The sequence below is a fragment of the Lepisma saccharinum genome, chromosome 8 (assembly GCF_977018435.1).
Source record: "Lepisma saccharinum chromosome 8, izLepSacc3.1, whole genome shotgun sequence".
Taxonomy (NCBI): domain Eukaryota; kingdom Metazoa; phylum Arthropoda; class Insecta; order Zygentoma; family Lepismatidae; genus Lepisma; species Lepisma saccharinum.
Window position 1 is genome coordinate 34,990,981 of NC_139236.1, and position 130,660 is coordinate 35,121,640.

General features: G+C 37.6%; 3 protein-coding genes across 5 annotated transcripts; 1 reads left to right on the top strand and 2 right to left on the bottom strand.

Annotated features, from left to right (window-relative positions):
• Positions 1-6,086: 6,086 nt before the first annotated feature.
• On the bottom strand, positions 6,087-7,046 carry LOC145991729 (uncharacterized). Its single transcript, XM_083127783.1, has one exon. It carries the CDS (start codon positions 7,044-7,046, stop codon positions 6,087-6,089), a length of 960 nt encoding a protein of 319 aa, XP_082983909.1.
• Positions 7,047-13,426: 6,380 nt separating this feature from the next.
• Positions 13,427-42,549, bottom strand: Ubc4 (ubiquitin conjugating enzyme 4). The gene is made up of 5 exons (XM_083126475.1): positions 42,283-42,549; positions 31,986-32,138; positions 30,146-30,228; positions 20,907-21,070; positions 13,427-13,949 (listed from the first exon to the last, which is right to left on the bottom strand). The coding sequence occupies exons 1-5, from the start codon at positions 42,343-42,345 to the stop codon at positions 13,813-13,815; spliced, it is 600 nt and encodes a 199-aa protein (XP_082982601.1). The 5' UTR covers positions 42,346-42,549; the 3' UTR covers positions 13,427-13,812.
• Positions 22,315-118,632, top strand: Prps (phosphoribosyl pyrophosphate synthetase). Of its 3 annotated transcripts, XM_083126474.1 has the most exons (9): positions 35,327-35,472; positions 41,581-41,691; positions 42,603-42,807; positions 52,344-52,527; positions 57,628-57,702; positions 101,758-101,981; positions 103,938-104,111; positions 110,767-110,926; positions 116,137-118,632. In XM_083126474.1, exons 2-9 carry the CDS (start codon positions 41,658-41,660, stop codon positions 116,227-116,229), a joined length of 1,149 nt encoding a protein of 382 aa, XP_082982600.1. In that variant the 5' UTR covers positions 35,327-35,472; positions 41,581-41,657; the 3' UTR covers positions 116,230-118,632. The 3 variants fall into 3 exon arrangements, with proteins under 3 accessions (XP_082982598.1, XP_082982599.1, XP_082982600.1); XM_083126472.1 differs by lacking the exons at positions 35,327-35,472; positions 41,581-41,691 and adding an exon at positions 22,315-22,446; XM_083126473.1 differs by lacking the exons at positions 35,327-35,472; positions 41,581-41,691; positions 57,628-57,702 and adding an exon at positions 22,315-22,446.
• The last annotated feature ends 12,028 nt before the right edge of the window (positions 118,633-130,660 follow it).

Below are 130,660 nucleotides of genomic sequence, written 5' to 3' on the forward strand. Positions count from 1 at the left end.
TGTGAATATCATGTGTTATACTGGGAAAGAGAACACTGCCATTTTAACTGTGAAGCTTTTACAACAGGCCTGTAGAAACTAGACATTACCTCAAACCAGTATGATTCAAGGAAGGGGGTCGGTGGGCAATGATCTGGATGGCCTTACATCACATACTACCAACAACATGGCTCGCATCAAGGAAAGAGTAAAAGACCACCATGTGACCATGTCTGATAAATGCAATATCAATACTTTTACAGCACAAAATTTACTGGAGGATTTGGGAAAGTAAAACTGAATTGACTTCTTAGAATGTGGTCTTTATTTCCTGATGCATAATGCCAACCCACTGTCTTGCAAAACAAAACACCACCGAGATATTTATTTTTGTTTCTCGGACTGAAAAAAAGCACTTAAGGATAATGTGTACACATTCAATAGAAAGAAGCTTTGTGCAGTTGCTTCAAAAACCTCCAGAGGCACAGCTAATTCTCTCAATGTTGGCCACAATGGCTCTACATTAGCATACAATGTTAATTAGACATTATCCACTGTCTATTGCTTGAACTATACTTATTCTAACTACATTACGAGAGAACATTCATCTTCGGCTGAAAAAAAATATTTTTTGCCAGTGGTGACAGACCTGTGATTTTACTACAAATTTGACGTGATAAGCAACTACTTCACGCCACCCTCCAGAATTCTGTGGTAATTTTTGTTTCATTTATGCTACTATTTCTAATTTTTGAGGAGAGAGGACCATACTTGCAGCAAGTTCCAACAAGGATGGTGGCAGTGGCCACTGAAATTAATCGAAAAAGAAGAAGAAACAGCTTCGCGGATAAAAGTGAGTACTAGTTTCTCTGTATTTATATACTACCGCGCCTCTCTTTTCCCAATTATGAATACTAATGAATCGCGAAGAATTAATATACTAATGAATTATTTGACATAATAAAGCGATATTATATTATTAGAATATATATTTCACAAAAAAAATTGTCGATGTAATCTCTATTTGACTGAAATAATGTTCAATGGGATGGATTACAACAGTCTGTAGAATCGCAGCCACAGGCATTTACACATTTGATATAGACTTTGAAGCAGGTGCATCTTGCACTTAATTTTGCAAGAGCAGGTCACAAGTTCGAGGCAGGACACTGGTACAGCAGGTAGTCTTGTCCACAGGTTTGAGACAACCAATTCCCTTTTCCCTAGCATCTGGGGGCAATGTCACAATAGTTTCCCTCTCTGATTGAAGCCAAATCTTTGCCTGGTAATTTGCACATTGCACAGGAAGCTCCAGAGCATCACGTGTTGGAGGAAGCAGTTCCACGACTGTCTTGCCCTTCATGAATATGTTTAATCTTACATTGTTAACTGTTTTCACCCCTAGACTTCTGTAGAGGTTGCAAACACACACTTCAACCAGCCCAAGCTCACCATCTCGACAAATCCCTTCTACCAGGCGTGGGTTTTTCAAAAAACATTTTCCAGCAGGTTCTTTTCCATGAAGAGGTTGTATCGCAGCGCAATCTGTAACACAATAGGTTATTTCTTACAGCATAAGGAAGTTTTTTTGCTACTTGATGAATGCGAATGCACTTCTGCTTCTTTGCAGTCCCAGAAACATCCACACTTCACTTGCTTTAGAGGAGGTGGTGAAGTGTAAAAGCAGCAGCATGGCATCTGTATCTCTGCACATCACAAGAATTTGTTGAAAGCTCATATCCCATGCTTCAGAGGCATTAAGAATCAACCTTGTGTCAGCTTCTTCATAATTACCATTAAGCTAGAGGTCATCTTTGTCTCTCCGGGTTGGTTTTGCACCAGTGTGGTCCATCAATCCACCTCCAGTTACTACCTCATATTCTTCTGGAAGATCCTTTATGTCGGAAAAAGAAAATATAATTTCTTACCTTTTGCCAAAGTTTATTGTTTTATCATTGAAAATGCTTACGGCAATGTAATATCACTTTTGTCACACAATATGAGGGCTTTGAAACTTACTCTTTATACACGAAAGTTATTTCCACAAATTTTGCATATCCACTCATAACACAAACCTCATTCTATCTAATCGAAACACGTTGTCATGGCAACTCTTTCAACAGCATACTCAATCTTTATAGACATTTCTTCAAAACAAGATAACATGGTGATGAACAAATTGGAGAATCATTCCGGAACCAAAACTTCAACATATATTCACAGGACTCCAGTGTATACAAATTTAATGTGATTAACTTTGTCCACAAGAGCTGCTTCTGACCTAAAAATATCACCAAACAGTTTGTCTCGTCCATACATTTTGTTTGATATATTACAAAACTATATTTGGATGAGCTTGAAATTTGACCTTTTCGGGTCACATGACCTTGAAATGACATTCAAGATCAGACGTGCGCTGCGACCAGCATTTGTTATTGCGGTGAAGGACGGTAGTTAACAGTGCTATATGCAGTGTAGTACGTATTCGTGGGTGCAATCGGCCAGGCGTAGGGGAGGCAAAATGGGGGACATCTCAGACTTTCAACGAGGGCAGATTTTTGGAGCGTGGTTAGTTGGCACAAGTGTAACGAAGATGGCCAGTGTGTTAGGTGTATCAAGAGCAACAGTGTTCAAGATGGCATGCACAACTCGTAGCAAGACATTTTGGGAAATAATCACCAAATTAAAGGGTGTTGGCTTACCTGGTTGTTTATTCTAAATGAACACTACAGCTAGATGAACACTACAAACACTAAGTAATACTGCGAGAGACCGCTCCCGTCATTGTCCTGGAGATGGCTGTCTTCTCCCTCTGTAGCTCTTTTCGTCCCCCAGTCTTTCACCCCTGCTTCCAGGGGTAAAATCCCTCGCGTCTGGTAAGGCGGAAAAAGTTCCTTCTCTCCCCGTTAGGTGGCAGCAAAAGTCAGCGGCTTTCGCTGCACCACAGTGGCTGTCGCTACACCAGCCCCCCACGGAGAAAAAGGGTTACACCTTGTGTGGGAGGCGAAATGTTACGCGTCGACCAGAACGGGTGACGTAGTCACCTTTTGGTGACGGACTCTCTTGACGTTGCGCCGATGGTGGTTGGTTGGTGGGGGGGTGCGTTGGTGTCTCTGAGGAACCCTTGGTTGGTGGGACGTCCTCCGTCCAGGTGTAGGCTGGTTTGACCCGGTCAATGCTGACGCGGGTCTCACGACCGTTGAGACGCAGGGTGAAGGTCTTGTCGTTTTTGCTTATAACTTGGTGGGGTCCGGAATACGGTGGTTGGAGGCTGCCTCGTACGGAGTCGTCACGGAGAAAGACGTGGGTGCAGGTTGACAGGTCCTTGAAGACGAAGGTGCTGGGTTGATTGTGACGGGAACCGGATTGTGGTCGCAGGCGAGCCATGTGTTGCCGAAGTCTGGAAACCAGGTCGGAAGGGTCTTCCATCCGGGTGGCTGTTGGTGGCACGATGAGCTCTCCTGGGAGTCGGAGAGGTTCGCCGTACACCAGTTCGGCAGGCGATGCTGCGAGGTCATCTTTGATGGCTGCGCGAATCCCAAGGAGCACGAGGGGCAGGGCTTCTACCCAGGTGGAGCCAGGGTGGCACATGAGTGCTGCCTTGAGGTGGCGGTGAAAGCGCTCGACCATGCCGTTGGCGCATGGGTGGTAGCTGGTGGTGCGATGGCGCTCGGAGCCGATGGTCCGTCCTAGTTCGCGGAAGAGTTCTGATTCAAATTGCCGCCCTTGATCTGTTGTGATGCGGGCGGGGGAACCGAATCGCGAGATCCAACACGATGTGAAGGCCGTCGCGACGTCCACCGCGGTGATGCGTTCCAAGGGGTAGGCTTCGGGCCAACGGGTGAAACGGTCCACGGCTGTCAGGCAGTACTTATATGGTCCCGCTGAAGGGAGAGGCCCGATCAGATCGATGTGCACGTGCTGAAACCTTGCAGACGGAGGAACGAAATTGCCCAATGGTGCGTGCACGTGTCGGGAAACTTTGGTGCGCTGGCAGTCTTGGCACGATCTGGCCCAAGCGCGACAGTCTTGCTGGACTCTGGGCCAGACGAAACGCGACGCGATTAGGCGCGCGGACGCTCGGGTACCGGGATGACTGAGGCCGTGCAAGGCATCAAAAATGCGGCGGCGGTGCGCGGCGGGTACATACGGCCGGGGTTTCGCGGTGGAGGTGTCGCAGAAGAGCTTGACTTCGGTGCCAGGTATGTCCATGAGCTGGAGGTGGAGATCGCAATCGCCGTTCAGGAGCTCACGGAGCTCATCGTCCTCTTCTTGGGCGGAGGCGAGGGAGCGCAGATCGGGGGAGGGGGTGTTCCCGCGAACTGCGTCCACCCGCGATAGCGCGTCCGCCACCACGTTAGAGGTGCCTTCAATGTAGCGGATGTCCGTGGTGAACTGAGCTATGAAGGAAAGTTGGTTGAGTTGCACTGGAGGTAGTTTGTCACGCCGCTGCTGGAAGGCGTAGGTGATGGGCTTGTGATCTACGTATATGGTGCAGTGTTGCGCTTCCAGGATGTGACGAAAGTGCTGAACGACTGCGTAGACTGCGAGAAGTTCGCGGTAGTACGGTGGCCACTCGGTCTGCTTGGTGGTGAGTTTCCGGGAGAAAAAGGCGAGGGGTTGCCACGAGCCGTTGGCGAACTGTTGCAGGCATGCACCGACGGAGGTGGCGGAGGCATTGGTGAAAAGTCCCAGCGGGGCTTCGGGATGCGGATGGGCCAGGAGCGTGGCGTTGGCAAGGCTGGTCTTGCAGGCCTCGAAAGCTTGTTCCAGGTCCGGCGTCCATGGGAATGGCTGGGATCCTCGGAGGGGGGTGACGGCAGCGTGCAGAGGAGCTTGGTGTTCGGCAGAAGATGGCAGGAAACGACGGTAGAAGTTGATCATGCCGAGGAAGCGACGCACGCCGCGAGCCGTGGCTGGTCGTTTGAAGTCCTGTAGGTCTGCGATGCGGTCGGGAAGCGGTCGTGTACCGGCAGCGGAGACTTCGTACCCAAGGAACGTGACGGAGGGGGTCCCAATCACACACTTCTGGGTGTTAATCAGGATGCCGTGGTCCGAGAGACGTCCGAAGAGGGCGCGTAGGTGTTCGCGGTGTTCCTCGTGGTTGCGTGATGAGACGAGTATATCGTCGATGAATGGAAAGCAGAAATCCAGTCCTGAGAGCACTTCGTCGATGAAACGCTGGAACGTCTGCCCGGCGTTGCGTAGTCCGAAGGTCATGTATGGGAACTCGAACAACCCGAATGGCGTGGTGATCGCTGTCTTCGGGATGTCGTCTGGGTTGACAGGAATTTGTGTGTACGCCTTGACCAAGTCGATGACCGAGAAGACGGTGCATCCGTGGAGGTGGTTGCTGAAATCGTGGATGTGCCTCACTGGATAGCTGTCCGGAATCGTCCGGGCATTGAGGCCACGGTAGTCCCCGCACGGTCTCCAGCCCTCCGTTTTCTTGGGTACCATGTGCAGCGGCGAAGACCAGGGGCTGTCGGAGCGACGTGCGGTGCCTTCGCGCAACATGAAGTCGAATTCGGCCTTGGCTATTTGTAGGCGATCTGGAGCTAGGCGGCGAGGTCGGCTGGACACGGGGGGGCCCGGGGTCGTCCGGATGTAGTGAACCGTGGAGTGACGAACTTCTCGCGGCGTGCCGGCGGGACGCGTGAGCGTCGGGAAATCGGCTAGGACGTCGCTGTATGAAGAATCGTTTGACAAGGCCTTGATGCTGGGTTGCATAGTGTTCGTTGGCTGGCAGGGAGCCGAGAGTCCCGTTCGTCCGTCGAGCAGGCGCTTGTTGCGACAATCCGGCAGCAGCTCAAAGTGGTCCAGGAAGTCCGATCCGATGATGGGCACGGAAACGTCCGCGACGACGAAACGCCATGAAAACTCGCGACGCAGGCCGAGTTTGAGGCAGAGGGGCAGAATTCCGTACGTCTTGATCGTCGAGTCGTTTGCGGCACTGAGCACGTAGTCGGTCGGATGGCGTCGGTCCGGGAGCAAACGTCTCGGGAAACAACAAATATCCGTCCCTGTGTCGACGAGGAAGCGGTGGCGGCTATAGCGGTCGGTCACGTACAGGCGGCTTCCACCAGGACGGCAGCCGTTTGCCGCGACTAGCGGCTGCCGTTGGTGTTTGTTGTCGCGGGCGAGTACGTGCATGGGTCGTTGCACCTCTGAGCCTGGTCGCCGAAGCGGTGGTGATACCAGCATATTCCCTCATCTCTTCCTCTTGACGGCGATCTGCGGCCGTAGCGGCGCGGGCTGGTACGGTCACGCGATTGCGAGCGGCCGCGGAAGGCGCGAAAGTCGCTTTGCAGGGACGCGACTTGACGAGTTAGCTCCTCGACGCGTTGGAGAAGCCGAACCGTGTCGGAGGCGGGCGCGAGTGGCGTCGCGGTCGCGCAGATAGCCGGCGGGTTGGGCGAGACGAACTGTGCGGCGATGTTGCTTGTCGCGGGGGTGAGCATGGGGGGGCTCACCTCCATGATGCGGTCCGCGAGCGTGGCAAGTTGGTCCAGCGGAAGTTCCGAAGACTGCACCTGCAGAATCGCTTGAACTTGAGCAGGCAGGCGTTGGAGCCACAACGTGCGCAGCAAGTCGTCACGCATGGGAGTGGTGCCTGCGAGTGACTGGAGGTGACGTAGGAACTGGGACGGTTTGCGACTGCCCATTTCTTCTTCCATCAGGATCTGCCGCAATCGCTGATTTTCAGACAGGGAAAATCTTCGCGTGAGTTCTGTCCGCAGCCGGGTGTAAGGGTCGGTTGCCGGTGGTGTACGTATAATGTCTCTCACTTCGAACGCGTACCGACCTTCTAACTGTCCCACGACGTATGCGAACTTCGTCTCCTCCCGGGTGATGTGGGCGATGGTGAACTGGGCCTCCACTTGGGAGAACCACAATTCCATGTCCTCGGGCCAGAATGGGGGGAGCTTCACACTCACTCGATGTACGGAGTCCTGTTGCGATTGTACTGCGTGCGGTGCTGGAGTCCTCGGTTGAAGTGCTTGCTGTCTGAGTTGCTCGTTTTCCCGCCTGAGTTGGTCGAGCTGCGCTTGAAGTTCATCTGTCATCGCGGTGTAGTTGGTGCGTCCAGAACAAAAGGGAGGATTGGGCGCGTCGTCTAGCGTGAACTTGTTCGATCCGGCTGGTATGGTACACAAAGGGGGTAATCACGATTCACGGCCCCCCAAAAAAACGATCACGTCGGGGTCACCAGTTTGGGAAATAATCACCAAATTAAAGGGTGTTGGCTTACCTGGTTGTTTATTCTAAATGAACACTACAGCTAGATGAACACTACAAACACTAAGTAATACTGCGAGAGACCGCTCCCGTCGTTGTCCTGGAGATGGCTGTCTTCTCCCTCTGTAGCTCTTTTCGTCCCCCAGTCTTTCACCCCTGCTTCCAGGGGTCAAATCCCTCGCGTCTGGTAAGGCGGAAAAAGTTCCTTCTCTCCCCGTTAGGTGGCAGCAAAAGTCAGCGGCTTTCGCTGCACCACAGTGGCTGTCGCTACAACATCATCAGCGAAGGGTAGTAGACGAAAACCCATCCTCCATGATTGGGACCGCCGAACATTCCAGAGGATTGTCTCAAAGAACCATCGACTTAATGCGACACAAGTGACGTCATAACTCCAATCAGCATCTCAACCAACCTGTTTCTACACTCACAGTCCAACGCGAGCTGCACAAACTGATCATCCGCAGCGTGGCAATCTCCAAACTTCTGATCACCACCAAGAACGCGTTAGCATGACACAAACGATGCCGGGATCATGCAACAGGGACCAACGATGATTGGAAGAGCGTAATATGATCCGATGAGTTATCCTTCACCTCCTTGCTCCCCACAGGTCGGGTTTATGTATGGTGAAAGCCCAAAGAGGCTTACCTAGGTATACAGTGGACTGCCTCCATCCTATCGTTAAACATGGAGGTGGCTCTGTGATGGTGTGGCCTGCAATATCAAAGTATTCTGTTGGTCCTATTATTACTCTCAACGTACTATGTACGGCCAAGGATTATGTGAACATTTTAGGTGACCAAGTGCATCCTAAGGTACAGATGTTGTTCCCTAACATGGATGCCATCTTCCACGACAATAATGCTCCAATTCACACGGCTGGCTCTGTTCATTGGTGCCGGCCAGTCTCCCCGATATGTGGTCCATTTTAGAGCAGTCTCTCCAGTGCAGATATCCTCCCCCATCATTGCTGGTGGAACTGAATGCTGCACTGCATGACAAATGGTACAAAATTCCTCTGGCAACAATTCACGAGTTGAATGCATCTATTTCACGATGAGCTAAAGGGGGGTTCCACGCTGTATCTGTAAGGTGTTTCCATTATTTTGATACCATCTGTGTATATATAATTTTAAACTTTTTTTCAAAATTAGCACCTGTAAATTTTTCAGGTTCCCAAGCACAGTGGCGGCTGGTGGTCTGGCTCTATGGGTGTGAACTTCAGTCTCGCGTCCAGAAGTAGGGTAGTACCACCCCTGTCAAATACTCGCACCCGTTTTTGCATACATAATGATGCTAAATGATCTAATGAGGCTATGACAGTTATATTTCATGATTTTTTTTAACATGGATTTTTTACAAATTTCAAATATTTCGGACATTTTCCAGCCAATTATGAGAAGAGCAATGTTATTGTGCAATATGTAATTCAACATTCGATAACCTGACAAAATCACTCAAAACATTGAAATACCGATTGACAAAATCACTCAAAACATTAAAATACCGATTTACAATATCAATACTATTGTAGATTTGCAAAATATTTCGTAAAAACTTCCTTCCCCACTGATATTAATGAACAAGGAGAATAACATTGGTCTACACCAAAGAAGCTGATCCAACTACCACATGGAGGAAATCAGTTGTAATCTATCCAGTTGTTGTTTATTTCTAATGACAGACTGATCGAACCAAGCAAATCAAGCGAAATCAAGAGAATAATAAATCTTAAAGAACATTACAGTACTCGCTCAGTCCACACTGCCCTGCTTCGTACTTCAGATTTTTTTCTTTTCTTCTGCCCAGGCACGTGTCCAAGGGGGAGGGGGCCACCCCGGAAGGTTTTCGGTTTACACTAGATGAGGTTTTTGGTTTCTTGTGGTGTGAAATAAAATAATGTGATAATTTAAGGAGAGAAATAATTACCGAGGCATGACGGAGAATGTTCCATAACCCTGTTATTGCTAATAGCACGTATCCAAGGTGGGGTACAGGGGGCTCAATCTGCCCCTCCAGGAAATTTTTCACTTACACTAGATAATATTAGGTTTTCGGCTTATTAAATAAAGTTACAATAATTTAAGGAGAGAAATAATTATAAAGGCAAGACGGAGAATATTCTATAACCCTGTTATTGCTAATAGCATGTATCCAAGGTGGGAATCAGGGGGCTCGAACCTCCCCTTCAGGAAATTTTTCAGTTTACGCTATATAAAATTAGGATTTTGGCTTCTTGAATAATGTGATGATAATTTGAGAGATATAATTATCGAGACAAGATGGAGAATGTTGTATAACGCTATTATTGTTAATAGCGTGTATACAAGGTAGAAATCAGGGGGGTTCAAGCCCCCTTCCCTTCAGTTAATTTTTCTGTTTACACTAGATAAAATTAGGTTTTTGTCTTCTTGAATAATGTGACTGTAATTTAAGGAGAGAAATGCTTATCAAGGCAAGATTGAGAATGTTCTATAACCAACCCTCTTGATAATATTGCACATACACTTTTCTTGCACTTTCGGTGTTGTCGCAGCGAACATGAGTACTATGTAGAGACTTGTCAGCATTTGGAAGCTGTGCACCAAAGGTAGAGCCATTCGTTGTAATTTTTAATCTCTGGAAGATGGGAGAGGGACCGTTATTGAATAAGAGAAGGATTCGAACTACTTGTAATATTAACGAATCGTTTTATCAGCGGAACGTTCTAGAATATAATGAGGATATAAATACACAACTTTAATTTCCCGGTTGATCTGTACAACAGAATCGGTTAATGAGACTTCAAAGATAAATTTGACAATTCATACAGTCGATTAGTGATCAGTCAGTGTCCATTGGTTGCTTTATAAGATCTAGTGATTCGAATATGAAAAGGACTAAATACCATAAAGTAACGAAGTCTACCACTAGTTCCAGTTCGGGTCCAAAGCTGAAGACATTGATGACAGCGAAACTTCCGGAGCCTCAGTGTAGTGCTAGTTCGGGTCGAGGGCTGAAGATATCTCTCTAAAGTGAATATTTCAGCAGTACCGGGTATTGGAGCGGTTTATTAAAATAGAAATAAGCTCCACAGATCAACTGAAAATCAAAGTTTTGAGTGATGATTTAGTTGTCCCAGGACCAAATTTGATGTATGCAGTCCGAGAATTTCATGGAAATTTCAAGAAAATCCTGGATACGTGCCTGCTTTCGCCATATCCATATATTACTTCAGTTGCTACAGGCTTAATAGATAACTTCCCTCCAAAAATTCTTACTTACTTACTTATTCCGATCCTCTTTTACCGATTGGTGTCGAGGTTTTGCAGAGATATCGCCATCTATCACGATCTTCTGCCAACTTCCTTCCTTCACCCCACGAGATGTTCCTCCTGCTCAGGATATCCTTCATTCCCTCATTCCATGTCCTACGTGGTCTTCCTTTCGGTCTCTTTGCATCCAATCCTCCCATTCTTGTTTACCATACCTGTTTTGGTATTCCATGTTCAGGCAATCAATATATCAGGATGTTGAGCAACTCTGATGGTTTGGACACCTCAGCAGAATGCCTGAACATCCAAAAATTCAACAACGTTAAATATTGAGTCTCTGCTTTCGCTATGTACAGTTTACTTATTCATCATGAAATCAAACTCTCTCTCTCTCTCTCTCTCTTTTTTTTTATCCTGAAACAGGAACAACCTTTCGACAGCTCTAAACAATTTTGCAATGCAGTAACAGTCACCCTGCAAAACAGCCGACTGATTGATGTACGCTCCCTCCATGCAGGTTGATAATTAGACTACTGCGCCACAGGACCGTTCATTTTGGCCAAGATGCGCTAAGCAAAGGTAATACCAGACATGTTTAAAACACCAGTTTTGCTTTCAGTTGCCCACCTCCTCTTCCCCTTCTTTTTGCTCGGAATAGGATGAGAGGGATATACAATCGAAACTTCCCTTTTCTAAAAAAAAAAATCCCTCAATTTGCAATGATGCATGGGTTCCTTCGACTCAGTCACACTGTCTCGAATGGAATGAGTTTGCAACCCAAAAACTTGTGTTCATGGGGTTTCCTTATGATGCAAAATTCCCAAGCCAGAAGACCCAATATGTGTTCTCTACGAAACTGCTGCAACATCGTCAAAGGGAACAAAACTCACATTGTGCGAGCCGCAAGCAGGGATTGGTCTACGTGGGTTGAAATCACTGATCGCTCGCTTCTCCACCACCTCTCTTGGTGAAGCGGCGTGGGAACACTTGATGGTTCGAAGAAGACAGAGTTCAATGAATAAGTATAATAACAATGATTTGAATAAGTATAATAACAATGATTTGCATTACAGATTTATTTGGGTGTACATGTGCGAATAAGCAGAAGCAGCTACTGCCCAGGCATAACAATATCATTCCCACCACCCACTTCTTCAGTTCATTATTCATCCTTGTCGTCATAATTAGCCAAAGTGGTAGAAAAGCAAATTACAATAATGAATAATTTCAGTTTCAATGTCAGTATTCCATAGTTTAAATGTATCACAATTTGAGATTAGCTGCATCGGAAAGCATGTTGTCACTGGAGTCAAGGGTTCCGAGTATTATTTAGAAAGTGGTTTGGATTTTATATTAAAATTTAGGGCCAGTCCCAATTATTCTATTTGGGCATAAAGATAAGTTAAACTTTGCCAATTACAAAATAATAGTTCAGTAGTTAGTAGAGAATCCAATTTGTAATGTTTCATATTGAGATTCGATGCTTTTGGCATAATATGATGCAGTATTACCTGGAACATAGAAGGCCCTGAAAAATATAGAGGAAACAGGATCTGATAATTGAAAAAAAAATATTTCTGGTGCATCATTTAGTATTCGTTTTTAGCACATTTGTAGTATTCATTTAGTAACAATAATATGCAACAAAAGAATTTCAAACTTGTCAGCTTTTGTGTGGTACTTTATGTTCATAGTTCATAATTATGTATCAATCTACCCGCTTTAGCTTCCAAAAAGTATGTGTGTGTGTGTTGAATATATGTATGTATGAAACAATCTGACAAGAAATGCTGATTTCCTCATTGCTAGAAACTCTTATGAGAAAAATACAAATCGTTTTATGCTAGGATCAATTTGCCAATCATTCTTGTCAAAAACATGCATAAACTGTTCAATAGTTCTACAGGTAAAATCATTTACAATACTCTTCCCTTCTGAGATCAACCACAAACATTAAATGTCTCATTAATATTTACCATTAACTAGAACACCTGAAACACCATGCATAATTCTGAAAAAAATGAAAAAAGTAACAAAAGTGGATACAAAAAGTTTTACAGATCTAGACTTATCAAACGTTGTATATATCAAATGACCTTTTTTTTCAACATGCTGCAAAAACAAGTTCAGTCATTCTTTTGTATCTCATGGATTATGTTAAACAATGCCCACTGTAACACCTAAATTTATGCACTCATAACACAGTCCACAATTTAACAATAACTTCTGATTTACAAATCAATATGTTAAAGATGTTACATACTTTATAAAATCTTTCAGTTCCATGCAATTACACATACGAATTTTTTCCCTCTTCCTTACATTGCATTCTACAATTCTGCACTAACAAATATATCTGGCAAGTTTTACGCTTTAACAAAGCATTTATATTCATAAAAAGTTGACAAAAGGAATGTATTTACAAGTGGTGTTTACTTTTTAAAATTACACAGCATCAAAGTACAAAGGAGGATAATAATTTATACAAGTTTTTTTTTCATTTACTGAAATTAAGTATTCACTTGTCAGTGAAACTGATTTTTATGAGTGGATAGTTGCAATGACCATCGAAAATAATAGAACATCATATAAACCAGAATCAAGGATAAGCGAGTACTTCATTTCAGGGCATTCATTTACTCCCACATCATTCGTTCCTGGAAATATGAAGATTTTTTAGTTAAAAAAAAAACGACATAAAAAGTAGTGTTATGTTAGCACCTACCATGGTGAATAACAGGAAGGTTGGTGGAATTTTTACTGTACTATCTAAAATCAAATTTAGGCAAGCAATGTGAATTTTTCAAATGTTTCAGTTTTACAAAAATGACAACGGAAGGAATAATCAAATGCTATTGTGGAATTATTCCTTGTTGTGCACTTGCATTTTAATGTACACTGCTACCTCTTCACAAGAGTATTGTAACATCTACACATATCAAAAATACAACAAATAGTACTTCATTTTATGTATTTAATAAATATGTTTAAACCAATTATTGAACAAAAGAAAGCCACAAGCACATCTCTCTCATTCAAACACGTTAAAAAAGTATACCATACACCAGATGCAATATGACGCAGTTTGTAATTTGATAGGGAGAAAAATAATGAACCAAACTTTTTAAATTTTTAAAATTATCATATACACAATGTTTCCTTTTCTTACACCTTTTCACATTTGTCTCTTTAATCATTCAGAATCTTTCACTATCTGCCAACACTGCCACAGAGGGGGGAAAATCATGTCAAAAAATTCCAAATTGAGCACTGTAGCCACTCGAGATTTCAGATGAAATGTCCTAATCTAGGTTACAATAGGTGACTCTCCTTAGATTGACTAACTGAACAGCTGTTCCGTGGCTCTCTCCAAATCCCAGCTATACGAGGATAAGGCAACTCTTGCTGTGTGCTCCTCCACTCCCATGTCTGTCAGGCGTCGAATTTTGGCATCAAAATCTGGGCTCTTATGAGGACCTGGAAACAAATTTATGACACACATGAAAATGTGATTATTATTAATACATTGGGGTCTCACGACGGGCATAGCCCGCAGTGCACTTAAAGTGAATGTGGACGAAAGATGGGCACAACCCATCCTGCGGTATGCAATAGCTTTGCCAATTGAACTACGGCCTATGTTCGTAGTTTGTCTCATGTGCGTGTTCCTTTAAGCCTCTTGGTTGAAATTCCGACCGCTAGGTGACTCATGTCCTATTTTTATCTCACACCTGCGACTGTTTGTTGTCGGGTTGATGTACGTTGCATTGTTTAGAATGGCGTCGTTAGATCCAGACTACATAGCGGAAATTCTGCATTCCATTTGTTCATTAGGTCAGTGGTGAATGTGTATGTAATTTATAAGAAAGTAAACAGGGAAAATCATAATATGTCTCTGGAAGAGTTCATCATCCAAATAGGAGAAGTGCTACTCATCAAAGCGGGTGAAGATATTCAAGGTCAAACATCAATGTCAACTACAGCAGATAGGCTAACAGGCCGCCATTTTCCAAGGAAAATCCCCCCTACAGAGAAAGTCAAGGCCCTGTAGGTCATGTTAAGTTTGTGGAGACAGGCACAAAAAAGAAACTGGCAAGTGGACAAGAAAAGACACAACATTTTACTGCCCCAGCAGTGACATTGCTCTCTGCATTCCTGAATGTTTCGAACTTTTTCATACAAAAGCTAATTAGCTGTAATTTGTAATAATTTTTTGTTATGTGCACATAAGAAGTATTTTTATGCAAGATTCAAAAGATGTATTGATAGTTTACGTAGTTTTTGCATTGTTAATTATTGAAATTTCCAGATTACGAACTTAAAATATCTCTATATTAACATTTGTTACAATGTTGTACTTTTTCTTTTTTCACAAAACATTGCTGAAAAAAATATTCAAAAATGTCTGAAAATGAAACGAAAATTTAACAAATTTTTGTTCATTGAAAAGAGGAAGTTTTGTAGATTTAAGAAATGTGTGGTAAATAAAAACAAATTAAAAATATTTTTTTCTATGATTTTTTGAAAAAACAACAACCAAAAACCGCAGGCCAGAGGTAAAAATGCTGCATTATGAAGCCAGACCCGAATGTGCTCAAAAACAATTGAACGAAGTGAGTCTTATTGCTGTATCAAAGAACATTAAGATTTGATAATATCGTTGCACCAATGTCAAAACCACGAATGTGCAAATTTTGACCTTTGTACCTAGTGCAGTTTCTGGCTACTTGTTGCTGATAGATTCATGTGTTAACTTATATGATTCAACAAACAGCCATATATAGGTACATATTTTAGATTGCAACATTTATCCACACGTAAAGACCTTTTTTTTTTTTCAGGAAACTTGATTGCTTTTATCTCAAAGGCAAGATTTAGCACATTTGTGGTTTTGGCACTGGTATGACAATATTACAAACTAGTGATGTGACATTGCAAAATTAACGATTCTCATGTATTTGGTAATAGCTTTTTTTTAAACATATTCTGGTGCCAATATTTATCTGATTATGATATATGTAGAGGCACATATTTTTGGTAAATAGAAAAGCAAAATTTCGGTACAAAAACAGAGTCGATTTCGGGTTCAAAAGCGGTAAATACAGTAAAATACAATTTTGGTGTTATAGCGGTGAATAATCACATCAAAAGTGCTATATAAAATGACATTTTGGTTTTAAAATTGTGAATATAATCCTAAATTTGATTTAAAAACTGCAGTTATTACACAAAATAAACTTAACCCTTCTAATAGCACATTTATGTCGAGTATTAAGTTTATTCCTGTGTAAAGGGGTCCATTTTTACTTCTCAAATATTTACAGCAGAAATAAGCAATTTTCCGTGAATTGCATAACTCACAGGATACTTCAGACTTCAGAAAGTGTCGCGTCGGTATATAAACGGTAAATTTCGTGTTTAAGAGTATATTTTGCATTTTGGAGTTCATTTCGCATTATTTCGTGACAAAACAGGGTAGAAAAATGCGCCTCACACCTTTCAGAAACATGAAAAATGAACATTACAGCATGTTATTTCATATTTCGTGTTTTCGTCAAAAATGAAATTTGCATGCCTCTAGATATATGTGATCATTTAATATAAATATTAAACAAAGTTACATTCAGCAAGACAAAAAAATTACAATATACAAAATTGTACTTTAAATTAAATATCACTGGAAATTTTACTCATACACAGTTTTTTTTTAAAAAGAGACGTTAACCAACTTTATTGTGTTCTTCCTTGAAAAAACAAAGACTAACAGCCCTTTGAGGGCCAGGGTTTCTTCTGTTAGTTAACAGATGGTCAGTGCATCGAGATCTATCACTGCTGTTTGAGTTTTTACTTTCAAATAGCTCTCTAGCTGTCCTTCGAATACTGGGCCAATAATGCTGAAATTATTTTTGGAGCTCTCACTATGGACTGAACCCAAAGGTAAGAGAGCTAAGTTTCAGCTAAGTATAAGTTCTTTCCCCTTACATTAAACATGTAAAAATTAGAACAATGAAAATATGAAACTTGGTGTCGGAATTGATTTAAATATTGCAAACTGGTTTCGACATATCCCTATCAGAAACAGAAATCATTATGCAGTTACAATTTCATTTAAACTTGGCATTACATTAAAGTGTACAGTAGAGCACTGCAGGGAGAGTATTTCGCTTGAGCACGAAATAGTTCGCACAGATGACGCTAGATAGCGTATGGAATCTAGAGCTTATTCGCTTGAGGCAAAATGAGCGGTAAACGCTCGAAGCCCAGTAGTACACATATAACTGTAATTTGTTTGTGGTAGTCGGCCCTAATATGGATCATGGAGTGAAAGATGCAGTGAAATTGAATTTTAAGTAAACATAGTCATTATCTGCATGTTAAAATGTAGTTTAGTCTACCTTACCAATACAATTAATACAAAGTTCACCGATAAAAAAAACGAACTTTTTTTTTCTTCTGAAGACTGAAAACTAGTCATTACCTTCAAATGACTTTATCACCTTCAAAATAATCACCAGAGGAGGCAATACACTTTGTCCAGCGTTTGTACAGGTCTTGGAAACACTGTTGATAGTCACTGACAGTAAATGCTTGCAAAATACGCGTAACATTTAATTTAATGTCTGCAACGTCATCAAATCTTTGCCCTTTCATAGCCATCTTAAGCTTGGGAAATAGAAAAAAATCAGCAGGCGATAAGTCTGGAGAATATGGAGGGTGATGGATCACTGTCACTGAATGCTTAGCAAGGTATTGTTGTACAGACAATGCGGTATGAGGCCGAGCATTATCGTTTAACAGAAACCATTGGCCAGAATCACAGAGGTCCTTCCTAACCTGCTTCATCCAGTTTCTGAGTTGACCAAGCACTTCCTTGTAATACCACTGATTAATTGTTTGGTTTTCAGGGACAAATTCATGGTGGATCAGTCCTTGAGAATTAAAAAATGCGATCATCCATGCTTTTTTCTTTACGGGCGAGAACTGTCCTTTCCACTGCGCACTCTGTCTTCTTGTTTCGGGGTCATATTGTAAACACCAGGTTTCTTCTCCCACCATGATACACTTTAGGAAGTTGTTGTCCTGGTCTGCAGTTGCCACCAAATCCTCACAGCAGTCTTTTTCTCATTCTGTCAAAATGTGAGGCACAAGGCAAGCACACACTTTCCTCATTTGCAGGTCCTCCGTTAAAATTAACCTACAGCTTTCTTTGCTGATATGAAGCATGTCTGACAGTTGCTGCGTGGTTAAACGTCTATCACTACTCACCAGTGCACGAACTTTCTCCACATTGTCGTCATTGCTTGATGTTGAAGGGCGTCCTAATGTTGGTTCATCCTCGACACTTTGAAGTCCACTTTTGAAACGATTGTACCAGTCATACACCTGGGTTCTTGATAATACTGCATCACCATACACTGCCCGTATCATCTGTAATATTTCGGTAAACGATTTTACCAATTTGTACGAGGGTCACTATTTATATTTTGAGCCTAACAATGAAAAAACAGGAATTTGGCATTGAAAACTGCTTTATTGTTTTTCGAAGTATTCTAATTTATGGTCAATACACTTTTGCATTCGTTCGAACCATTTATCAAAGCAGTATTTCCAATCTTCTTGAGACACCTCCATAATATGGTTTTTGAACGCATCAACGGCATCTTCCGCCGACGAAAATCGTTGTCCACGCAATTTAGTCTTGACATTCGGGAACAAGAAGAAGTCATTGGGTGCCAAATCAGGACTGTATGGCAGATGACGCATCAATTCGATTTTTTGACTGTTCATAAAGTCGGTTGTTAGACGAGATGTGTGACAGCTGGCATTGTCTTGATGAAGAATGATCAGACGGCGTTTGTTTGTTTTCCGTATTTGACCCAAGACCTCTGGCAAACAAATTGTTGTGTACCATTCAGAGTTGACCGTTCTACGTTCCTCTAAAGGCACAGTTGGCACATGACCAGTTTTCCCGAAAAAACAGGCGACCATTTGTTTCGATGTGCTTCGAGCGCGAACAACTTTTGTTGGATTGGGTTCATCTTGAAACAACCATACAGTCGACTGCTGTTTACGTTCCGGCTCATATGCATATATCCATGATTCGTCACCTGTTACAATCTTATATATGTCTTTTGAAGCACCACAATTGTATTTATTGAGCATTTGTTTGCACCAATTGACGCGAGCGTCTTTTTGAGTTTTTGTCAAATTGTGTGGGATCCAACGAGAACATACCTTTCTCACAGCTAAATGATCATGTAATATTTTATATATGCTGGTGGAACTAATGCCTATGGTTGCCTTAATCTCACAGTATGTCACATGACGATCTTGCAGTATTAGGTCTTGCACAGCATCAATGTTTTCTTGAACAACAACTGATTTTGGATGACCTTCGCGAATCTCGTCGGTGAGCGAATGGCAGCCACGATTAAATTTGTTATACCAGCGTTTCAGTGGCAAAGGATGGGGCTTCATCGCCAAATGTGGAAGTAAGTTGATCGATGCACTCTTGTCTTGATAATCCACGTCGAAAATCGTAAAAAATCATCGCACGAAAATGTTCACCAGTTAATTCCATTTTATTGTTGTCGCGCAATCTCCAAGGCAACATAAACAACACAAATGAAGCTATTGACAAACCATTTGAAGTACGTTATGGTCAATAATTCCAGACGATTCCGTGCAAACGTCAAATCGCGCCTAACTTCAATCAGTGTTGCCAAGGCTCAAAATATAAATAGTGACCCTCGTAACAAAACTTTATGTTGTAACGTTGTTTCATCTTGATGCGCGTATTTTGTACACCGTCTGCACACAACCTGCATCTGACGCACGCTTGCCCCGATACAGACTGCCTGCAACAGGTTGAAACATGCACTGACGGGAAGTTTAAATATAGCTCTTTGCAGTGTTGAAAGAATACGGTACGTTTTTGTTTTATTTTATTTGACAGTTCGGTTTCTTTATGGGCGGACCTTGTATGAAAAATGAGACATGCCTGTGGGCTGAAACTGCCACGATGGATATTTTACATGTACATGTCTACAATTATTGTCACATTAAAATGATATTCCATTATAAACACTCGAATGTGGAAGACTCAAATGAGTATGAGCTAGTGAAAGTGGTTCCATGCAGTACTCTAGTGTATAGATAAAACCAATTAATCAGCAAAAGTGATTTTATACGTATTCTGGCATATCAATTTATTAATAAAATTCCCATTAATTTTTCTGATACATACATCCAGAAAATGGTCTGCATCTTACATCGTCAATTCTATCATATGTTACTTACTTGTGAATATAAAAGCAACAGTTATGTATTCCATTCTAAAAGAAATTGCAAATGAAGTTTCTTCTTCTCAGAAACAACTACTCAGATGCATCTGGTATGTGGATGAATTAAGTTGCTGTATATGTCTCTAATTTTATATTGGAACACTGTTAGATGGAAGTAAATTTTAATCTCCAGTTCATCAACATCGGCAAAAATATCGTATCAGGAAGAATGTATTTTTGTGTGCATAATTTTAACTTAGTTTATGGCTTGTCACAAATTACCTCTGTAGGTTAATTAGAGGAATAGAAAGCATATAATCCTCTCTAAGATGAGAGATGAGGAATGATGAACCAATGAAATGGATGCTGGGATACACAATGATACATCCATGCCTTAACAAGGGTTTGAACCTGGGACCTCCAGCTTTGTAGCATGCAGTGCTCACAAATTTGTCACGGAGACCAATGTTTGTAAACTTATTAGCTTTCACATGGAAACAATATTTAAATAAAAAAAAGCCATGTATATCCCTTCGTGTAGTACAAATCTCTACTTTTTCTTTGTTTTATTCATAATTATGTAATTTGGTTGAAAGCCTGGCTAATTAAATTCACAGTGATAAAAATTTATAACTGCTATGGGAAAGAGAAAGGATGATAGAAGAAAAGGTGAAGAAGAACTTGCGGCTAATCAGTAAAGGGCCATTCACCTGGAAGGACTGAGGAAAATCACAGAAAATTCTCAGTGAGTATGTCTAGTTGTGAGATCTAAGCTGTGACAACCAGAAGATAAAATTGATATGTTAACCACTAACATACTTATTCAGTAAATGTGGAACCTGACATTGATGAACGTAATAAAATTTACTTCTATGTCCCTCTTCACACTTAACATGGATTGATGTGGTGTATTTTACTTCAGTTCTCTGCTACTTTTGGCTAACCACGAAGATGAGGATGAGGTATGATATGATGAAATTGATGAAGGGACAATTACAAAGAACACCCATGCCCAGGCTGGAAATCGAACCTGGGACCTCTGGCATCATAGCATGCTGTGCTAACCACTCTGCCATCAAAGCCGGCTTCATACTTAACAGTCCTGTTTGAAAATGCACATATTTGTTTCTTAGAATGGAATGTTTATTACCTCCAGCATACACAAATGTCCAATGTCGAGCTGTCTGTTTGAACATATCATAATTATCCTTGAATTGTTTTGCTACTACAGCATCCTGAGGGTCATCTGGCTCCGCTGCAGCTAAGAGTGCTTGCAGTGACAACAACACAGTCCGCAAGGTCATGGCAGCCGCCCTACAAAGCACAAGATCCATAATTAAGCGGGAACACAATATGTAATTGGTACTTTGCATGTGAACATAGCATGATACACGGTGTCTACCAAAATACCATAAGGACAGTTAAGATTAAAACAAGCTGTACTTTAATAAGGGATTTAGAAATTTCCCTAATTATTACTTTATTTAAAATTTTTTACAAAACTTCAAGCATACAAGAATGTAATTCTTAAGAAACAATGTAAACAAATCTTAACCACAATTCAATACAATTTCAGATTTCCAAATATTCAATTTTTTCAAATCCCAGTACAGGTATAAAACAATAGTTTTTCTTGTATGTACACATTGATTGCATTATAGAATTATTTTCCTGTAGTTTACGGTTATTACAAGCATAAGAAAACAGTTTTTCTTTGTGACGTTTCAGGAGAACACACGCTCCTTTCATCAGACATTTATTTTCATTTTGACTAACTGTATCTTTAGTCAAAATGAAAATAAATGTCTGATGAAAGGAGTTTGTGTTCTCCTGAAACGTCACAAAGAAAACCTGTTTTCTTATGCTTGTAATAACCGTAAACTACAGGAAATAACAGGTATAAAACAATGTAAATTCACTATACTGTAAAAAATAGCAAAAATTCTTGACCACAAGCATAATTTCTTGACTTTCTTGACCTACCTGTTGATTTCTTGACTTTTCCTTGACATTCTTGACTGGCAGACACCCTATTATCTATCACCTATCCCCTTTGGTTCCACTATATGCAACTCCCTCTAGAATTCGGGGGGGGGGGGGGAGTGGGATGTAAATGTCTATTTACAGAGTGATGAAGGTTAAAATGTGTTCCAAACCAGTATGTTTTTTTTTTTTTTTTTTTTTTTTTGCACAGTGGGCATTTTTCATGTTATTTCACCTATTGTCACTTATTATTAAATTAAATCACTTTTAGGTTAGGTGTGATGAAAATATAGATTTTTAGAGAGAGGCTCAAAAGTAAGTGCCTAACCTACCAACAAGCACCTATGTTGAAATGTATAAATTGTAGGGGGGGGGGGTATATTGCAATCCCTTTCTTCCTCATTTTTCAACTCTTATGAGAATGTGTCACTTTCCTAGTGTTCAGCATGGCAACTTTTAACATTAAACATGCCCTACTTTGCATATACATTTTGCAGAACTTTTACAACATTCAATAATTTACAAGAATGTAAGTCCCGCTCTAAACTTTGCTAAGCAACTACAGAGTAGAAAAATGCATCATAGGAGAATGGACAAAGAAATAAAAAATGATACAACAAATATTCATGCAAGAAACTATTTAGCCAGAAACACTCGCGAAGAATGGTCACAGGCACAAAAAACGACGGCTCATGGTAGTGGTACAGGTGAGATAGAAACTGTTAGAGTATCTTCTTAGGATATTGCCTTACAAATTATTTTCTTTGCTGCTATTCTATAATGACACACATTTGGAATATATGTGATCAGATTATTTATTGGCTGCTATTATGTAATGACACACATTTGGAATATATATCATCAAGTAAGAAAGCCTCCATTTCATGAATCATCAAACCAAACACTGCAGCAAGTGCCAGTATTTGCAATGATTCTGGAATAATAATAATAATAATACTCCCTCTGTCCCATAATTATAGTCTGGTATGCCAAAATGGTAGTACAGGAATGACAGATGAAGAGGCAGATGGAAAGCACAATTTGTACTGATCCTTGAGTAGTAAAGTTGTATGACTCATTCCCTTGTTTCATGTTGTTCTTCTGTATACACCAATGTCACAGTTTGAATATCGGCCAATTATTATGAGACAACAAACAAAGGTGTACCGGACAATAATTATGGGACAGAGGGAGTCGTAGTAATAATAATAATAATAATAATAATAATGGTTTATTACCGTAATACCAAGTACATAGGCATGGAAAACGTCAGTAGTTATACATATACATAAAATAGTTGTAAATTGAGTTAATAATACAATTATAAAATCCAATCACATTTAATACACCAGAGAAAACATGAATATACTCACTGAGAATTATATCGCAAGATAAGATTAAAACATTCCAGTCATATAAATATAAAATAACAGAACTATACTAACAGTAGGATATTAATATTATTCATAGATAAATTAATTGGACAGTATGAGTATAGAAACGTTAAAAAAAAAACATGAGTCATTAAACATCCATAATTCAATTTTCCATAAATTCCTTGAGACTATACAAAGCTTTATTTAATAAACATTCTTTTATAGCTAAAATTTGTTTTTGTGAGGGGTGAGTGTTTTGATATTATTCGGTAGATGATTGAAATACAATATTCCAGCATTCATGGGTGTAGATTGTGTTAAATGCAATCTGGAGAATGTTTGATGATAATCCTTTTTACTTCTGGTATTGTAATTATGCAATTGAAAGTTTTTGGGCTATTTATCAGAATTTAAAGCATATAAAATAACTTTATAAATATATATAGAGAAAATAGTCATTATTTGCTTCTCTTGGAAGCGCCACCCAGCGTCGAATGACATGGGTACCTGGGGGGAAACCCTGGGGGGTAAAGGCGGTCAGGGGCGTGATGCTGATCACATAACCCCAACTCACGACCGGATCAAGAAAGTGTTGGGCGTTAACCCCACACCCCCTATACGCCTTCATGGCATGGTGCTAAGCACTTTTTTTCTTTCTTTCTTTTTTCTTTTTTAAAGACTTGTTTACAAGTAGATCTATTGTTTAATTTATACATGGTTCTTAGGGCTGTTTCTTGTAGACGTAATATTCTGGATGTTTTATTAGGAGATGCACTACCCCATATTATAATACCATATTCAATATAAGGATATATTAACCCATAGTAAATTGTTTTGTTAATTACTGACAAGTTATATTTAGCAAGTTGTTTCATTAAAGATAAGAAGCTAATTTACTACATATGTTGTCTATCTGCTCATCCCATGATAAATCTTCGTCTTTTATAATTCCTAATGATTTGGTAGAATGTGTTCAACATCAATTTCAGTATCATCTATAAAAGTAGCATGTGTTATATTATTACTAGTGTTGCTTATATTAAAAATCATGAATTTAGTTTTGTTATTATTAATGGTTAATTCATTGAGATTTAAATACTGAATTATATGATTATTTTTTATAAATGTATTGATTTCAAGATTTGTAATGTCCTTGTCATTAAACAACACTGTTTTGTCATCAGCATAGGTAATTATCCTCATGTCGGGACTTTCAGGTATATCATTCATATAAAGAATAAATAATAGTGGTCCTAAAATTGATCCTTGTGGGACACCACGAACAATATTTTTCATATCTGATGTATAATTAATGCAGTTTCCATGGAAGTTAAATCTCATTCGTGTATATTGAATTCTTTCATGTAGATATGAATGAATAAGTGAAAATGTTGTTCCTCTTATTCCGTAGCAGTAAAGTTTATTCATTAAGATTTTATGATTTACTCTTATCAAAAGCTTTTGAGAGATCAAGAAATATAGCATTACGACGGGTGATCAGGTTGCTCTGACCCTAACATAGAAAGAGCGGCAATAGGGTTTCATTTCTTTCTTCTTTTTCAACATACTCCCCAGCAACTCCAATCCACTTCTCCCATTGGAGCTCCAACGCCTGGATACCTTGCCAAAAAAATTCTTCCGACTGGTCCTCCAACCATGAGTCCACAGCCCTTATCACCTCAGAATCATCAGAAAATTTTTGCCCACGAATGTCATTCTTCAAATGTTTGAACAAATGGAAATCACGTGGGGCCAAATCTGGGGAATAGGGTGGGTGGGGCAGCAATTCGAACGATGTATCTGCAATAGCGGCCCTCGCAATGCGTGAGGTGTGGACAGGTGCATTGTCCTGGTGAAGGAGCACACCACGGGTCAACATCCCAAGCCTCTTTTTCTTGATTAGGTCACTGTAGTTTGTGCCAGTGATAGTTTGGTATCTTTGTAGATAGTCCACAAGAAGGACACCCTTGCAGTCCCAGAAAATTGAGGCCATCACCTTCTTGGCTGACGTTTGCACCTTGAACTTCTCCGTTGGTGGAGAATGTGGGTGTTTCTACTCCATGCTTTGTGATTTTGTTTCTGGGTCGAAGTGATGTACCCATGTTTCATCCATAGTTACAAATCGGGCAAGGAAATCGTCTATATCAGCACGAAACTTACCAAGAAGTTCTTGACTGATAAGCACTCGGGTGCGCTTCTGATCTGGGGTGAGGTTTCGAGGGACCCATCTTGCAGTAATTTTTTCATTTGCAATTCCTGGGTAATTATGTTTTGAACAGTACCATATGACAGGCCACACATCTCAGCAACAAGACGGATAGTGACTCTACAATCCTTCAGCACGATATCGTGGACTTTGTTAATGTTTTCGGTCGTCATGAAAGTTTTTGGTGCTCCATCTGCATGTTCATCCTCACACGACTCTCTCCCACAATTAAACTCGCGACACCATCTCTTCACCATACTGTATGAAGGAGCAGTGTCCCCTAGTGTATCCAATGTCAAAAACGGCAAGAACTTTCTTGGTTACCTTGTACTCCAAATCACTTTATGTTTATTTGTAGCCTTCATAATATCTTCACCTATTTTCTTAGATTTATGCTATTTTACAGCTTTCCTATATACTTTCTTTAGATTTTTATATTTATTGAGATATGTATTATCTTTGTGATTTAAGAAATTTGAATATTCATCCACTCATTTTTTCTTTAAGAGTTATTATATCAGTTGTAAGTTGAATTTTATTTGAACTGGGACTTTTCTTCTTAATTTTAGGGCAGGCTATACTTTAGTAGCATTTTAAAATACTTATAAAGTGTTCCCATATTTCATTGGTATCAGTAAGTCTATAGATATCTTCCCAAGTTTCATTGCTCAAAAGTTGTTTAAGATAATTTATATTATCCACATTAATGAGTCTATACTCAATTGAAAATGTTGACAAATAGTTTAGATATTTGTCCTTTAATTGTACAAATTGGGCAGTATGGTCTGAGATCAGAGTAAGAATAACTTGAACAGTAACAAGATTGGTAGGAATATTGGTTATTACATGATCAATCAACATTTCAGAAAACTCCGTAATTCTAGTTGGTTCATTCACCAATTGTTCTAACTTATTAGATTTTAATATATCAAGATATATTCTATTATTAGGTTCGTATTTCATTAAATCTATATTAATATCACCTAGTATGATTAATTCATTATGTGATTTTGATAATTTGTCAAGCAAGTTTTCGAATTTCTGTAGAAAAATTTTGGGATTACTATTTGGTGATCTATATATGACAATATGATATTGTTTGAACATTGTTGTGCAAAATAAAGTGTAAAGTAAAGTGTTCCCCTGTGCATAGCACCATGCCATGAAGGCGTATAGGGGGTGTGGGGGTAACGCCCCACACTTCCTTGATCCGGTCGTGAGTGGGGTGATGTGTTGTTGTGCAAAATAGTTATATTATTAATTTTACTATTGTTATTTTGACTGAGAGGCACATTGATATCAGGTGTACAATGGCCCACCTGACCTATATTGTACATCACAATTTCAGAGCGATCAGGTGGAGTTATGCGTTTCCCTGTTGATTTGATGATTTCCCAATTAGTTTAATGGGGTTTGAATTTTGAATTGACATAAAATGATCCCTGATAACACCACTTATCCCTAATTGATTCAAATGCATACCATGTTTCGTAAAACCACTTCTATCTAAATTACTTATATCTACCATGTGTACATTTTGATAATTTTTGCACAGGATATTTATCTTCTTGTTTGTCACTTGTATATACTTGTTTCCACATGATTGTAGAATTAGGTCATGTCTCGTTGGCAAGTTCATTACAATCACTCTACTGCTTTTTAGATTAGTTAGATTCATATCTAATGTATCAATCAAATCTTGGCTTTTATTGCAATATTTGTACCAGCTATCAGTACCACACAGTTGTATCTGTTATCTTCAATACGCACATCATACAAAATATGTTGAATTTTGGCACCCGGTTTGATAAGGCCACTGAGACACTTCACTAAGATTGTGTTTTATTCATTCGGCCAATCCTCTTCCATGACTATCGCCATATATGAGTACTTGTCGTTGTTTATTTTACCTTTTATTTACATTATTAGTGTTTTCTTTTATCTTAATGTTCTTATCTAGGACAACTTTTATAAGGTGATCCTCTATATCAGGGTCTTGAAGTATCGAGTATCTATTTTGAACTGGATGGTCATTACTTCTTTCTTCATTTTCAACGATTTCAAGTCTATTCTTCAAAATCTGATTTTCTTTCTTCAGTTCTTCAATATCAGTTTGAAGTAAATTCACAATACTAAGTAGTGTTGCACGTTCATCATCATCGCCTGTATCCACTGTAGTGTTTCCTCCCTTTAACACACACTCCGGACAGAACCATTCACCATTATTATCTATTTCCTCTTCATTGATTACACAGTGCAACAAATTTGAACTTTGTGTCTTGCCGTGAGATGAAAGAAGGTGTTCTTTACTAAATCAAATACGCTGATTACGAAAATGAAATCAGAAATGTTCCATCACGTACCAATTTTTTGGAAAAGATATGCTACATGTACCACTAAGCCTATATTTTATATAGCAAGCAATATATTGTAATTCATGAAAAACAAAGTAGCAACTTTCGCGACACTTGGAAACGACTCCATTACAGTACAGGAGGAACCTGTACCTGGATAAATTACAGATTATGGAACAAAATTAATTGTTTGCATTACAAAACATAAAAAAGGTGTGAGAAAGCTGGAAAAAGCTTGAAATGTATTTATAAGTTAGAAACGTCTCCTGGAAACTTTTCGTTTGTGGGTGGATGGTGAAACTTCTTGTAGGACTGTCCAGCAGTAATCTGCCAAAAGGTTTGGTGACCATCTTCCCTTATATCGTCTTTCCATGGCAGCGATATCTTGGTGAAATCGCTCACCATGTTCGTCACTCACATCTCCGAGATTAGGCGGGAAAAAATACAAATGAGAATGCAGGAAATGTATTTTAAAAGACATGTTGCACCCCATAGCCTTGTAACAGTCCAGCATGTGTTCAGTCAGTTCCCTGTAATTGTCAGACCTGATGTTACCCAAGAAATTGTTGCATACATCTTTGAAGGCAAGCCAAGCTGCCTTCTCAGTATCTGTCAGCAACTCTTCAAAGGTTATGTCATTAATCAAGTCACAAATCTGAGGACAAATGAAAATACCTTCTTTAATTTTTGCAGTACTAATCTCAGGAAATTTGGACAGTAAAAATTTAAAACCCTGCCATCTTTGTCCATTGCTTTCACAAAATTCTTCATGAAGCCCAATTTCAGATGGAGCGGTGGTAACAGCACACTGTCTTCGTCAACAACGGGTTCATGCCAATTCTGCTTGTGACAATGGCTGTGATGTAGATGGCGTGTAATCAAGATGTTTGTGATCTATTGGTTGGTCACTACCATCGTCTGTTTCATCTTCCAGTGTCCATTCCGTTGGTGGTTTGGAACTGGGAGAGAATCTGAATGCGGAACTGGGTGCACTGCAAATTCCAAATTTGGATATGAAACTGTGTGTTTTGATTTACTTGAGATTCCAGTTAGTTTCATTAAACAAAAGTAGCAATCTTTTATGTGGTTTCTAGGTTCCCTCCACAACTGTGGTATGGCAAATCGTATAGATGTGTGGGTTCCATGCAACCAGCCTCTTAAATAGCAAGAGTAACGTGAGCAACAGTTCTGTGGTGCCCAACACTTACCATCATCTACCTTTGATTCAAAATACAACTCGTACGCCTTTTTGACAAGCGGGGAAATGGGATGTCTTTGGGACTTCGTCGTAAACTCACCACACACATAACAGAAAAGGTTTGGTAAATTGACACACTTCCTAGCCATCGCTGAACACAAGAAACATGTGAACATGCACAAACAGTATTCTTCACGTTAGGGGTTTTGTATGACACACACTGCAGGAACAGACACTGCGTGATCCCACTAGCAACTGACTGATATGCAAATAACTGCAACTCCATTATACCTTACTATACCTCAACCAAGTGGCTATCTATCCCTTCTCTCTCCACCTCCTCCCCTATGCACTGTCGAGCCCTAGTAACAGGCTTTGCTGATAAGTGCCACGACAACAATAACATGCAGTTGTGCGTTGATAAAATTGAGTTTCCAGAGAAAAGTTTAGGTGATGGCGAAAAACAGTTTTCACTATCGTCATCAGGGTACTGAACTCCATAGGAATCACATGTTTTTGTTCTGCGGCAATTTTCATTGTCGCACAGTGTTATTTCTCCACATTTAAAATGTATCCACTTGTCACATGAGTCACACAGAACACCATTTCTTACACTTTGAACATTTACTATCACATTTTATCCTTATTTTAGTTGCCTCTGTAATAAGTTCGTCATTACCACTCCGTGCAATCTTGTTACAGTTAGTGCTCAGTGAGTGTGGGTAGAGGGGTGTATTATATTTTTCTTATTTTACTCGCCTTTCTGCCTTGTTAGGAAAATCATGATGTTGAGGATGAATGATGATTAGATGAAATGAAGGAACACCCCCCCCCCTTTCCCATTGGTTAATTTCCATAACATATCCCTCTCCTGCTTCACTGTCACCACATTGAAACACACACTTTTCACCAACCACCAAAACTTAAGAATAAATCCTCGTCGCCTAGGAATTTCCATTTCTGGAATGGATTAAAGTCAACAAATTTGATTGTGTCCTGACAATGATGTCCAGTATTAACACAAATTCTCTCAATGACCTTGCATCTCATAAGAACATATAAGAACGATTCTTTAAATCATGTGCTACTAACAATTGATTGTGGTATTTAGGTAAGATAAAATAAAAGCAAAATTTATTTTCCGGTATTGCTACATGCAACAAATTGTTGTATCTTTTTAAATAGAAGTTTATACAAATCAGAGAGAATAACATTCCTTGATAACTTATTTATTATTTCACTACTTCTAACTAGATTAAAATTAGAACTCACCACTGATCTTTCAGAATATCTAAACATATTGCACCAGTCACTGACGAAATATTAGGATGCCATATTTTTGTGATAAATCGAACCTGTTAGTGAAAAAAATATTCTACATTTAAAAACAATGCACACACTATTATAATAATTGAAAGAAGACATAAACCATCTTGAAATAAGAAAATTCTGATTGCACGATATAATCTTCAATCCGATTAACATTATTTTCAATGCCTATCAATATATATAGTGCGAAAAATATAATTTCATTGATACTCGGACACTTCTGTGTTATAACAATTCCATTAACTTTCAATGGAATCGTTACAACGCAGAAGTGTTCATGACTGTACACATGACATCGAACGATTGATTCAATTTTATTTTTTTGTTATTTAGAGTTGTTTTTCTGCCATATTTGGCTAATCGTGACAATGAGGATGAATGATGAAATTGATTAAGGGACACTCACAAAGAACACCCATGCCCAGGTTGGGATTCGAACCAGAACCACTGGTGTGCTAACCACTATGCCATGGAGGTTGGCAACGACTGTTTCAACTGAGTCTGCACATAATTCCTAATTTCATCATAATTTCCATTCATTATTTCACCAATGATGGATCGTCTGACTACCATGCGAGAGGCCGAGTTTCGATCCCTGGCGGGGGAGAACAGAGATTTTTTCCACCTGTTCAAGCGGCTCCGGCATCCACCCAGCATTGTATAAAGTGGGTACCTGGAGGAAACTCTGGCAGCCAGAGGCGTGGTGATCACATCACCCCCACCTTCGGCTGTGATCAAGAAAGTGTGGGGCCTTAACTCCACACCCCCTATACACCTTCATGGGGAGCACTTTACCTTTACCTTTTCATGATGGATCCATCACAGTCTACTACTTTCATCATGGACAGATGTTGAATGTGAAGTACTGAGGGAATCAAGTGGGGAAATATGGCACAGGTGATGCAAATGTCCTGCATATGACTCATGTAGACATGTGTGCATGTAATAAAACCTTGATTTTACATTTTTCAGAGGATCAAGATGAAAATCCATAAAATGCAGGAATATGTAAAATCTGGGAGCATAAAATCAGGGTTTGCTGTATATGACATTGTATGAGTGAAGAATTTATATTAAACTACGGTTCAAAATTAAACATCACCATGAATTCTCCTTGAATTTTTGCAGAAGTACAGGCTATTTATTAACGTTAATCAGCAAAATGTGGCTTCATATATTAACTGACAAATAAATTTGCGTGGTTTGCAGGAAAAGAGCACAAAACACCTTTCAGCTGTCAAACATTTACTAAGTGTCAAAGTAATTATACATTATCCCAGTCTGCGATCTAACACCACCAATAGTATGTGAATACTGAAATGCAACAAGGCAAGATACGGATCAAAATCCCTGTCATCTCTGGCAAGTAAAGGTGGAATTAACTGCCTGTAAACTGCAGAAAGGAGAGAAACTTGACTAAATTAGGACATTGATCTATGAATACTGACACCGTACCTCATTTACCTCATTGCCTCTTTCACATATACTAGTTACAAAACTGTTTATACTAACTTACTTTTCTGTCTCATGTTTTCAACTATACACACTTGTAATTTTCTAAATTCTGTACATTTATAAACAATTAGCAGAATTGTATAGCTTAACAAATTAATTCACGTAAGGCAAAAAGTGTTCTTTTATAGTAAGATAAGCAGTGTAAAGTAAACTGTAAGATTAAATGTAACCCTACTTTAAATAATAAAAAATAAATAAATATATAATGCCTTGGGGTAGTTATACATTCTACAACTTCAGTTTCCTTCAGTACCTTACATCAACTCACCTTAGGTGGATTAAAAGGATATGTCTCTGGAACTTTGATTTCCAAAGTGAACACTCCACCTTCGTAGGGAGTGTCTGGAGGTCCTGCTATTTCACCTTTCAATTCCGTGTAACTATCATTCACTAATTCAACCTTAATGGCACATTTTGCTACCTGCAAAAGTAGATGACAAGAATTAATTATTTTTAGATGGACCTAACGTCCTGAGCAGTCAAGAATGTTTCTATGAAATTACACAATACTAAAAACACCTTTTGTAAATAAATGTTTCTAGTTTTTCAGCAGTGTACGTATATTTTATTTGAAACAACAGGGACATTTGCAATTGCCGTTACTATATATTTAATCATTCTAAACTTTGTTAGTGTTCCAGCTTCCCTTCCCTGATACTTTGCTTGTTTGTTTAAGTCGACTTTATGCACAGTGAGCTAATCGGGACTGGACCTATAGTTTAAAGTGGGATCTGAACCACAGTGCAATGTGGCTCCACTGGGTATTAAACATGGGACCACTTGATTACAAGGCAACGACGTTACCACTACACCAGGAGGCTCGTGATACTTAATAAAACAAATAATAATAATGTAGGAAAATCTAAAATCTAACAATGAAAATATATAATTCTAAGATTTGAATTCCACAGATATGTTACCATTCTTCATATTCTAGAGGATGCCTGGGCCCAGTTAAGTATTGGCTCATAAATAAGATAAAAATCAAGCCCATACCTTCAGATCAAGTTAGCTCTTTATTTCTATCCACTCCAACACACAGTACTTATTAAAAAAAAATCTTCCCAACAATTTCTAGAAAATTTTTAACAATTGATCTCAAGATCGATTGATTTAAATCAGGTTGATTTAAATCGAGCGACATTTTTAAAAAACCTCTGATATAAAAATCACTTTAAAGAAATAATTTATACAATAATGTACATAAGGAATTTGTAGATATCAGAATCACTTTTGGTGAAATTACTTTAATCTCGTAATCATTGAACGGTGTTTATTAGGCTCTAAGAAAGGAAAAAATATATATGTACTGATGGGGTGAAGCTCATACGAAAGGAAATGTAATATGTAAACTACAAACAGGCTTAAATTTCTTGATTCAAAATTCAATAATTTTTATAGGTAAAAATGACAAAAAATTTGTGTAGAATAATATACAAAATACTAATCATGTTAAACCGTAAATAGTGTCATTATCATTAAGCTGTAAATAAACATGATAGCTGAAAAATGTCAGCTACTATCATTAAAAAATCTACAAAAGTCTGCTACAAAGACTATAAAAAACATTCTTACATCCAGAATATTTTATTTTCACTGGAAGAAAAGTTACTGAAATTATTATAGTTTCATTAACACACTCAAGAAACGTTTTCATAGTAGGTTCATATATAGAGAAACAGAAACATGTATATTTACATATCATTTCTAATTGCTTCAATCAAACTGTTCAAATATTTTACAAGGTCATTTACCACAAAATAAATCTATAAAGAATGATATTATCTGTATGTACAATGCCAAAAAACACGCAATTTTAAGTGTTTCTTTTATAAAAAAAATTAAAAAATCAATTTAAATAAAAAAAAATATAAAATGATTTTAAAATAAAAATGATGATCAAAAAGTGTAATTTGGTACTGGGACACTACTGCATTCTGCTGTATGCCATGTTGGCTATATATTGAAAATATGCTTTTAAGTAGACATTGGTTAACCAGAAATGCACCTTACAGTGATTCTCTCTCTAGATGACCAGAGACTCTGGAAACGTACTGGCTGGTGTCAGGGATTAAATCATAAGGGATCTATTAATAAAATAAATAACAATAATTGATTAGAGATATAAAATGAGGCAAATACTATATGAGACAACTTTGGCACCCCAAATGATACAAGTAAAAAAACTCCTCTAAATTCAGAGGTGTGGCTTTCTTTTTATCATTAATGCCATCACTTTTCCTAGCGTATCAGTGGTCCAATAGAGTACTTGGCAACTCATAAATGGTCGTATAAGAGTAAAACTACTTAAAACTCGTTATCTTGCACGTCATTGGACAGAGACCAACTGATTAGAAATGCGTACATTGATGTAGAATGATTATAAATTGTGACAAAATGCATGAATATAGTGTAAATGGCTGCTAGACAAATTACATCATTCCTGATGCTGAAGTTATCCACTTGACATCCGAACTATGCCTTCAGGTCAAATTTGGATAACCTTTCCAAAGTACAGTATAAAGGCAAAGATAACCATTTTATAATCAATTCCTGGTACACTTGTGGAAATAACTTTTCTTGCTGTAAAATCTGACCAAAAAAATTAATTGTGATGGTGAAAAAATTTATGTTCATTAAAACAGATATAGATCATAAAAAAGGTAAAAAAAAAAAAAATTACACCCGGCAACTCCAGGTGACGATAGTAAAATTGTTAAAACATAAAATTTATACTGATGAGTGATGACTAACAAATAATGCATGATTACTACACTACTCAGCACAACTATTTTAGCAGCATGGCACAAATATGGTTTCTATTCCATCTTGCCCAAACAAATTACTAATAGTAATAGAAAACCCCATATGTCAATCAACATATATTGCAAATCTTGCCACTTAAATATTCTGTCTTCAGTAAGAACTCACACAACCACAGTATAATGCATAAGGCAATTTTATTCAAAATCCTCTCTTTCCTTTGCATATAAGTCCAATTACTTTTTTAATTAATTCATGCCCCCTCCCCCCACTCTTAAGGAACTAAGATCTTGAAGATTTAATATACGTATGTCTTACACACGTGTGTATCAAAACTATTTGGGGGATAGTTCCATTGACAATTTGTATGCATTATTACAAACCCCTGTAATAGGTTATAAGGATTCCATTAACTTAAAATAATAATTTAAGTAGTCCAATAACTACAATATTGTGACCACTGAAAGAAAATATCTTTGAAAATAACAACAGTGTAATTTATGTACAATGCAATCATTTAACATGTAACAAACATCCTATTTTACTTGCAAGTTCACAAATAACACCTCATACATAATCAACTTTCTATGATTGTTCTGTAAGTTTATGCCATTGCCCTGTATAACAAAAGAACATGATGTAGACTATTTCATTGTACGCTATTCATTATCACTTCAGTTTTCTTGTTATCAAATACCTCGAAGATCAACACTTGCATGAGTAAAAGGGCATTTAGGGCCAAATGTCAAGACTCCTTAAATAAATATTCCCCCTCTGAAATTTAACATCATAATATATATATATCTACACATCTGGAAGTTAACTGCACATTATTTTAAATGTTCTTGTGAGAGCATGAGCTAGAATTTTGCACGTCGTGGCATTTATGAAACTGAAGATCTGTAACAAAGTTCTAACACGACAAAAAAGAGAAAGGGAAGAGGCACATTGAACTGCCAGATAGGCCTAATAACACTGCATGATGGCATAAGGTAAGATATTTCAAAATCTCATGTTTTACTAGTTTCAATCTTCACCTTCTGGCACAGTATACCACACCCTCTTGAGTTTCTCTCCTTTCTGATCACATTATAATGCATTCATGACATGATGTCTGAATTACACTTTCATAGAAAAGTTATTTAGCTTAGAGTGGATAAAGCTGAACCTACAATATAGTTAGGTATACCTATGTCCTGCATTTCAGTAAAAATGTATTGAACTACTTCTATGCTTAACAGTGTTGACTTAATTTCTATAACAGAAATACATATTTTCACTTTCACTACAGTGCGGCGGTGGACATTTTATATTCAAAATTTAAGCTGTCTCACTGACAGAGCATGTTGGGTGGTCAATTTATGAGCTTAGTTCCACAGGCTTTCATTCCCATATTTATCTACATTTGATTCATACTGAGCAGCCATTTGGTTGGTTGTTGCAAATGAAATAGATTTTTTTGCCGTGGTGAAACATATTAGTACCTTAACAAAATGTTTTGTTCTTAGGTTAGGTAGATATGGTTATTGTTTCTTTATTTAAGTCCATTGTATGCACAGAAAGGCTAATCTGGACTGGGCCTCCAGTTTAGAGTGGGATCTGAACCACTATGTGCCTCCACCGGGTACCAAACCCTGAAGCCCCTTTATTACAAGACAAAGTGATTACCAGTAAGCGCTCATTAGATCACCCTATGTTTCCTCACTTTCTTCTTCCCCTCTACTTGCACAAAACAAAAGAAAACTGATCCCATGACTATGTTAGATTGTTTCAGCCTCTTTGTAATGTGAAACTTATGAGTGTGACATTTTCTGCAAACTTCTTTTTGATATGTATATGTGTATTATATTATATATATATACATTTAAGTTCATCACAATGACTGACTGCTTCTCACAATTTAAAACTGGGGCAGTCACGATGTACAATTTTCAAAGATTGTATGACAATTATTCCCAATGGTTTCATCATCCTGCATGAACCTTGTGTATTTTTCCTCTTAACTTTCTAATTTTTTAAAATGTGCGAAGATTCTTTCTATTTTTTTTAAGTGTGCGAAGATAACAGGGTGGCCACTCTAGGACCATGATAAAATTCAAGTATAATTCCCAGTTTTCAAGGTGAACTTTCCAAAAATTCAAGGGTACAAGCAGAAGTTTTTATCTCCATTTCAACTCTACGTACATACTCTATTTCAACCTCTCATCACCCACACACAAATATATTAACAATATAAAGGGTCTGTGTGATTCCAATATATTCAAAATTCAATTCATGTAAATGGTTATTTAAAATATTAACTTTAAAATGCAGAATTCACATTTTCCGTCACGTACTCAGACTCGAAATACTTATTCAAATATCAAATGTTATGGGATATATTATTCTATGAATAATTGTTAATTGTAAAAGAATTTCAAACTCAAATTTACCTAATTAACTTCAAAATATCTTATTTTGCAATAATTTTCCGTCTGTCTGCAGAGGACACAAACGAAGTAAACGGATTGAAGGAATTCTGTTATAGTTTTCACCCACCTTTCTCTTCTTTCCTCCACAAAAATATAAGCGAAACTGAAAAACTAGCATCAGAGCATTTACAAATATGTATAAATTCATTGGAATCTGGATTAATAAAAGTTGCAATTGTTCACATCTACAGAGAGAAATTCACGCAGAATACATGCATAATTCTTAGAATTCCAGGGGTAAGAGTCTAGTTTACATCCTTTTCCTAAGGAATATGTGTCATATATCGTTGGAAAGGTTATTTTATAAGGAATTCAACCAAGTAAATCCCAAGGCGAGGAAAAGTTTCCTGGAGGAGAAAATCGAGAAAAACCGATGTTGTCCGGATATGCGTGATTGAACGTACTGAGGACATTTTTCGATGATGAAGCACATATTTAGGGGTGAAATGAGTGCTAATGGAACCTAACCTAACCTCGTAGGCATATCTCGTTCCCGTGAATGGTTAGTGACAGAAAGTGTCAAAAGAAAAACTTACTTACTCTACGGATGCCGAAGCACCGGCTGTCTGCCGGTAATTCCATGACAAAGAACATATTTTGCAAAAAAAAAATATTGGAGAGAGGGCACATATCAAATCCTGTTGGTAACACAAACTCTCTCTGACGCTGTTACCAAAATGATGGCCTATGAAATACACTTCCCAAAGTATCTGCTGTAAATAACCAACACTAAGGGAGATTTCACACTGAAGCAACACGACAAGCTGCTTGTCGCTTGGACTGGACTGTTTTATCAATATCGTGCATCGTGTCACCTCAGTTTGTTGTTTGTGAATATGCAGTGAATGCTTCACTCGAACGAGCTAATTTAAACTCTAAAAGAAAGGGAGCCCAACCGATGTAATAAAGTATCAATATGTACAATGTTTCAAGACTTAAACAAACACAATGTTCTTTTGGCTTTGTCAAGATTGTTGGTGCAGTTATCGGCTGTAATTTGCCTTCAACATCATGTAAAGAAGCAGTGCTTTTGCTGACGTGACTGCTTTGGTTTGAAACAGCCAGCACTTGAAGGCAAGTCAGTCTAAAGTAGATCAATCAATGTGATAGGAAACTCATGTTCAGTGTCTTTCAGCCACTGGGCAGCTGAAAAACACTGTGGCCTAATTTCATATTTGAGTTGTTTTTAGGTCCGACTTTATGCTCAAATAAACTAATCAAGACTGGACCTACCATTTAAAGTGGGATCATCACTATTCCTCTTTATGATTACACCAGAATTTATTTATTAATATATAAATTCAAGAGCACATGTTAATTCATGTATAAAATTTTAAATACTAGAAAGGTATTTACGAGAAAAATTCTTGGATTCCAGGCATTCACTTAAAAAAAAAAAAAAAAGAATTTACTGGGTCACGATCTCGAAGGTTGAGAACCATTTCTCTCGTGTTTAAGTCATTAATTTATTCCATGCTGGAAAGGAAACCGAAAAAAGTTGAGCATATAGAGTTTGAGACCAGTGCACATGATTTCTTCATTTTCTCATGAACAACATGCCTCCCCCCATCCCAAGTTTAAATAACTTGTTCAAATTTTACATATAGCAATGTGTCTTCTTATGTTTTCTTCGGAACAACTTAAGATGACCGGACCCCTCTCCTCAGATTTTCTTCATACTTGGCATACTCACTAATTGAGAATTGAGGCCTCCTAATCACGAATTTGAAGTTAAAAGTTGTCGGAAACGTCTAGAAATTGCAAAATAAGTGAAAATAAGGTGTTAGTTTTCGGAATGGAAACAGTCGATTTTCGCGAAATTTTCTGTTTCACAAGGAAATATATATATATATTCCTGATACTACCACAACACCAAATTTTAACTACGTTTGCCTAACCTAACCACACGTCAATGATTTGCAATTTCCAGATGTTTCCGACAAATTTTAACTTCAGATTCGTCATTAGTAAGTATGCCAAATATGAAGAAAATCGAAGAGGGGTCCGGTCATCTTAAGTCATACCTTTTCTTCTGATGACTAATAAACTGATTAGTACAATTATCTCGGTATCATCAACCGATGATGGTATCATGCAAACTGAGCAGAGTAACAAGTGTTGTTTGCAGCTTGTCGCTTCGGTGTAAAATCTCCCTAAATGAGCTTGCAATCTCAGTGTCTGTATATTTATTGTTTGTACAACATATAAAAATTGCACTTCAGAATATGGAAAGACAGGACAGAAATTGTGTTAACCCCAATGCCAATGAACCTCCATTTTATACACTTCTTTGGTGGCAGCACTGTGGCCCTAGCAACACCACTTGTTAAACAAAGAGCTCACACCAGAATTCCAAAGTGACTGCGATCTGTCAAATTGTGACCCTCTCCTCCTTGCGGGAGTACAGGAGTCGTGGGTCTGCGCAGGTTTCTTTGCTTGTGGTTCCACTATACCCACCCTCCATAATTTAACTGTCTCTCTTCCATGTGCATATATGCCGGATTTTCTCTAACTTCAAAATGTGTAAAGTACCTAGTTTCTCCAAGTATCAAACTTTCTATCTCAATCAATTCCAGTATTCTAAACTCCACTACTTTTGCATCTACTCACACAACTTGTAAAAATCAAGGTACTAGTTAGATATACCGCAAACACATTTAACTCGTATATTTTGAAATAAAATTCATTTCTACTTACCTCATATGCATAGCGGAACATTTTCAAACTAGGGACTACTTTTTTTTTCAATGAAAAAGCATTATTTTTAACATTATAAGTATTTATTGGTCGTTGCTAATTGGTAGCCAAAAATTTTGACTCACGTTGTCTATCATCAGCTGATATGCAGTGTTTCCAAACTTATGAACCGATAAATGCCGCACAAACTATTCACAAAAGGTTTTTAAGCTAAACATGATCCACAAACCATTCACGGAAGGTTAGGTTAGGCAAACATAGAAAATTAAATTGAAAAAACACCTGCTCACACGTCATCTTGTAAAACTACTGCGTGGTTGTTACACTAACACACATTAACCGAAAAATGATTGTTTTTAATCCACAAACCATTCACGGAAGGTTAGGTTAGGCAAACATAAAAGGCAAAGTGCTCCCCTGTGCTTAGCACCATGCCATGAAGGCGAATAGGGGGTGTGGGGGTAACGCCCCACATTTTCTTGATCCAGTCATGAGTGGGGGTGATGTGATCAGCATCACTCCCCTGACCGTCTTTACCCCCCAGGGTTTCCCCCAGGTACCCATGTTATTCGACACTGGGTGGGCGCCGGGGCCACTTCCAAGGTTAGAAAAGTTCCCGGATTTGAACCGGCCGGGGATCGAACCCGGGACCTTGAGCATGGTAGTCAGATGCGTTACCGACTGAGCCACAGCGGCCACTATTAGGCAAACATAGAAAATTAAATTGGAAAAAAAAATCCCGCTCCCGCTTGTAAAACTACCACGTGGTTGCTACACTGACAGGGGGTGCGTAATCGAACGCACGGAATATTTGATTCACATAGTCGACGGTAATGGTGGCATGAGCCATCGTGCAACAGATACACATGATTGTCGAAAAATACCTTATTTACAGGCCGAATAACTTGCACAATTCGAAAAAACACTTTTCCCAGCTACAGAAAGTCCACAAGAACTACATTCGGTAAATATGCGATATGGCCCAAACAGATTTCTTCAAATTTACAGGAGAAGCTACTTATTGAAATCAGTTTCTGTAGCATTGTCGAAGTTCTTTGAGGTATATTCTTTCGCGGAAACTGAAAACTTCACCATAGAACGCTGCAGAACAAGAAATAATCACTTTTTATGTAAGGAACCTGCATTTTCTGTAAAGCGACATTTTGCAGTTGTTTCCATTATGTACCTGCAGATGGTGAGAGCGTCGAAAGTCACACAGTCTCACCAGTGTTTCCAAATGTGCCCTTTTTTTAAACGAGAATTTTTTTCTTTTTTTTAACTATGCTCACCTAACCTAACCTTGCCGGAAATGGTCCGTGGGGCTATCGTGAATGATTTTTGGGGCTATTGTGAATGGTTTTTGGGGCTATCGTGAATGTTTTTTTGGGGATATCCGCCAATGGTTTCTGATGACATCATGAACACGAAAGTAGGTATTTTTCAGTTAAGAAGGTGGAAACACTGCATACCCACTCCCAATCCACAAAACACAAGCAAGACGTGCAATGATCTATGACGAGTGCACGCCATATTGTCTGTTACCCAAGTGGACCAAGGAAGACAAATAATGACTCGTAATATGAAAAGTTGACACTATTTTATGGAAAAAGGCAACTTCACCTCAAAGAATCTTCCGTAATGCAAAATAGGCAAGTATCAATGCTAAAATGAACTAAATAAACGAGTGAGAGGTGTCCGGGCTATATCGCATAATTACCCTACATTCTGTAAGTACTTTCTCATCTTTTCTCCTGTAAATTTCAAGAAATGTTTTTCCGGTATATCTAATAGTTACCAAAATCAATACACAATCTGAACTCATACCTAACATTTTAAAGGAAACACTATTACAGGAACATTCACACATTTTGGGTGGTTGACACCGCTAGTGTTATTTGCATTTGCCTATCTTTTTTTTCTCTCTACTACTAGGGACAATTATCATCAAATTTACCTACCATATTGTGAGGGTGACACAAAGGGAATTTAAATGATTTATTATTGATCCAATGGCAGATCAAGAACACTCTCAACCTTCAAAGGGTAAGTTTACAAAAGTTGCAACTGTTTCTGTCATAATCCTTTGGAATATAAGATCTTGCATAAACTAAAGATGCAGAAACTTTAAACTTATTCAAGAAAAACAGACTGATAATTCAACTTTAATGAAACAAAAAATAAAATATATCTACTTGAGGACAATTAAGCTAGTATTAAAAATACTCTGAGAGATCTTATGTAATAAACTATATAGTATGTACAAATATGAAAACTTATTAATTTATGAAAGAGTACACGCTAATAAACATATTCACACTTGGAGACTTTTGATGTAACTTGTACTTGCGTAGGTCCAACTCTGTCCGTCGGCTGGTTCAAGAGAACTTTAATTCCGAATGTAACGTACATTTATCTTTGATAACAAGAATTACTTTTATTGCCGTTTGTACATTGAATCGAAAAAAAATAGTAGTTAAATTTCTACATAATAAAAAAATGTGCCTTATGGCCATCACTTGTACGACATACAACTGTCTCTCAAAACTTTTCACATATGTTCGATTAATCAGACATTAAATTTGAATGGATACTGGAAAATAAGGACTCCAAAATTAGAATTCAAATTCATCTTACCTCTTCACTTTTTATAACTTCTTTGAATTCTCTCTTGATTCGCTGTGCAGCAATGTTAGCCATGCTTTTTGTAATAAATAGTATATTCACTAACTCATTGCTGTTACAGAATAATTAGATAAAAAATGGTCCAATAATTTATCGTGGGGGGAAAACTAAATATCACGTTTTAACATGAATAACATGTATGTTGAGCATACAAAATCTCCAACATCTTTGCGATTCAGCAGTAACAGGAAGTGATGTCAAATTTTCTTCCGCTGTCTTTTCATTGGCTATCCCCTTACTTATCTTCACTACTTTCTTCTTCATTTGTTTAGTTATGCCTGCACTCTCCGAAGCTGTGCGCGCAAAAGGTCTCGTAAAAGCAAAGCTACAAACCTCGAGGGCATTAAGAAGCAGAATGCCGAATATAAAGGTGTTTAGTGGAACATCTCATCCTGACCTGGCTCAAAGAATAGTCGACAGACTAGGAATAGACCTGGGAAAAGTAGTTACTAAAAAGTTCAGCAATTTGGAGACATGGTAAGTTGGATGCTTTTCTTGCTGCGTGTCGCATGCGCTAGGCATGAAATATTAGGGTTTTAAGCATGAGCAGGTTAGGGATTAAAATATATTGTTAAATATATCTGATACAAAATGTGAAATGAGCATTTTTCTTTAATTTTTTTAATGTATTTTATTCATGACGAAGTATTTGTATTCATTCGATAAACTTTTTGATACAGGTATTGTAATTTTACGCCGCTCTTCTACCTCAATAGGTTAGTCGTGAGGGTGAGTTGTGAATTGATGTATTAGTAGATGAAGGGACAAATAATGAAACGCCCATGCAGGTTTGGAACATGGAACCTAACTTCGTAGAGCGCTACGCTAACGACTTTGCCACGGAGGCTGACTTCTGCAAATGTGTCATTGATTTTCAATAACACTTTTCTACTTTACTTGAAATAACATTAGAAGCACTTTGTAATTAACTTGATAGTATAACATTTACTGTTGTCAATAGTTTTGCCGCCTCTTGAGCAAGGGAGTTTGATCTAGGAAATTTGTAAGTTTGATCCTAGCAAGTCATAAATAGCTGGTGGTCCACCTACAAGGCCAATACAATATAATGCCATGCGTTTTTGCTTTTTTTTTTTTTACTTCCCTGGTTTGCATAATGCAAGAGAAATGTCACATTTTAATGTTTATAGGTATGTAAAAAGTATAATTGCATGTGTTTTTGTAAGATGCATTACTTTTTGAACACTTTTAAAAGTTGATACCACTTCTTTATCGAACCTTTTTTTTAAAACTTATCTTGCATTAGGGCTAATTTTACTTAATTTTTGCAAAGGTGCTTGGTAGATATACAGTAGGATGGTCTGAAAGAAACCTTTTTTCGAAATTGGCTTATGGCTGGTGCGATTTTTTGGCCAAATTGGCTCAATAATATGTGTGCAAAATTTCATTCCGATCGGTTCATGTCTTCAGGTGCTACATCGTACCTAAAGTTTGAAAAAAAGATTTTGCTGAATTTTTTAGAAAATATTTATTTTTCCCTAGTGATGGTATTTTGCATGTAGATCAACTCTAAATGATGTAAACAACACTAGAAATAAAAATAATGGGCATTGCTGGAACTCTAGGTGTACTTAAGGCTTAAACTTAAACCAAAATTTTCGAAAAATATGTTAAATGTTTTTGTGTGCGTTTCTTTACTGAGTTTGTGTTAGTTGTAAAGAAATCGAGGTGCATTCATTTTTGACAACAACTTACATCTTTTATAATGTGTTGTCTGCTAGCTCTCTGCCTATTTCCAAAGAAGAAAAAAACTTCTATTTTCGAAAATAGCCCAGAACTCACCACGAGGAGGTGGTTGGAGTTCGAGTTCCGCCCACTCTCCCACCCATGCATATATTGGTTTAGTACGCTATGCAATGATCAGGCGGTTGCTGTATTCCTAGGAAGTAGTTTAGTACTCTGCCTTAGTGCTGCCTTAGTGGAAAACTTTGGAATGTGGTCCCGAGACTTCAACGTTGCCAAAATAAACATATGGCTTTACACTGCCACACACTGACGCTGCCGCATCTGTCATGAGCTTCACATGTCTTTCGACTGCTTGCGTATGAGCTGGAAAACAGGTGATATCTCCTCCTGGTCAAGAAGCTGATTTTATGTTGTCCTGAAGTTGTTCCAAGCTTGTGTCATATCAACGGTGGTTCAGTCAGTTTGCACTTATACCAATCAATCATGTCGACGTGTTTTTCTGCGTCAACTTTAATCTCCGGCACTGTGAATTCTCGCGTGGCTTTCGGAGATGAAGATGTTCTTACTTTTAGGATTCTCCTCCAACCAAGTACCCTTATGTGTGGGTTGTCAGAAGGAGGTTTTCCAGGTGGGCAAACCAGGCATTTCACTGTAGGACAGGATCGTTATTTTTCTGAAGCGGATAAAAGTCTCCACAGGTGTCTGCCTCCTTCAACGCACGATGGCTCTTTCTTGATGGAAAACCAAATAGGAGCATACACGTTCATAATGTACTGGACGAATGTCTGCAGCATTTCCGGCAGATTCTTCGTTGCAATACTTTTTCTGTCAATTTCTTCAATGAAATGCCGCAAGGGAAGTTCATTTGTGTACAGAAGATAAGCAAACTTTTGAAGAGGCTTCTTGAGATAGTATTCCAGTTGGACCATTGCGCCCTTCCATCCTGTATTAATGGGTGTTCCATCACATTCTATTATGAAGAGTTCCGAAGTATCGATGTCCTCTTCTGAAAGAAAAATTCGTATGGCTTCGGCAATGCTGTGTCTTCTTCCGGTTGTTGGTGTTAGATGACCGTGTATTGGGATCCTGGCTTCTTTATAAGAACAACGTGCTCCTCCCTTTCTACAGTCCGATAAGCTTTATAGTCTTTTTTCCGAATCATCATCCTGTCTTCCATCAAACTAAAAGTCCTTTCATTCCACTTGACTTAAGTGATGATGCAGCCTCCTCTGCAATGGTTTCACGTAATTTATTTTTCTCTCTAAGAACCTTATTTAAGTCAATCACTTTCTCCTTATGATCAGCAGTAACAAGGCCTATATCTTCCAAAAGAGAGAAGCTAGAAGAGTGGCTTTCAGTTTAGAAATTTGGGTCCTATAAACCATACTGGATAAGTTAGGAAGTTTCAGTCTCATTTGCTGGAAAGGTCCTCTTGAAGTTTTTTGTCTTTTAGAAGGGTTGAACTCCTCGTCTGAATCCAAAACTCCCTCTCTCAGTTTGATTTGTAAGAACTGCAGCGGTAGAACTTTCTATGATTTCACCTCCGTGATTTTAAAACTCGGGCGTGATCAATGTAAAAAATTATTGCTTCTCACACTTCAAACACAAAATATATCTGAAAAAATTATATGACTAATAGAAATGATAAAAACGTAATATATCTGTACAAAAAAACTCTTGTATCCATTTCAAATGGGGGGGGGGGGGGCTTTGCAGGCCCACCACTTCTATTTTTTTGATTTTTCAACTGTTTTAAAAATAATAAATTACATCGTTTCCTACGATGTTCCCGATATTTCTTTATTACTTGGTTCATAGAAAGATAAATGTAATGTAATTAGGAGGCAAGGTGCACTTGGTGGGCATATCAGGCACCATCTTTCAACCCTTTGAACCGAAATGTGACGAGCTAACCATGTTACTTGCATGTTGCTCGGACTACTGTTTTCTCAATGGTGTGCATCATGCTGCTTCAGTCTGTTGTTCTTGCATGCACAGTGAATGCTTTGCTGTATATTGAAGGAAACTGTGTTGCTTGCCATCTGTGACTTCACTCTGAAAGCTCCTTCAGTGGCTCCATTGCACCCAGGGGTTTAAGACTAATTTTAATCTAATTTTATATTTGACAGCAAGTCTACACATTATTGAACTATGATTATGCCATAGTCTATACATTTATATCAATTAAGGATGCATATTAATTTCTATATAAACTTCAAAATCAGCAATGTATTTATGAGTGAAATTGTTGGGATCAGGCCACTGACTTGTAAGAATTAAATTTACGGGCCTGTGGTCTCACATTCTTGAGAACCACTGCAACAAACAGCCAAAATACATCACTAGTTGCTCCGTGCCCAGGTTTAGCGGCCATTTAACCAAATTATACATGATGTACTGGAAAGCCAGAATACAAATATATTTTACTGACCACAGAATTTAATATAAAGAGATTTGATACTAGATTTTGAAAAGGTATAGCATGAAGGTATGCTTCATGTACGTGTTCGTATAACAAATTCAAACATTGAAAATCATATCATACTATTAGGTTTCATTAAAAATGCATACAAAACGACCCTAGTTATATAAATATGTTTATACTACATCGATGTATTTAATAACCCTACCGAAATATGAAGATAACACTAAAAGAAACACTCATTCAAAAAAGGCCAGCTTTCGTGAAAACACTGATTTTGTCTAGCTACGAATTTCATATTGTGAATTGTATTTTATATTTAGAAATGGAGAAATGAGTATTTTACAGTAGGGAGATAAACTAAAACCATGGAACAGGAAAAATACTGCCAACTCCTGAATGTTCATTGATTTGAGACACTTTTGTGACAAAAGCCAAAAAAAAGCCGTGGAAAAAACTCAGGGTTTTTTCCCCAAAAGAGCAGTTTTTTTTTCGACCACTTCCAACTCAGAGACTTAGTGATTGCTCTTTGCATGTTTTCTGGAGAATGATTTTTCCTTCTGTATACTTCAGTGTGCATTGTGCATTCTTGTTAACAGTTCTTCATTTACTATTGTCTTTAATATGGACTTCTGATGTTACGATGCCATGTGATGTGCGAAGGTGTATGTTGTACCTAGCTACTTTCATTACTAGGTTAGGAGTGGCTCGGGGGTTAATATTGGACAAAAATCAAACTTTTACCATAGCTGCCACATTTATGTACTTTTCTAGCCAGTAATTTTTTTTGGTAATGACTATTTGATATATCTGTCTGGTACTATTGTTGAAATTTATTAATTCCTTTCAGGAGTAGAAAAATAAAATTAAACTGTCCAAAAATTACCCCACCCTTGGGGTAATTGTTGGACACAGTGGGGTAAATATTGGACAGTAGTTTTCAATCTGTTCTGCACAGTACAGAGATGAGCTACAGGAGGTAAATGCTGGACAATAGTGTGTACTATAGTTGCTGTGTGTGGGGTAATTATTGAACACCACATGACTGCTGTAAAAAATGTGTAACAGTAAAAATTAGCAAAACTTTTAATTTTTGGGGCAACCTTTTAATAATTTCTGCTTTGTTCAAGTACAAACATTGCATAAATGGTGTGTTTTAATCACACAAACTTTAACAAGTAAATTATTTAAGTATATTGAGGTGCTGTCTGTCACCAAACTACAACTAACTAAACTGAACTAATTAGAACTAAATACAGTTATAACTAAAAACTAAATACATAACTTGTCAGAACTTTAAACTTTTTAGATAGCTTCTTTGCTCAAATAGGCCTACAAACATTGCACAAATGTCTTTTAATCAAACACACTGCAACATAGCATATTGACACACTATAGGCTTACACTAGGTTGGCACTTTCCACATCTTCAATAATTACATGATCAGACTGCGGAGAATGGAATATTTAGTTCCTGAGTCTAGAGACCTTACTTCATCATTACAAGTTATTTGAAATGGATTAACTGATAAGGTTTGCACAGGACCATAAAACACAGTGTTTTCACAATTTCAATCTCTGTTTGCGCTGGCCCCCAGTACCTGTTGTCTCTAAACCATTTGAGAAATTTCATTCAACACTAAGTAATTTGTCTGCGGTTTCTTCTTCGCCTTCATAAAACATATTTTGAACTTTTCCATAATAGTAACTTGTATTGTAGTACACAGCATAGCTATATACAATCTTCTTCAATATGTTCACACAAACTCTGAATGTGACGTTTCAGTTGTTGAACACTTCGTGGCGTATGTTTCTCATATTGTGCTAGTACACTGGTTTCGTCAGGTTCACCAAAAGAAATAGCTGTCAAGTCCTGTAATTTAATTTCATCCATGTCTTCACTCTCAGAATCTGAAGAAATAAGTGTATGTAGGGCTAATTTCTTTTTCTTTTTGGCTTGTTTAGAACTCTTGGTTTTTTTTTCGCATTCTTCTTACATAAAGCTTTCTTCTGCTTTCTTTTTTTCCAATGCAATCAACCTTTGCTTTTTGCTTCTTCTCGAAGTTTTCATTTGTTTTCTTTTTCAAGCTGTTTTTCCTTAATTTCCTTTCCTTTTTCTTGGATTTTCCTTGCGTATTTTTCTGATGAAATGACTGCTGTTTTCTGATAGTTTCAGTTTACGAGATCCAGTTTTGGTAGGCCTAGCCATGCCTGCTTTGGGTGAAACTTTCTCCCAACAATATGGTCTTCAAGGCTTTTGTTTCCTGCAGCTTCTTCATGGTGTTCTTGTGATCTCGTTAGGTAACTGTTGTTCAATGATAGATGCAGTTTGAGTTTTGTGGGAAGATTCTTCTGCTGTGGATATGATTGTTCACTAATGTATGGTAAGGTTGCTTGTGACGTGGATGGAGTTTCTGCATCCGACACAATGGTAGGCCTAGTGGACAAAAGTGAATTGCTTTCATTTACAAGATCATTTGGATTGTTTTCAGCATTTGGTAAGTCTGTATCTGCAGGTCTGGCAGCATGTTGTTGTTTCTGTGAGTTGTGCAGTTCTGATTTTTCTGGATTTAGGCGAGAAATCTTTGATGATATATTCCTGTGTTTTTGAAGCCTGAATGAGCGTCCATTGTACCAGATCTTCCCATGTAGATTACTGAAGTCTGCTTTTGTTAGTCTGCGACCACTGTGCCTCTGTCACTCAATTAGTTGTTTCTCCCTTACGTGTCTTAAAGGATGAAAGCCACACTTGTCGAGTGGCTGCAGTATGTCCATGGTGTGTGAGGGAAGTTTCAGTATGGCGACTTGGTTCTCGCGGGCTAGCTCATCTTCACATCCATGTGTGACAGGTGTCTGTCAAATAGTAATAATGGTCTAACTTTCAGAGTATCAAGAAATGATTTGAACCATTCCAAGAATACAGTAGCAGTCATCCAATCCTTAGGTGACACCCCTAAAATGTTCCGTTGATCATCGCTTCAGCTTCATCACCTTTCCATGATGTCCATAAGTTTGAGGCCTCAAACAGAATGACAGGCGGTAAGACAAATCCACTAGCACTACACAATCCAGAACTGTCGTGTTTTCACGTCCACTTCCTTGTGTAATTCTGTGGACAGTTTGTCCTTCTCCAGTTACGGCCTTAATTTTCGAAGAATCTGAGGGAAATCCTGTTTCATCCAGGTTGTAAATACCTTCTGGGCGATCTGAAATTCCCATACGTTCCATTTCATAGCACCATAGATCATAGAATTCATATACGCTTGCCACTTCTTGTCTGGACCGTTCCACTGCTTCAGGCTTCTTAACACTGAGTTTATGACACTTTACAAACTGACAAAACCAGTCGTCAGCTGGCCGGTTGTTTTTGAATGGAGTTTTAATGTTGTGTCCGAATCCCCATTTAGCCATTAATTTGAGGCAATCTGCAAGTTCTTCCTCCTCTGCATATGAAATTACAGTCTTCCGACCTGCTAGACTAATATATGTTTACCTTGAAGACGATTAAACAGAGTATCTTTTTTCACTGCCCTGACACTGATATTTTCATTTCTGTCCTTTGCTTCACTGATTTCACGAATTGCATTGTTCGATTGAATTGTCATTGTAGGGCTCTCTCTTAGCGGTATACCTGCATGGCATTTTTCATGTGTAATCACACATCAGTTGAGCTCACTACCTGAAAGAATAGAAGAAACAATATGCTGTCCAATAATTACCCTGTTCACCAATTACTCCGCTGTGTCCAATAATTACCCCATAACTAAACATGCATGTCATACTGTTACTGTTCATCCTACAATGGTGGTTTTAAGCACAAACCACTTTCATACACACATCCAAGACTGGGCATTACAAAATTCAAGATCAAGTAAAATAAAACAAACATACACAATTTTGTTTCATTTGGAAAAAAGTTAAAACAATTTTTTTCAAGCACTTTGGGTTATTAATATATTTTTGAGAAAAGGTACTAACCTCATCCCAATAATTAATCATAGCATTGCTGGATATGCAATTAACAAATGTTGGTTGGTTAGATGTAACAAATTATGATACAACATGGTTTTTTGTCCCTGTCCAATATTTACCTTGATTTTCTATGACTCCGGGTCACCCTATGTCGGTCATGTTTAGGACTCTTAGCATTAGAATAATATCCCTAAATACTTCCAAAACCTGGTCTCAACAGAACCCACCTACGAGTCTTGTAAGAAACCTGCCAGTACTCTGTCTGAGATAACCAGGTGTAGATGCTCATGTAAGATACTTTTCAAATCATGATTTCTCTGGCGAATACTACTAATTAGTTTCTCCAAGCTTCAAATTCACTTCCCTACTAGTTTCCAGTATTAATAAACACTTCCTAATACTCCTTTAAAACTTACAAGAATCGTTGAACATTCTGTACTATTACAACTCATGGAAATCAGATATACGGATGATAGTTTACTTTATCCAGATGTTTGTACATGTATCTTGACAAAGGAGGAGGAAGGGCAAGCAGATTGCAAGATAATCAAACCAATCTTAACCTGCCAAAAATCTATTAAAAACATCTTGTGTAACTAGCCTAATATAAGAAAGAGAGAGATTGCAGTCTTGTTGGGTGGTTCACCCATTGAAGGTTAAGTTCCTAGGTCTGAATCCCAACCTGGAACTTGATGTCCCCTCATCAGTTACACCTCGTCATCATTCATCTTTGCAAGTTTCCTAAGGCAGCAAATGATTAACATATGAAACTACTAGTAGCGATACAAACAAAATTGTGTCTGAATAGAAAATTGTGAACATATATAGATGCATAGGCTACTCTAGGTTTAGGAAAGTTTTCCACAGAGATTGCAGAGATGAAATGTGTTGTTTGGCGGATAAATATCGTATTGAGAACTACATACCTGTCATCATTCACCTGATGAAGATATGAAGCAATTTCTCTTTAATGAACTCTTCTATGTTCAAAGTTTCAGACCAGTCTAATATCATCATAAGTTGTAATTTCTTATGCATATTAATGGTCCAAAATATTTACAAGTTTGCTTGAAATAGAGTAGAATGCTTTGTCATTATGCAACCTCAAGTTGCAATAGACAGTGTCATACAGATATAATATAGTATAGTACAGGATACATTGTTAGTACAAAATAAATTTACACCATAGCTGAATAATATAAATTGTACAGTGAGTTAGGTTATATTACAAACTATCTCTTCAAATACTTCTATGCTATAAATACAATTATTTATTAGCCATTTCTTTATGCATTTCCGTAAACTATTTAGTCAGTGACCTTATCTCCTGAGGTAGTTTGTTATACAATTTCATACCAGTATCTCTGTACCTATTTTGGGATTTGCACAGTCTTAAAAAGATGAGTCAAGATCATGCCTCCTCGTAGTATTACAATTATGTACTTCATTACTTTCTGTGAAAAATCATATTTTCTTTTATGAATGAAAGGACAGAATGTACAACCAAAGAATGCAAAAGTAACATGTAAACAATTCCGTAATAAAGCTCTAACATTGCCTCTGTGGTTTATCCTGATTTGCATTTTTTAAATAGTACCTAATATTTACTTGAAGTGATGTCTTCTGGTCGGATTGAAGAAACTGATGTTTTACATTGAATGTTGGTGGTTCTCATTCTGTTTCAGTAGTTTCAAATTCTCTGACCCTTTGTCAGTGTAAATCTTCTAATTCTAATGTTAGGAAATAGACTGACATTGGTATAATGTCTAAAAAGACTAAAGTGTATGAGACTAGTCACGTGAAATTTTCACTGTTAGTGCAAATTGAAAAGTAACGCATGTTAAAGAATTACAAATTAATATCTGTATGATATGGAGTGAAGAGTGAACAATGTTTCTTTTCCTTGTTTCGTACAGTGTAGAGATTGGGGAATCAGTACGTGGTGAAGATGTATATATTGTGCAAAGTGGCAGTGGAGAGGTGAATGACAACCTCATGGAGTTGCTTATTATGATAAATGCATGTAAAATTGCATCCGCATCACGCGTCACAGCAGTCATTCCTTGCTTTCCTTATGCCAGGCAGGACAAGAAGGATAAGGTGAGTCTACCTCTAATATTTTACATTCCTTACGACAGTTTTTCATGATATTCTGGCAGGATTGCCAATGCCATGTCATATATGTTCAATGTTGTTTATTGTATTAAATAGAGTGTGATCGAGTTGTAGTCATGTCTGTATATTTACTATTATATGACTGCAGTATTGTAGAATTATCCTCAAGACTGATATGTTAGGGTTCATTTCATGGAGGAGGAATGCTTATTTTATTGGGAGAGTGTGGATTGTATGTGCCAAATGGTTAATACTCTTGCCTTTCGTGCAAGTGGTCTTGAGTTTGATTACTTGTGAGGTATTTGGAGAGCTACTTAAGGAGATAGTAGGAGACCCAGGTCAATATAAACTGACATCTCAGTTAAAATTAATCTCATTTGGCAGATATTGGCTCCTTGCAGAAGGCTGTTGTAACACACTAGTTCGGTATAGTTTTTACCATTCTTGAGGAAGCATGGAGGTAGGTTTTCACACATTGTCAATCACAACCATAATGGAGTTGATGTGAGGAGGACATGTTCAGTAATAATAAGAGCCCTTAAATTTAATTTGTATTGTGTAGGGGGTAAATTAATTTAGAATAACTGCGAAATTTATACAGCACAATTGTGCTGCAGTCATTTGAGCTTTTTGTAAAATTATTTGGAAAGGTTTTCACTTTCACTAAGAAGGTTTAGAGACTATTAACTGAAGTAATAGAAGGTTGTACTTAAGGACAATCGAGCAATGTCATTCGAACTGAACCTTGGACAAAGATGCTGTGTTAAAAAAAAATGATTGCATGCAGGAAATGCTAGGAATGTGAAGATATTCCATATTTCACTGACTCAAACAGCTTAAATTTAACTGGAAAATACCTAAAGGAACAATTTGTTTCAAGCAAGTCCCCTTTATCTACATCCTTGTGTTTAATTAGAAATTCCATGTACCTGCAATAATGTGCCGGATGTTCCTTGTATGGGATGCTTGTTATCTTTATGAATTAGAAATTAGAACAATTTGTCAATGGGAGTCATAGTTGATCCTGATAGTTTATTGCTTAATATTGTCATCTTCTATGAAAGGTTCAGGGACTCTTTACACCTCTTTTTTGAATTTAAGGTAAGGGGATTTTTCATCTTAAGGGTGCAAAATAGCCATACGTACAACAGCACCCAAAATTGAGTTAATCTCTGAGATTCACAATTAATTTTGAAGAAGATAAATGTTCAGTGTTGCCCATATGTTAAAATGCCTGTAAGATAGTAGCATTGATTCTCAAATTATGTGTATTCGTTTGAATTGGCCAAAATGTATAGAAGTTTTCAAAGTAAAAGTTTTTCCCTATATCTCAATAGTTTATACACAAAATATCAGTCCTGATATTCTCACCATGATGGTAAGAAAAAAGGTTTGTTGTGCTCTTTAAATTGTGATTTTGTTATGTCTGATTTGCTGACTTATATAGTTTCCGTATCTTAAGAGTGCTCGGATATTTTTTTTTTATTCTCTACATAATTAATTTTTTTCCTCTTATACTGAGATTACAGACATTGTGTGTGTGTGTCATTTATTGCCAATGAAGTAAGCACCAGGAATGGGAGGACTTCCCTTCCCACAAAGTTATATATTTCTCTCGGAATTTCCTTTCTTTTATGGCAATCTGTGTTCATCATTGCAAGGGACTGATAGACTGGTACAGGAATACAGTAAACTGAAATTGAATATTTTTTTTGGGGGGGGGGGAATCCTGCTTGCTTCACCATGGGGAAAAAGCCGGTAGACATCCATGGGCTCATTGCCTCCAGTGGACCTATATTTTACTTACCAAAGATGAACAGTTGATCTTGTCAGTGACAATATCTAATATTATCAGGTTTGTCCTCAATTAACCCATTGGAATGGAACCAAATACCTGGTAATTTATAAGCTTTGTGGGTATGAACCTAATGCCTCCCAGATGGCATAACAGTAATGTTGTCGCCATGTAATCAAGGAATCCTGGTTTCAATACCTGGCGGAGGCACAATGTGGTTTCGATCCCACTTTAAACTGTAGGTTAACCTTTTTGTGCATAAGTGAATTTTGAAAGGAACTCAAACAAACAAGGATTAACATAAGCTGAAATCTTTTCCTTTAGTAAGGACAAGTTCCTAAGGCAACATAGTGGTTGTATTGGACTTGGAAATCCAAAAAGAAAAACATTAGATATGTTTCATAATTAATTACTGCATTGTGTTGCTAGGAAGCAAGTATCGTGTAGCTGCTACTTGGTGTGAGCTGTCAGTAAGAGATCCTTTGAGTGGATAACAGAAGTCCATAGAATGTCCAAATTGATTCTCCTTTCTTAGGCAGCAAAGTATATGGAGCTAATGTAAGAGTGCATGAAACATTTTGGTGAAGTCTTCTGTCTAGGTGAAACATCTTGTAATTCTGAAAAGGTTTTCTGAGAATATCACCCAGGTGATTTCCTGATAGACTTCTGAGATTTTGAGAACCCAACGTCATTCTCACACTTCAGGGATTCAAGTGCAGAGAGTGAGTTTTTATGTTTTTAATGTGACAGGAGTCTGGTGTACATGGCGGGCCAATCAGGTGTCATCTTTCAGACATCTGTCCTGCCAGTCGACTATTGCTAACCAGTTGTTTGAGCCCCATTTCCCTGTTGAGGGTTTTCTTTTTTCCCGTGGATGACTATTGCTTCTGAGAGATTGGATGACCTATTGACGATGTTGGTTGTTGTGAAGTCAATTCTATGGCCCTCCTGGATGGGATATTCTGCTAACCTTGATTCTTCAGGATCAAAATTCTTGATCTATTTCTTTGCAATGTTGTTCAATTGTCCTCCATGTTTGTCCAATGTAGGCTTTACCGCAGGAACATCTGATATGGTAAACCCTGGGTCATCTTTTGGATTTCGAAGTCTACTTCTGACTTTTGGTGGCAGTGTGGATAGTCTTGATATTGTGTGTTGAAAGAAATCATCTGATGACTGCAGAGAGGTTTCCAATGTATTGAATGATGCTATCTTCTTCTCCTCTTGGTTGTCTGAGGTGTCCGGATTTGTTTGGATACATTGATTGTATCCATTCTGTCTGAAAGCTGTGCGTAGGTGACTTAATTTCATCTTGAAGGTGCTCTGTGTTGCTGATGGAGATAGCACGATGAAACAATGTAGAAAGTACAGTTTATTGCTGCGCTGGATGGTGAGGAATGGCATTTAGATATGGATGTGTGTGAGTGAATTTCCTGTATAAATCCTGTCCAGTTTGCGTATGTTGAGGATGTCCAGGAACGGAAGGGTGTTGTTAGTCTTTGTCTCCTTGTTAGCAATAGTGGATTGGGAGTGTGGACGTCGGGGAACCAGCTGATTTGCCTGCCACTTACACTGGACTCCTCCCACACTAAATGCAAAGAGACTTGCCTTGATAATCTCTGCACTTCAATTCCTGAAGATGAGAGTGACGTTAGCTCTCGAAAACTTGGAAGTCTCTCTGGATATCACGTGGTTGATGTCCTGAGAAAATCTTTTCATCATTTGCCGCCAGGTAAGCATCAATAATTATTTCGTTATGTAATTCTGTCTTCAGTGCAGTTTTGTACAAGTTACTCTTGATAACTCGGAGTAAGAGCTTTTCATTACGACAGGGAGTCTGTAATGGAAAGCCAACATTCAAACTGTGGTTATTATGTTGAAAATTACAAACAAACTTAAATTAAGATCTGGACTGATATTTCTGTCTTAAGGTGCATTTGCTTATCCAATTCCCAGCTGACTGTACAAAATCTCTTTTGAAGCTGCTAAGCTATCTTAGGACTGTTCTGATTGTTGTATTGGCAGCAACACTAGACTGAAATAGCTGTTTATCAACAGTCAACACCCGATTGGCTCTGCAAAGAGTTAAATTTCTTAATTGATGTGCTCTGTTCACTCATTTTGTTCCTACGGCGATACCATTAAATTCAACTTGAATGCAAGAAAATTCTTAAGAGGCTATATTGAAGTGTGAGAACCTTCATGGCAAACTAACAGCATCATTGCAATCTTGAGTTGTGATTCTGAACTGTCTTGCTCTGAGGTAACTGAAAATCTGAACCTTGTTCACTGTATTTCAAGTCTTGAAGTATTTATGGTAGTGTGAATAAGTCCTTTTATACACTGTCTTTCAGAAAATCTTGTGTCCTGAAGGTAGTTGGAGTGTAAGCCCATGAATAATCTGTTTTTCTTTTAGTTCTACACGATTACAGTGAATTACATGTTGGGCTTGATGGCATAACCATTGAAGTAATTTGTTGAACAGCACATGTCCCTGTGCTGGGAATCAACACAAAATAGTTCAGTAGTTTTAGAATGCTTCAGGCTTGTTTCTAGTTTTTTTCATCATTTGAATTCACACACAACCTTTTTTCTCTGTAATTGAGAACAGTGAACCAACCTCTTTGCATGATGTTGGTTAATACTGCCAGTTTTAATTAATGGGTAGCAGAGCTTGATTCCTGGTGGAGTCACGGGATTGTTTGGATCCCACTCGAAACAGATTTGCATATGTGAGCATAAAGTGGACTTAAAATAAACTATTTGAGAATATTATATATCCATCTCATGTAGTTATTAGTACCTTACTTCTTGCAGTAAAGAAGTTTGCGATATTATTACCAACTTATTCCCGTATGACCTCGAAGTTTAACTCTCGTGTCTAGAATAAACTGTGCTTCATTAATTTTGTGTATTAACACAAATGGCCTTCCATGATGAATATTCTTTGTTCTGAATATTCCTAAAGCAAGAGTGGATAACAATTAAATGGATTATATTACCCTGCCATTACTTGAAATTCTACAGTCATTTGTATTTAATCACAATTTAGTGCTGCATTGTCACTGCAAAAGTTTAACAAAGCTTACTAATGATTTTCTGCTTAATTGCCTTCAGTGCTTATGGCATGTAGCATTACTTGATTAGCTTCTCAAAATTGGTAGTTCAGGGTCTTAAAAGAATAGAAACCCTGTTTACCTTGATGGATCACTGACAAAAGTTCATTGTGATTGGAAGATTGGAAGCGAGTATAACACTGGAGAGTTTTCTGATAATCTTTCTTCCCACAGGCATCTGGTGAAGGCGGTGCTTTGAAAAATTGGCCTGTGGTTCAAGAAGTGAAATCAAATGAGTGGAAATTCCGGGTAACATATTACGTCTTTATTATGGTCAAGGATCAGCTTTTGGGTTTTTGTTTTGTAACCTTGGGTGTGCTTGGTCGATTTTTTATGCTACGGTATGAGGTTGTTTGTGTTCTGGATTCATGAAATGTCCTTCATGTTACAAAGACTTGCATCAGTTGAGGCAGGGAAGTGTGTGTATATATATATATATATATATTTCACATATATAATATGTGAAAATTTCAGCAAGTGTGACAATTCAGATCTGATTCTGCATTATAACGATATGTTGTACCATATACCCATGAGTATTCAGTGACTTTATGGCTTTGCAAGTAATGTGTTTACAAACAACAGATTGTTTTTGCCAAAGTATCTTGCTTTCCATCACATGACATCATTTGTTATTTGCAAGTGATCAAACTGCACTACTTATTTTTTCATATTTTTTGCATCAACAACAAATCTGCAAAACAATAATACTTGAGATCGAAATTATAGTCTGATGTAACGGACATAACAATTATACAGGGTGTCCAAAAAGACACACAACCTAAACTTTGAATGCACGGAATTCTTGTAAAATGAGCGATAGAGACATCAATCTTACAATGGGTATTAATTTTGTCTATGTGGATATTTTTGAAACATTGAAGAAGAATGTCATGCTCTACATGAACATTCAGTAGCGGTAAAAGTACTAAGGTGTATGAAAGTTTTTGAACGAAGGAATAACAAACACTAATAAATGACAGCTGTGGAGTTGCTTGCCTGCTTAATTTTCGATTTGTATCGATGGTCTCTGTGGGTCACTATCAAATTGATAAAACAAAGATAAATTTTATACATTACAGATGATTCATGGGATTAATTATAACATATTTTTTTAAAGTATGGATTTTTTTAGTTACGAGGTGTAGGAGCAACATTGATCATGTCAGAAAAAAGTACCAGGTGTTCCCAACATCTCACTATTTTATTCAATCAATACCCAATTGAAATAAAAGATTTTAAATTTATTGTACAAAAATTTACCTAAATTTCAACTATTTTATTTTATCTGGTATTGATTGATTGGCATAGCGAGCTGTTGGACACACCTGACACTGTCTTCTGACATGACCAACTTTGCTGGTACATCTCATAATTTAAAAAGAGAAAAAAAGTAAACTTACTTGTTTTTAAGAATGTCTAACCCCATAAATCGTCTGTAATACACAAAAGGTGCAAGAATTTTTCGCTCTTTTGTCACTTCAATAATTACTCTGAGACTATCAGTATACATTGACTCCAGAGCTGTCTGTCATTCGTTTGTTTTTACTTCGTATGTAAAATTTTTTACACATTAGTTCAAGTAGAGCATGATTTTTTTCTTTAATGTTTCATAAATATCTAAATATCCACACAGACATAGTTAATATTCAGTATGTTTCGTGTCTTTCTCTTTCTGTGCAAATTTTACATATGTTCAAAGTCTTTGTTGCATGACTTTTTGAACACCCTGTATAATGTTGTAAATTAGGAATGGGACAGATTAATTGGTTGACTTTATTTATCTGTGACAAAGCCTGTTGCTCTCACCTAGTTACATACATGAATTAAGAAAATGAATGAACCATTTATCTCTGTTGTGAGAACATTTGGAAATCGATATTGGTTTAGTAATACATCGTTTGTGTGAGCAGAACTTTAATATCAGTTCTTCGGAATACTAAATTGCCATTATGTGATGGAATTGGCTATACTACAGAAAATTTTGTTCAAGTTCACCTATAGATAACCATTTTTTTTCTTCATCAACTTGATGAAATTCAGTTCAATTCCAGTTCATATATCAAATTGCTAGAAACTACTTGGAGGTTTACAGCAACAGTTTAATTTATTGCAACACTTTTCAGAACCTTGTTTATTCTGCCTTTGTGGCTTTAGTGTTTGTAATGTAATAATGCCAAAGCAAACCAGATGGTTTGAAATTATGCTCTCAGCTTGTAAAATTTTCTAGCAGAGCTACCACTCCTGATGCGGAGATGCAAATATTTTTTTTTTTTTTTTTTAAATGGTTGCATTATTAAATTTGTTCATTCATTCGATGCTTAGAAAACAATTTGCATTGTTAACTTGCAAGTTATGACTGATGAAAAATATTACTGTTTGCTTCAGTTGTGGCAAGTCATGGTTCCGCTGTTAAGTGCTTGAGTGCAAGGTAGAAAATGACAAGTGGGTGGTGCAATTTTTAATATATTATGAACTGCATTTTGCTTTTTAAACATGTGAATTTTGCTGCTGACTAATCTTTATTATAAAATAGGCAGGTATATGGTTATTCCCTCATGTGGCTTAATAATTAACATAAATATAACCTAAGTGTGGTAGGGTGATGTTTGAAATCACATTCAGTTCTGAAAGAGGAAGATGCATTTAAAGTTGAATGCTTTTTAATGATTTAAACTTTAATAAGTACAGGGCTATTGTAAATGATCTTCCCGATTTCAAAGTTTAATAACGTTTATTTATTCACAATGACATTGAACTTATGTTAAATGAAAGAAAAACTCAAAAAGTTTTTGTTACATACATGTGTGTTATGTTCCACGTCAAAGATGCTCAATATGAGTGCCTTTTGTATTTCGGCACACATCAATCCGATAGTCACATTCTTCCCACACACTTCGCAACATCTCAGAGTCAATGGACGCAACTGCTTCTTGGATGCGTACTCGAAGTTCAGGTAAGTTGTTAGGTAAGGGTGGCTCATACACTTGGTTTTTAACATAACCCCACAAAAAAAAGTTGCAGGGGGTGATATCTTGCGAACGGGGTGTGGGGGGAAGCAGAACCTGATCCTCACGACTAGCTCGTCCTATCCATTGATTTGGTAACCTTCTGTTGAGTTCCCTCCTGACATCCCGGTGTCAATGTGGGGGTTTCCCGTCCTGCTGGAAAATAAAATTTTCTGTCGTCCTTGAACAACATAGGGTCATACTCCTTGTTACAGGTAACTGCACAAAACACGTTCACCTGAGGGGAATCACGGACATGTTTTTCGTAAACATGGTGATATTCCAAAGCTTTTGCTCACATTTTGTTTGTTATTTTCCCCGAACAGTGGAAGGTAGCTTCATCACTGAAGACAACAGACTCAATGAAACCATCTCTTCCCATAAGGTTTTGCATAGCAACGCAGAACTCAAGTCTCTTATCCTTGTCTGTAGGTTTAAGGGCCTGCAACAATTTGTCGGTAAGATTGAAATTTCAAACGTTTCCGCAGAATCTTCCACACTGTTGTCTGCTTCAAGTTCAATTCTCTGCTTGCACGAACCGTTGATTTTTTGGGACTTCTGACGAAAGTCGCATGCACACGCTCAACTGTTTCATCACTAACTCCTGGCCTGCCTGTTGATTTCCTCTTGCAGATACACCCACTTTCTTTAGTCTGTACCACTTCCGAATTGAGTGCCCGCTTGGTGGATCTAACCTGGACTTTGTCCTAAAACTTCATTGGACACAAATAACTGACTGTTGTACATGAAATTCCAGGACACAAAATGCTCTCCTGTCTTAGTTTCCAGCCATCTTGTTTTACTGTTGCCCTAGCGGCGGAATGAGTAACTAAACATCAGCTTTGCCAGACACTAAAATTTTTTGAGATTTTCTTTAATATAACATAAGTTGCATGTCATTGTAAATAAATAAACGTGAGTTATTAAACTTTGATATCGGGAAGATCATTTACAATAGCCCTGTACAATATTGATCTCGTGACTGGTCTTAACATCAACAGTATCACTTTTTACACACCATCCAATGGTGCTTCTTGCAATATTTGCGAAGATTTCCATATCATTAATGAAAGGAATAATAAAGAAATCATGTTGGCAGTTTTCTGACCTTAACACTTAACGGGCTTCATTTGATTTATTAATATGGTAGCAAAGCGGGGCGTTCGACACATTTCATCATGATCTAATTCACGAAGTGGGCTAAGCCCCGATGTACAGTATTTTGAATCAGATTCCCTGAAATTGTGAATCCACTCAAAATACATTTTTGGACATTCTACAGTCTAGATTGACAGGCACAATGGTGATTTGGTAGGTCCTTTTGCTTTTGTGGCTAACGTTTGTCATCTTGTAATGAAGAGGTACCGCGTTTGATTTTCAGTGCAGTCCTATTGCAGAGCAGATTACACTTGAAACTACATAACATAACTATTTGAGCATAAAGTGGATTTAATTTGTGCAAGTCCTGTTAATTAACAAGTAACCTGGATTTATAAAGGGATTGTAATTTTGAAGAAGTTGTTAAGTGTGCTCTTTTTAGTTGTATTATACAGGCTCTTTTGCTCATATTTCACTTGATTTTGCCCTTGCAAAGTTATACCTTTGTATTGTGATATGAATTCCAAGTAATGTAGGAGTCCTAGATATTTATTATCTCCCCTCATTATTATGTTAAAATTAAAGGTGAAATATATATAAGATAAGTAAACTAACAAAACAAAGAAGCAGATTTAAACTGTGTTTGTCTCCAAGTGCCACAAACACTTATTCGCATGTATTGTTCTGTGGAGCATGTTCTTCAATTCTATATCAAATGACAAGAAAATGCAGGAAAAGATTTTTCTTCATACAGGTCAGTGAAATGATAGGTTTGCATGTTGAGCATGTATTGTCTGTTCTGTGCATGGTGGGTCTTCAGATGAAGATGGAATATCAACTGAAAAGTGCCTTTTTTTTATTCTGCAAGAGTTTTGTCTGTGGTTAACTATACAACAAAATCACATCTTGTACAACAGTAACCCCAATATCTGGGTCTAATATGAGCATTAGTTCAAACGATTCTACATTTGATGAATTCTACAGAAAATATTAGTAAGAACATATGGTAAGAATTTTTTCTGACTTTAGCTGAGAGTCAAGTAGAAAGACAAATGGACGTTCACATGGTATACACGAAGAGCTGTTTTCTGCAGCAGGATTTTCTCCTAAACTGACCAATTTGATAGTTGAAAATTTAAGACATTCAGTGTCATTAGTGTAAAAAATGAAAGCTTGGTAATTAGCTGTTCTGAAGTCTGAAAGTTATTTGTGGTACACATGCATTCACACTTTGTGTATGGTGACTTGATACTTGTTTTTATCCTTGAGGTAGAATTAATATGGAGTTTAAATCAGTGTGAATTTGCTGGGAACACTACCCCCTGTTAGTCACTGAATAAGCTCAAGTATCTGGCAACCCAATGGGAGAATTGGAAAATAGATCTCTTGGCTGTTATGCTTTATGAACTATTTTGCAATTTTTGAAAAGGAGTAACGTGCCCCTCTCGTAATTAAGAAAAGTTTCTGTTGTGTGTGTAATGCAGGGTGGCGACAGACCTGGAAAACCGGGAAAAGTCAGGGAATTTGAGGTGTCAAAAAAAGTCAGGGAATTTCGTCTTCATTGACTTTTTTAATTTTTTTTTATTTATTTAAAGATATCGTTATGGAACCCTGCTCGGGAACATGAAATCTCGTTTGTAAGTTTCGGCCTCAACTTTTAGGCCCCTTTTATGCGCAACACAACCACGGCGCCAGAAACCAGTGATGGCAAGAGGAGAGAGAGAGAGAGAGATAGAGAGAAATTTCTCTCGCCCTGGCTTCTCGGCGGGAATTTTAAATTCGAACACTCTTTGGAGGAAAATTGTTATAACTCGGGCACTATGGGAGCAATCTACTTCGGATAACTTTTGTTTTTCAGCTAAAACATCAGCGCATGCAACCGTGTACAATTCAGAACGCCGAACCGAGGAAGGGGGTTTGGGGGGCGCGACACCCGAATTTCAATGGAAATAAACATAATCTGGAGTTTCCCCCTTCTTCTCCCACTATTTTGGAGAGAAGCCGCAAACTTTAGTATTCTTTTCAAAGAATGGATATTTCTCAAGAGAATGAAACATGTTTCATGTTCCTGGGTGCCATACAAGTTGAATAATGAACCAAAATGTGAAACTCTGTTCGGAAATGTGGCATGGATATGTTGCGGAGAGGGGGGGGGGTGTTTGGTCATCAATATGAATTTCCCAGACTTGCTCCAGGCTTGTGTCAGAGTTTCCACCCAAACATAAGAGTATGAAGGTCCAAAAAGCACATACATTTCGTAATCAGCACCATGATACAATATGGTATCATGGGGCGAGTACGGCCTTAGTCTGATGATACCATATGGTATCATTGGGAGAGTAAAGGTTAAGCCTCTAAATATTACGTGGAAAATGCATTGAATTATCATTTTTTCTTGTCCGTATGGGAGTAGTAAGGGGACTTGTCAACAGATGGAGGGGATAAGAGCGGGTGGTGCCGTCCGATAGTTGTCGGACGTCGTAGTAAGGCATTTTGTTGGGCAAACTAAAGGAACATGGAAACAAATAGGTTCCATTGATATATACGATTTTTGTCGAATATCGCCACCCGACAAAGTACCTCACTACAACATGCGACAGAAATTGCATGGACTGCAACATCTAACAAAAATCGAATGCATAAACAAGAAGAGCTTTAGACTGCAAATATGCTGCTGGAATTTTATTACTCTTCTGGCTCACTTCATTATTTAATGTAGCAGGGCTTATGAAGGTTTTCTTTCATCATCCTGACGTATTACTGGTTTCGCACAAGTTAACATACGTTTACAATGACATTGTACTATTCTTAGATATCAAGAAGAATCCAACCAAACGGGATATATATTGAATACTATCACGAAAAAGTAAAAGATAAATCTGCATTGGTGAACGTTATAAAAATTGGCAAGTGCATGCTCCCAACCTCAAATTTACTGCAACACTAGTATTGCAATGAAATTAACGCCACTCTCTGTCCTGTCTGTTTAAACTCATGAGAGATGGTCATTAATCTCTCACTGAGCAAGGTTAATGTCCAATATTATGAAATAAAATACTAATAATAAATACATAGATATATTAATATCATGTTTACTCAAATCATTCGATCATAAAAGCAAATCAGTTTCTTCAAGAATTGACTTTTCTCTGCCAGCGCTGCTGTTGATTTATTTTTAGGATGTCTGGTGCAGTGATGTCTGGACACATTTTTCACCCGTTCAAATATCGAAATAATGCGAATTTGGCATAAAATGGGAATTGTTGGCGTTTTTAGCGATTTTTTTTTTAAAGAAATGTCCTAAAACAACGAAAAATTCCATGAAATCCAACATTCTTGTCTTTTGTAGGCATGTTTGTGTACATAGAACATGCAAGTTTTCCAACATTTTACTCAAGAGTAAACTATAGAGTTACACGTACATGGAATAATTCTGACAGCCACATTAAATCATGTATTTCCCACGATTTTTTCGATCCCCTGTGGGGGAGAACCGGGATGTTTTCCACCTATCAAACTGCTCCGGCGCCCACCCAGCATCATATGAAGCTGGTACCTTGAGGAAACTTTGAGGGATCAAGGTAGCCAGGAGCATGGTGCTCATCACATCACCCCTTCCTTCAGCCATGATCAAGAAAGTGTGGGGCCCTAACTCCACACCCCTACTATACACCTTCATGGAAAAGTGCAGGGGAGCGCTTTACTTTTACTTCCTCAAAAATCTGTTCCAACATATCAAACTGTCACGAAAATACGTAGACCATGTGACCTACAATTTAAAATAATAGTTTAAAAGCACAATGAAGTATTACGTTTCAGTATATGTGGCAGATACATGTTCTAAATCAAAAACGCGAATTTTGGGAAAAGTAACACTAACAAGTCAAAAGATAATGCCAATTTTTGGTGCCATAATATATCGGTATCTGTCACGTGAGATTGATTGATTTAAATTTTTTGGGTGCGTCGCCACTTATGGTCATTATGCACCCTTCAGTATATACGGGAAAAATTCCATCTAAAATCCTTACCTTAAAATTAAAAAAGGGGTATGGAAAATAACTTTCCCAAAATATCTTTCAAGATACCAAACTCTCACGAAGAGGCGTAAGCCATGTGACTTACAATTTGAAACAGTAGTTTAACAACACCATGAAGGTATAATTTCAGATATTTGCCAGAAAATGCGCTAAAATGAAAATGTGAATTTTGGGAAAAATAACACCGTATAGTAAAAAATAAGAAAATAAACCAGTTTTAAAAAAATAACAAAATATCAAGGTCTCTACCGATTAGCCATAAATAAAACAAGAATATCAGTTGTAATTTATTGCATTAGTAACAGTGAGTCCTAACCTAATTTTCGGCATAATCACCACCGTTGTTCTGGCATTTGTCGTAGCATGGCACTAAATTTTGTATGCCCATGGTATATGTGTCTGACAGCAAAGACTGGAACTATCTCTACCGCAGTGTAGCTGTCAAATCCTTGCTCTGCCAGAAACCTCTTCAGTTAAGCAAAGAGATGAAAGTCTGTACATTCAAGGCCAGGGCTGTACAGGGAGTGGTCCAAGATCTCTCACCTGAAGTGATGCAATGGGTCCGCGTGTACTCAGCTGTATGGGGTTGTGCACATTAGATTGGCCTTCCGTGAATTGTCTGCACCATCGTCTGACCATACTATCACTCACGACGTCCGGTCTGCACACCTCACACGATTGCTGGTGGCTTTGTGCCAAATTCTGAGCATGCAATGTAGGCTACATCGCAGTCGGTGGGATGCTGTATGAGAGCTGCAATCTTTAACCTAGAACTGTCCTAAACCGGCTGCATTGCAACTGTACCAGATTACAGCTACATGCCACTTCTTCCTGCCTGCATGTGTGTGTGTCGCTCTCCGACCATTAGTGCTGCGTATAGCCACCATTGGAGCTTTTTTCATGATGTCCCTCGTATATGAACTTTCAGAAGCTTTTATTATTATTAGTGTGTTCCTGTTTTAATGTGTGGTTATCTAAATCAGGTACCTATACAATGCAATTCTATAAATTCCTTGCGTTAAATTTCTAATACCTACATACCCTTTTCGTCAGCAATAATGGTATAACTGCATATTGTCAGTTTCACAGTACTAAACTTGGATATACTGTACTGAAGCAGAAATCCCATTGATAATGTAAGGAAACATGACACTTTATTTTGTTCGATTCAATTGTTTCACTTATGTGCAAGAGTTAAGTTGTTTGCTTTACAGAGAAGAGCTTTATACATTGAAATATGAGTCCGCAGTCCGCACTCGTGGTTCTTGCATGCAGAGGGTTCCAAACCTCAGTGGAAATATCAACATATAATACCGAGAATGGATAAGGAGACTGATAAATTACAAAATGTATTTCTTAATTATTCACTCTTCACTCTTATCTTATTTAGTCGAAACTTTAAAAATAATCAAGTATTTTATTTTAAACTTACTGCGTATGACAAAATTCCGTAATCCTTCCGTAGCTTGTGAATTGTAATAATTTTCCAAATTCACTATTTTGCAGTTTGAATTCAAATCATAGAGAATAGAGAAATTAAGTCAATTTCATAGAAGATAATATTGGTACTTAAGAAAACCATACGTGGATCTGTGTGAGTTTATTATTTCTATTTGCAAAAACATCGATTTAGTTTAGTTTGTAATTGTCAGGGAAAAATGTAAATTTTGTCCTGGAAAACCTGGAAAAGTCAGGGAATTTCATTTCTGCTTGTTTGTAGCCACCCTGGTAATGTTTTAATTAAATGTTGCCATGCAACATTCCTTAAGCCATTGACCATGTATCTTGAACCCTCTTGTATACTATTGTAGAAAAAGAATGCAGAAGTTGAAGACCGAAATCAAACTGTATGTGTAACCTGATGTGCCATCATATCTTTGCGTCAATGGTATTGTGGCTCTCAGTATTGTTTTTTCTCATATCCTTTTATACCATTTAGAGATTATACTATTGACTAATGTTTCTATCCAATGATATATACCCTCACTGGGTAGGGTGTGATCACACCAGAGGGTCATTTCTTTCGCAAAGTTTCTATACTCTACCTTTCAAAAAACACAAAAGAAGTGTAATTTTCTCTCCAGGAGGAAAATACAAGTGTAATGTGGGAATATTTCTCTAAAAAAAGTATTTTGATGTTATCATTGACAAGAAACTAAACTTCATGAACACTTAAGTTACAACTACATGAGCCATAATTCTTCTTGGTTTTCTGTACATTTTTACTGAAATCCAAAACCAATCATCCCTTAGTATATTTTTCAAATATTTGATCTCCCCTAACCTTCAGTACTGTTTCCCATACTTTAATGCTTAATGCTAAAACTAATCTTTCCAGGATTGATTGTCACCTTTTCCCTCATCTTAAAATACCTTCTCCATGACACCTTCAGAAAACAGATAATATGTTTGAATATCAGGCCACCGCACACTGTCATGAACTAACATACATGAAATTCTTCCATAAAATCATCAGTGCCAAAATTAAAATTAATTTAATTTAAAGTAACTGCACAACCAGCCCACAATATAAAACTCTTCTATAACCCCTCTCCCTTCTCCAACTCTTTAGTGTAAACATAGTCCACACTTTTACAATAATATACCAACAAATGTTGAGATGTTCTTAAGAGGCGTAGCAAGGGGTGGCGAAGTGTGCAACTGCCCACCTTCCATTGGACTTGTACAAAAAATGAAGAATATAAATGAGAAAAATTGATGGAAAAGGCCAATTTTTGTGGGCAATAAAACTGAAGCATTCTGTTTTTATCTGGCTTTATGTTGTAGTTACATGTTAGTTTGAATGAAAACATGAAATACATAAATAACCTGGGTGGTAGTCTTTTGATTTTAATAGATATGCTTCTATAAATAAGCTATGAATTTCTCACTATCAAATCTGTGATTGTTGTTTGTGTTATGCATTTTTGTTGTTTGTGTTATGCATTTTAATAGAACTCAGAAGTGAGGGTTTTTACCTTGCACTAGGCAACAGTCCACACTGAACATAGAGTAATGGAAGAAGTTTTTTTTAGGTTGAATTTAATAAAAACATACCTCCAAATGGGCATGTCACAAGAACTATTGTCAGGACTTGCAATATTATCCATAGAGAACATCGGCCCAACTCTGGACTATTTAAAAGTTGTGAGCGATTTGAGCTCCAGAAAAAAGAACTAGTAAAATTATTAAATATCATTTTAATCACTGACATGTGCCTGAAGATTTTGTATTCCATTTACATTGAGATTTCAGATATAAAGAATGGATTTCTAATCTCACCCAGAGCCTCGCGATATGCATCAATGCATAGTTTTCGACATAACCTTAGAGGTTGGCAACTTGGGCACTCGCCCGAGATCCGGCGCTTCAGGGGCCCTGCGCTAGATAAAAATAATTGTTTTTTATGAGTTTATAGTGTGCTGTTTTTAAACATAATTTTGAAACTTTTATTAGCCTCACAAAATTCTCACGTTTTAACGTCAATGTGTTCTCTCTGTTGAACAACCCTCAACAATAGGAAATATTTATTAATGAAATGTAATAATGTTTATGTGGTGACCATATACGACACCTATTCTTCCGACTAAGGAACAAAGTTTAATAAATTTTGATTATTGACCCTGCGAATATTATATGCCCAGGCCCCGTACCCACCTAGGGTCGGCCCTGGTTTTGCATTCATTATCAAAGTCTGTGTAATTTTTTTTTTCCTTGTCCTATCTTGTTTTTTCTTATGTTGTTGCTGCTGCCGAAGTTGTTATTACAGCTTCACGATCTAGATCTAATGGTCGTTTAGTATTGTATCTGAAATTTGACGTTATTATAAATAAATTATACTCCGTACCTCCATAATACTCGGGTATTTATCTCCAGGTACTTATTGGGCCTCCCCGATGGCGCAGTGGTAGCGTTGCCGCCTTGTAATGAATGGGTCCCGGATTCGATACCCGATGGAGGTACATAGTGTTTCGGATCCCACTTTAAACTGTAGGTCCAGTCCCGATTAGCCTTACTGAGCACAAAGTGAACTTGAAATGCCAAATCAATCTTATTGTAATTTAGTCGAAGCTTGGATCCCAAAGCTCGTCCCTTTCTTAAATGGCATTCAGTCGACAGACATTCCTTTATAATGAACAGCCTGGCATTGTTCCAAAAAGTATTCTGTACCGAGTTATTTGGCGCACGCAAGCTACAGGCTTTATTCTCGAGGTTCCCAAACGTTTATTATGGAAACAACCCCCTCCCCCTCCTCTCTTGTTGTCCATAATAAGAAACGCAAGATTCACTACTTGTAGTAATTTTCTGGCAGTTTTATAAATTCGGTACAGTTTTTGATGAATATCGTCTGTGGTAATCAGCAAGGGCGCAAGCAGTGAGAGATCTGGAAAAAGTAATTTCAGGGAAATATTAATACGTTCAGGGCTGAAAAAAATTTCCATTTCCAGACCACGTCGGGAAATGTTCGAAATCTTTCAAATAAGACACTTTCGAATTTGTCGGCTGTTCGGGATTACGAAAAGTCGGGATCTGACGTTGATAATTCACAACCGCAATTGTTTTCTTTCTCTTTGTTTCGGAACGTAAATACATAAATCAATCAAAACAGAGATAGCATTGAGAACAGTAGGTTACGTGGTCTCTGTTTGGTATCTGTGTATTGTGAAAAAGAACACAGAACTGTTCATCAACAACGCTATAGATGTTTATGAAAAGGAAACAAGGCGTTTCCAGTTTCTATAGACTCTAGTCTGAACTTGTATACAATGCCAAAATATTTTCAATTCAATTTGAATTTTATGATTTTTAAAAGTTTATATGACTGAAGGGTGGGCAAGATATGAAATCTTACTCTGATCTTCCTGAGAGCAAAACCTGCTGGCGCCCTTGGTAATCAAATAACAAAACTGTGACTCGATGTATGTAGGATCTCAAGTTTTTAACATCCGCCATAAAAGTGACTTGCCCCTGCACATAATATGCAAAGCTGGGGAGTAATGCCTTTCTGTTGGCAGCTTATCTTTAGGGTTATGGCCCACTGAGACGCCGGAAGTGAAGCTGTTCCGTTCTGTTGCCGCACTCTACCCAGAGTCCCCGACTGACACAAGCGTTTCTTTTACTCCAGGGTAGAGGCATTCATCGTTACATGTTATGCGAAAGCGAAAAAGCGGCCAACTTTAATCTCGACAATGAAGATTACGGGTTCGAGTCCCGGCCTGGGAATGGTTGTTTCTTTGGGCAAAGAGCGTAGAAAATCGATCAATAATAATAATTTTAAGAAATATAGACGATCGTGTTATAGTTAAGTCGAGGAACAAAGTACAGTAGCTCGTAGGATAAGCTCGAAAAAAGTGCCAAAATTCCTTCTCGTGACTTCATGGAACAATTATTTTTATTGATAAGAGCTCTGATGTTATCTTGGAAACAGAAGTGAGTTTTAATGAATCTAGTGCCAAACTAAGGACTTGATACTTGCAACCTATCGTTATGTCTTATATTTTACGATGTTGATGTTGTGGTGTAAATTAAATTACCACGAATATCTTTTGTTTCCTTATGTGTAAGGACATTTGAGCTATTATTTTCCGCCCATGGCGCCAATCAGGCGTGCGATGTTTTTCTTAGGTTGGCCAGGGTAGGAAAGAAAATCGTGCGTGTGTATCCCTGTGTTCATTGATTTTGAAGCGGATTGCAGATTAAGGTGGCAGGAGTCAATGTTGCCAAATTGGATTGGTGGAAAAGAACTGAATATATCCCAAAGAGCTAGATGTTCGAAAGCGATACATTTTATATCATACACTTCTGCGTGTGTCATCGTAGGGGATATTTTCGTCACGACTAACTGCTATAATTCCTTCCGGGACAAAAAGTCAAGATGCGAAAAGTTAATCGCAGTTTCGCAAACCGTGTAACTATACCTGTATGCATGGCCGTAACTTGAGGTCTAAATTTGGGGGGGTGGGGAATTAGAATGGAAAATTTTGCATCTCATAAAAGTACCCTTAACTTGTAAATTGCAATTAACCTGAAAATTTGGAGGGGCCAGTGCCCTCATTTCTCTCGCCAAGTTAAACCTATACCTGTACATGATCTAGGGAGTGACTCGTTCGAAAGTTCTTGCATAAATACTGTTATAAGGGAACTTGTTTGACAGATATTATCTTCATTTCATCTGTTCACTATTCGCTTTGTTCAAGGTAACCCAGCGGTACAAATTTGCAAGATATAACATTGTAGTTTATTCAGAAACTGGAAGCCCGTGCATAGTTTGAAGGGGTCTTCTTTTTTTAATTTATGAAACAAAGTGTATTTCTAAAGAGTATTATTGAGTCATGTTTCTAATTACTTTGGCCGCCATCTTGCAAAATGGCCTCTATTTTTTATTAATATTATTAAGTTTTAAAAATCCTAATTTGAAAGAGAAACAGCAATTACATCTGTACATCTCGTTGTTGTAAAAACAAGCAACAAATCAAGTCAATATTAATTTTCAGTTTCGCTGACTTATTTCTATAAAAGCCTATTAAACTTTTTTTTATGTACGTAATTACAAAAATAAGGGTGCATGATTTCTTTATTTTCAACATCGCACCCCTAAATTTCATTCCGCACCCCAGCACCCCTAGGTGAATAATCCTGGCGCCGGCGCTGCCTGTGTTGCAGGTGCTGTCCCGACTTTGTTGAAATACCACACCGAAACTGTACTCAAGCATCTAGCAAGTTTTTTTAAATCTAAATTTACGGCAGGTATCGTTTTGCTGTTGCCTCATCTAAAACATGCACTATATTTCAAAGGTTTCACCACTAAATTGTAGTTCATGTTTTCAAGATGGCTTCCAAAAGCCACCATTAGAAAAATAAACCCTGGGCAAAATTGTACACTTTCAGTATGATAAATTATTTAAAAAAAAATCTTTTTGCAAATCGTGCACGGGCTTCTAGCTTCTGAAAATGCAGAAGATTACGAAGTAACGAACCAGATCATTCATTGTGATGTGAATTTCTTGATAATCGCAAAGGAGCTGTCTGTCTACCCACCTAGTCAGAGGTGCAGTGGCGCAACCACAGCGGGAGAGGGGGTCATTCCCCCCCCAACCTTGGACGGAAATCGACTCTAGGGAGGCAAATATTGACAGGACAACTGTAGGGTGCTCCCCTTAATTTTTTTGCAAATAGAAATACATTTCGTAAAATTTTCTTGCTCGCTTCGTCCGCAATGCCTCCTTTTCTCAGGGTTATCAAGTACAGAGTCGTAGCTAGTGGGCGCAGGGGGTCGGGCCTGGGCGCTGAACGAACCAAAAATTAGGATCAGTCGGCGCCTAAAGCCAGACAATAGGTTTTTAAGACACTGTAAATAAATTTTCGAGCCCAACCTCGACCCACCGGGACCCACGCCCGATAACTATTATCTAAATGAAAAAACTTGTGATTGAGAGAATGCCATGGCGCCCCGTGAAATTATTTGCACCCTATTAAATCTTTTTTTTTTTTCAGTTTGCAAAAAAATGGATCTAATAATTTTGTTCTTCGCTTCTCGAAACATGTCAATGAAGACTTCTCTTCATTGATTTTCTCTTAAATGCATGAGCAATTGTTTGGAGGGAAAGGAGCATGCACATTCGAGAGACAATTTATATATTTTTTCCTCTTCGTTTATTACGAGGTGGATAAATCGATTATGTAATGTATTTAAATAAAATATGTTGTATACATAGTGTTAAATAAACTTTGATACGTACACAATTTAGTGTTAGAAAGTTGCACATGTCGCTCCATGTTGCATATGTGTAAATAAGATGTTACATGTAAAAAATAATTATATTTATCATGCATTTCCTGTCTTTCAAAGATAGTTTTGTGTGCTTGTTTTCCATTATTAATGTGAAATTGAACGTTTTAAAAAAATACTTCAAATAGCTTGTTCCAACACTAATTCCTCAGCACCTCTACCCCTTTTTTGCATAATTTACGATAATGTCGTCTTTGATACTACTACTACTACTAATGTTATTATTATTGGTACGTTTATCCTGGTACTTGCCCCCTCAGACAAAAATTCGTGGTTGCGTCTCTGCAGAGGCGGATTTTATTGTTAGCACTTTCGTCCATGCAGCTCCGAAAGAGCCAAGTTGGCAACACTGACCAGTACTCTACTCGAACGTGACTGGTAGACAGTAAACATCCACGTGCAGAGCTTTGTAGTACGTACAATTGTGATATGTGAGCCTAGCCTTGTTGTTATGGGTCTGCCCCCTATTTCTCATGACGCAATGCCTTGAAGGTCATCGCCCAGATACTCGCTGTCAAAACAACTCCAGTTGCTTTTTCTCCCCGTCAAGAGGTCAAAGGTATGTGCTGACGTCTGCTTCCGACTGGAAGGCGACAGAGATGCAAGGAATGTGGATGATGCAACCGAGGGCTGATGATCAACATGTCAGTGTTCAGCTTGCCATTTTCACATAAACCGTAACCTGTAACCACGCCCATGCATTTTTTTTTATTGAAACGAAGCAAATATAGGAAGGAACCCAGAGCGTAAATTTCGAAACGAAACACTGCAACTGTTTAATTGCTGATTCAATTCGCTCATCATCTTTCCCCCTCCATCCCTTCCTGAGACCACAGAATAAATCTGGATGTAGTCCTGTTTCCACATAGTTCTGTAACGTGCGTTTGTTTGATGGCACAATTGAACTTGTTTTAATTGTGGTCCAAACAGCACTATTATGTTGGTCTGGACAGTGGCGTTGCTCCCCTCCTCACTACCACCCCCCTCTCTCCCAAGTTTGGGTGGTCACAATCGTTGGAGGTCATGGCTACTTAAGAACTAAACTAAGGATGTTGAGATTTTGGCCATGTGTCATTTTTTAGGAGGCCCTCGGCCATCGACATAGTAGTAGAGGGTTCGTATATATGCGTATGTAAAAGATAAACGTAGTTACTCAGGGGTACAGAAACGAATACAATATATGCAGGTGTAGGTGAATTCAAAGTTCCCTGTGCATACAGCACCGTGCCATGAAGGCAAATTTAGGGTATTTGGGGTGACCCCACATATTTTCGATATCGAACATCTTGGAGGTGATGTGATCAGCACTACGCTCCGCCCGCCTTTTTGAGGCTGTTTGGGCCATGGAGCAGATTTATGCGGGGGAAAAACCGGAAAAATTCCGACCTTAGATGAATCACCACGGGTCTCTCACGTGGTAGTCCCGACTAGAAACAGGAGAAATGCAGCGGTGAAGGTTTCTTCAACCTATCTTTAATCAGGAAAAAGGTATGACTGCATGATTGTATCAAATTTATCATTTTCCAGGTGTGAGGAAACATTGTCATATATATATATATATATATATATATATATATATATATATATATATATATATATATATATATATATATATATATATATATCAACATGGCCGCCGAAACCTTGGGGGGGGGGGAGGCAGGTTGCCATGGCCCCTCCAGTTCTCGTCTGGCCCCCACCTATAAGGGGCCCAATGTATAACTTTCAACATGTTACATCACTTTTGCACACGGAAATTTCGCACACAACAGGTCGGAAATTACGCAGGATTCTGCTCTGAAATGGGCAAAATCAATAATATGGAGGTGTGTCTGATGGGGTAGTGGTAACGTCGTCGCCTTGTAATCAAGGGGTCGCGGGTTCGATACCCGGTGGAGGCACATGGCACAGTGGTTCGGATCATACTTTAAACTGTAAGTCTGCTCCCGATTAGCCTTTCTGTACATAAAGTGGACTTAAAACAACAATTCAATTGATCAGTCAATTCAATAATGTGGAACTATCATTCAGTTTGAGTCTCTTTCTTGTGCTTGTGTGTTTATTATTTCAGTATTTCCCTATTCAATCCGGCAATGAATTAAGGAATATGCATGGTATCAATGAATATGTGCGAGAATAGAGGAACAAGCATGGGAATACTGTAGTTTTCATGCTCTTCAGTGAGACAGTCCCATTGCAAAATAATCTAACCTGTTTCTATCATGACCAATTGTACCCAGCCTAAATCCATTACATTTCATAGGGGGTGTTAAGGGACTTTTGAATCACCCTGTATGCCCTTCTATGTGACTTTGTCAACATGAAATCAAGAATTACACACACACACACACACACACACAAACAAACAAACAATGTGTGTGTGTGTGTGAAGGTAGGGAGTCAGAGGGGGGCTTTGCTAATATTTTGTGGGTGGGGGGGGCAATATTTGTAGATCCGGCAGTGGCAGTCAGTATCAGCAAGTTACATGTATGTAATTACCAATTTTCTGCTAGTGCGATAGTAATTTCTGTCCGTGTAGAACTACAAGGAACACATTATGTGAACTGATAAACGCCGCAAATAATAGCTCAATGAATATAATTTACATAGTCAATAATGATGAATTTTTAATGTGACTTATACAACTATGCCATTTGATGAGCCGAAAGACTTGTGAATTACCAACTTGATAGTTCCATATACAGTCGACTATATTATCCTTTTGACTGTACCAGTCAACAATCGGAACCTACTGATTACCCAGAATTAGTGCAGGTAAACATTTAGTGGCCTTAGAAAGAGAAATTTACCTTGTAGTCTTTTATTGCGACATAAATGGCAGTAAAATGCCAACAACCAAAATCCCTTCAAGCTCGATATTGAGGAAGAAAAGGTAAACATACGTACTTTAGTGAACTTAAGTGCGTTGCAAATATTATTGAATTCAATGTTCGATTCAATGATATTTTTGGTGTACCGAAAGAGACCTGTCAAATACTGGTTTACTGCACTAAATTATTCCGACCAGTTTCTGATAAGTTCTGACGTAGCTTTGTTTTTATTAAATTTTAATTTTTTTTCTTTAACTGAACTGCCACAAGAGTTGACAACTCTGATCAGAGACCTTCACCTCTTGACCAACCGAGTTCTCTTACGTCATTGCGTATTTTCGACGAGTTCTGAAAATTAACGATGGGAATCATGTCATCCTGTAAGTGAGGCAATTTTGTCAGTCGGGTGATTGATTTGCATCATTCCTATGTAGTATGCAATCAGTGATACTAACTGAACAGGCAGTCTTATCCAAAGCATAGATAACATCTGCTTCACATCAACAGGATTTCATATTTTAAAACAACGCAGGAAGTAGAATAAAAAAAAATAAGGAATGAAAGGGCGTTCCGATTGATTACGTAAGACAGCTGCATTAAGATACATGGAAATGTTCTTAGTATTGATGAATTACGCGTTCACTTCATCTTGGTTTTCTATCATATTTAAAGCAGATCATTTTTACCATTCTGTTCTATTAGGAATGTTATTTTGTTAACCATTCTTTGTATGCCGTAATAATTCTACTCTAGTAAATTATTGTAACTTACCCAGAACAGGCAAATAGATAATTCGAAAGCACATTTCGAATCTTTTCTCGAAGCATACTTTTGTTGCAAAGGAGCATTCACACTTCACACAAAATTAATGAATATCTTGCTATGGATGCCTTTCGGGGCGAGCGGGAGGTGGGTGGGGGGGGGAGTAGTCGTTTACCTTACGCGCAAATATTGAAAAGGAAGTGTAAGGTAGAAGAAAAAAATGTTCGAAGGGGGCGGAACATTCGGTGAAGAGGAGCCAAAACCTATTCTCACCCGGGACGCAAAAATCTTTAGCTACCACAAGATTACGCTATCGCTTTTAGTCTTTTACCGGGTTCGATCTCGGAAGAGGCACGTATCCCACTCTTTAAACTGTAGCTCTAATCCCAATTAGCCTGTAAGAAACGTAAACACAAAGTATCTTCCCGTTTGAAAAGGAAGAAATCGTTTTGAATTACCCTGTATATGGTAATTTGGATTATGCATTTTATGTGGTACCATGGCCGTATCCAGCGGGGGAAAACGTGTAGTGAAAAATTGCAGTTCTTTCGTTGTAATTTTTACGTTGGAAAGTGAAATAATACAAAATGCAGCATTGCACAATTTTGAAGTATACATTCCCCGCCTCCCGGAAACAAGTTCGGGTAAACCCTCGGTCCGGACCCATCCTAGGTACATCCATCCCTGTTTTGTACGCATTACTACATTTTGCAAAACGGTGAGATGGAATGTTTTCTTTTTCACAGGGTGTTCACACGCCTGCGTGTGCTACATTACGTACAGATTAATTTCAAATCCTAATCCCAGAGGAGTTAGCGATGGAGAAATTTCAAGAAGTCTTCCTCAAAATAAATTAATTGTACGAATGTCTGCGTTAGTCGGTAGCAAAGACCAGCAGTGACATTAAGTGTTGGCCGAGACGATATATCGCGAAACTGAAAGAATATCGTCCAGGCGATATCAACTAGACGAAATATCATAACGATATTATATATATATATCGTCACGATATTTGGCGATATATCCACGATATTTGGCGATGTATATCGTGTTGCCAATATATCATCACGATATTTGGCGATGTATATCGTGTTGCCGATATATCATCACGATATTTGGCGATGTATATCGTGTTGCCGATATATCATCACGATATTTGGCGATGTATATCGTGTTGCCGATATATCATCACGATATTTGGCGATGTATATCGTGTTGCCGATATATCATCACGATATTTGGCGATGTATATCGTGTTGGCGATATATCATCACGATATTTGGCGATGTATATCGTGTTGGCGATATATCATCACGATATTTGGCGATGTATATCGTGTTGGCGATATATTGTCACGATATTTGGCGATATGTATTGTGGAGACGATATATCGCCTATATCACGATACGGAAAAATATTGTATCGTCTGTGACGATATATCGCGATATCAAATTTCAGATGTCCATCCCTAGATTTTATTAGATTAGCAGTAGAGACATATCAGAAGTGATAATGGTTGGGGGAGGTGCGTGGCAACGCAACATATTGTTAGTTTGTCTCTTCGGGGGGTTGATCTTTTAATTTTAAATGTCACTCGTCAAGACTTGTAGGCGTCAAAGTGGGGCACCATTGGTCGCTAAAGCGCAGAAGGAATAACTTGGCAGTGATGTCATCTCCCACCTTCACCTCTCCTTCCAGAAGCGAAGGCTCATTCTCTAGAGTGGAGGAAAAGGTGACGTCCAAACCAAGCAACATCATTCCGAGGGGGGTGATGCAGGCATGCAAGCCCCACACTGCTAAATTAGTCACAAACCTCAGGTACGATCGACGGATTGCATGCAGGCTATTTTGTTTCTTTGTTAGGGAGGTTTTTTTTTTGCTGGTTTTGTCATTGTTGTACAATGAGCAGTGGCGTAAAGAAAGGTAAGCCCTTGCACAGCGATGCAAGAGAAATAGTTTTCAGTGTGTATAAGTACTTTGATTGCGATGAAAACAAAACCACAGCTGTTCACAGAACGTCCGTGGCAATGGGTGTCAGTGAAAGATCTGTGTGGAGAATTTTGAAGGAGAAAGACAAAAGTGTTGCAAGTGCGAGCGAGAAACCTTTTTCAACGGCAGGCAAAAACAGACCGAACGCCCAGCAACGTGTCACAAATCTGGATTCTTTTGATGAAGCAGTCGTAAAAAAAGGTAAAGTGCTCCCCTGTGCTTAGCACCACACCATGAAGGCGTATAGGGGGTGTGGGGGTTACGCCCCACATTTTCTTGATCCGGTCATGAGTGGGATTGATGTGATCAGTATCATGCCCCTGACCGCCTTTACCCCCCAGTGTTTCCCCGAGGTACCCATGTTATTCGATGCTGGGTTGGTGCCGGGGTCGCTTCCAATGTTAGAAAAGTTCCCGGATTTGAACCGGCCGGGGATCGAACCCGGTACCTTGAGCATGGTAGTCAGATGCGTTACCGACTGAGCCACCGTGGTGCGCCGAACAATCCATGATTTATACACGAAATCATTGTTGTCACCGTACATAAACTGATGAAGGAACTGCACGAAAATATTAATTTTAAGGGTTCGCGTTCGTCTTTGCGTAAATTAGATTTCAGATTTAAAAAGCATAGCGTAAGCAGCAGGAAGCTACTCCTTGTTTCTTTCAAAAACAACTTCTGGGGACTATCATGGGGAGATGAACACTAACAATTTTATGTTGTGGTTCGAAGAACAGCTGCTTCCCAATCTGCCCCCAAACTCTGTTATTGTGTGTGACAATGCTCCGTACCACAACAAGTTAGTAGAAAAAATCCCAACATCAAACAGCAGGAAGGATGAAATGAAGTCGTGGGTGTCATCTCTCAAAATTCCGCATGCAGAAGGTTTGCTGAAAGCCGAATTATAGGAAATAATTAAAATAAACAAACATAAAATAAGCATCTAGCAGTGCTAACATTAAATTGAAAATTGGTAGTTTGCACCGCGATCCTTACTGCTCGTACTCTTCCTTATCCCATGGTTCCTTTCATAGTAGTTGGCAATGCTGACTTAGCAGGGAGTGACATCACTGCCAGGTTTTTCCTTCCCGGCTGTAGGATGCTCAGATTTTTTTTTCAGAAGTCTTGAATTGTAAAGATGGATATTACATAGCTGATTTCCTGGGTATTGGATACAATATAAAATATTTCGTAATTACCACTTTAGCCTTAGTTATAAAAGTTATTCAGACAAAAGTGATAATTGGGGGTCATTTTAAGGGAGATGGGGTTGGATTTACCACTTTGGTTTTTCCCAAGTTTTTTACTACCTTCATTTGAAAATATGAATTTCTCCAAATTTCTGGAGTGGCTGTAGCCCCATCTTGCATACGCCAGTGCAATTGGTCATTTACCCTTGCATTACATGGTGATTTACCACTAGTTTTAGGCATTTCAGGATCGCCCCCATCCTACACCCTCCTAACATTTCTCAGGCAGTGACATTCCTATTTACATAATTTGTTAGTTGTCACTCCTATATTATACCCAACTACTAAGTAACTCTCTAGCCTTCTTAAACCCAAAGGTTTCTGGCTGCAGCAACACAGGCCTTCCATCTATCCCTATCCTGAACAAGATCTATCCACTCTTTTCCATCCCTACCAATTTCCTTAGGTCCATCTCAACATTATCTCTCAATCTTAGTCTTGGCCTTCCTACTGGTCTCTTACCATCAGGTTTCCCAACAAGAATCCTGTAAACTTTTCTTTCCTCTCCCATTCGTGCCACATGGCCTGCCCACCTAAGTCTTCTTTGTTTAATCATTCTAATGTATGTGGGCGTGAGTACAAATTATGTAGTTCTAAATTATGCAACCTTTTCCACTCACCTGTCTCCTTATCCCTGTTAGGTCTAAATATTTTATTAATGATTTTATTTTCAAGTACTCTTAATTTATTTGTTCCTCTTTCAATGTAAGGGACCAAGTTTCACATCCATAAAATACTACAGGCAAAATTACTGTTTTGTACGTATATTTTAACTTTTAGTTTCGAGAAGACAAAAGTTTATGAAGAGAAAAGTAACATGCATTTCCTGAATTAAGCTTGTTTTTTATTTGCTCTTTAATATGATTTTCATTTGTTAGTATTACTCCTAAGTACTTGAATTTGGAAACTGGTTCAAACGAGTTGTTATCAATAATTAAATTTTGATTATTACCTAACACTTGGTTTCGGCCTGTAAGCATATATTTAGTTTTCTCTTTGCTAAGTTCCAAACCTCTCTACTTTAGCATTATTCTTAATTGTGTTTACATCATCCCGTAGTAAGTCTACATCATCTGCATATGCTAACAACTGAGTCAGACCGATTAATCTTAGTCCTTCATTAGTTTCTTTTACCTTCCTAACAGCATATTCTAAGAAAAAAATTAAAGAGCAATGGAGATAATTCATCTCCTTGTTTTAACCCATCATGAATTGTAGATTTGTCAGATACATTAATACCCACACGAATTTTACTTTTTGTTTCACTGTTGCATACTTTTATATTAACAAGCTTCTTAGGTATTCCCAACTCTACTAATATATTATATAGTTTATCTCTTTTACCTGAATCATATGTTTTTTTTTTAAGTTAAGCTGATGGACACTTTGATTGTTCCCACTTTTTCTCAAGTGTCTGTCTGATGTGAGAAATTTGACCATCTGTTCTTTAATTTCATGTTTTTTTTACTGGTCTAAAGGGAATAAAAACCCCACCAACAGACCCTTGAACATACATAAACATCCACAAAATTGTTTTTCTCTAGTCATGGTTTACATAATTGCGTGAAGTGTAAGAGCTTCTGTATTAATTATTAGAAAAATATAGTAGATCTCTAACCATGTTCAATGCCTAAGTTTACATGCAACCTCCTTTTTAAATCTTACTTTATCCATCAGTAATTTTTTTCTTCTCAATGCATTTTTACTTTCACAATGATTGCTACCAAAAGGAAAGGTAAACTGTTTCTCTACTGCAAGTCAAATACGAGAATTGGGAAGAAAGTAGTGACAATGCTGTTGTCATGTTGCATATGATCAAGAGAGGGCATTGCTGTTCCCAGTATGTCTTCTAGAGGGAAGAAATTGCTGTTCAACACACTTATTGTCGCTAGTGCAGTACATGCAGAGGGACGAATATGGAGCTGTGAAGTGATGATGTAAAATCGGACCACTCTAAAGCAGTGGCGTATCCTGGCATGCTGTACACAATTTTTTTTAAAACATATATATTATGGAAAGGGGGATAGCATTATACATATTCAATAGTTGACGATTTGCATATTAACATTACTAAATATTGCATAACGTATAAAGTAATGAAATATGGATAATAAAGTTTGAAACTCACCAGGTTTGATGTCTGATGTGGAAGTCTTCATAAAATTATAAAATCACTTGATATTTATAAACAGTTTATATTTACATTGGAGATTGACAATGTAGGTTTGTTTGGCTTATGCAAATAACATTATCCCTTAGTACACCATGCGGTCTGACGAAAGTAAGCCCAGTGTCGCCGAGGCTTTGAGCGGGAAATTTGAATTTGTATACATAATGGAGAAAAATCGTAATAACTCTGGCACTATGGGACCAATCTACTTCAGATAACTTTTGTTTTGCAGGCAATACATCGGTGTATGCAACCATGTAAAATTTGGATGCCCCAACCGCGGGGGGGTTACGGGCGGGGCTGCATCCCCCGAATTTCACTGAAAAAAACATAAAAATGTGGAGTTTGCCCCCTCTTCTCCAGCTACTTTGGGGAGAAAACCGGAACTTTTGCTTTTTTTTCAAAGAATGGACGTTCCGCAACAGAATGAAACTTGATTCATGTTCGTGGGTGCAATACAATTTGAATAATAGGCAAAACGTAAAACTCTAGCGAATCTTAGCCAATTTGCATATTATTCATAAAATTGTTATAACTGACACAATGGGACCAATCTACTTCGGATAACTTTTCTTTTGCCGGCAGAACATCAGTGCATGCAACCATGTAAAATTTGGATGCTCCTACTATGGGGGGGGGGTTATGGGCGGGGCTGCATCCCCGGAATTTCAATGAAAAAATCATAAAAATGTGGACTTTGCCCCCTCTTCTCCAGGTACTTTGGGGAGAAAACCCAAACTTTTGCTTTTTTCGTTTGCACTTGCATCTTGTGTAGCTACTGTGAATCTTTCTTCCCAGTTGACTCGGCTCTTTGTGGAAATATGTCCCGAAGGAAACGATTGTGCCTTAGGGAAATCGATGAGCTGTTTTATGACACGAACTGTTTATGGTGATGCCTTTGTTAGTCCTAACAGAGGAGGGAAGGGAGCCTTTGCAATCGTTTGTTTTGTCTATACTTCTGGATAGACGTACACTTTAGACTCATGCTTCTGGCCTCTGGCTATCGTCAAGCTTCATTGCATTTTTAACATAGAGGCGACAGAAAGCTGACACCGGCAAACCTCATCCAATCCCCTCTCTCCTTGCCCTACCCCCCCCCCCCCCCCCCGCCACTACTTCAGCTGGATCACCAGGTCTAAACACAAAGAAGAATGTGTGCCTTATCAGTACTAAATCACAGCGTTGGAAGCTTAAGAGCATCGTAAATACCAAGCATTTATTGTCTCTGTCAACTGAAGAGCCCACACGTGTTTGGGCACCCAAACACGTGACATATTCCGAGAAAGGAGGGGTGGGGGGAATTTGAAATTTTCGAAACACGATTGCAAAACATAAAACATGTTCCCCAACGAACTGTCAGTGTTTCAACCTCAATATACAAATATAAGTGTGGCAAACCCTCGATAATTGTATCTAAAGCTGTTTGTAACATATGTGTTACGGCGGCGAACTAAGGGTTATAGTAGAGGCCTAAATTACAATCAGATATTCAGGAACAAAAGACCAGACTTAATTAAAGTAAGTTAAATGTAAATTCTGCTCTTGTTGTTGAGTGGTAAATTCCCTTATAACATCTTCGTAAAATGAGGGCAATGCTTTAATTTTCAGAAGCAGCTCTTTTTCAATGGATAATATACCAAAGCGCACTTAATCTTTCTTGCGATTGGGTTGCTCTAATATAATTATTAATTCTTCTTAATGCTGAAAAAGATCGTTACACTGATGCAGTTGAAGCTAGTATTGACAAAATGAGTGTAGCCCACTTGTAAGTTTCACTAATAATGTTTTGAATATTGTTCGTGTTCATATATGGTACTAGTTCATTTACAGGTTTATTTTCAAACTCTGGAGAAGACTAGAGAGCAATCAACTCATTCTTTAGCTTTACAAAGTCAAATAATAACAGTAATCCTGTATCACACCCTCTGTTTCATTTTCAGTCATTTTTTAAAAAAAATATTTTGGGAAAATACTGCACTGTGCCATGTGGATCTTTGAAAGAGGCCTAGAAATAAAAATAAACAAACTTTAAACTAAATGTGCATTGCACTGTACCTCCAAGGAAAAAAATCAATCGCTGCCACCTCTTTGTTCAAGAAAACAACAAGCATACTCTTCTCTGTAGCTGTCACCTCACCGCATGCAGTGAACGTGATATTCACGCATTGTGAGGGGGAAGAAGCAAGTGAGCAGGCCTTGCCCACTTTAAAATTTTCCTTTGCTGATGTGGTCCATCCAACAGCTTGCTCTGCGACGACATTAATGAGCATTTCTACATTCTAATTTCTTCATATAGGAGAAGTATTTATTTTACAAGAGAGTGCTCAACTAAGCTTATATTACATTTCTTGGATCTGAAGTGAAAGAAAGTAATAATTCTTTTCCCACGATTGACGCACGTGCCGCATGCATCGCATGCACCCAGTATACGCCTCTGTCTAAAGTGATGCTTTCGAAGAGAGAGCAGCATGCATGTATTAAGATTGAGGTAGCACGTGGGAGAAACACAATGGAATGTCATGTCAGTCTTCGAGAAGCATGTGGCATTGAAGCCTTGCCATATCGGATGGTGGCCCATTGGGTATCAGTCTTCTGATAAGGACATCATAGTGTGGAGGATGCTTCTCGAGACGAGGATGATCTACAATGTTGGCAAGACACATTTGCTGCATTATACAGACTAAGGGTATGAAAGAAGAATGTTTTTCGTAATGGGCAAGCAATGGGTCAGTTTTCATTTCGGCTAATTACAACATTTTCAAATGTAAGGGTAAATTTTGATCCAAATTACCAAAAATTGTGCATTCCTTAAATTTTTTAAGGTTATTGAGAATTTGGAGGGAGGTGTTTGTTAGGTGTGTGTGGACAAATCACTGGTATAGGAGGGACTTGAATTGTAAAGGGGGCTCTTGCTCACCCCCACTAACCCTGGCCCTACAATGTGTATTTTGTCATGGTTAGGACCCCCAACCAATCCCCCTTTTGTACATCACTGCACGAGTGTGATTTTGGGAATGTTCATGTCTTTGCACTGCATTATGGAAATTACTGAAGTCATTCTGGCCTGTAAAGTTTCATGTTCCAACAAAATGATTTATAAATAACATTGCTACTGCATAACCACATAATACATAACTTTGTTGCCTTGTAATGATTGAGTGGTTCGGATCCCACTTTAAACTGTAGATCAAGTCTCAATTAGCCTTTCTGTGCATAAAGTGAACATAAAGTGAACTTAAACAAATTCAAACATAATATTGTTTTTTTACTGAAACACTTTAACTACTTAATGAAAACTTTCCCATTTTTCTTGTTTTGGTTACGCATAGTTCAATCAGGACACTGTCTCTCACAATTCACCACCTCCAACTTTTCGGTAGAAGTTCTTGAACTGAATGGTTTTCAAAGAATATCCCTAATCGAGTCCTTACCTTCACCACTCCAAATCGATGGCTCGGCTCGTCTCGTCTTGTTTGTCAACCCTGATGGTTATGTTCAATGTGCACCATACTTTAACACAAGACAGTAAAAACACACAGCACACAAAAGAGCAGAATAACACAGGAGAATGGCCACAGCACCCATACTTCGAAATGAGCCCTCTTCCTCACTCTATTGACAGTGTACTCTCTATATTTCAGTTACTGACCACATGACAGATATGTCCAAGTATTGACTGGAGATTTTATTTCTTATTAATACCATATGACCGGTACTCATTGACTAACTTCATAAGCTAATTTTTTCATTACTGTTAAATTTCACATGTGAATAATTGTACCGAGTTAGATAGTGCTACGGATGCATAGAAAGTTCTGGAAGTTAGCAAGGTCTTTTCAACATCCTTGCCAAAGATGAAGCAGGCCAGGGATCGCTTGTGGTCGACCTTTTTCTTCGTGAAGGAGGAAGGACAGTGACCATGCAAGAACTGCATAAGTCACTTGAAAAGGGGGAGAAAGGCAAGCAGTCCTCTTCCTTCTAATGCGGATCAGTTCTGCCATTAAGCATGCATATGTAAATATGTTAAAGTAGATAAATTACATTCCAAGGTGTATAAAGTCATTGAAAAACATGAACTTTAGATATCAAAATTGTTTAAAAAAAAAACAACGCAAGCAGTGCTTGCTTCACCTTCCTTTTTGATACCTTTGGCATCATAGTGCATTGCATTGCATTGGCCACTTCACCATGGTGGCTGGCACTTTGATTTGACTTACAGTACAGAAACAATTACCTTTTATTGTAGAGGTAAATATACAAAACAAAAAAATTCATGTGTGATTGATGAAACAAGATAAAATGATCTCGGACAATATTATTTGATTGTTTCAGTACTTGGAGTGCACTGTACAAAGATAAGATCATTCTTATCACTTCCTGAGATGATGTAACAAAACCTTTGAGAGAAATAAGAAAGCAGATCTCTAATTTGAGACATTGTTTGCACATGCACATTTTCCTCCTAGAACAAAAGTAGCAAATCATATGTATGGTGTTCATGAAAAAGTGGGGATTTTGATTCCAAAAAATGTGATAATTCAAAAAAGTTGGTGTGAGATAGGAAACATATCTGGGAATCAATATTTGAACTTGGATGCGTTATATTGTCAGGCAAAATTTATTTTAAAGATAGTAATATTTTTGGTTGTGTAACAGGCAAGGTAACTTTTTTTTTTTTAATCAGTATTACTGATTGTGCCTTGTAAATATGATTGATAGAAATCAGGAAAGAGTAGCATCGATTCGAGTAGCCTGTATGTGTATACTTAAAGATCTAGTAATGACTCCAGTTGGTGTGTGGGTTAGGGCTACACGAAACAGCTAATGAATGAAGTTCATCGAGGGTGTAATTAAGTTCATCCTCGACTTCATTGAGCTTCTCCATTGAGCACTCATTGCCTGGCAAATAGAAATTGACATGCCAATTTGGAGGGTGGGGGGTTAATGCCAATACAAAGAAAGTTTGAAACTGGGTAGCCAAGCCTCCACCATTTAAATCACCTAGCTTACCATGGTTGATAGAGCACTTTCAGTAATGAAAGAAAGTAGATGGTTTTAACTGTTTACTAAGATTGAACAGAGAATAATAAGAGGAGAAAGGTAGGTGGCTGAGGGATGTACCCTCTGCTTCCTGGTGGCAGCACTGGCTGCTACTCTCAACGATGCACTGTTATAGTTGTTACTAAAAAGGGGACTGCTTCAGGGCCCTTCGCTTATATAGTAGCCAGTTCCGCTGTACTGTGTAACCTCAGTTTCCTGTGGAATTCTCCTATGCAGGTCTGAGCATTCCAGGAGATGGAGGAAACCGGATGTGAAGCTCACCAGGAAGCACATGTTCTGCACCTGCATCCCTAGCCATCTACAATACAAACTGTTCTAATGAAAGCCTTTTGTGGCCGAATGTAGACCAATCGGAGCACATACTATTGAAATCAATTATCGAAAAGAAGCATGGAAGTACAGAATGCTATTTGTTTATATTCTGTGGTGAAGAGAAAGTGAAGCGGAAAGTGAAACACATGTTTGTGACTTGCGAGAAATAAAAGGAGCGGTCGAACATTCTCGTCTTTATTTATTTAATCTCAAATTATACAACAAAGAAAGATATATACTACAGCAGTGCGTAATGTGATGATAAAATATATTTGACAACCAATTGCAAAACGTAATATTTTGTATTGATCATAAATTGGTTTAGATAAACAATGAAAAACTACTATCTGTATATCTGTGAAAATTAGATTTTTATAAAATTATTTTGTCGTGTTCACATTGCTTTTCTGGCATCTGATTACATTTAGACTATTAATACTGAGAAAATAAGTCAACATCATACTTCTTTAGTGTTTCTAATATGCCCTACATCTTTTGGAAATAAAATTAAATCTTTGTTTACAGCTAATCTCTAGTCTATTTTTTTTTCATGTGCAATTTTACCATTTCCAATAGGAATGCTGTTCTACGACTTTCAATTGTCGATTTTAAGCATTTAATTCAATGGCTTGTTCGTGATTCATTTGATCGTGTACAAACAGCTTTACATATACAAGGTCTGACAATAAAGTAATGAGACTGGCAACACTGCACCCCATCTGACAATGCTGCAAGCTCGCCCGTCAAGGGAAGGCTAGATCAACATTTTATTGACCTTTGGTACAAGTTTTAAGTCACTAGTACAAATACATTATTGTTAGTACAGTTTCTCAAGTTGTTGTTCATCGTGTGTCACGGAAATGAAAGAGCACAATTTCGTTCTGTGTGAAGCTCGGGGAAAAATGCCACGCAAAAGTTTGAAAAACTGAAACAGTCCTGTGGGGAGCATGTTTTGTTGAGTTTACAAGTGTTCAAGAGGCTCAATGCATTTTCAGATGGCCGTTTAATCTGTTAAAGATAAACCCTACGCTGGAAGACGTGTTAAAGATAAACCCTATGCTTGAAGACGTTCAATTTAAAAAACTGGCGACAATGTGCAAAGAGTGCGAGCTCTTGTGTTGTCCAACCATTGGTGAGTTGGATTTAAACTATACCACAGTCCATCAGATTTTAACACAGGAATTGGGCATTGCCAACACTTGGATGCTTCACCATGACAATGCCCCTTGTCACACTTTGATATCTGTGAATGAATTTTTTGCTATAAAGTGATTTCTGTGGACCCTCATCCCCCCTCCTATTCCCTGTGGCTTTTCCTGTTCCCAAATTGAGGATCCACCTCAAACCATGCCATTTTGGCATAGTTGTAACTGATCAATTAAAGTGATTCCAGTTATCGACTTCCAGCGCCGTCATGAAGAGTGTGAGCAATGTCTCCAGCTGTGTGTGGCCTCCCAAAGGAACTATTTTGAAGGAGATTGTTGATTTGTAGTTTTGAACATACATACAAAGGTATGTTGAAACAGTCTTATTACTTCATGGACTGAACTCTAATTTCTATCACTTTGAAAACTTTATAGTGTGTGAAGGAAGTTGATTATTGACAATCTTCAGTTTGTGGAAATATCTGCTGTTGATTTACAATATCATAATATAATCAAAACTTTCATATTGCACTTTTTCAATTTATACCAGTTACTCATTTATTTGAGGCTGAGTGAACCCCAGGACCACTTTAATGCAGGGACAATGCCAGAAAAAATCAGACTTTGATAACTCACTGAATGCATCCTCCACATGGCAGTTAGACATCCTACTGACTAAAAAATTGCGGCTCAAAGATATACATAGGATGGGTGGGGCATAAGTCCTGGCAACAACATTTTTCTCAAAAATAAATGGTGGTATGACAATATGATAAAATGTCCTGATGAATGTGTGCCATATGTGTAATATGTCAACATGTCACTAGATGGCAATGTGATGAACGGTTATGGTACAGAGGGCAGTGGTAATTTATTGTTGAGTCAGCATCTTTGGGGAAGTCGTGTTTTGGCATGGACAGTGTTTATGTGTCAAAATAGCCATTCTTCGGGGGAGAATGGCAGATGGAGCTGATGGACACTTGGGAATAGTGTCCCAATCCTCATAAATAAGTTTCCAATATATTGTGGGGAAATTAGGAAAATAGTAGCGATGCTAAATAGGAGCAAAGTGGCCCATTTCTTATGTTGTTCTTCATGAGTGCTGTCCATTTTTCAAGAGGGAAGTTTTTTTCTTTTTATCCTCCTCTTGTCTGGAAGGAACACCATTCCTCAAAACACTTTGTTACAAATGTATTGTTATCTCCATTCCATGGGAAGAACAATTATTCTGGGATTTTCAATAAGTAAAGACTTTGATTTGGTGCTTCCATGTGATAGCACTTCCCTAAAATCTAACCCTGTATTCTGTTTTTGCATCAAAGATTCCTAACTGCTGCGACTTTTTTCTTGGTCTGTTCAAAATAATGGCGCAATTCAATGCCTTCTGTTCTTTGATATCACTGGAATGGTACAGCATACTCATTCATATCAATATTTCACCAATGTGTGCTGCTATCACATGCAGAAATTGTTGGAAATGTTAAAATTACCTTGCCAACTTCATACCAGTAAAATAGTCTTGAAGTTTCATATTGTGCTTATTTTGGAATGACATGTTGTACAAACAAAAGTAAAAGAGAGCAAGTATTCGTTGGTATGTGTGTGTATGAACATACACATTCTGTAAATTTGTGTTATTTACTTATTGATTATCTTTTGAATGCCTATTGAAACAAAATTTGACATTCTTGTACAATTCTAATTTATTTGTGTATAATTAATAATTATTTTCTTTTTACATCAGACTATATTTGATAATAAAATTTTCTGGCAAAAACTATGTTTTCAGTATCCAGAAATTACGGAGTGGAAACATCTGGGGTGATAGATATTAATACTATTATTACTATTGATCAATGAGCCTATGCCTCTACATTGTGGTATCATATAAAATATAGATGCCGGTAGTTGATAAACCAGAAGTTTAAGATAAAATGATGAGATACTAGTACCACACTATAAAGCTAAGACACCTTGTTGGTTTGTAAATTATTATAATGTGAATCCTTTCTTTCAGTAGCCCATGTCAATGATTTATCCATGTTCTGAATTTAAGCATGGATTACTATTATCATCACACTTCTGTCTGTTGAAGAGCACTGTGTACTGTATTGAATGTGTTTATGATTTATTTTTAAATTTTGTTGTTGATTGTTTATTTGAAGATGACATAAGATACAAAAATATGGGCTTAATAATGGTGTTACCAGCCTTTCTGAAATAATTCTGTTCTTGGGTGATTTCATGGGGCTGCACTAGTAATCACTCTTCATCAGTAATCCACTTCTTCACACATTTTCAGGACTTCACACTTGATCCTGTTACAGTGAGTACGCCAGATGAGTGAGCTATTTAAATTTATTACATAATAAGCAACAGAAAAGTACAGTTAATATTGAAATTTACCTGCCAGAAATACCCCAGACTTTACCATTCGCAGTGAGATCTTTTTTTTTTCTTTTACCTTCTGTATTAAAGGCATGTGTTTAAGGATTTTAAGTTTATTTATCATTCCTTTTTGCACAGTAATGTTTTCTTATGCATAGTGTGCACATTTGTAACAGAATTTTTATTTATCATATTTAGTGTCTTGTTTGCATTTGTGGTTGAATGTAGAATGTTTAAAATGCTAGGTTTTTCCTCATTGTCAGTTGATTTTGTTTTGTGCATTTTTTTTGTATGGTGCTGAAACTTCAACTTTTATTACATGTCTATCCCACATAATTTATTACGTAATTACTCAGTTTTATCTGTAAACAAATATCAAGAACATATTTTTCAAAATTTCTCTTCCACTTCTAAAAATCTTCCTTTTGTTTCATTGACGAGATTCAAATAAAAAATCCTGTTTTCTCAAATATGAAGTGAAGATCCATATCCTCAATAACTTACAAGGTGATCTGCAAGTTGAAATTCCATTTAACTATTTTTTCCAAACTAGAACAACATAATTAGAATTCTAAAGATACAACCTTGACATCGGATCTGGCAATCACACCCTCGCACAAAATCCCTTGAAACATGTGCTGTGTACTAAAAGGAATATCACTTCAATCATTAGTGGACAGGTTTCCTCATGAAGTGAAAAAAGAAAGGTTTTTCATGCATTAAACACTTGTGTGTGCACTCCACAAAGGATCTTAAACCAATCACTTTGAAACCAATCATTTACTATCAAGCATGAATTAATACTAATTGCATGTATGAATGTACTTGTGTGTAAATGTGTGTATTGCATGTATGTAACAGACAATAAAAAGAAAGTTTTCATTAATTTAACAAATGTCTAATACAAGGAGAGAATTAAATGGGTCAACCAAACCTCTCCCACTAATTTGGTAAACATTTTACATTAATACACAATACATATATAGAGACACAAATGTTCTCCTTAAAGAAACACTATAACGTTTGAAAGAGTTGTGAAATTTACAAATTGACATTTGCTCATTGTAAAGAATATTATTAATGGGCATTAAGCAAATATTTACATAGATGATGTTTAGAAATACATTATTCTTTAGCTAGAACTGCATAACAATAATAATGACTAAAGTTGCTCAAGTGTACTTCTTGGATGACAATGTTGAACATCTTCCATTCTGTTGGTACTTGTTTTATATTGTGCGTGCTTGGGAAGAGTGATACTGTAGAAAATTCCCTTACAATGGAACTTTAATGTTAGGAATTTACAACCATTTTAAGAAAGATTCCTCCAATTTTCTTCAGAATTTTGTAAATTTGTGTGAGCATTATCAGTGTGATATACAGTAAAATTATTAATTATCAATATTCCTCTTTTATCATAAATTGTTACTTTCTAATCACTATGTAATACATTATAAATGGTAAGATAAGGTTCCCTACCATGAAGGCATAGTTAGGGAATGTGGGGCCGGGCCCCATACATTCTGATCTAGGCCATTTTGGAGGTGGTGATCAGCACCATGTTCTGGCCACCTTTACCCCCAGGTACCCATTGATTTGAGGCTGGGTGAGCCCCAGAGTTGCTTTGTGGGAACATGGCTGGAAAAATTCTGACCTTAGATTACCCACCCTGGGAATTGAACCTGGATCTCCCATGTGGCAGTCGGGTACCCTACAGACTAGACCAACGCAGCTCTAATACACTATATAAATATATTTAAAATGTGTGTTCTCATGATGAATTTAGTTTATACAAGTTGTATGGTTAGTGAATTAAAAGTTATCAGTAACGCACAAGGATTTATCAAATAACAGTTTATGTTAATACACTCTAAACCATTTTTATCAATCTCTGTATGTTTGTATGCATGTGCTGTGTGCGTGTGTGTAATGCTACATGTTTGATTCATGGTGGTAGTTGTGTGCTTCTCCCTTCCATCCTATATAATGAGCCGAGGAAACTCATTATTATGAAGTAGTGGAGAATATATGAAGAAATCAATATGTACTGTTGCTTGTTAGGTGGTAATGTTTCTCCGTGCTTAAAGCTGCACTGGGCATTTGGAATGCGGTAGCAAAGTCTCTCTTGAAAATTTCTATCCTTCCGAAAAACTACCATGATATTCCAAATTCTGAAAAAAATGTTTAAAATTAATTCTATAACATTCAAGTGAATTTTCACCTAGTTTGTTTTTACTCTTGTCCAACATGTCGTGGCCCTAATGGTTCGGCATGCACTCGCACAAGCCCCCCCCCCCCCCACCCGTGACTGTGACTGAGATATGAACCTGGCCAAATGAACAAAACTAAATACATTTATAGGCCCAATGTCATTGTGTGTTTGAGAATGGCAGTCAAAAGGGAAGATCGAACTTACCCTGTCTGTGCATATAGAATCTTGTTCCTATATTCGACACACCTCTAACTATATTCGACACACCTCTAACTCCTCTTTCAATTCTCTCCAGCTTTGACCTGATCCCTTTCGGATCTACCGTACCTTTCTGTTCCGTCTTAACCCTTCCGAATTCCGCATTCACAACATACCTTGCCCTGGCAGTGACCAGACATTTACCTGAGGAATTTGCCTCATCGCTTTCATGTTGCGGATTCATACCTGCGCCGACAAGACATTCATGCTAGATATTTTGTAGAAAATATGGTTCCTGTACCTCGAAATTATCACAGATATCCAGACAACAGCAAAAGCAAGATTCAAATGAATGCTCTAGAAGGAATTCTAAACATTTTTAATTTTTTATAATTTAGAATGTCAAAACCTTTTTCCAAAGAAAAGGAATTTTTGAAAATCACGTTGCTTCCGCAGGCCAAAGGTCCAACATGCCTTTAAGATAACACATATGCGTGCCTTTTACTATTTCATATTTCATTTAGATTATTTTCCTCCATGCAAAACTATAGCTAACCTACTGACTAGAGGGATGTTGTAACTAACACTTGTCATGAAATAACAAAACTTAGTTCAATCTCGCAGTATTAGGTATGTGGATTGTGCATTAGTTGCAGTTACCACCAGATGCAGTATGTTGTATTTAACCTTTTTTTTTTTTTTTTGTTTTTACTCTCAGGATAATAATAACAAAAGTTCATAAACCTGTCATTTAAATCATTTCTGTTGGTTTTATTTCACATGTTCATCAGTATAATACATATGTCGATATAATTCTACTTAGGTAAGCTATTTTCATAATTTCACTTTTTAATAAAGAAATTGCAACATATTTAAAAGTAATATTGAGTTTAAAATAAAAACAATGTTGTAAGGAATGTACAAAAAACCTTTGGTTTTGGAATTTTAGAAAGAAAAACAAATCCTAAGGATGTCATTTTTTTTTTTATTCTCATATTTTTTCCTTTCAAATACCTCAACAGATGGCATTTGCAACATTCAGTAAGAAAATTAAAGACACAACAAATGTAAGGAAGAAATTATTTTTTTCCTATTCCCAAGACTGTAAAATCGGACAAATTGTACATTTCAAAATCTGTTGCAGTAATACATGGCATCAAAATAAGCAGTATTATACAATTAAGTATTCATGTATTAGTTGGCACGTATATTTGTCAGTAAGTTCACAAGTATCTTGTTTGTACATTTCAGTAGTTAATACTGTGAGCAATAAATAATTTTGCAAAGGAAAAAAGTAATAGCTAATGATATGGACTGCTGCTGTGATTATTAATTTTCCACCTATACATACATGTTCGAATTATTCTCTTTTTAATAATATGTATCATGTACATTTTGATTTTGCATTGACAGTAAATTCAGGCAAAAGGCTTTAGTAATTAGGAATAATTTAAAGTTATTAAAAATTGTGGTTTGTCCACGATTTGAACCTCGAACCATATAGTTTAGTGCTAATGTTCATATGTATTTGTTATTACATATGTCACATGTTTTTTCATATTTATTTTTGGATTTTAAAAAACTAATTTTTGATGCATTCATTGTGTGTTCATTTCTTGCTTCAATTTTTTTGGCTTAAGAAAAAAACTAGAATTAAAATTTACTGAACATCCTTATAAGGTTTCCTTCAACCTTAATTGCTAAGTCTTTTTCATATTTTACAAGAACCACTTGTAGTAGTAACTTGAGTAGAAACAATCTCTTTATGTATGATATTCTGTTGTTAGGATTTTTGGCATTGACCACAGGAAATTACAAACACTTAGATGCTGACCAAGGCAGTATCAGCAAGGATTACCTATTACAGGATTACTAAGCTTCTCTATTCTCTTGTGCGAACACTTTTCTAAGGACTTATAAACCACAGACTATACATACCCAGTACAAGTAGAACCATCTGGCGGGGGAAGACATCGTACTCGAACAGTGAAGAACTATTGATTAATACGCATATCAATGCTTGAGCTCGAACTTGGAAAGCAAATTGACTTTTTTCATTGGAATGTAATAAATAAAAAAAAGGAATAATTAAAATTGTTGATTCTTGTCTTGGATCGTCCAAAGACCTAGAAAATATTCTAGTTTCTTATACATTTAATAAATATATATGATATTGGGTTATTTTCTGATTTTCGTAAATTCAAGACAAGAAACAAGATTACATTAAAAATCTTACTTAATACTTGAATATTGTAATGGATTTCCTTATTTTTTATTTACGTTGAAGTTTAATTATTGCAATCCGGTGATATGCAACGAGATTAACAAAATAGCACCGGAATATCTTGCCCTTGCACTAAAATAACAAACTACCTGTAAGGCAGTACATTTACCACAAAAGACATATTTGGAGTTACAATGAAAATTCATCTTATACAAATACAGAGCAAGAACGTAGCCACATAATATTAAACTGTAATAATTTGTTTAGTTGACTACACACCTTTTTTTTTTCATTTGATTCGTCGAAGTTTACCTTGTACATTGTGAAAATCATTTACTATTGAAAAATGTAAATATGTATAGGTTTTCCTTAAAAAAAAAAATAAGTATTCACGTATGCAGGCAAAACTCATTTGTAGGATACAAGGGAGATTTATTTTCCAACTAAACTTAAATTTCATTCTACATCAATTTAAATTAAACACAAAATGTAGAGGTTTCTACCTTTGCTTAGAGCGATCAAATTCATTAAATGTTCGATCTTGCACAAACACATTTCTTCATTTTTACAGAAGAAACTACTTACGAAATTACTTTCTATATCATTGCGGGACATTGTGGAAGTGTGTAACTGTTTCTTTTTTCTGTTTAGGGTATGTAGCCACACTGACCATTCACGATAGCCCCACAAACCATTCACATAGTGTTAGGTTAGTTTCGGTTAGGTTAGGCAAACATAGTAAAAAAAAAAATTGTTTCTTTATTTAAGTATACATCTTTCAGTGATTGTAACATTCAATATAGCCACAATGACTTGTTTATTGATGTATAGAAAGTATTTTCCGTAAGTAGTTTCTTCTGTAAAAATGAAGAAATGTGTTTGTTCTAGATCAAACATTTACCGTAAATTCAACCGGTCTGCTTTCAGACATCTTAGAGGATGATATTTAATCAGTATAGAAGGTATAAAGGCAAGCTAGCGTAATCTTACACGATACTTGGTGATTAAGATGCATGTAAAAGTTTTGTAACGAGATGTCTACATTACCAATTTCTAGTATATTCTATACTATGCTTGATATAAGATATAATACAACTTTCACAGCACAGGGCTTAATCACAAAATGAATCACCACTAATTTCCTAAACATGCCAAGAATAGCATAAGGGGAATCATAGAAACTTTAAAATTCTCCAAAATTAACCTAATTTTTGCTTCAGAAAATAAAATACGTATACTCTAAATCGAAACCTACTTGTAACAAAAACACATTGCTTGGTCCTTAGTGCATTACCACTGGTTAGTCAATAACCAACTTCGAGAGTAGTGAAATGCGTCACAATGATGAACGTCTAGAATCTTTACAACAGCTTTATTTAAATGTTCCATGTGCTTGAATATACACGACGTAATGCAGTACTACACAAAATGCAATACAAATATACTTTATTATGTAAATCTCTTGAATTTATACAATCATATTATGGGTTTATTGCTAACCTTGTCCGGATATATCCTACTAATTGTCCCATCATTTTGGAGCTGTTAGTTTTCGTCCAAGCGGTTAGATGGCGCCAGCCACTTCAGTCTCCAACGGAAATGTCGTATAGAAACTTCCGTATCCTCTTAGTGATTTCCACGTTCACCATGGCTTATGGGACTAGGTTATCCTCATATATATTATCCTTGGTATCAGTATAAGGTCAGCATCTTAGTGTTTTTAATATGGAAACAAGGCTTAATTATATTACAATAGGAAATTACAGCTCGTGGATATTAGAACTTCCAACAAATTTTGCCCAACATGATAAGAAGTTAATTTAACAATGCATGGTAGTGTATTATTTGGTTCTAATCCTATGATTTGGTTAAAAATTGGAAGATAATACCGAGTGATTTGTGTAATGATAGCATAATATTTTATATTTATTTGTGCATGGTTTGTGAGGAAATAATCAATTCTTTGTGTTTTGTCATTGGTTTGCAATATGCTTTCTTGTGTTCAGTTATACATATTTGAAAGGCTCGAGGAGGAGGTTAAGAAACATGGTGATATTTTGGTAGTTATTGCGTTACAAAGTAAAAAAGAGCCATCCTGCAATTTTTGCATGTAATTGCCATGTCGTTCAATTTGCATTGTACTCATAGAAAGCTTCTGAAATTGGTAAACACAATACAAAAACAATTTATCTACAGTTCAGCTTCTAATGACCTTTCTGCTTAATAAACACAATAATTACCAAAATGTCACCATGTTCTACTCCCGGGCCCGTCATTTCTTTTACTGAGTGAATCTTTTTTTTTCAATTAACATGAATGTAAAACTACAGTGTGGCCAGAAAGTCCCTTTACACCCAAACTAAATGCGTGTAACAATATAAGATGGTAAGATATTTAAGATTTTTACCTCCCATTGTGATCATTGATATGGCAACAGTGCTCCTCACGTGAATTGCCACGTGCCTGCTGCGTAACGGCCCGCGGAGGGAGAATAAAGTCTGTGTTGACTAGTTCATTGTCGCGCCTTTCAGTGTTTGGTGAACAACAATGGCAGATACCAGTGACTTCCCTTTGGAGGAGGGCTTAGTGACAAGTGTGTGGGTCCATGAATGGAAGCACAACAACGAAAATATGCCGCAGGTGATGGATAGGTTTCGTGAACGGTTCGGTAAGGAGCCACCAAGTTGTCAGACTTTTCACATGGGAGAAGAAAGCTTTTTGCCTGGGAAGTGTTTTGGATGCCCCTCGTTCTGGTCGTCCATCAACCCGAAAGGAAACTTGTGCAGACGTTAGTGTGTCAGTGGTATAAATGGAGGTGTAAAGGGACTTTCTGGCCACCCTGTATTGTTTTCCATGTATAATTATGCCAGTTGTGTTTGATTCTTCTTTTGGCATTTTGATGATATATTCTGCTGCATTTTTAAGTACAAGGTGTCTGACAAGTCACTACATGATTTTGCAAGATTTCCGTTATTACCTTATTTCAGGTGAAGTGCATGGACAATTTGCAATATTGGGAAAATCTGCTGCTGGAATGAGATTAAGGGTTCTGTGCTTGTAAAGAAGTTGATTTAAATTAATTGAGGATAATTTGTTTTTAAGTTGCGTACAACTTTGGGAAAAGACTGGAGGGTAGTTGTGTCATGATTTGATATGTAATTAACCCTAACTTAAGCCCCTATCACACGGAACTGGATTTCTAGTTGGAATGCTCTAGTTGACGCTGGACTGGCTACCCATTTGCTAGTTTTCGCCTCACACGGTACTTGTTATACCGTACTTGTCGATAGTCTTTCGTTCCCATAATGGCGGCTGCGCGAGATGTAAACAACGTATCACTTCACACTTTTAAAATACGATAACTATCCAACCGAGATGAATATCACATCGCATTAAATGGTTTTAGGTAGAGAAGAACGGCGCTGATAAAATACATACTTTACAACGTTTACTATACATGTATGGAAGAACATTTTAGCTTTTTCAATTGTAAACATGCCTTTCGTGTTGTATGCACTCGGAAGCCACAGACAAAAAAAGGCTACTTTACAAACTCACAGAATATCTTCACATGGCCAAACTTTGCTCTGATTGGCTGTTCCACAGAATCTAGTCGAAGAAGTTAGTAGTAATTAGAACATGTCCTATTCCTCAAAACCAGTCAAGCAGTCAGCCAGGCGGCCATGATTACTACCCAGAAAGTCAGTTCATCGCCAACTAGGGCATTCCAACTAGAAATCTAGTTCCGTGTGATAGGGGCTTTACACATGAGAAACTTGCTTACTGAGGGGAGGTTCACAGGCCCACGTTTTTTTTAATCATTAAAATTCAAGAAACCATTTCGCTATTGAATAACTGCTTCCTCTGTTGATTATATATACGTGCAGTTATTTATTAATTATAATAATTACAAAAATTTCAATCATTAATATGAAATAATAACTAATTATTGTACCAGTGTTACACACTTATTTTACCATTCACAAATACATAATAATATTTCATTAATGCTTTTTTTGTTTATAAAGGTGCAGGTGTTTATTAATTATAATTACAAGAATTACCATCATTATCAACGAATTGCATACTGTCACTGGCATGTGTGTCTTGAATGACATGTATTCAAAGATGGTGCCTGATAGGCCAACCTAGTGCATTTTGCCTCCTTTTTGCATTACCTGGTTTTATGAACAAAAGTAATACAGAAGTATTGGGAACACCCGGAACAACGTAATTTATTTTCAATTTTTTATAAAAATTTTCGCAGTTGAAAAATCTAAGAAGTGATGGGCCTGAACCCCCCTTTTTTGGGGGGTAAGCTAGGGTTAATGATGCTTCAACAGCCTGGATGGGTTGTAAGAAGTAGCATGAAGGAGCTTCTAATGACATCTCATGATGCAGTTTTCAACAGCACGGGTGAATTTTAGTCGCATAACAAGATGATACATTAGCAGTGTTTGATATGGATGTATCAGAAGTTTAAAGTACAAAACTTGACTTGGCAGACATAGTGTACTTGCATAACCAAAATATTTTCATGTTGAAAATAAGGATACCTGTAACATTGTAGTAGTATTAAAGCATGGCTCACACCACATGAAAACATCGTAATCACCTTGGCACATCAGATGGTTATATTCTAGTAATAATAAGTGTAATCATTTTATGTGCAAAGGTGAGTATCTTTTTCAAGATTCAAGTAGTATGTCACAGTGTCAAACTAGCAAGTTACGTTAGTGTGACATGTAAATATTTTAATCACTTTGTTTATCTAAAATAGTCATAAAAATGAAGTTGTCTAGAGAATGCTAAAGAGTTAAAAAATGTTATACATGTTGATTTGCTTGTTAATTTTTTTCCCTGTGTACTGGCAGCATATGTTAGTTGACAAACCTGGACTCTTTAACAGCCTTGTCAAACTCTGTTGTTAACTAGCAAGTCAAAAGTCTAGGGTGCATCTTAAACATTGATGTTTATTGTTATTATTTTAAGTCATATTTCAAATAACAATATAGTGAAATTATTGTCACTATGCAAGATTATCAACAAATATAGCAATCTTTTCAAGTAAATAAAAATCCAGGTTTCTGCCAATAAGAAAATACAATGTTAGCAGGGTTAAACCTTTTGTACATGTATGCGCACTTGTACTGTTCAGATTGTATTGTATCAATATTGGTCACAAGGGCTGGTGAGAGCCACCTGCAGTCCAAGAGTTTGACATGCCTGTTCTACATATGATTCCAGTTACCTTAACATAGAATGAAAGACTGAGAATATGTTTCAGATCCTATTTGAGCTTTGCTTCTACACTATAACCTTCAAGCATGAAAACTGTAATTTGTGTGTCTCTTCATGCATCAGCTTTGTGTGATATCGAATTCTACCCTTTTTTATTTTATTTTTAGTTTCTTAATTTTACCATGTTGATACAAAATAAATAGTTAATAACTACTACTCTATTGTGCATGTATTTCAAGGAGCTTTTTGTTTTCGTTTTGCTTTTACTTATAAAAACCTAACTAGGGTGCATTTGCAACACACTTTGCACTGAGTTTTTCTGTTGTACGTCCTAGAAATAGAATATTTTGCAACACATAATTTACACTTTCCAGCATTTTCAGTCCCAGTTTAGGCCCAGTAGAAAAAAAATACTTTTTCAGTTTTAAATTTTTTTGTCAAAATTCTTTTGCAGGCGAGTGTTGACTGGCACTATTTAGATGGCCTCTTTTTTATGTGTACATAAATAACTGTGCTTAATGTTGCAAATGGACCTATATTCGTCAAGTGTAGTAACACAATATTGCATTGTTTTCTTTATTCGCAGAGCCGCGCTCCTATCTCTGCCAAACTGGTAGCCAACATGCTGTCTGTGGCAGGAACAGATCATATCATCACGATGGACCTGCATGCTTCACAGATTCAAGGATTTTTTGACATCCCTGTGGATAATTTGTATGCAGAGCCTGCCGTTCTAAAATGGATTAAAGAAAACATTCCAGAATGGAGAAATAGCATCATAGTTTCTCCTGATGCTGGAGGTGCTAAAAGGTAGGAAGCGAGTCTTAATTGCTTGTCCATTCAAGTGTTAGTAGTACACACACATAACATATTTTTTGGTAAATAAAAAAGCAAAATTTCGGTACAAAACAGTCAATTTCAGATTCAAAAGTGGTAATAAAATAAAATTGCAGTGTTACAGCAGTGAAATATCTGATCAAAAGTGATGTATAAAATTACATTTTGGTTGTAAAATTGATTTTAAAACTGCACTTTATGTAGTTACCAGAGTATTAAATTTATTCCTGTATAAAGGGGTCCATTTTTTCTTCTCAAAATATTTACAGCAGAAGTAATCAATTTTCCATGAATTGCATAACTCACAGGACAATTCAAACTTCAGAAAGTGTTGCATCAGTAAATAAATTCTAAATTTCATGTTCAAGAATCTATTTTGCATTTTGCAATTCATTTCATAACAAAACAGGAAAGGAAAATGCACCTCACACCTTTCAGAAACATTACAGCATGTTATTTCTAGTGTTTTTGTCGAAAATGAAATATGCACAGGTGTTTCTTCCTGAAATTTCCACGTTCCTACGAAACTTCCCTTCTGAGAAGATCCCCGCAGCAAATTCTATTTCAGGACGAGGTCCAGGCACTGTCAGTCATGTCTGCCCCAAACTTCAATTAATGAAGCATCACAATCTCTTTTGAATCAAACTTTGACCAACTAGACTAGAAATAACAGAACTCAAAACGCTTCTGGTAACTCTAATTGAACAGAAGAAGTGTTATCCCCAGTTTAAATTGCATATTTCGTGGCATTTTTCACATTAAAGTACGAGATTGGGTATTATTCTGAATTATTTGCAATTCCTTAACACCGAAAATTTGACTCCTTAACCTACCAAACTACATTTTAAACACTTTATTTTGCTTCTCAACTTTTCAGTGATATCGTTAAAACAAAAACTTTACATCCCTAGCAATAGGTAATTTAAGTAGGAAATCTCATCACAACAGGTTTTATTTGTAGTATGTGGTACGGTCAATAAATAACCAGATTAATGCCATGAAAAAGCGAAATAAAGTGACAGAGCAATGAAACATACGGGATATGTAGGGCAGACTGGGGTACGCCACATGTCTGCAAGAAGAGTTCCAGACTGAGTCGCTAGGTGGCAGCACTGGCAGGGAAGGGAGTTTGTGTATGTGCAATTTGCCTCAAACACGCCAGTCATTCAGTAAAGTTAGTGGTGGCGTTCACAGTGTCAGGTGCCTCAACAACGCAGGGGAGTATGCCATTACGGAAGAGTCCATTTCTGCCGTTGAGTGTTGGGGGATTAGGCTGAACCAGATTGCTACCGAACTCGGCATTAGCCATGGTACAGCATACATTATTGTTCATGAACACCTTCACTATGGTGTTGCCTTCTCCCGTCAAAAACTGTATCACGGATCGCTGAACCTCCTTTGTGGCACCTTACACTGTGAACGCTATGACTCTCCTCACTGAATGACTGACTGGCGCCTTGGAGGCAAATTGCACATACACAACCTCCCTTGCCTGGGCTACATATCCCGCACGTTTCATCGCTCTGTCACTTTATTTCACTTTCTCATGGCATTAATATGGTTATTTATTGACTCTACCAAATACAACCTCATGTCAGCATACAGAAGATATTAAGGGGTAACCCTTCCACTTAGTTCACCCAATTGTCAACTTCACTTCCACATAGTACACCCTGGACTGCATTTTGCCAACTAACAAGGCTCTGGCATCTGTCTTGTAATTATGTGTGCTGAGTGCCCCTTTCCAGCCTCAGCTTTTAACCTAAGTTAGAATATTTTAGTATTTTAGTTACATGATATTACAGTTAAGTTATTTCAGAACCCCATATGACGTGATGGGTGCAAAATAGCCTAAGTGCTGATGCATCCAAAATTTAAAATTCAATTAAAATATTAAAGTTAAGACTTCATACAGTGTACTTGTTTCAGGGTAACATCAATTGCAGATCGCCTGAATGTAGAATTTGCGTTGATCCATAAAGAGAGGAAGAAAGCAAACGAGGTAGCTTCTATGGTGTTAGTAGGAGATGTAAAGGACAGAGTAGCCATTCTTGTTGATGACATGGCTGATACCTGTGGCACAATTTGCCATGCAGCTGAAAAGTAAGTATTTTCTTCTCTTTTGTATTAATATCTCCATGTTTAGTTCTCGTGAATAAGAACACTTTGAAAATGCTAAAATCAGCTTTGTGACCTATGAAATGAAGTTCAATGAGGGGAGGGGAAAATGTATGAACGAAAGCCTGCCATTGGGAAGAAAAACAAAACTGATCTCATCTTTCTATAGCAAATAAATTGTCTTGGCTACAATATTTCCATACATGGCTGCACATTTTAAAAAACCCTGCCTGTAAACCTTCCATCCGTAGAAGCAGAAGAGGCTACCCTCCAAGTTGTCATGCCACTAACATGTTGTATGTTAAAATATGGAAAGTGAATACACTCGGTGAAATTGATTAGTTAAAGAACCTGAAAAATGATTATTACAATATACTTAATGCTTACTTGAGAGAATTTTTTATAGTTCATAAATGAATTTCCAGTAGAAATACAAGGTACAGTCATTAAATAACAGGAATTGTATTATAACTTTTTTACAAGGATACATACAGAAATGGTTTTCGCCTTAATTTTCGACATAGTCACCCTGCTTTTCAACACACATAGTCCACCTGTTCACAAGCTTGCGGATGCCCTCCTCAAATAAACTTTTTGGCATGGCATGTAACCATATTTGCACCGCCTCAATCATCTCGTTGTCATCTGCAAACTTCTGACACCGCAAATGTTTTTTCAAAGGTCCAAACAAGTGAAAATCCGATGGTGCCAAGTCAAGACTGTATGAAGGATGTTTCAACACCTCAAATTTCAGATCACATATGGTATCCTTAGTGTGCACAGCTGTATGGAGGCGGGCGTTGTCGTGGAGCAGCAATACTCCTTTTGAGAGAAGTCCCCGACGTTTTGATCGTATGGCAGGCTTCAACTTGCCTACCAACATGTCACTATATCGAGCACTATTCACAGTTTGATTGGAAGTGCACCAATATAGGGCCATTGACATCCCAAAATATCGTTAGCAGTACTTTCCCAGCCGATACCTGTGTCTTGAATTTTTTCTTGACCGGAGACATTGGGTGCTTCCACTCCATTGATTGTCTCTTACTCTCTGGTTCATAATGGTGCACCCAGGACTCGTCTCCTGTCAGAATTCAATGAAGAAAAGCATCTCCTTCACGAGCATAATGGTCCAAGTTCTCCTGAGAGATTGTCTGCCACGGACACTTATGAACCCTCGACAGATGCTTGGTACCCATCGGTTACACACTTTCCTATAGCCAAGGTCATAATGGATGATATTGAATGCAGATCCATGACTCATGTTGAATTCCACGGCAATTTCATCAAGTGACTCGCCTGTTGGTCACTGTCTCAGTTCCCACGCAAACTGTTCTTGCACTCCGCTGTTCATCACTCACATTTTGTTTCCCTTTTGAATCTTTCCACCCATTCGTACACTCTCCTCTTCGTTAAACACTTGTCTCCATACTGAACCTTCATCCTGCTGCAGATTTCAGAAGGTTTCACTCCCTCTGACCACAAAAAATTAATAACACTTCGTTGCTCTCTTTTGGTACAGATCGACAGCGAAGCGACCATGTTGTATGTACTACTGCGCAGGTGCAAACTGCTTGATCGTCCCGACACCTATGTGGCGTATATCTAAGGAACCATTTTCTCTCCAGTGATTCACTTTTTCGTTGTGCATCAAGCTCCCTGAAAGTTATAATAAAATTCATGTTATTTAATGACTGTACCTAATAATTCAGGCCAATGGTAACAACAGCACAAAGTAACAATGTACAGTTGAAACTGCTTTATACCAGGCTGGCTACTCACCGGGAATGCCTTCAATTCCGGGAATTATGCGTAAACTCTGCTTGAATTTTTCTCCATACGTAATTTTTATTAATCCAAATTCCATTGAATTAATACATATTTATTAATGCTCTGATGCAACTTTTGTCACAGTTTAGCTTTTATTTTTATCGAGGAAAGAAAATAAAAGAAAGCTGCATTGAAAATAAAACAAAATTCTCTCAGTCTGCTTGGTTTGTTAGTGTCCTTTGCAGAACAATCTATCTGACATACAGAAGATTATTGCAAGATAATATATCTTGAAGTTGAGTAGGTAAATTTGAAATTCTTATACAATTTACAATTTCTCGTAGATTACTATATCCCGTAAAATTTGTGACTTGTGTTTATCGATGTATTTCTAGTTTGATAATGCGAAATGGCAAATTCAAACTCCGCACCTTAAATTAAATATATATACCATTCAATCTGGGGTGCCCAGAAAGTAATTTCCAATTACCTCGATTTTGCGAAAACCGTGAAAAATGTTTATTGCTGTGAAGTTGTGTTATGAATGTGCAGTGATGTCTGGACACATTTTTCGCCCATTCGAAATATCGAAATACGAGGGCCGCACTGAAAGTTTCGGGAAAATGACATAAAGAAGAAGAATGAAAGTACATCAATTTTTTATTGCTTTTCAAAATATTCACCCTTTACAGCAATGCATTGTTTCATGCGATGGAACCAATTGTTGAAACAGTTATGCCAGTCTGAAGTTGGTACCTGCGAGACATGCATTTTGTATGTTTCGATAGCCTCTTCGGGAGTGAAAAATCGCTTACCACGCAACTTGTTCTTCATTGTTGGGACCAAAAAACAATCACATGGGGCTAAGTCAGTTGGATAAGGTGGATGAGTCATGAGTTCAACTTGTTCATGGTCCAGAAAGTTCCTTGTGTCAGATGCTGTGTGCGAGCTGGCATTGTCGTGATGCAGAATGATTCGACGATTGGGGTTTGAAGTTCTGAGTACGTGGAGTACTTGTGGCAGGCAAATTGTGGTATACCATTCTGCATTGACTGTTCTACGAGTCTCTAGTGCAACAGTCGCAATGTGACCTGATTTACCGAAAAAAGATGCAACCATTTTTTTCGACACACTGCGTGCACGAACAATTTTTGTTGGTTTAGGCTCATCCTCGAACACCCACACAGCAGATTGTCGCTTTGTTTCAGGTTCTTAAGAGTAAATCCATGATTCATCGCCTCTGACAATGTTAAACACAAGATTTGATGATCCCGACTTGAACCGTTTGATCATAGCTTTGCACCACTTCACACGGTCGTCTTTTTGTGCTTTTGTTAAATTGTGTGGCATCTAACGGGCACAAAGCTTTTTCACACCTAAATGATTGTGCAAAATTGTTTGTATTTGACTCATGCCAATACCTAAGAAACCCTGAATTTCGCGATAAGTCACGTGTCGATCACTGTTGATTAGTTCACGAACTGCATCAATGTTTTCTGGCACAATGGCTGTCGATGGGCGGCCTTCAAGAATTTCATCACTAAGGCTAACCCGGCCACATCTGAATTCTTGAAACCAGCGATAAATTGTCGTCTTTGATGGGGCATCTTCGTGAAAAGTTTCGATCATTCGAGTAACACACTGTTGCTGTGTTAAACTTCGCCGAAAATCATAATAAATCGTGGCACGTAAGTTCTCTCTTGTTAATTCCATTTTTTTTTACAAACACCTCACTTCAAACTTCTATCCTGAAACGAAAACGAATCCATGTTACATCAGTCCTTGTAATTACAGTCGACAAATATCACAGTTTATAAATATAACAAAATCTAACAGATTGCATAGTTGCCAGTACCTGATTCCTGAAACTTTCAGTGCGGCCCTCGTAACTCGAATTTAGCATAAAATGCGAATTGGAATTCTTGGCGTTTTTAGCGATTTTTTTAAAAAATGTCCTAAAACAATGAAAAATTCCGTGAAATCCAACATTCTTGTCTTTTTCTAGGCTTAAAGAAACAAAATGTAACATACTTCTGTACATAGAACATGCAAGTATTCAAGATTAAACTATAATGCTTGTTATACATGGAATAATTCCGACAGCCACATTAAATCATGTATTTCCCACGATTTTTTCAACTTCTATCAAAACAATTTGCATCACAGAGCGAAGTGGCAGGGTTCTAACAGGAGATCGAGTGCATATCTACCATTACACGGGAGCCGCATCTTCAGTATTTTTAAAAAATGTCCTAAAACAATGAAAAATTCCGTGAAATCCAACATTCTTGTCTTTTTCTAGGCTTAAAGAAACAAAATGTAACATACTTCTGTACATAGAACATGCAAGTATTCAAGATTAAACTATAATGCTTGTTATACATGGAATAATTCCGACAGCCACATTAAATCATGTATTTCCCACGATTTTTTCAACTTCTATCAAAACAATTTGCATCACAGAGCGAAGTGGCAGGGTTCTAACAGGAGATCGAGTGCATATCTACCATTACACGGGAGCCGCATCTTCAGTATTTGTCGCACGAGATGTGTTTTGAATTACCAAGCTAAGTGTGCACCATTGGCATTTGTCGAGCGAGAAATAATGGAACTCAGTCGTTAGGGCGTCTGACTACCATGCGAGAAACCCGGGGTTGATCCTCTGTGGGGAAGAACTGGGATTTTTCTACCTGTTCAAACTGCTCTGGTGCCCACCCAGCGTCATATCAAGCAGGTACCTGGAGGAAACTTTGGGGGGTAAAGGTAGCCAGGAGCATGGTGCTGATCACATCAGCTCCACCTTCGGCCATGAAGAAGAAAGTGTGGGGCCCTAATTCCAACCCCCCCCCCCAGATGCCTTGGTGTTAAGCACAGGGGAACACTTTACTTTTACTTCCTCAAAAATCTGTTCCAACATATCAAACTGTCACTAAAATACGTAGACCATGTGACCTACAATTTAAAATAATAGTTTAAAAGCACATGGGAAGTATTAAGTTTTGGTATATTTGGCAGAAAAATGTTCTAAAACAAAAATGTGAATTTTCAGAAACGTAACACTAACAAGTCAAAAATAGATAATGCCAATTTTTGGTGCCATAACATATCGGTATCTGTCACGTGAGATTGATTGATTTAAATTTTTTGGGTGTGTCACTTATGGTCATTATGCACCCTTCAGTATATACGGGGAAAATTCCATTATCTAAAACCCTTACCTTAAAATTAAAAAGGGGGTATGGAAAATAACTTTCCCAAAATAACTTCCAGAGATATCAAACTCTCAGGAAGACGCACACATAGGCCATGTGACTTACAATTTGAAACAGTAGTTTAAAAACGCCATGAAGGTATCTGAATTTTGGGGAAAAATAACACCGAATAGAAAAGATAAAAAATATACACCAAATAAAAAACCAAGGTCCCTACCGATTAGGCATAAATAAAACAAAAATATCAGTAGTAATTTATTGCATTAGTAACAGTGAGTCCTAACCTAATTTTCGGCATAATCACCACCGTTGTTCTGGCATTTGTCGTAGCATGGCACTAAATTTTGTATGCCCATGGTATGTGTATCTGACAGCAAAGACTGGAATTATCTCTACCGCAGTGTAGCTGTCAAATCCTTGTCCTCCCAGAAACCTCTTCAGTTGAACAAAGAGTGAAGTGGGTACATGCAAGGCCAGGGCTGTACAGGGAGTGGTCCAATATCACTCACCCGAAGTGATGCAATGGGTCCGCATGTACTCAGCTGTATGGGCTTGTGCACATTCGATTGGCCTTCTGTGAATTGTCTGCACCATCGTCTGACCACACCTCACACAATTGCTGGTGGCTCGGTGCCAAATTCTGAGCATGCAAAAATTTGATTACTTCACATAGGCTACATCGCAGTCTGTGGGAGACTGCATGAGAGCTGCAATCTTTAACCTAGAACTGTCCTAAAATGGCTGCATTGCGACTGTACCAGATTACAGTACATGCCACTTCTTCCTGCCCACATGTGTGTGTCGCTCTTCGACCACTAGTGCTGCGTACAGGCACCATTGAAGCTTTTTTCAGGATGCCCCTCGTATATGAACTTTCAGGAGCTGTTATTAACAGTGTGTTCCTGTTTTAATGTTTGGGTAGCTAAATCATTTACCTATACAATGCAATTCTATGAATTGCTTGCGTTAAATTTCTAATACCTACATACCCTTTTCATCAGCAATAATGGTATAACTGCATGTTGTCAGTTTCACAGTCACTTGGATATACTGTACTGAAGCAGAAATCCCATTGATAATGTAAGGAAATTTGACACTTTCTTTTGTAGAATTAAGTTGTTTGCTTTACAAAGAAGGAAGTAGCTTTATCATCGAAAAATTAGTCCGCACTCATGGTTCTTGCAAGCAGAGGGTTCCAAACCTCAGTGGAAATATCAACATGTAATACCGAGAATGGCTAAGGAGATTGATAAATTACAAAATGTGTTTCTTAATCAATCGCTCTTCACTCTAATCTCAATTTGGTCGTAACAAAAAATAATCAAGTATTTTATTTTAAACTTACACATATGATAAAATTCCGTAATCCTTCCCTAGTTTGTGAATTTCAGTATTTTGCAGTTTGAATTCAAATCATAGAGAATAGAGAAATTAAGTCAATTTCATAGAAGATAATATTGGTACTTAACAAATCCATACCTGGATCTGTAGGAGTTTATTATTTATTATCCATTTGCAAAAACATTGATTTAGTTTAGTTTGTAATTGTCAGGGAAAAATGTAAATTTTGTCCTGGAAAAGTCAGGGAATTTCATTTCTGCTTGTTTGTAACCATCCTGTCTATTTTTGAAGGATACTGATACCTTCTATTTTTCCAGGCTCCTGGAGGCTGGTGCAACCAAGGTGTACGCAATCTTGACACATGGAATCTTCTCTGGACCTGCTATCTCCCGAATTAACAATGCCTGCTTTGAAGCAGTCGTCGTAACAAACACCATTCCACAGGAGTTACACATGAAAGAGTGTCCCAAGATACAGGTGAGTGAGCAAAATTTAGAGCATATATATAATTGGTTTGATACACTAGTGGAACAAATGGTTCATTTTTTTTTAAAGTTCCTCTTGTAATCTCTAACTGTGCTGTTCATAATTCCATCCAGACATTCTGTGAAATGTGCAACATAAAAAAATCTCAAAAATTGTATGGTGTAAAGTCAGTCATACTTAACTTCTGGGCTCGTAATTAATTTTTCCACCCGATGGAGGCACATGGCACAGTGAATCCCACTTTAAACTGTAGGTCTAGTCCCATGTGGCCTTTCTGTGCATAAAGTGGACTTGAAACAACAATTAATCAATCAATTAATTTTTCCACCTCTATCATGTTTTCTTCAAGTTCAAAATGAAACTTTTTTAAAGATATAAATTGAGTGAAAAAGTTTAATATCTTCCCTATTTATTCATGTTTTTGGGAATAAAAAATGCAATTGATAATAATTAGACATGAGTGAGTTACTAATTTTTTACACGAAACTAACTTGTAGAGGCTTTATTAATTTTGGTCTTCTCTGCTACCATCTACTTGAGAACTCGTTGCTTCACTTCTGGGCTCACATCCGGTTCCTGTTAGTTTCCCTGCATGCTGCCAGGAGTGCTAGTGTAGCATGCACTGGGTTTAAAATGTTGCAGTGGCTGAAGTCAAATATGATGCACCTGACAGCTGTTGGTGTTGAGATCATGTGGAAAGTGCATAATTGTGTGCAGTCATGAAATTGTTCTTATAGTTGGATTGTCTAATGTAGGCTTTACAGCAGTTGCACATGATGTGGTAAATCTCAGTCCTAGATGGTCCTTTGGCTTTCATAGCTGACATCCAATTTTTGGTGGCAGTTCATTAACCTTTTGTGTCCCAAGCATCTCGATCGAGATACCCAAATGTAACCCTCATGGTCCCAAGCGTCTCGATCGAGACGCTGTGTCAAGGCCGTAGTTTTTGCGTTATAACTTTTCTATTTTTGACTAGAATTTCGATTTTTTTTATATTGTTCCTAACACATGCATTTAACAGAAATGTTTTTTTGCATTTTTTTTGTCTTCATGAAAATGGAGGGGGAAAGGTGGAAAAAGAGACTTCTCTTTTGCGTCTCTTTTCAAGATCAAATTTTTGCCGACAAAGAAAGACCAGCTTTGTTGATCTAAAGCAATGCTTTTCACTCCCTCCTGTTAACTGCATTCGAAGGAAGCTTGTTTATCAGTATCAGATGTCAAAATGAAAGTTTTCCGTGACGGCGCAAGCAGGGGGAGGGGGAGGGGGAAGACTGGTTGTTGAATCTGCATTGTGAGAATGGAATTTCGAAGCACGCTGAAGGAAACCTTTCTTTTTTTAGCACAAGTGTCCACAAGTTGCAACAGGGGTTACCCTGCATTGTCTAAAAATAGAATTTCAAGCAGCTGCAAGAATTGGCGCTCATTTTTCACTGCCTTCTAGCTTTTCGTCCTTGAATGTTGTGCGTAGGTGTCGTTTTGTGCCCAAGTGCGAGGACATTTTTTGGGTGAAGTGACAATTTTTTAAAATAATTTTTGGGGGTTTTCTCCCTTCCCCCTCCATATATACGCAAAATTTGCATAAATTTTGCATTTTGACATTTTTGGGGGGACGGGGGGAAACACCATTTTTTTTAAGAAAAGTATTTTTGAGGGGATTTCCCCCCTTTCTCCCTCCATATGTACGCCGAATGTGCATAAATTATATATCGTCTGAATCTGTGATTCATTCTGCGTACAACGGTATGTCTTTCATATCTCTAGGGCATTTAGTTTCTGAGCTATAGTCATTTCAATGTAACTGCAATTTGAAGCTTGAATCAGTGGCGTGCCGACCATTCCTTTTGGGGGTACAACTCAAGTTACATTGGTCATATGATAATAATGCAAATATTTTTGTGTTCCTTACATGTCAGCGATAATTTCTATGTGCATTTTGAACTTTTCGTATCCTTTTTTTCGGGGGGCAGGGGGGAGAAACCCCATTTTTTTAAAAAAAAGTATTTTCAGGGGATTTCCCCCCTTTCCCCTCCATATATACGCCGAATGTGCATAAATTATATATCTTCTGAATCTGTGATTCATTCTGCGTACAACGGTGTATCGTTCATATCTCCAGGGCAAATAGTCTCCGAGCTAAAGTCATTTCAAGGTACCGCTGCATTTTGAAGCTTGAATCAGTGGCGTGCCGACCATTGCTTTTGGGGGGTACAACTCAAGTTACATTGGTCATATGATGATAATGCAAATATTTTTGTGTTCCTTACATGTCAGTGATCATTTCCATGTGCATGTCGACACTGTCATGTACTTTTTTCTTGAGGGGAGGGTGGGGGAACCAATTTTTTTTTCAGAAATTTTGGAATTTTGAGAGTTAGCCCCCTCCCCCCTGCCACATATATGCCGAATTTGCATAAATTTCATATAGTCTGAATCTCTGATTCATTCCGCGTACAACGGTATATCACTCATCTCTCTAGGGCAATTAGTTTCCGATCTACACTCATTTAATTGAAACTCTGCATTTTGCTCAAAATCGGCTCGGGACAGAGGGGCTTACATGTGAAAAAGGCCTTGGGTCTCAAAAGGTTAATAGTCTTGATATTGTGCTTTGAAAGAATGCAACTGATGACTGTAGACAAGTAACAGGTATATGAAACAAAGGCTATCTTCTCATTTTTATTGTCGGTTGAACCTGAGTTTTTTTTAGGTGTTCATATTATCAGTGTTTTCTTGTTTGTATATATTATCAGTGTTTTCTTGTTGGTATTTGTTGTTCCTCTTTTGCATCACTCTCTAAGTGTTTTGTTTTTGTGGCATTCTGAGTATCCATTGTTTTTGTGGCATTCTGAGTATCCATTCTCTCTAAAAGCCATGCGCATGATTTCATCTTGAAGGCGATTCTTTTAATGACCTTTGGCATTGAAGCATAGATTTGTGTGTTGGTTTCCTGTATACAGGATGTTCAAGGAATAGGGGGCTACCATTAGTTTTGTTCTTTCTATTGAAGCTGTGGGGATGTGTGAGTAAATGGTTGGTATGTGCTGCTGTTGGTTAGAATTTTGGCTATTTTACAGTTACCTGTGAATGTCAGTATTACAGAAGCATTTTCTTTGTCTGCCGACAGCATGGTCGTGACCTAATCTTCTCTCGTTTTATATGTATGATGCTGAATAGGGAAGTCATTAATAGTTATGGTATTTAATTAATGATCCAAAGATGCTTTCTCAAAACTTTATTTTTGAGAAGGATTGATTTAGTATATTTTTACTTTCATCTAGTCATCAATAGGATGACCAGACACATACTTTCAAAAAAGAGGACAGAGTATGGTGAAAAAGGAGGACAAAGCCATAAAAAGAGGACACCGCAAAAAATGGCAAAACATTTGCCATTACTCATATCAATATAAAAAAATCTTACTAATATTTTGCTCGCATATACTTTTCAGGTGATCTCTTTCAATAACTTCCTCTTACCTTTAAGCAAAGAAAGAATCTTCTAATCTGTTATTTAACAAATGACAAAGAATATCTACAATTTTAAGCACAGAATTTTACTCCTTTTCTAATTCTTGAATATTAGAATGAAATATCCCCACAAGTGAATGCAAATGTAACAAGTAAGATTTGCTTTAACTTACTGTATTTCCAAAAGCCGAATAGTTTAGATTGGGTGAAGAAATATGATTTTAATGCCATGGACATTTCTAGCACTCTTTCAACAGCAGGGGAAAGTGACAGCCACCTTACACTTTATCTCGTATTCTTTTCTTCCATCCTTTACAAGCTGGATATTTTCTTGCAAGATAAATGTTGAATTTACACTTTTGCTTCGTTATTTCATGAAAGTAAATATTACTTAATAATGATAATTCTCATTATGCGTTTCTGTATCGTGTATGTATAACTCGAAAAGGAACTGGCCGACCTCCATGGTGGAATGGTTAGCACACCGAACCACAACACAAGGGGTCTCGGATTCGAATACCAGCCTGGGCATGGGTGTTCTTCATCACAATCATCGCTCATCCTCATCTTCGCGATTAGCTAAAAGTGGCAGAATAGCGAAGTAAAATAAACCAAATGAATCAAATTGAAAAGAACTGCACAGAGTATGTGCGTTCCATCAGTTTCAGAGGGTGAAGCAAGGAGTTATAATAATACTAATAACTAGGGTGCGGAGTTTTGCCTATTTGCCTTTTATATTCCTATGTAGTAAAACATAGGCTTTAATGTTTAAGTTCGTTTCATGGTGTTTCTAGTGCCTATATATTCCTATTTTGCTTTATCGTGCCGAAAAATTGCTCTTCTGCAATTTTTGCATATTTCAGCTTTTTTTTACACCTTTGGCTTTCCCTGCATTGTACTGACTGAAATCTGGTATTAGACAGATTTGAGGGTCTCAATTAGAATATTGTATAAAATATTTTTTTTCTTACAATGGTGCAAATTGTTTTTTCATCAATTGTTTAAATTCGCACAGTCATTAGCATAAGCTTTTTTTGTGAGAATTACATTAATTGACGATTCCCTGCAAATGTGAATTTCGATCTAAAGAGTATTAATACTTTGTTAATCGTTAGCCCACTTTTTTTATGTATTTAATATAAACTGAAGTGCTAATACAGTATAACCGTGCATTGTAAAAAGAAAATAGAAATGAGTTCACATTCATTGTCTGTTTAACATCTTTTTTTAAATTATAGGGTGCCTATTTTTGTACCTTTTCTAAATGTATAATGTCTTTTTGAGTGCCTATTTTCATCATTTTGGTGCCTATTTGACTGCCTATTTCAGAGGTTTTTAGTGCCTATAAATCTGCACCCTACTAAGGAGTCAGTAGGAAAAGTGATCATGTTCAGCTCCCAGATGCTAGGTGAGCATTGTTCGAATACTTAACGCACCCCAAGTAATATGCCCTAAATGATGATTGTTATGTGTGGAAGCATTTTCTATGCAGCACATTTGCTATGGTCTATCCAAAAAAGGAGGACATTTACCGATTTCTAAAAAATCTGCCCGGATGCCAGACAGACACCTAAAAAGGAGGACATGTCTGGTCACCCTAATCATCAATGATTGTCATGGTCACAATTGACATAAGAAATTAAAAATATAAATTTTGCTTTTGTTTAGAATTTCTCAAAAGAAATAATTATATGACAATGACCATTATTCAATGACTTATTTATTCTTTTGCAGTGCATAGATGTATCCATGATGTTTGCAGAAGCTGTGAGAAGAACGCACAATGGGGAATCAGTATCATATCTCTTCAGTAATGTTCCATACTAAAAGATCGGACAGTTAGTGAGGAAGTGTTTTATATCTAGGTTAGAGTGGATGCAATTTTGTGCTATCACATATGATGCTGGTGCATTACTTTTTTTCCCACCCATGTTCTCCCTGGAATGGATTTTGTTTGTAAGTACAAGAAAGACTAAAATGTATGTGTGAAGCATGAGTGCAAATAAAAAAATAATAAAAAAAACATTTTACCTTCCCATAAGGCACACATCCTGTTTTTTGGGATGTTATTTTCACAGTGTTATATGACTGAATCATAGTGTATGCAAGATAGATTTCTAAACTGTGTTATCTAGAAGTGATATACAGTTGTAATCAGACAAAATATATACTTCTGGGAGATATGTCATGTGCCCTGTCATATACCTAACCTAATCATTGATCACTAATAATAATGTTCTGCAGCAGAGGGGTAACGAAGATATTAAATGAAAGTGGGAAACGTTGAAAATGCTATAGTGGTAGCCAGAATAGATGTAATTGTTATTGAAGGCAGTATATACATGTGTCTTTATTTGTAATAAATACTTGTGTCTTTTATTTTGTGATGCTTGTTTTTAAGAATCTGTAATGTGAGTAAACCCTCGTGAATGGAGAAAATATTATGTTGAAAGGTAAGAATTTAGAATTTCAATGATGAATGCCAATCAAAATTAATATGGAATTTAATAATTTAACTTCATAGATGCAGTAAATTATGGTGTGTATATATATGAGAATAAATTTACTGCAAATAGTATAAAATGTATGTATTATAAACAATGGAGATAAATTGCAATTGCTACATTAGACTAAATAGTTTTATTAATCAGGTTTGCAACAGCTGATCTGTTTGATGCAAGAAACCAGACTGCAGGTTTTCCCACAAACTAAATACTTGTTCTGCAGATCACATTACAGTGAAACACTTACTGTCGTTTTTAATATTATGTATGCACTATTGAGTACTTTCATTGCATATGATTTGCTAATGAAATTATTACAAGGCCAGTGCTTATTAATAGTTCCTGCACTGTTAGTTATTCTGATTCTACTCAAATTTATGTCATCTAAACTCTGACAAAATTTTAGCTCTCTAAGGACCGAAACATTGTTTTTAAAGAAAAAAATGACTAATGGGTCAGATTTTTAATTAAAATAATATTCTAATTCCAAGCATAACATCTACATACATATATAGTATTGTATTGTTTAGACAATTAGAAAAGTAGCATTAGGTACTGAAGGAAAGGGAAGGTTTCAGATATACATACATTACTGGAAGTATAATCCCATTCTGTTGTTTTTTTAATGAATATGTTGTATATAGTTATTCTGTGTTATTTGTAGCAAAGTGTTAATGTTTTATAAAGCAATTGTGGTGTATTTTATTTGGAACGTTTGTTGTATTTGGGCTTGTGATTGCCTGCAAAGTGAATTTGTACATTGTTGTTAGTGGAAAAGTTCAATCCCAGAAATACATTGAGTGGTTTCATAATTGAATATACAATAGCTTGTACTTTTTAGTTATATTCCTGTTACATTCTTGTTAAAACACATACACACCCCCACATATAAATATATAATATTAACATAGAGGCCACTAGAATTTCGCACCAACTCTTTTCACTCGCAGAGTTTACATGTTTTGTGCTTAATTAGGCCGGGTTTATATTATGTAACATTATTCCAATGTAAAGGCTGCAGCAATATGAGGTACTTTGTAATGTTAAAAAGACTATTGCAAATTGATGTTTGTAGTCTTACTTTTTTTTCATCACATTGTGCCCCATGAACATGCTATCCTCCAATACAAAAATTGCTAGAAAATAATTAGGGTCTGGCCCAATACTTCAACATTTTAGCAGTTTAAAACTGGTACTGTACAAAGTTGGATTTGAGACCATCTTTTTAGGTTTTATTTGCAATTTATTGCAATGGCAGTTGATGTAAAACATTACCTGGGCTACAAAGCAGAATGCGAAGGCATGCCTTTGAAGCTGCATGTTAAGAATTTAAAAATTTAATTTCTTTTATTGCTATGTGCAATTGTCATCATCAAGTTCTGAGAACAAGTTAGATCCAGTGTATTGCAGGATTACTATTACTTCTGAGGAAGGGGGAGAGGGGGGTGTCATCAAGTAATCCAGGCAGTTCTATTGCCTAAGAGCAAAACTGTTGGAGGGGGCATATGCATATCTTCTAATTCAATAAAGAATCTCGTAAGAAGTAATACTTTATCTGTCTGTTCTGAGTAATGTGCCATTTCTTCAAATGTACATTAACAGTTTTTATATTTGTAAAACTGCAAAGAATCTCTTTACCTTCTGGTTCCCATCTTTAACAAAATATTTTTGTATAAATTGCAATGTAAATGGATGTTATATGAAATAAAATAAAATTACATGTGTACCACATTCTATACATATAATACTGTTATTCTGGTATAATTTCACATTTTCATGCAACATTGTGCATATCCTTTTCCTCCGACATGCAGTATTACATTTTTACTAAAAAATTGAATTCTGTTGCAGGAATTACTAAGCAAATACTGGAGTATGGCACAGTGTATTGAGATTAAATATTTTGAAGAAATTATATCTGAAATAAAACATCCTAATTTTATGAAGGCATCTTTATTTACAAGGAAGCTATTTTATTTTAGATTAGTGTGTATGCTATATTTTGTATTTAAAGGGCCACAGTAGTCATCCAGTCTAAGGCATATGACTTCCTTGGGATATGTCTGCATAAAATGGCTATACGGTTTACTCATTCTCTAATAAAGGGGGTGCAGCTAGAGCATGGTGCTGATCACATAACCTCCACCCTTGTGCAGGGGGGTAGCTTTATAATTTTACCTGTGTTTGTTAGTTTCTTCTAAACTTACCTTTCATTTTTATACGACCTTACTGGGAGCTTCCCAAAAATATTTAATAATTGCTGCTGTTACCTTGTAGTAATCGGTTTCAGTATATGATGGGGGGACACTTCAGTTAACCCTCAAACACCTGACACTGCCATACTCTTTATGCCATTGCCAAATGACAGCTGATTAACCCTTAGACGACCTTTTGTCCCTCATAGGGGACAGCAGGTATTTACGCCAGACAGTTCGTTCCCTATAGGGGACAAGATGCTTTTGTGTGTAGTATCTGACTTTTGGGACATACTGCGACTGTTTTTGTTCAGATATACATGTTTTTAGTTCTGCACGAGTCTTGAGGTATGTGATAAACAATCAGTAAGGTTTAATTTTATTTGGGTTATATTTGGGGGGGGTGCTCAGTTCTGGTATTTGTAATGGCACTTTTACCAAGGGAACAAAAACGCTAAAATAATCTTCCGGCTTCCTTTTTCACGTAGTGCTAATGCGCTAGTTTGCAGAGGAAAAACTGTGCCTGACAAAATATTTTAGGATGCCTTTATTTCCCAAACAGGCTTCAGTGGGTCTAAAGAATGATTTTGCAGTTCCTCTTTATGCAGCCATGCTATTTTTAGCTTCATATCCATGTCACAGGATGAGGGGGCTGCTGCTATCTTTTGTGGAGAAAGAGCACACGTTGGTGGGCATGTTTCAGGGTGTGAATTATTGTCTCGAATATGCGTGCGACTTTTTGTACGATAATACAAAACACATCAGGCAATGTGCTGGTACAATTTTGCACATTTGCGTCGCCACATGGGGTGGGTGGGGGGGTGCAGACTTTCAAATTTCGTAAAAAAAAACAACCTTTTTTTCTTCTACTTGATAATGGAAAATTTTGTTTTCATGTTGCAGGCTTATAGCCACATCTGTACTGAACAAAACTAGGTATAATTTGTAAGTCCAGCGTTCTTAGTTCCAGAGAGATAAAATTTTTATATAAAAGCATACGGAAATTTAAAATTCCCGCTGAAAACGTTGTTCATGCGTTTACCAGGAAAACACGCTCGGTCGTTAAGCAACCAGCAGTGCTGTCTAAAAAGGATCAGACTTTTGGCAGGAAAAGAAAGTCACTTGCCTGGTGTGGTTTAACTCTTAGATCCCTTGGGATTTCACACGCTTAGCCCGAGGCTTGAATGGCTCAACTACACTGTCGCATCGCAAATAATGTCCTCTCGGCTGCCAAAACGGGAGCCTTTCAGCGGAGATTTTAGCTTTGGGACCAACCAGATTTCACATGCAGCCATTGAAGAGTAAGGAGCCGGGTTAATGATTGCAATATCTTTCTTTGCCACAAAATCAGATGTGAGGAACGAGGTGGGGTGTTATTGTGATCCAGCTGTTGTTACGTCCACGTCTCTTGTGACAAACTGCATCACAGAGATGATGGAGGACATCTTGATAATACTCCTTAGTTACTGTTTGACCTTCTGGTGCATACTATGATGCAAAATGCCAAGGCAGTCTTAGGAAAATATGTCATCAGCACCTTATTTTGCTCTGCACCTGCCTTGCCTTTTTGGACCTTGGCGAGGATGAATACTTCCACTGTGATGACTGGGCTTTGGTTTCCTGTTTGTACCTGTATACCCACGTTAAATCTTCAGTTATCACAGTATTGAGAAAAACAACATCTCGGTTGATAGTCTCCAGCATTTCTTGTGCGACGTCATGTCTAAGTTCTCACTTTTCCTGCAAAAGCAGCTTAAGCACAAGTTTTGCTACTATCCTGTGCATGCCTAAATCCTCCCATACAAATTCAATGCACAGAATCTTTGCTGATACCAATGTTATCAGCAATTTCCCTGACTGTCAAATGATGATCTTCCATTATCAAGGACCTCACTTTCTCAACATGTTCTGCATTCCTGCTTCTTCTTGTCCTTCCAGAATGCTGATCACACACTGCCAATGTGTGGCCATTTTTGAAGTGGTTCTACCAGTCCTTTACTTGGATAACCGCCCATGTCATCATCGCCACATGCCTGTATCTTGCGAATCGTTTCAGTTTCCCCAAGCTTCTTTCAAAACTTGATGTAGTATCAGTCATCCCAGCAATCAAGAAAATGTAACGTTACACAAACACTTCCTCGCCCAGCAACACACGTGCATGTGCATGAATGTTCCCTTCACCTCTCTGCTAATCTTACCTTTCTACAACAGATATAGTTCTCTTGCTATGATTTATTTTCTACATCTTGGCCGTTCAAAAAGGAATAGATTTTGGAATTTTTAGGGGACCAAGGTGAAAACTTAAAATATGGGAAAAAGTAAAACCAGGGTTCCACTGTACTTGGAAAGCTCCTGTCCATAGCAACATACAGGCAGGAGAGAGGCTATCATATCTTAAATGTTGAGACACAATAATTGGCACTAATGGTCAGACATTGCCAGTGCATGAGCATAGTTTTTTACTCAGCTTTGCTATTTAAGACTCTAAAACCATTAATTGGAGAGAAAAAAAATATTCTAATTCACCAAATGGAAAGTACAATTGTTAGATTCCAGGATTTAATTGTAAGGAGAAAAAATACTTCTTACTGATCATTTTCGTATAGGCTAATCCGAACTTGGTCCACAGGGTGGAAACACCACAGGTCAGTTGGAAACTATGAACTACACTAAACAAAGTCTTGTAAACATGTTCAACATTATGTAATAACTGTACTTTATACACAGAATTATACACTGGTCACTCGTAATAAGGTTTGGCAGATCATGACTTGAACACCTCTCATGTACAGAAACAAACATTTGAGTGCAGAAGTTCTATTTTCAAAACTAACAAATTGTACAAACATTATAAAAGTACTAAGTTTTCAGTTCAAGAGCAATAGCACCACAAATGACAATTTTGACAACATGTGATCCACTATGTACACACCTCATTTTGTTTTTCCTTACAAACTGATTCAGTCTTTATGTCCAAATTACAGTACTTAGTGTTTTAAAAAGCATTTGAAAAATACCTAAATACTGATGTAACTTAATACACTAGAATGCAGTAAACAATGCATTTTCTAAGCAATAAAATACTGAACTGGAAGCGGCATATTTATGGTCCTTTTTGTGGGAAGATGATTGATGGGGGTGGGGGGGGGGGCAAAAGTACTTACCAAAATATATGAAACCATCCGTATAAAATATCCTTTACAACCTACTATTTTTTAGTAAATTGACACTTTCTGTTGATCATATTACCAGTGCTTTTTTTCTGGCTGGCTGTATGCTGTACAGGCATCTTTTTTCCTTAGTTGAAAATGAATCTAATAGCCATTGCAATTAAATAAGAATAATATATATAAATATGAAGCAATATTTGATCATACATTAAAATATTTTCTTTTTAGTGGTTCATATGAGTAGCTTTTCATGATTGTCGTTTTGTGTGAGTATTAAATGAACTTATAAACAGTACTGGAACATTATGTCCAGAAAAAAAGCACCAAGTATGATCATATCCTATAATAGTACATTTTCCAATAGCCCATCACTAAAAACTAATGATGCAGGGTATGTTCCATGCAAGTAAGCATTGTTACATGTTTTTGCAACCTTTGGGAAGACTGCAGGAAAAGTAGTAGTACCACTGTATACACTAGAACCTCGATTTTATATATATTTTTAACAACATTGTATACTTTTTGTATTTTAACTTCTCTATCTACAGGTATACTAAGAACATGTAATTGAGGTTACACTGTATTTGTTGTTTATTATATTTTAGAAATCGACAGTTATGAAATTTTTACTAAAAGACTACAGATATAAAATTTACCAATATTGTATTGATTGATAGGATAAAAAAAACAATGGGCCTTTTGTCCCTTCATTGCAAAGTTAATGACTGTGAAAAAGGACAGTTAATGGGAAATTTTAAAATCACATCGCAAACATCCTTTTTTTATTGTAAACAATTAACTGAAATAGATTGTCATACCAGAAATAGACTTGCCAATTTTCAAATATTTGGGACAACATCTTGTATTCTAAACCTTCACAAAAAATCGGACATAACTTCAAGAATGCGCAACTTCAAATATATGAATTGTTTTGCATGTCATCATCAAAGCACATCATTTTATCTACTTATAATCACTTTGTAGCAACAATCAATGTTTTTCGGTATTATCACAATTCCAAAAGTTTAAGGTCTCTACTTATACACAGAATGGAGCCAATACTAAAATAGCAGTATTCATTTATTTGTTGATAATCACTCCCAATAGTATCTCGAGTTCAGGTAGCTTGTATAACGTGCAAGGTATTTTTTATTAACTCTGTAGCAAAAGTGGACTTCAGAATTAAATTATATATTTTGATTATCCCATTAAGTGGTAAAGAATATCCCTAAACAAAACACTGGTAGATTGGTGGAAATAGTTGGAATGGAATATGCTTGTCATGAACATTTGAAATTGCTTCTCAATGTTCAAGTACCATTATTAGCGAGGGAAGGCCATTTGTTCAAAATGGTATCAATTAATTTGCAATTACCTATATAAACATAGTAATTGAAATGTGTTGCATAAAATAATCAGTTTCGATCAATTCAATATTTTTGTTCAAATTTTATAAAAAATTAAAAAGTTCAACTATTACAGTTTGAATGGTATGTAACGAACTAGGGCTGAGCTGAACCACTTCGAATCGATGCCGATATTATCACAGATTCCCACCTATACTTGAAAATTTTAATAAAATTTGTTCAAAATATTGATTAATATTAGTGTAAGTATTTTACTCTAATTATATGCTTCAATTTACCAAGATTTTTGCTTTAAAATATTCAAGAATTGCATGAGAATATTAAATTACATGTTATAAATACGGAGAAACTAGTACTCACTTTTATCCGCGAAGCTGTTTTTTCTTCTTTTTCGATTAATTTCAGTGGCCACTGCCACCATCCTCGTTGGAACTTGCTGCGCTGTTGCTTGGCGTGCGTCTTTTGTTCGTAGTTCTCTGGTTGCCGTTAGGTGCGCTGTGCGTCTTGGTACGTCGTCTGCTATTTCCGGGCGATAACTGCTGCAGTAGTGGAATCCAAGTATGGTGCGCTTGCCCGCTATCGATGTTTAGTTCGTGCGGGAAGTGCATTATGGCGTGCGTTTCCTTGATTTTGGTGTCTATGAGCGTGTGGGCAGTGTGTTTGACTCGAACCTTTTGAATTTTATGGCTATTGTATTTGATATGTCTAGCAAGACCGGTAGTGGGTTGGGCTTTTTTCGCATCTGCTAGGTGCTGTTGGATTCTTTCATTGACAGATCTGATGGACCTGCCGATGTAATGAGCCTTGCACTCACACTCAGCATCATATACACCTGGGTTGTCAAGGTACCGTTTGTGCTTGTTCAGTTTGTCAGTTATTTTGGAGTTGGGTTTGTGCGCTACTTTGATGCCAAATGGGAGAAGGGCTTTGGCTATGCGGTTGGAAGTGGTGGGATGGTAGGGGAAGGCAAACCATTTATATTGGTCGCTGGGGGTTGGTTGTGGCTGGGTTGCTTGTGGATGGGTTGATTGTGGTAGGTTAGGGTGTCTGACCTGTATTTCCGGTAAAATCAACTTCCTGGACATCACCATCAGCCGTGCACTTAACAAATTCACAACCACCGTCTACAGAAAACCGGATGCAGGCAACCAGTACATACATGCTCTCTCTAGCCATCCCCCTAAGCAAAAAGCCAATGTGTGGCTAAACTTTTATCGAAGAGCCTTCTCCTACTGTGGCAAAGAAGAGGATCTACGAGAGGAGATAGCCACCATCACAGAAATAGCCCTGAAGCATGGCTACACTGAATCACAACTCTCCACTTGGTGCAGTAAGGCGGAAATACAGGTCAGACACCCTAACCTACCACAATCAACCCATCCACAAGCAACCCAGCCACAACCAACCCCCAGCGACCAATATAAATGGTTTGCCTTCCCCTACCATCCCACCACTTCCAACCGCATAGCCAAAGCCCTTCTCCCATTTGGCATCAAAGTAGCGCACAAACCCAACTCCAAAATAACTGACAAACTGAACAAGCACAAACGGTACTTCCTCTCCCCCCTTGACAACCCAGGTGTATATGATGCTGAGTGTGAGTGCAAGGCTCATTACATCGGCAGGTCCATCAGATCTGTCAATGAAAGAATCCAACAGCACCTAGCAGATGCGAAAAAAGCCCAACCCACTACCGGTCTTGCTAGACATATCAAATACAATAGCCATAAAATTCAAAAGGTTCGAGTCAAACACACTGCCCACACGCTCATAGACACCAAAATCAAGGAAACGCACGCCATAATGCACTTCCCGCACGAACTAAACATCGATAGCGGGCAAGCGCACCATACTTGGATTCCACTACTGCAGCAGTTATCGCCCGGAAATAGCAGACGACGTACCAAGACGCACAGCGCACCTAACGGCAACCAGAGAACTACGAACAAAAGACGCACGCCAAGCAACAGCGCAGCAAGTTCCAACGAGGATGGTGGCAGTGGCCACTGAAATTAATCGAAAAAGAAGAAAAAACAGCTTCGCGGATAAAAGTGAGTACTAGTTTCTCCGTATTTATATACTACCGCGTCTCTCTTTTCCCAATCATGAATTACATGTTATGTTATCATAAAATATAGTTTTTTCACATAAAACTGGATAAAAAGAAACTTCGAATTTTGCAAAATTTCCAGGATAATTAGACGCTGCAAAAGTGTTGCATGGTATTTTTGATGAGCTCGTGAAAGACCAAAATTCAGGACAAATATCAGCCTGTATATCTACATAAATTCCAACTGATAATTTCCGATACCGATATCACTGGTATTGGCCGATACCAGTACACAGACATGGGTATCAGCACAGCCCTACCTATAACATATTAATCTTTTTTCTTCTGCTATGTTAAATGGAAATGACAAATAAAAAGGGGATGTAAGTATTATCAAAATGGGATCCTTTACAAATTACCGAGTCACTTCACAACAAAATAAACTGCAGTGCATCTGGTGAACATCTCTAGATGTGAAGAGACTTCAGCTGTGTTTCATGTGGAATACGCTTATCTTTTTATAAACCCACTCCAGTTAAAAAAAAACAACTGTAAATCTTGTGGTTTAGGAACCAGTAACACAGCAGGATTATTTTGTGACTCAACTTAGACACAGGCTGATCTGTAAGACAAGCTAGCATGCACTGTGGTTTCTATGGGAAGAGGGAAGCCTAGCAAACACTTTAATGGCGATCCCTGAATCCATGGCATTTTCAAGTACTTAAATTATTACCCTAAAAAACTTACATCTAGAACTGAACTGATACCTATATATCAAGAAGAGTTGTTGTACGAGGTGTGGCAATAAAGAAACCGGACTGATATTTTTTCTTGGTTCAGGTCACATCGATGACAAAGAGAAGGGCAGGACATTGACCTGCACACAAAGTTTCACGCAGGCGCGTAGTCTGGCCGTAACCATTGTTAGATGAGGATCGTGTGTGTGCGAGCTCCGTCAGAATCATGCTAGTGCTAAAGTGGAAAAATGTATACATATCAACTTCCTCACAAAACTGGGAAAATCTGCCACAGAAACTTACAATTTATTGACAGAAGTTTACGGTGATCAGTGTCTATCTCACACGCAAGTGTTTGAGTGATGTAAGAAGTTTAACGAAGGGAGGGAAGAAGTAGGGGACGACCCAAAATCGGACCGTCCTTCCACGGAAAATGTAAGAGAATGTGGAGAAATTCGGTAGAGTTGTTTGAAGAGACCACTGCCTGAGCATTTGAGCAATTTCTGAACTTACCAGCATCAATAAGGAAACCATTAGACAGATTTTGCACGATGAACTGAGCATGACAAAGCTGTCTGCTAAAGTGGTGCCAAAAATCCTCACACCCAAGCAAAAGCAGCATCGAGTGAATTGCTGTGCTGACATTCTTGAAAACATTGCAAATGATACTGATTTCCTCCAAAACGTAATTACGTGTGATGAAACTTGGATGATCCAGAGACTAAGCGACAATCCATCCATTGGAAGAGCCCCCAATCCCCTAGGAAGAAGAAAGCGCACATGAGCAAGTCCAAATTCAAAGCAATGATGATTGTCTTTTTTTGATAACTGGGGTGGGGGTTATATACATTGATTGGGTGCCTTAAGGTCAGACTGTCAATCAGGTTTATTATACAAATGTTTTGAAGACCCTCCGTGAACATGTGCGATGAAGGAAACCAGGCATGTGGAAGAATGCCTCATGGATTCTTCATCAGGACAACGTCCCAGCACACAACGCAATATCTGTGAAGAGGTATTTGGCGCAAAACAACATTCCAGTGATGGAACATCCACCGTTCTCGCCAAACCTAGCACCATGTGACTTTTTTCTCTTCCCGAAAGTCAAGTCTGCGCTCAAAGGAACCAGGTTCCAGTCTGTGGATGCAGTGAAAGCAAAAGTGACACAACTCTTAAACAACATAACACAAGATGACCTGCAGCACTGCTTCCAACAGTGGAAAATTTGTATGGAGCAGTGTAGGGATCAGGGAGGGGACAACGTTTCAATTGCCTGACATTTTTCATTAAAGGGTTAGAGCATGAGTCCGGTTTCTTTGTCACAATCATTGTAGTCCAACCACCCTGAGGGACATTCAATGGCAAAATGACCTGCTGTGTAGTCTTTCATACAAGTAGTCCCAGGTACAATCCCTGTTGGAAGGTAACAAAATTTCAGTGTTACCCAGCATCATGGTGAGAATGGGGAGGGGGTACTTGAAATTAGGGGTGCCCATCAGCATTTCTGTTTGAATGTAATAGTATGTTAGTGATCAATACGTATAATTTAAACTTGTGAATAGTGGCTAACAACATTAAAGGACCACAGTTATAAACTGCAATCTGTGAAAGGACAAGAACTTTAAGATTGGCAAAATCAATGCAAGAAATTTAACTACTTCAATCATAAACACTGGGGTTCTATATAATAGTAATATAACCAATAATGGCATTTATAATAATTTGGTTCTATATTATAGGCCATGTTTTGGTCTACCATTATTATCATTTCAAAAATTAACTCTTAACATTTCACAGGAATAAATAAAAGGAACCACAGTATAATATATATATAAATGAGAAAATAACCTATGAAGTTAGTTGGATAATTTGAAGTCAAACCAACAGTACTCAAATGACTTGTGGAGTAAATTGCATTAAAGTTCAGACAGACAAATCTTCAAAATCAATTAGTGGTAAATAATGCTGTCTTTTTGTAATAAACTTTAGAGTCTAACATACATAAAATGAATATAAAGGTGCAAGTATGAACAGTGGTAGTGTATTAATATAAACTTGAGCTGCTGAGGGTTCTAATATACGTGTGAAAAATATGAACAAACAAAAGGATATTTTTCATAATTGCAAGAACTTGTGAAGAAATGTCATGACATTTTTACGTAGTCATCGCAAGGCTTGCCAAATGTCGGGGTCAATCTTTAAACGCCAAGGTCATGAGTTATGTATTGCGATTTATATTCTAGTATCCGAGTGGTATTCTCTCACAGTGCCATAAGCGCGTGTCCACATTATCTGAAGAAAATTCTGAGTTTCTTTACCATATATTATTATCCGATGAGAAGTTCTGAAAAATTGGGATAGCAAATCCTATCGAAAATACAAAATTTCAGGTTGCTAACATTTTTTAACTTGTAGTACGAAAGTGATTTAAAATCCGAATTACTAGAAATTTTCTCGACCTTGAGTCAAAAACCCTGATGGAACTGATATGCAACCTATATCCAAACACCATACGTTTGGTGCAGTGAATTTCGGTGAAGTCCGGAGGGCTCATTTAGTCAAATCCACTCTCCTCACCTCCTCGTTGGGGCCCCCTGGGATCTTTCAAGATGCGAAAGAGAGAGTGGTGTGCGGAAAGCAACGGGAAGCTACCGCATATATCTTTTCCCTAGAAAAACTGCAATCATGATGAGTCATTCCAAGGCAAAATATTCCGGACGTAAACTAGCCCCCCATTCGGATGTCCGGGAGGGGGATGTCTGGGAAGGACACGTTATGACAAAGGACACTGATGGGGAAAAGAGAAGCAAACAGAAGGTAAGGTTAAGGATTGGAACGTGGAATGTCAGAACCCTGTTACAGTCGGGAAAGCTAGAAAACTTAAAGGCAGAAATGAGAAGAAACAAAGTAGATGTTATGGGAATATCAGAAGTGAGGTGGGAACAGAATGGTGAAATAGTGAGTGATGAGTTCAAGATGTTTTATTCTGGAGGTGATCAACAAGGAAATCGTGGTGTGGGAATAGTGCTAGGACCACGTGTGAAACATAAAGTTATAGCAGTGCGTTATGTGGATGACAGGATTATAATGGTGAAACTTCAAGGAAAGAAGAAATACTTAGTGTTAATTCAAGTGTATATGCCACATAGTGGGTTGTCAGAAGAAGAAGTGGAGGAAAACTATGAGAAAATAGAGGAATTGATGGAAAAAGAGAGAAAGGGATCGTGCATTATCGTAATGGGTGATTGGAATGCTGTAGTAGGAGAAAGGCAGGATAGAAGTACAGTAGGAAGATATGGATTAGGCGAGAGAAATGAGAGAGGGGAAAGCCTGGTAAATTTCTGTAAAAGAAACTCCCTAATTGTTGGAAACACACTGTTCCAGCAACATAAGAGAAGGAGGTACACCTGGATATGTCCAAGAGATTGTAAAAGATACCAGATAGATTACATACTGGTACAAGAAAGATTTCGAAATTGTTTGAAAAATGCGAAGACATTGCCAGGAGCTGACATTAATTCAGACCACATCTTGCTAATAGGAGAAATCAATCTTACATTGAAGAAGATAACCCAAAACCAGGTGAGCAAGAAACCCCACTTAGAGAAGCTAAGGGAAGAAGACGAAAGACAAAAATTTGCAGAACATTTCCAAGGAAACTATAATAAGTTTAAAGCTAGTTGTATCAATAAGGATGAGATGTGGGATGGAATAAAAAGCTGCTTACAGAAGGCAGTGGATGAAACAATAGGCTACAGGGAAAGGAAAAGTGCAAAGAAACCATGGATTACTGAAAGTATGCTGGAAAAAATGGAGGAACGGAGAAAATGGAAGAATGTAAATACAGAAGAGGGAAGACATAATTACAAGATACTGAATAACCAGCTAAGAAGAGAAACTGACAGGGCAAAAGAACAATGGCTGAAACAAAAATGTGAAGAAATTGAAGAACTGGAAAAAAGAGGAAGGTATGACTTGATGTATCGTGAAGTAAACTGCTTGGGCTTCCAAAAGAAGAAATGGAAAACAATGTGGATGATAGAAGACGAGGAAGGATGTGAAATCACAGACAAAAAAGGAATATCGAATGTGTGGGGAAAGTACGTTGAAGAGCTCTACCAGAAAGAGAATCGCCCAGACAGTCTGAATGTAGAAAATGAAGACGACGTGCCTGATGATGAGAAAGGATACTATATCCTGAATGAAGAATTTGAGCAAGCACTCAAAGAAATGAG

What these genes read in the sequence shown, in the direction of transcription:
- LOC145991729 (XM_083127783.1), bottom strand. Translation starts at nt 7,046, where the DNA reads ATGACAGATGAACTTCAAGCGCAGCTCGACCAACTCAGGCGGGAAAAC.
- Prps (XM_083126472.1), top strand. Translation starts at nt 22,329, where the DNA reads ATGGACAAAGAAATAAAAAATGATACAACAAATATTCATGCAAGAAAC. An exon ending in TTCAGCAATTTGGAGACATG is followed by an intron (nt 42,808 to 52,343) that starts GTAAGTTGGATG and finishes TGTTTCGTACAG; the next exon opens with TGTAGAGATTGGGGAATCAG. An exon ending in GATGCTGGAGGTGCTAAAAG is followed by an intron (nt 101,982 to 103,937) that starts GTAGGAAGCGAG and finishes TACTTGTTTCAG; the next exon opens with GGTAACATCAATTGCAGATC.
- Ubc4 (XM_083126475.1), bottom strand. Translation starts at nt 42,345, where the DNA reads ATGGCTAACATTGCTGCACAGCGAATCAAGAGAGAATTCAAAGAAGTT. An exon ending in ATCCTTTTAATCCACCTAAG is followed by an intron (nt 30,229 to 31,985) that starts GTGAGTTGATGT and finishes TTTCACTAACAG; the next exon opens with GTTCGATTTATCACAAAAAT. An exon ending in GACATTTGTGTATGCTGGAG is followed by an intron (nt 13,950 to 20,906) that starts GTAATAAACATT and finishes ATTTGTTTCCAG; the next exon opens with GTCCTCATAAGAGCCCAGAT.